We start from the raw sequence: 133,294 nt of genomic DNA, 5'->3' as shown, positions 1-133,294 counted from the left end.
CTTGGGAAGGATACAGGTGGCAGCCGCGCGGGGCTGGCTGGCGGGCGAGGTCCCGGCGAGTCAGTTTCACCGCGTGCTCTCAGGGGCGGGGTGCGGCGGCAGGAGCAGCCCGGCCCCGGGAGGTTCGAGGCGTGCCGCTCTCTCCGAGGACGCTTCTTGCCCCCTGTGCCGTGCCTCGCCCTCTGGCTGACACAGCCCAGTCCCACCAGCGCTCCACGCTCCTTCCTTTCCCCCCGCCCGGCTGGAGGTGGTGGGGAATCTGCCCCTTCCCGGCGGGAGTAAGGACAAGGGATCACTTCAACGCAGGCTCTGAGCTCAGGCACGTAGCACCCGCAGAAGGGTTCTGGGCTGGAAGAGGGGCAGGCACAGGCTCTCCTTTCCCCCCAGCCACTGGCGATAAGTGCAGGGCATGCCACGCCAATCAAAGAGAACACCTTCCTTCCAGCCTGGAGACGATTCACTGGAATGAATCGATTCGTTGCATTAGCCCAGGCATGGCATTTTCACGGCAGGTTACACAAGTGGCAAGTGAGACTTCCTGGCTCCAGTCAGGCTTATTAACTCTTTCGTGCCATGTTGTGGACGTTACAAAAGCACACGCAAAAAAGTAGCTATGAACCGATAGGACATAAGGACCTGCTTTGGACCTGCAGTCATTGGGAGTCTTCTCCTTGAGTTCAGGGGGGATTAGATCAGACTATTTATGGGGAAAAAAAAAAAACCCGTTTGCTTACTTCCTGGATACTGGTGCTACTTTGCCCTATCAATAGCAACCTTTGTTGACATTCAACAGGGGATTTCGGTGAATACACAACCGCGAAAGAACAGAAAGGAAATTGTGTTTTTCTCGTTTTGTTTGATGTAAACCCCTTTATTTTCACTTCACTCTTGGTGGAACATGCTGAGATTATTTTGAAACACACCACTGTTAATTTCATTGAACGTTCATTTGTTCAAATGACATGGACAGTGTAACCTTGCATAACATATCATGCACAGCAGTATCAGGGGACTTCACTAACCAAATCACCACATCAGCTCCGTTTTGTATAACATAATCCTAAAAGAGAGACTTCTTTTTACAAGTTAAGAATCAGTTAGATAGTATTAGGCTTGAAACTGTACAGTTACTGAACACATTAATTTCTTACAGATTCTTTATCAGAGATTTAGCTATTCTTGATGCTTTGTGTATACTTGAAAGTTTTTATTAAGTCCAATAGTTTCATTCTGAGTTCAAAGGGTCCAATCGTTTTCAGTAAAGAATCCACTATTTAGGGAAATCAAATCTGTATGTTATTAAATTAATAAACCCCGTAAAAACCACAATACATTTTATACAGTGAGGAAATATGTCCTATTTCATGACTCCTGTATATCTTTCAATGCTGATCATTGTCCATTAGGCATATGTTGAAAATAATTTTGGTAGAGTTTGCTTAATTAAATTGCCATTGGTCTGCTCTAGTCTGCTTCTTGGATTCTTGTGTTTCATGAGCAAGACAAATTAACTTGCTCATTATTATGCTTTCTTCCAGTATGGAATTTTTGATTTCTTACTATCAAGTTAATTTATAATTGATATATTAATAAAATACAAAAAGGATAGTGTTCCTCCTGCCATTTTTTGATGCATAGACAATTAAGAACATAAATTGTTTAAATATTATAAAATATTTCTATTTTCAATTCTGAAAGTTATATATTTCAAATATGGAACATATTAATGTGTGTGTAAAAATAATTTGTTTGATATAAGAAGGCATATGCATTTATGCATATTAATGTACATATACATTTACTTTCAGTTTTCTTAAATATAAGGGGAAATGTCATGTTTTCCTATAATGTCTTTACTTTTCTAGATGTGATCTGTAGTTCAAAAATATTGAATGCCTTTACAAAATTCTGCCCTATCCAATGCATATTTGTAAAACAGACTTATTCAAACTTCCTTGACTGCCTCTGTAGATATCCAGATAATTTTCTGGGAACTATATACAGTGTTAAGATTCCTAGCATAGCATGCCAGGTCAAAGAACTGTACAGTCTTATGTGAAGCTCCATTTAATATATATGATTAATGAAAATACATTTTTAGAGATAAAAACTTTATGTATGCCTTTCATTAAGAGTGAAGGAAACCATACCCTTCAGATTTGAAAATATGAATAACTATTGATTGTTAAAATAAAGTCACACATCACTGGTTAATAATTAAAAAGTTTGTTCACCTCTAAAGGTATGCCTACACTGCAATGTAATCACAGGCATGTGGGACTCGAGCCCACAGGCTTGGTGTTCGTAAGCCCACACTGAATATTAACTCTAGGTTTAGAATTTCTGGATCTGGATCTCACCTGTTACTCCAACTCTCATACAGAGGTTCTTCACCAGATTGGCATCGGAGTGTCTGCCATGGGTCATTTACAATGAATATGGAATCAACATCATCTCAGCACGACAACCAAGTTCAGGATTATTCGAGCAGTATCCTCTTTGAATTGCTGTATGGTTGCAAAACATAGACACTATGCTGCTCAGATTGGAAAAAGCTGGAGGTGTTCCACATAAAATGCCAATGTTGTATATTGGGCATAACGTGGAATGACTTCACTCACAGTGCAGACGTTTACAGTCGTTCCGTCCTACAGACTACTGACGCCATTGTCCGCAGATAGCATATTATGCTTTTTGGACATGTTGCCAGAATGCCACAAGACGTTCTGGTTAATGTTGTTCTCCAGGTGGCTTGTAACATCTGGGATAAAATTCCACCAACTGTAGGTTGGAGGCGGCCCAGAGACAGACCCCTTATTATATGGGTGCATCGAGTCTGTTCTGACGTTGGAGTCTTGGCCCGTCAAGCCCTTGTGGCCACACAGGAATGGATCAAATGGGAATGAGAGCTCCGGCCAACCATTTGGCTAAGCGTTGAAGAAGATGAAGATCTCACACTCACGTGTCCACACTGCACTACATAGGCTGGTTTAACTTGGGTCTATCCTAGGCTTCCTAGCACCTTCTCCAACTGTAGCCGCTCTAGCCCTTTGTGCATGGTGCACTGTGGGACAACTTGACTGTCCATCCTGCGGCATTTAACAGGAAGTTGTCACAACCTGCCAACACATCCAACTGAGTTGTCTTTTGGGTCTTCATGCAACTGGAGTCAGCAACGTGGAGGAACCATCTGAAGAACTTGTCCTGCGTGTGTTTTCACTTCTGTGTCAGGAAATTGGCATGGCATCCATGAGATTCTGGTAGACATATTGGCAGCATTTTCTGACCTACCAAAGGTACTTGTCAGAGGAGGACAGGAATGATGACAATACAAACATAGCAGACTTGAACTGGCTGATGCGTCTCATGAATCTCAGTATAGCCGCTGATGCCCCCTATGAAAACCAGTCCTTCTGGAGCAGGGCCACAGGCACAGACTGGTGGGATCACATCACCGTGTGAACCTGGGATAAACAGCGGTGGCTACAGAACTTTTGCATGAAGAAAGTGACATTTCTGGAGTTTTGTGAGCCGCTTGCCCTGATCCTCCAGTGCCAGAACACCCACCTGAAGTTGGACATGCCAGCCCAGAAGCGGATTTCTGTAACCATCTGGAAACTGACTACCTCAGAACGTCACTGGTCCATTGCTAACCAGTTTGATGTTGGCAAGTCGACTGTGGGGGCTGGTTTCTGAGGTGTGTGATTTACCCAAAGGGGTGGGCACAAACAATGTCCCTGAAGTAACTGCTGGCTTTGAGAGAATGGGGTTTCCTAACTGCGCCAGGGCAATTGATGGGACCCATGTGCCCATAGTTTGCCCTGCTCAAGGAGAACAGGAGTACATAAACTACAAATGGTGCTACAATCCATTGTTATCCTTGTTAACCACAAAGCCCAGTTTTTGGATGCCAGCATGGGCTGAACTGAAAAATCCATGATGCCAAGGTTTTCTGCTGATTGGAAGTGTACATTCATGGACAGATTGGGACACTGGTCCCACCAAATGACATTGTCATAAATGGACTTACTGTCCCCACCGTTATTCAGGAGGACCCCATGTACACCCTTTTGCCTTTGCTTATGAAACCCATAACCTGATATCAGAGGCCCTAGCAAAAGAAGGATTATTCACCTTCTCAGTCGGTGTAGATTGGCGGTTGTGCTTTTGGCAGATTGAAACCCTGCTGGCACTTCTGACTATTTGGATTCCACTGTCATCAGTGTGGTCCACACTGTGACTCCCAAAGTGAACAGTTTGCCCTTGAGTGGACCTGCGACAGTAAGGGAGTGCTGAACTGTACACTCAGCCACAAAATGCACCTGTCACTGGAGCCAGATGCACATGGACGACAGACTCCGGAGACTTTGTGCACCCACATTGTGGCCTTGCATGAACAATGGAAGAGGGAGAATGGTGCATTGATGAATGCATTTGTACACTGTTAACAGTAAATGAAGTACTGTCAGTGTACAGTGTGAATCGGGGGGATGTGATTGTCATGAATTGTTAATCATGGCTGAGATGATTGCTTAGGTAAAGGGGGTGGGAAATGGCTGCCATTAAACACCAATACTATGAATGAAATAAAGCACATAACAAATATTGAACAGTGCAAAACAGTGTAACTAATGCAAACAAATACATCTCCTACTTCTGCACGTCTCCTGCTGTTCCATTCTCCCTAATCCTTTTTACCATGTTTAGCATCAACTTGGCACTTAATGAGAATGGAAGACTGCATGGGGTAGACGGCTGCAGGAAATATATGTGCCCTGTCCAATTAGTATTCAACCCTGGTTGCATGGGCCACCCAATGATGGTGTTCTCCAATGCATTCCTAGTCTGTGGAGCGATACTATGGAGGGGACTCAGGATGTGGTGCAGAAGCTTGAACTGTCATGGCCATTAGGGTGAGCAGCAAACATGTCTTTCTGCTCTGCTCTATCTTCCTCCCACAGTCACCATTCCTGGTCTGGAAACTGCGCCGTAAGTCTCTCTTCTCATGCTGCAATTCTCGCCTGCACTTTCCAGCCTGCCTGTGCCTCTCCACTTACTGTGAATTCTTTTCCCTTCGGTATTGTACCTGCTTGTTGGTCCTATCCAGGATATCCACTGTAAGTTCATCATGCAGATGCTTCTTTTTTGGCTGCTCCATGACAGTTCACAATCCCAGGCGCTTGCTGGACTGCGGCTGGGCTGCAGAGGGAGAAAGGTGTGAAAACAGACAAACAGTACATTTGTTATCTCAATACTTCAAAAAAAGGTTAAGAACATCCTCAGAAAAGGTTGCCTTTGGAATCCCAAGGTAAAAAAAAAAATGCTTTGTAAAAGTCAGCTTCAATATATTTTCAGAGCAACACTTACAATCCCAGTTGCTTCATGGACATAACACAGTTGAGCAGAGTAAAAAGCCTGCACACAGAAAGGTAAGGTGAAATTTACAAATGCTATGTGTTTAAAAATTGCAGACCATTTTAGCCTTTGGGGGTGCGTGCATGTGTGTGTTGTGTTTTACTACTTAAGCTTTCTTGGTCTTTTCAGGCATCGCAGGACAACAGTCCTGGAGGTTCTTGAATGGCAAAGGGATCCTGTTCCAAGCTACTGGTGAGAAGCCAGCTGTGTATGCCACTGAGGTTTTCAAGCTTATGATGCTTGAGCAACACATCTATGAATGGAGTAGGCTGGTGTCCTATCAAAGAGGTCCTGGAAAATACACCCTCCCCAGGGGCAGAGTTAGAGCCAGGAATCAGAGCTGAACATCAGACCAGGATAACCTGGAGTCAGGAGCAGAGCTGGTTCCAAGGCAGAAGCAAGGCTGAGACAGGACTGGAATGAAGGCTGGATGCAGGGCGGGGCAGGGCAGGTCTAGGCTGGAGCAGTGGAGGAGCAAAGCAGGAGCAGGACTTGGAGTGAAGCGAGCACAGGGAGGTAGAGAATCAACAGTCATGCACACCGAGCAGCCAGCAAGCTCCTGCTGCTGCTGCTGAACTTACAAACCAGCCCGCTGGCTTCTTCAGCCAATCAGGCAGGGTGGTCCCTTGGACAGCATAGCTGACTTGTTAAGCTGTCAGGAAACTGAGCAGACACAGCTGCAGGACCTTACTCCTGACCCAGGGTCTCTCTCTTACTATATTTATAGTGCCCATCACAATGGCATCTTGAACTCAGTTGAACTCACGGCCATAATTCAGTTACCAATTATTGTTATTAAGCACTTATGTAAGGCATAAGACACACCAATTAAAAATGAAAATTATACACAGCTGTTTTTTAATAGGTTATTAAGCCTGAGACTTTCAAAGGCACCTAAGAGAGGTAAGTGCCTAATTACCTGGACACCTAACGCCCCTCAGTTCTTTTGAAAAATCTCAGCTTGAAACCCTGGCAGTTTGCAAGTATGCGAAATAAATCAGCGACTGCCAATAATTACTACTATCCCTTTATCAAACACATCACTATTCTAAATCAGAAACCTGGATATAAACTTCTTGAACTGATCATAAAAGAATACGTGGTGTTCCTCAGCATTAAATGCAGAGAGATTAGCTAAATGAATGATAATGATGGCTGAAAGCATTGGTGCTATCTTGTCCTCAATCCTGAGAAGCCACACGTTTCGCTGTTGGGGAGCGGTTCTTCTTTGTTTGCTGAGGGGATTCATTTGGAAATATTTAATCAGATTAAGAATCAGAGCCTCACTCTCAGACTTGTCCTGTCCATGGAAAATCATGAGTTTGAATTGGAAGTGGTATGAAAGCTTTAGATTTGCCTAGCTAAGTGGTTCCCAACCTGTGGCCCGTGGGCCAAACGTGGTCCGCGGGGGCTTTCAGAGTGGCCTGCCATTCCCCTACTGCTGGCTGCAGAAGGGAGCCCGTGCCTAAGGTCGCAGGCGGAGCGTTGCTGCTGGGCTAAAAGGCCAGTGTAGGCTCCTTGCTGCAGCCAAAGGGATGGGAGATCAGCGCTCTCCTCTCCCTGGTTGTAGCAGGGAGCATGGCAAAGTGCTCTGCCTGGGTCCCTAGGTGCTAGGTGGTAGCCAGAGGGAGGGGAGCACTGACCTCCCATCCCCCTGGCTGCAGAAAGGAGTCACTGCCCAGTGACCCAGGCAGAGCGCATGGGGCTACAGGATGCATGCGGTTTCCCTGCTGCAGGCAGGGGGATGGGAAATCAGCAGGTTGGGAGGCAGCTGAACTCTTTCCATCTGGCTGCAGTGGGGGTGGGGGCTGCTGGTGAGGACTGGTGGCCCTTCAGGTTTGTTAAAATGATATCTGTGAGTCAAAAAGGTTGGGAACCACTGGTCTAGCTTGTTGACCTCACAGTTTCATCACATGCCCTTGTGGCCATGAAGCTTGATTATTGCATTTCCCTCTTTGTAAGGCTCTCTGTAAGGCTGCTTCCTCACTCGCAGCTTGTTCAGAATGCAGTGGGATGATTACTCGTTGGTTCAAGCTGTTGTGATCATATTATGCCCTACCTGCAATTGTTAGGTTGACTGCCAGTAATTGGCAAATTTATATTGGCTCTTTTATTGGTTTGGGTATTTTTTAAAGCCTATAAAAATGTTGACACTGGCTAGAAGTTTGCTCTTTGAGCTTTTTAATGACCATTACCTGTGCTCACAAAACTGACTTCAGATCCAGCGAGCCTGGGACTCTAAAGTCCTGGGATCAATCCCCTGCTCTACTAGAGATTTCCTATGTAACCTTGGACCACAGCCCGGGGACTTTATTCAATGCCCTATGTGATCAATAAATGTTATTGTTTTGGACTTTAAGTGCCCGAGTTAGATTCTCAGCTGGTGGAAATTGGTATAGCTCCCCTGATTTCTATGCGGAAGCAAGATGGTCTAGTAGGTAGGGAGACAGAGACCTGGATTTTATTCCTGGCTCTACCATTGACCTGTTGTGTTACTTTGGAAAGGTCATTTTCCCTCTTATCCGTTGTGTGTCTTTTCTGTTTAGATTGTAAGTTTTTCAGCACAGAGATTCTGTCTCAACACAATGGAGCCCTGATCTTGACTGGCAGCTGTAGGTGCTACTATAAGACAGATAAGGGCTTGTTTACACAGATACTTAGCTCATTGCAAGATGGGATGTAAATCTACTCTGCCATGCACTAAAAGTTCTGTTGTGCATTTTGATCTACTTCTGTTTCAAAACAGAGTAGATCAAAGCACACTTCAGAACTTTTCGTCCATGGCAGCAGAGTCCACACAGACACAGTGTGTGGCAGGCCTGTGCAGGTAGGTTCACACCCCAGCTAGCTGTGAATTAAGGCCTGGTCTACACTAGAAACTTACATCAGTATAACTATGCTCTCAGTGGAATGAAAAATTCACACACCTGAGAGATGTAGCTACCTCAACTTAACCCCCAGTGTAGACATAGCTACTGCTTCTCAGGGAGGTAGATTATTTACACCAAAAGGTGTTGGCATAGATAGTTTCTACAATGAAGCACTACAACAGCACCTCTGTAGCAGTTTAAATGTAGACATTCTCTAAGTGTTCGTGTAGACAAGTCCAAATCAGTTTACAGCAAGTGAGAATCTGGCCCTCATCATTTCCTTGGTTTAAGGATCAGGAACTGGGGATAAACAAAACTGGAGAAAATTACACATTTCAGCTTTAGGTTTTTAAGTTATTTGTAAAAAGTTAAGTAAAAACAATTACATACACACACACTTTTAACTTGATTATCTTTTAAAATTAATTTAAAAATATAGAGCAAAGCTCTGAAGCACTAAGGATTGCTTTAGCTTGCCTGAACATTTTTAACCCTCTAATTTGGAATAACATCACTGTTCACGTAATAAAAAAGAATAGCTGTCTGTCAGGCATTATTGCCATTATAAAGTAATCCAGAGGGCAGAGCCTGTCAAAGCTGAGCATTCCCAACAAGCAACTTTTGAACAAAGGATGTCATGAAGAGTGGAATGGTATCTGCAATAACAGACTGACACATTCTGGCTGTAGGTTATGGGAATGCTGCTTTCATCGATTCAGTCAGTCTGTTGATCAGTCAGTCATTTTTTTTCACTAGAAAGGGATGAGGATGAGATCACTGGTCAGAATTTGAACTCCACTCATGAGGTGAAAGGCTAGTGCATTAAGTCACAGCACGATATAATTGTGTCCTCCTCTGTTCTGACATCAAGAGATGACTGTTCACTTTGCTTTGTGGTCCTATCGCTGAATGTTAGAATTGTTCACGTGGCACCTTCTAATTCTTTGAGACAGTTCTAAATGCACATGGAGAAGGATGGTTCTGTGGTTACAGACATTGGAGAGTGGCTCAGGAGTTCTGGGTTGAAATGCCAACTCTACCACAGTGGTGTTGTAGCCATGTCAGTCCCAGGATATGAGGGAGACAAGGTGGGTGAGATAATATCTTTTAGATGGACCATTGGCTGTTGGCAGAATGGACAAGTTTTCAAGGTTCACAAAGTGACCCGACAAAAGAGTTCTGTGAATTTCACACACCGAGGTATAGGCTGTGTGACCTAGTGATCAGAGGAGAATCAGAGGACGGAACCAGAGGCGTGGTCAGAAGCAAACCAATGGTTGGAGCAGGAGTCAGAACAGAACCAAAAGGCAGAATTTGAGCATCATGCTCAGGAGACAAGCCAGTGCTCAGAGCCAGGAATCAAGAGTTCAGTGGTAGGCAAGGACTAGAGCTGGAGTGGAGCTGGTAAGGGTTGGAGCAAGAACTGAACAGGAAGTAGGTCTGGCATAGCTGCAGGCATGGAAAGCACTGAGTAGTTATTGTGCTGCTGTTGCTACAGGGCTTCTGTGGTGATATGTTGGCTTTTGTGACCAATCAGGGAACACAGTCACTCAGTGAGGGCCCAGTTGAGCTCATTGAGTTGCTAGGTGACTGATCCCGGAGGCAGCTGAGTTCCTAACAGTGAAGCTCAAAAGCTTCTTTTGTTCAGCAACAGAAGTTGGTCCAATAAAAGATATTACCTCTAGCACAGACTCTTTTGTGACCTTAAGGAAGTCACTTCATTTCTCTGTGCCTCAATTCCCCCATCTGTAAAATGGTGACAATACTCATTCCTTTCTCCCATCCGTTGTCTTTCTTGTCCATTGAGATTATGAACTCTTGAGCAAGGATTGTCCTTGAGTGTTAGAGGTGGTCAAGAACAGCTTCAATTTTTACTCATTCATCAAAATTTGAAATGTCAATTTTTGATTCCCCACCACCACCATTTCTACTTTCTATGTATTAGTACAGGGCCTCAAATAGTGTTACTCTGATCCTGGCTGGTATTTCCAGGATCTACCTTAACACAACATAACACACTCTCTCTCTCCTTGTATAAATGCATGTTGACCTGATTTTCAAAAGGCTGAGCATCCACAGGCCCCATTTTTTTTTTTGAAATAGTTTGGTGCAATTATTATTCTGATTTGAAGCCCATTGGGGTAGACAAAGCAGTGAAGGTCTCATAGAACTTTTACAAATACCTGAAGTCAGAACCCCGTATTACTTGAGTTTTTCTAGAAGTGTTTCTCAAAAAGATTTATAGCAAAGCATAAGTTATGGAAATTTAGGAGAAGACATAATTGTTTAAGATATATTGTTTAGGAACAGGGGAGGAGATGATTACTAGTATATTTTATTCCACTTGCCTTTGCACATGATCAGTGCATAAGCTGGGGAACTGTTTTGGCAGCGCAAAGTCTTGAGCCCTCTATGTATAGTTGTTTGCTTTCCTGTTACTAGCTGGTGGTTAAATAAAAAAATGCTTGCCTGATCATTCATTAAAGTATGATACGATCTTTCCTGTGGCAATTTGAGCAGAAGTAATAAGCATGGAATTGGGAGTCAAAAGGTCCTGAGATCTAATTCTGACTCTTACACTGACTGTGTGGCCTCTTCTGTAAAATTAGGATAACATCACTTACCTACCTATTTACAGCAACAAAGAGGTTATGAAGATTAATTTATTCATGGTAGTAAAATGCTTTGAGCATGTAAAGCGATACATAAATGCTCAATATTAATATTATTACCTGAAAAAGACCTATGCTAGCTGACCTCTCACCATAAAAACAAAGATGGGTGGGGCCTTTCTGTCTTGGTGGTAGCCAGCCCAGATCATGCTGGTCTTGGAAATTTAGCCATTGCTCCATCATAAATGACTGACAAGCTTTTGACAGCTACTGGAGGCCACAGACCTTAGTGAGGCAGCAACAATTTCTATCCTGTGGTGACAGAAAGATGGACCTAATTTTCCTTTGGAGGAGGTGGGAATTCTGGCTCTGGTAGATCTTCTAGAACTTCCCTCACTTGTTGGGTTGCCCTTCAGGTAAAGTTTCTTGAGATATAAGAGAGGTGATCGTATCATCCTTCACTTAGCTGGAATGCTTTCTTGTCTGGGTCCTCTGAGGCTGCTGAGGAGTGGGAAATCTGCACCAAAATTAGTAAATCCCGGCATGTGTCGGAGACTGTAGTCACAAAAATACACACTATTACAACAGGTAGCATGTTAATAATATTTTTCCCTCTTTTCTTTCATCATGGAAAGCAATGATGACTGACTACTGAAATTTCTTCAGCTAGAGATAAGAAAACCATGTTGCACAGTGCTTGATTTGGAACATACATATGCTTGAATAATTCATTAAAAAGAATAATAAAAATTGCTTTTCAAAGTTTTCCCATGAAATATCAGGGCCAGATTCTTCCCTACTGTACCCTGACTGCCCTGATGATACAAACCAGTCATGAACCCGAGTGAAGTAAAGTTTAAAGTTTAAAAGTTTGATTTGGGTCATTAAAGCAGCACAAAGCCGCCAGACTGTATTGGTGGGTTTGGCCCATCATCTAATACATTCCAATGTCTGCAAGCCAGTCAGATTGCCAAGGGCATACTCCTTATTTACTTCTAAAAGTTAACACATGAAAACTATAAAAATCATTTAATGGATTTATCCAATATTTTTGTTTGGCTCTTGCAATGTCTCAATCATGAGAACTAAAAGAAGAATTCTATCTCCCATTTTGGCTTCCAGAATGTTTCATTTGGAAGGCCCCCAGGAAGGATTCTGTGGCCCACTGGTCCCGATCCTGTTTTTACTGAAGTTAAGAACTGAATTCATTTCTTCTGACTGAATACAATGGGAGCATGATTAGACCCGATGGACCACAGGGCAAGACTCATTAAACTAATTCATAGTAATATGGTTAAACAAACATTAATTTTGATAACCTGTTCTGCTTGACTCTGGTACATTAAGAAGGCTTCTCTCTGAGCGAGTCAGAATAAAATAGGTCAAATAATTGTGCAGTGAATCTGTTATCTGCTGCAGCAATATCCATTGGACAAAATTGCTCCATATATATCAGTCACTTAGTTCAGCATAATAAAAATAATTAGACCTGAACATTGCTTTAAAAATGCATCAGTTTTGCCTTGACATTTATTCTTGATAAATGAGCTTCACTTCAGCATTTGTGTAGCAGCAGGAGACCTTTATCTTGTGACATTGTTCTATTCCATTGACATTATTTCTTAATTATCCCTGCCATCACTAGTTTGGAGCCCTGCATGTTACTGGCCAAATTCAGCTTTGGCTTAAGTGGACACAACGCTATTCGAGCTCAGTGGGGGTTATGTCTGCTATGCCAGGGTGGAACTGGGTACTCTGTTCTCAGGCACTGTTTGTATGGATTGATCTTTTTCTATGGACTGCGAATTCTGGAAAAAGAGTACAGAAAAATAATTTTAAAAATAAGAAGCCATGTAACACAAATCTATGGGCCAGATCCTGATCCCTGTATTTGTACCTTTTACACTATTGCATTGGCACAAAGGGGAAGAAAAGCTGCCTTAACAGGGCAACCAGTGTAGCCCTCTCCTTGGTTGGTTGATGACTGGAACTGGAATGTGGTGCTTTCTGGTGAAGTGTGTTCCAAGGGATAACCGGGAATACATCAAATTGGTCTGAGAGTTGCTTAAGTACATAACATTAGAAGCATTATAGGAACAACAACAACATAAACAACAACAACAACGAATGATGAGAGAGTCTCAGCTGCACCCAAAGTCTGATGGATGCATCTGAGGGAAGGGTGCAAAGAAGTCTGTTGTGGGTCCTGATTCTAGGATGGATTCTATATTGACTTGGACCCTGGTGTACTTTAGAACAGCCTAAAGGCTTCTCTAAGTGTGCCATCAGGTTATGGCTCCAAAGAAAAAAGCCCTAAGCATTGATTAAAGAGTAGTGAGACAAGAAATAAAAGAATCATAGTGGAAAGAAGTTAACAGAACTGGAGCCCTAAGACTGATATTGGCACTGGGTTCTTTATTAGTAGCTGTAATAGGAAATAGATAGTGAGCTAGTAAAGTTTGCTGATTAAAATTAATGGGTACTTATTTTAGCACCAATAGAAGGAAGTATGGCAGTTTTTATAGTATGAATGGGAAGAGTCTGTGATTTAATTTTGTTAGTTGAGAGTCTCGGGATTCTCTAGCTAGTTTCCCTTTATAAAAGGAATAATGAACAGTTCTTGGCAGCTGTGATCAAACAGTATTTATACTTAGTGTTCTACAGCAAACTAATTTTTGAGCAATAATTACATCAAATAGCCAGAATAGCCATTTCATTTTCATTGTTAGATTAAAACAAGATGTATAACTAGATTTCTCAGTACAGAAACTTCAACTGTACATTGCTCTTACTTTTCCTAATCTATGACCATTGGATAGATGTTGTCATACAACAATTTTGAAGTTTTCTATCTCCTTCAAATAACTTACATCCTATGAATGTGATACAGTACTCATTTTGGACCTAAATCCAAAACCCGGGGAAGTCACTTGAGAGACTCCCATGGACTCCAGATCAAGGTCTTAATGAAGGTGTCTGTTATTGAAAAAATCCACCAAGTTTGTATTGTTACTTAATCAGAGATCGTTTTAAAAAAATAGTGATGAAAACAGTCTCAAGCAAAAACAAAAACTAAAAAGTCATGTAAAAAGTAGTTATTTTGAAATACACCGGTTTCAAAGCCTTTCAAATATCAATAAAGTCTGATACCTTTTAATAATGCACCACCTGCAACTGTCAACTTTAATATATTTTGTAGGTATTGTACTTTTGAGTATTAAATAATTAATAACTTCATCTTAGTTTTTAGCAGAGGACACTCAGAACAAATCATAGATCAAAATAAAGTGATAAAAGACACAGACCCTACATATAGTATTCATCCAAGTGTCTTCTGTGCCTTAAACAAGACTACTATATATTTAAATCTGTTTAAAATGTAAAGCAACTATTCTGAAGGATAAAACTTTCTGAAAACTTGAGATTACTTCTATGTTTGTCCTCATACTCTTCATACACTCCTGAGTCTTTCACAGCATGATGTAAGTAACCTATTAAACTTCGCAACAAAGTAGTTTGTTCATTTTTTATGGATTAACTATCTACATCTGATAAAAAATTTAAGAACTTTTTAATGAACTAAGTCTGTCTTCCTGTCTACAGACATAATGAATGGTGTGTATACAAGTCCTTGCAATAGAACTACTTCTCTTTCTTAGTGCAGTAAAATATGCATAGAAGAAAACATTCTGGGTTTATTTCCAGCAAAAATTGAACTGTTATTGTAAAAAATAAGGTCCTGATTCCTTACCTGTGATACTCCATCTTTTACACCAGCATAATTTGACTGAAAACATTTACACCAGCATAAAACTGAAGTAATATTGGGCCAGAAGAAATTAAATAAATGTTACACCTCATAAAGAAACTCTGAATATTCACATTAATTTTTATAAAAATGCTAATGATTTAATTAATGTTCAGTAAAACAAGCAACCTTTCTCACTTAGAAGACACTTTGGAATGCATTTGAAGCATAACAATTTTAAGACAAAAAAATCTCTTGAAGCCTTTTAATTGAACTGACAATTGTGCATAATAGCTTTATTTTATTATTTTAAATCATTTTTATTCTATAAAGAAAAAATGTACTGCCCCCTTACACACTGTCTGCAAATAGCGTAATTTTTTGGAAAAATATATATTAAATAAATGGAAACCTTTTAGGCCTGATTTTTAGTGGAACATCAACCCAGCTCAGCCTAAGCACACAATCTTTGTACATGTATGTACACGTACACACACACACACACACACACACACACTTTGGGCACAGTAGCATTGCTGTGAACAGGCAAAAAGGTTAATGACGTTTATGTGACAGGTAATAGATTCTGTGCATGAATGGTGTTATAATGTATTATATATTACCCCTGGGTTGTTAGTGCTAGAAAAATGTGCTTACAAGCATGTTTGTGTGTGTGCATAAGTGAAGTATCACTATCTATGCCTTTCCTGCCAGATGTTTCCCATTGAATATAAATATGATTATTTTCCCCCTTTACCATGCCTTAGTGAAATGTATTCATATGTTTATGTAAGAACATAGGGCCATGAACCTACAAATACTGCTGGAAACTCAAATCCTCTAGTTAGCCACAGAAGAGGTACAACAAACAGGTCTACTTTCCTGTACCATTCCAGAGTGTGCCTTGAATCTGATGCGAAATTATAGTCCCTAGGGTGAGAGGGCAACTGAGCCTTCATGTCCGTTCATTGCTGGGCATGACTTTTGAGAAATGGTGATGCTGAGGTGAGTCCTTTAGTACGCTAGTCATGAAGATGACTAAAAGTACTGGCTTTAGCTAAGATGCTGTGGACTTCCCCACACAGCTCTACAGTACACCTCACTCATAAATTCTTGTACCCCTGCTGTTTTAACACAAAGCCCTTTATTGAGCTGACACTATTAATCGTGCTGCACTATGCAGAAGTTCTTTGAGGCTGACCAGTGTGGACTAGGAGGAGACTATCAAATTCATGTGTGTGTGTGACCTAGGTGGCGCTAGTATTTGAAGCTAAACCGACAGAGGTGAAAGGCAAGAGTGCTAATTCACTGTTACCTTGCTCCCCATCTTGTCTCATGTACTTTGAAGGTTTTAGGCAGTGCTGTATCACTGAGCCCTGGTCCACACTCACCTGGAGATTCGGCGGCAGTCAACGGGAGTTACGCAAACTACGCAGAGAAGCTTGCGTAACTCCCGTCGATTGCTGTGCTTCCCTTCTGCGCGCTGTCTACACTGCGCTGTGCCGACGGGAACAGTGTTCCCGTCGACGCAGCGCTACACTACTTGACAGGGTGATTTTATTCAGTCGACTTCCTGATCGATTGAGCGGGTCTACACTGACCGCTCAATCGATCCGTAAAGATCAATCCGGCGGCAGCGAATTTGCCGCCATCAGTATAGACATGGCCTGTGTGACATAAGCTCAAAGCTTTTATCAATTGCCTAGTCCTGGTGATTTAGATATTCTCTTTAAAGATGCTATAGTCCTGATAAGAAATTTGTGCTCTATGTACAGAAAATAAATTATTCTGAAATTAAAATAGCACACATTTCTCAAGAGAAGAAAACAGTTTGTGCGTTAGCATTATTGTAGAAAATATTTCTTCATCACAGATTCACTTAAATAGGTTTTGTAAATGTATGCACTGCTTTTTGAAGAGCTAGGGTACCTGATAAGAAGAATGTATACTTGGGGGTGCTGCTTGAGTTATTATACTTTCATACTTTTTACACCTGCAGTACTTTAGATTTAAACTACATGGCTATAATATTCCACCACAATTCACAACAGAATATTAAGTCTTTATTGTTTTACTTTACGTATAGGTTGTAAAATGTACCTAATGAGGCCAAATCCACTTGTGTCAATCACCTAAAAAATTCTTATTGAATAATTCTTGGTCTATATATTGTGCATGAGAGGTTTGTTACAAGTATTTGCTATTTGAAATTTGAGCAGTGTAGTTAGTTTCAAATATCTATCTGGTCACTTGATAAGTTTCTGTTTCCCAATTGGATACAGGTAACTTTAAAAAATCTGATTTGCAGTGTGAATACCGATGTTTCTTAGTTCACAATTCACTTTCTGCAAATATTCTCTGATGTTCACATAAAATTCAATGTTTTATTGTCTATTCCTGCCAGTAAAATTTGCTACAGTATTCAAATATAAAAAGAGGCAGGAATACAGTGGTAGCAAATGAATATTCATGAATGTAGTTTTGCACGGTTTGCTCAGATCTAGGATCTGGACCAGATGCTTTTTTGACAGTTGAAATAAATGTTTCTAATGTTAAAAATATTAAACATAGGTACATACATTTTATTTTCAGAGGAAAAGTTTACAATGAATATAAAACAAGAATAATCCTGTGTAGGCTGACAGCACTACAAAAATATTAGACTAAAAAAGATTTAATCAGGATAAAGACAGTCAGATTTGCATCACTGAAAACATTATCTTAGTTTTGGCAGAATTCAATTTTTAATTTTTAAAAAATGTCTGATAATATCGATGTTTATATTTAATGTTTTTCTGTTTTTATCTATTGGACTTTCAGTTGTACAAAATTATGGGGTTTAAGCATTTTTAAAATGTTATATATTTACATATTCACAGTTGTGTGATATTATAGGGGGGGTTCAGGCAATAGGTGGCAAACAATTTTTTAATCACACACATTCAAAAAGTTAACACAAAACTGTCAACCTCGTGTGTCAAAATATACAAAGTCAACATCCTTAAGTCCAACTCTAATGAGCTCTCAAGGAACATTTTTCTTACTTTGCTTAGCTGTAAATTTCTATTATTATTATTGAGAGAAATATTTTGTCGGTTTGTGTGTGTACAGTGAAATTGACATTTATGACATTTACTGATAAAAATCTAATGCTGCCAAGCCTAATTGTTCTTCATTTGTCCCTTCCTATTTAGACTGTTCATGTTGTTGTCCTCACTAGACTACAATTGCAAAATACCTTGTTTTGTTTTTAAATAAAGGTGTCAGCTGCTTAGATAAATAAATGAGCAAAATGATTGTGTGAATGCAGAAGGAGGGAGCAATAGCCAGGTGTTTTGGTAGAATAGGCTTCAAAGTGTGAATGAGCTTTGATGGATATCATAAAAGCCCAAGGTCTGTAGACCATTGTTGGAGAAACTTGCAAGTAATTATAGAGATAAAGTAAAAAATAATCTACTGTATAGATTGCTCTTGTTCCTCCTTGACTTTGCCATACTGAAAGCAAAAGCTAAGCCCTGTTTCTACAATTGACTGCTGCGCCTCCTCAGAACCCCATTTATAGGACCACTGCGGCCATGCAGAACCCATCTAATGATAGTCAGGTGCAGGACTGGGGTCTGAGTTCGTGCTAAGACCTACTGCTTAAAAAAAATAGTCAAACTGCATGCACAGTCCATTTACATAATGTAAGCATCCCAATATATCTGTCAGACTGAGTTAGCTCGGAGTACTGGTAATGAGCTAGAATATATAGCATTAGGAATGTACCAGTTGCCATTTTGAAGCAGACCAATAGTCCATGTAATTTGGTACCTTCCCTCAGACAGTGGTCAACTAATTCCACGTGGAACTAATTTAAGCAATCTCAAAACTATTAGCAATTACCGTTGAGAACATGTGAAAGATGGATGAGGTACCAGAGGGCTGGAGGAGGGCAAACATAATATTTATCTTTAAAAAGGGGAGCAAAGAGGATCCAGGAGTTCTAAATCAGTCAGCCTAACTACAATACCTGGAAAGATATATGACTGTCACTTGAGTATACAACTGTCACTCGTGTTCGAGTATGACTACGACTGGAAATCAGTTTCTGCATGTAGGGTTCGGGAAACGTGTCAGGGCACATTGGTGTGTGCGTTCCCTCTTACTGTCGGCTGAGGTGGCGTGGTGATATTCTGTTGCACGTTCTGCTTCCTTCTTAGCAGTGTGCCAAGCTCACCCTGTCATGGGCTGTATCCTCCCAGGTCATTAAGTTCAGTCCAGCAGACTGTATGTACTGCTTGATGCAATCCATGTAGCAGAGTTTGGGATGGCCAACCTTCCTACTCCCTTTTTTAAATTCACTGTATAGAACTCTCTTAGGCAGTTGATTGTTATCCATACTCATAGACTCGGACTTTAAAGTCAGAGGAGACCAATAAGATCATCTAGTCTGACCACCTGCACAATGCAGGCCACAGAACCTCACCCACCCACTCACTCACACGTAGATGTGGCCAACCCAAGTCATTTGTCTCTTCACAAGCATGGCTGCCAGCTGTAGTTCTTGTTGTTAGTGATTTTTGCAGATCCTTTTTTCCCCGTTACGCTACCTAGGTGGCATTGTTGCAGGTAGTTAAGTTTTTGGGTATGGCGACAATAAAGGGGGCAGGTCTCTAACGAATATAGAAGACAAATGAGCACAACAGCTCTGTAAACTTGGCATTTTGTGGACACTTTGACCCCCCCCCCATCTTGTCCAAAGTCTTTTTTTTTTGTAGATGACCAAAAGCTGAGGCAACTGATTTTAAGTATGCTGAAAGTTCTTTATCAATGCTGGTATCATGAGTAATTGTGCTACCTAGGTAGCAGAAGGACTTGATGTTGTTTAATTGGCAGCCATTCAATTTTATTTCTGGTGATGATGGAATTCTTTGGTTTGTGACAGGAGATGGCTGATACATGATTTCTGTTTTCTTTACTTTAATACAAAAGGCCAAAAAGGGATACAGCAAGGGCAAAGGAATTCAGCACATGTTGCAAGTCATTCTCGGAAAGGGTGATAAATGCTGAGTCGTTGGCGTACAATAGATCTTTTATTTCACTTTGCTGGGATTTACTTTTAGCTTTGAATCAGTGGAAGTTTAGAAGTCCGCCATCGAATTCGGTTGATAAAATGACACCAGTGGCACGTGCAGTGACTTCTAGCACTTTGGCCAAGAACAAAGTAAATAAGGTAGGGGCAAGTACAGAGCCCTGTTTAACTCCATGGGCTACAGGAAAGAGATCAGATGGTCAGCACCCACTGATACATGGGCCTGCATGTTGTCATGGAAGCAGCATATAAGGTTGATTAGTTTGTCTGGGCAGCCAAACTTGCAAGGAGGAACCAAAGAGCAAAGGCATTGGATTCTGTCGGATGCTCACTAGAGTTGACAAAGGCTATGCACAGGGGCATTTGTTGTTCAGCAGCTTTCTCCTGTAACTGGAGTATGGTAAATATCACGTCAGCAGTGAATGAATGAAAACCACAGTGCGATTCAGGGAGTACATCTGCAATAACCTGAAGCCTTTTCAACAACAGCTTACCACGGATCTTACTAGCAATGGAGAGGAGTGAAATGCCACACTAATTTCGATGGCTGTCCCCTTTATGCTTGTAGATTGTAACTATTTTGGCATCTTTGAAATGCTGGGGTAAAACCCCATTTTCCCAGCAGAAAGTAAATAGGTCTAGTAAAGCTTTGTGAAGTGTAGAACAGCACTTCAGCTGGAATTTCATCAGCTCCAGCTGCCTTTCTGTTTGCCATTTCCATAAGTGCATTCTTAGTCTCCTCCATAGTTGGTGGATCTTTGAGTTCAAATCAAACTGGTCTTTGCTCGATTGAATCTACTATTTAATCATTTGCGTTTGACTCACGATTGAGGAGAGTCACAAAATGTTCTTTCCATCTTTCTAGTATCATACTGTGCTCAGTCAAGAGGGTGATGCTGTCAGTGGACTAGATTGGACAGTTATTGGCTCTTCGCGGTCCATAAATGGATTTTTCATTCCTGAAAACAAAAACCACATTGGTTGTTGTTAGTATCAACAAGAGTTCATAATTCTGTTTCCTTATTTTTATTATATAATATTATGTATACACACACATACTAGATAATAGGATTATAAGGAATAGACAGCATGGATTTGTCCAGAACAAATCATGCCAAGCCAATCCAATTTCCTTCTTTGACAGTGTTACTGGCCTAGTGGACGTGGGGAAGCAGTAAACGTGCTATATCTTGATTTTAGTAAGGCTTTTGACTTAGTCCCACATGACATTCTCATAAGCAAACTAGCAAAATGTGGAAATCACTTTAAGGTGGGTGCACGCTTGGTTGAAATAACAGGCTAAAAGAGTAGTTGTTATCAATGGCTCACTGTCAAACTGGGAGGGTGTATCGAGGGGGGCATATCACACAGTGGACAAACCCCACACTGGAGAGAGAGGGATTCAGGAACAACTCTAGCCTTGGGAAGCTCCACCACGACAGGCCTGCTGGGCATGCTCCAATTGAAGAAGGGATTTAAAAAGGAGTCTTCAGCGCCACAGGGTGGTGCGTGAAGAGAGAGAGTTGCACTCACAGTGATGGAGGGACTATGTCAGGAGAGTATCCACAGAACGAGAGCAGCTGCATGAAGCTGAGACTCCTTAGCCTACAGAGGCTTGGGAACTGGGTTGCAAGGGATAACTTCAAACCAGGATTCACCCTGAGAAAGGACAGAGCAGTAGGAAGAGACTCCAGGGTGAGTGTTCACTGGATCACAGGTAGCAGACACTTTCTCTGTGGTGCCCAAGAGGGACCTTGGTTGGCACCTGGAGTGCAGGACCCAGGTTCCCCTACCCCAACCTCTAGGTTGGGGCTCCAGGTGCTCCCACTGCTCACACATCCCACAGAGATCAGTCAATATTTTCATTAATGACTTGGATAATGGGGTGGAGTGTATGCTTATTAAATTTGCAGATGACATCAAGCCAGAAGGGGCTGCAAACAGATTGGAGGACAGGATTGGAATTCAAAATGACCTCAATAAATTAGACAACTGGTCTGAAATCAAGATGAAATTCAATAAATATAAGTGCAAAGTACTACTCTAAGGGGAAAGAAATCAAATGCATAACTACAACATGGGAAATAACTTAGCTAGTGGTAGTACTGTAAAAAAGGATCCAGGGCTTATAGTGGATCACAGATTGAATACAAGTCAGTCAACAGTGTGATGCCTTTGTGAAACAGGTTAATATTGTTCTTGGGTGAATTAACAGGAGTATCATAGGTATCAGATGGTAATTCTCTCACTCTACTCAGCACTGCTGAGGCCTCAGTTGGAGTACTGTGTCCAGTTTTGGGCACCACACTTTCGGAAATATGTGGATAAATTGCATAGAGTCCAGAGGAGAGCAACAAAAATAAAAAGAGGTTTAGAAAACCTGACCTATGAGGAAAGGTTAAAAAGCCTAGGCATATTGAGTCTTGAGAAAAGACGACTGAGGAGGGAACCTGATAACAGTTTTCAAAATACAATAAGGGCTGTTATAAAGATGATGGTGATCAACTGTTCTTCATGTCCGCTGAAGGTAAGCCAATTACTACTTGTCCTAATCTGCTTAATATTAATGATCCAGCTTTGGTTGGTCCTGCCTCAATACAGACCACTCGAGTTGCTTCATTCTCAAACTCCCTTTCAGCCCAATTTCCTTGATTCTACCATGTGAGTAAAAACTCCCACCATAGACAATTATGGAGAATCCTTCCCAATTTTCCAAACTCCAAGTAGTTGTCATGGAGCATAAACCAAGAAATGAGGATATATATCCCTAATATATCTTTATCTTGTTTAATGCAAGAGTAGATATTACTCATATAAATATCAAATTAGTTATAAATATATATATATAAATATACACACACACATTAATACACACACGTATTATACTTACACACACACACACACACACACACACACACACATATAATCCCACCAATCTCTTGGCTTCAATATTTTTATGGCAGTGCGTTCCGTAGGTTAATTCTAGAGCTCTCTAACTTTAGGTTACCAAATCAATGTTATCTTGGTTAGTGATCCAGCATTGTTAGTGTTTGTCAGCTACTTGGGGAACTAGTGGAAATTAGTTATTGGTCTCTCTTAATTCCCAGAAGCCAAAATAGAGCACTACAAAACCTGTAACAATTAACCCTTTTTGGCAGCCTCTTCTGAGAGGCCAAGGACTGGATGGGCATTGATCATGAACCAGACCCTGCACCTACAGGACAGTGTGGAGGCTAGAGCTGTGCAAACCTTTCCAAGTTTGAAGCTTGCTTGAATATATTTTCATTGGAATCAGTGCACAGAAATTTTTGTTGGAATGCTGCCAGTGTGTTAGCAGGGAAGCCCATTGTGCGTATACTCAGACTAGCTGAGTGATACCAATGCTGGTATCACAGGGATGTCCATAATTGGCCTCTGGGGCTTGACCCACCCATGGCCATAGGCTCCCCTGATATGAGGGCATTAGAAATGCAAAGAAAAATCTCAACCTCTTAAAACCAAACAAGCAAAATAACACCAAACCAAACCGAAACCCACACCATAACCATTTTTCTTGTGAAGAGAGAATTGAAAGCATAAACATCAATGGACCAGTAGGTTTGAAGGCCTATCACTGATTTCTCCTGAAGGTCATAGGTCATTTGCTAACGTTACACAGTACTTCCACCCAAGGCTGACCTTTGATTTCTGAGAATACCATGGACAGATGAATTTGTGACTGAGGAGGGAAGAGCTGGCTAGGCTGATGCTAATGGCACTAAGGCTACCACAAGCTCCTCAGCCTTCTGTTTAAAGCCAAGCTACCCTCTGGTGAATGGCTTTGTGACCTCAGGCAGCACAGTAGATGCTCAATGATCTGATAAACAGTGTCCAACTACGACTAGGTCAGTGGTTTTCAGCCTGTGGTCCACGGACCACTGGGGGTCCACAAATGGTCTAAGATTTCCAAAGAGGTCCGCACCTCCATTCAAAATGTTTTAGGGGTCCTCAAATGAAAAGGTTGAAAACCACTGGCCTAGATCACTGCTAGTAACATCAGCCAAAATCTTCAAATGTGCCCAGTGATTTGGGATGCCTCTATTTCTGTCCTTTTCTGCTTCTCTGGAAACACTTGAGGTACGTCTATGCTGGAATTAAAAACCCACGGTTGGCTCGTGCCAGCTGGCTCGAACTGCGAGGTTGTTAAATGGTGCTGTAGATGTTCGGGTTCAGGCTGGAGTTCGGGTTCTGAAGCATAGGGAAGAGGGCGGGCTTCGGATCCCAAGCTCCATCATCTCTACAGCCATTTTTAGTGCGGTAGCGGTCAGCCCTGAGAGCCAGAGTCTGTCAACCCTGACTCAGAGGATCTATTGTGGGCTGCCACTCACTATGTAGATGTACCCTTGGGGACTGATTTCTTATAAGTGCTGAACATTCAGCGACAGTTGAAGTCAGTGGCAGCTGCTGGGTACTCAGCACCTCTGAAAATCAGGCGTGAAGTGATTCAATCTGAGGACCCAGAATCAGTGGTCACTTTTCAAAATTTTCACTAGAGGCTATGCAAGTGTTCTGTTGTTACAAGAGCATTTCTTTGCAGATCATGTATTCCATAGGACTAAATCTTTACTTTAGTGAGTGAGTTGGTTTTTTAACTGCAGACAAAAGAAAAAAAAATCCTTTGTCTCAGTATATTTTTCTTGACCTAGACAAACAAAATCATTTAAGATGCATATATTATTATACACGTTTCTTCTGTACTAAATTGGCTAAGAGAATTTACCTAAACAGACCCACCCTCGCTGAAAAAATTGAGTCAAGATGGCTTTTGCTGTCCCTTCTGATCTAATGAGGTGGACTTAGCCCACTGGGGACACACGTGAAATACTATGTGACTTCCCCTTATGGAAAACAGCTGTTTACATGGATTCTGTACATATGTTCCAGAACTCATTATCCCTTTTGTTACTAGAAAACAGTATTGTGCAAAACAAACAGAGAGACAAATGAAATGGAGTATGTAGTTTTAGTGGAGGTACTTTTCACTGCCAGAGTCAATATTAAAGAAGCTTGGAAAGCTGCTGCCATTGCTGTAACCTCTCCCTCAATCAGTGGAGGATTTCAATCTCTGCAGGGATGTTGGTCTGGCACCTCCCACCAGTATTAGTTCACTCTGTTTTTTGAAATGCTTTAAAGCATACAGAAGGCTAATGCATTTCAATAGAAATAGAAGAGAGCAGGGCTGTTTCTGAAATGTAACAGCTTAAGATGGACATTTCTTTGAGTTTCAGTTCTTTCACAGTGGCTATTATTCCTTTGAAATGGGCCTGGAATTTTGCATGCAGCCAAGAGCGGGGCAAAATCCATTATTTGTCCCCTCATCATTGTGAATTTCAAGTATTAATTATTTAATTTAAACATTTGCTTAAAATAATTAATTATTTTCTATATAGGTTCTTATGCTACTCATCACCACAGTATCTGAGCACCTCCCAGTAGTGCATTAAGCACGATGACTAACATCTGTCATGTGTTTGTTCTTTGATGCTATCTCCAGGGGAGAGGTGTGTGCAGTGGACTGTTTTGTTTTGGCAGGGTATTTGTTTTGTTTTGCTTTTTGTGCGTACGCGCACGCGCGCTCCACTATGTATTTATATTAGAGGAGTCAAAGATCAAGGAAATTCACCTTGCACTTTCAGCAAAAAGTGGGGAGATTGGGGATGGTTCTTCAGTCCTTGGGGGGGCGGAGGGGATGTTCCTTCCCACAGTCTCAGACCACCCCCAGAAAAAGTTCTGTCTCCCACACAGGCAAATTTTACCTTTGTCATAGAGAGGTCCATTGTGCCAGGAGCAAAGCTGTCAACCACATCCCAGAGCTTTTGATTGTCTTTTAGTTATCCTGGTGTCAGCCCTTGCTGCACCTTGAAGGTAAGGACTAAGACCTTGAACTAGACTGGATATTGTATGGGATGCCGGTTTAGAGAGCAGAGAACAGGTCTGATGTGCTCGCAGTAGCCGGCGTTGCTCAGGAGATGCGTGGCAGCATGTCTGCACTAGTTGGAGTTTGAGGTATATTGCAGTGCTGTAGTCCAGCCCAGAAGTGACAAAGATGTTGCTGAGGCCGGGTCATCAGCCATCAGGATGGGATGGAGTCTCTAAGCCAACCAGAGATAACAGAAAGCGATACAGGTAGATGCTGCTATGTGAGATCTGAGCATACTGTATCGAGCAATTGTGGGTGTGTACCTGCAACCAAAGGTGACTGCACCATGGTTACGTACTTCTTATGTCCACCACCGTAACTTGTTTTGCTCAGGTTCAGCTTCAGCCAGCTGTTCTTCATCCAGGAGCTGATCTCATCCAGGCACTGAGCCATCTTGGTGGTGGTAGCTTCTAGATTCACCCACAACTTCCTTACAGCCCAGCCCAAAATACTTGCAGCCTTCCAAGCTGTGGAAGACAGTCGAAGCCTACCCATTCCGGGGGAAGTTGTGGGGGGGGAAAAAGCCAATTCTATCTAAGTGACTATTGCAGGGAGCTAAAGGCAAGGGGGATTTCTGTAGTCCAACAACTTATTGGGGTTGGACTCAGGACCTCCGGAGGTCCCTTCTAACCCTAATCTTCTATGATTCATTAAGGCTATTTTCTGTTTGATCAGGCCAATAGTGTGCTAGAAATTATTTCAAAGTATGCTTATTACATTTTCAGTAAGAGGCAGAGATAATCCTGGGTTGGCAACTTCTCTCTCTATGTTACAGAACAGTTTGATAGCCTCAGAGGAAAGACACTATGTAAGAGCAAAGTATTATTAACCAGAGAGAAAAGGAAGCTGTAAAACCGGAAGCTATTAATCATAGGAGGTTGTAATAATTGATTACCTACGTTTTTTATCTGATCCATTATTATTCCTATTTCTTTATTTTGTGAAGGTAGCAGATTATATTTCTGCCTGTTTTTGGAACAAGGGGTAAATGAGTTAAAGGACTTTGCAACTGAACAAAAGCATGAAGCGGGATTGACCATACAGGCATTAAAATGTATATCAGGCTACACAATTTAAGACTAGTTTAACCAGAGAATTAAGTCAGTTAATTGTCGTTGGGTGGCAATGAAATGGAACAATGCAATAATAAGCACCCCCCATGCTGAAGTACTCTCGCTACTGAACAGGCAATTATTATACAATGATAATAAAATTACAAATATGTAATATAAAAACTAAATTAGATAATAAAAGCCAAAACACTGTTTGCCTCTTTCATAAAACGGGAGCATGAGAACTGGGCTTCTGTATAGTAGGAGTTTGCTCTGTTGCTGGGATCACTGAATTGACTGAACTTTGAAATCAGGTTTAGAGAGCTTGATGAAGATGGATGTCCAGGCCAACTGAAATCTATTCCATTGGAGCTACTACTGGAAATACTCAATTGTCTGACATCCTGAGCCTTCAGGGTTGCAACTTCTCAAGATTGGGTATTTTCACACTGTCACCAACCAATGTGTCAAGTATTCCTAAATCATGGGTGAAAAATCTTCTCGCATTTCTAACTCACAGGGTTTGTAAATCAGAGAGAACACACCTCTTAATATTTAGGAATATTGCAAAGATTGAAAATGTTATTCAGAGAACTAATTCCATTCTCTGAATAAAATGTCTTCAATCTTTGCTATATTCCTAATTAAATCAGTTTTAAACAAAACTCTAATTGGGGATAAAGAAACGATATAAAACTCTTCATACTGAATCCATCCTACAGGATTTCTACAAGAGAGGTCTTTGGCAAAAACACACAGAACATCAGAGTCAGCCACTCTTACTCCCCTTGAGTAGCACTGTCGAAATCAGTGGGGCTAATCACAAAGTAAGGCTACTCAACGTGAGTCAGAGTGGCAGAATCTGGCCAAAGAGAGCAGTACCTTACAGTGAATTACTGGTCAAAATTACCTTGCGTGATCAAATAGGAACAAAGGTAGGGTAAACCATGTACATTAAGGGCTTGATTCTGTCATCCTTCTTCACTGGATTCTGTGAGAAGTCCCATTGGGATGTCTTGTGGAATGAAGTGCTATTACACATGAAAAAACGGTGGCAGAATCATGCCTTCAGTGAAGAATGTTTGGGAGAAATATTAGAGTACAAGGTCTGGACATTATGTAGTTTCAGTAGGAAGTCCTGATGAGGGAGCATCATAGTTTCAACATTCGAAACGAACACTGGCTGCATTATCCCAAGTATACATTGCCATTTTAAAAATTCCTTTATCCCAAAGAGCATATTCTGCCCTCTCCAGCACACACATGTTGGGAAAGAGGAGACAGAGAGCTAGCTCTTACCTTTCCAGCGCCTCAAATACAAAACCGGAATTAAAGGGCTGTGCAAATATAGGACCTTGAGGGAATACCGTCTCCAAACAGGAAGGAGGATGAGGGGCCTGTAGCAGCTGCGGACCATTGTTTGTTGTAGCAGGGGTGGCCAGCAGGTGTATACAGGGTTTCTAGGCCAGTGAACCCATGCAATTTATAGACCCACTAACCTGACCGTGATCTCTTCACATGCATGCTACCACAGAAAAACCCATCATGGAGTAGAACTCTAGAGCATATAAGCAGTGCTAATTTGTAATGAAAGAGGTGCCGGGGTTCAAGCTGGGTGGCCGGAAAGTGGTGGCTGCAGGCCAGGTGCCCAGCTCTGAATGCACTGCTGCCACCAGCAGCAGCTCAGAAGTAAGGGTGGCATGGTCTGGTGTACTGCTACCCTTAGTTCTGCGCTGCTACTGGTGGTGGCGCTGCCTTCAGAACTGGCCAGGAGCCCAGAAGTGCCAGGGCTATGAATGGTCAAGCCTGGAGGTGACAGGGCTCAGCCCCGTCAAGCCCCAGCATAAATTAAGCACTGCACATAAGGGGTTTTCAGAGTCCCTCCTGTGTAGACTCAACTTCCATCCCCTCAAACCCACGCAACAGGATGGCAGAACTGCGTTTGGGGCCTTCTGTGAGATGGAGGGGGTCAGGAGGGTTTGGTCCTCAGAGCAGATGACCTGAACTGATATTCCAAAAGCATTCTATATATTATCACAGATTTCAAGTTGCTATACTTTACTGGATAAGGTAATAAACTCAAGGTTGTATATTAGTGGTAATTCCAAGTTGTCAGTCAAAATTGGTTTTGATACAAAAAAATTCTCTACTTCTGTCACTTCTATGGAAGAAATGCTACAGCGGCAGCTTTTAAAATTTGTTTTAGAATGAAATAACATTACTGCAATATTTACAGTATCACCTGAATTTGTAAGGGCAACAAAAAATAGGGAATACCACAATAATTATAGTTATTCAAAGGCAAAGTTGGAAAGCTTTTAAAAGGATACCATACATTTTTAGGTCAATATGAGAAATTAATGTACGAACTGGTCAGCATGATCTAACATGTATCGTTATTTTTAAAGTATTTGTACAATTTTTAAGATACTTAGAGGGGATGTATTTTATGGAAATATTTTATATTTTATGGATGTATTTTATATGGAAATGTCTCTTAACCAAAACATTTTGACCCTAAATAAAAAAGGATCACTTCTAGGGATATTGGGGAGGAAAAAGGAGGGCATTGTTTTTCCCAGCAGCAGATTACCCATCTCTTAATATATTAAGATTTTTAATATAGGAAGAATCATTTAACTGTTTATAGCTGGGCTGAGACAACTGCATCTTTGTATGCTCACAAAAGTGTATCCCCTCCCCCCCCAAAAAAATTTACTTCTCAAGTTTAGCAATAAGACTTTCAAAACCAGTCTCTTTTTAAGTTGATCTTAGCCTGTCTGTATAGAAATAGCTTGTGCCTGGTACATGCTAGCTTGTTTGAAATTTTGTTCTTTTTGGAGGGTGTGAGATTCAATTATTTTGCAATTGCTTTTCAGTCATAGGGGACTTCTGATTTCTTTGGTTTCCCATTTGAAGTGAAGAGGTTGCCTGTGTGGGAGGTTGTAGTGTTCTGGAGAGAGTTCAACTTTTTTTCCCCTTACATGTTTGATGAAAAGGTTGTTTCATTTTATTTTATTTCTGGATCAGTTACCATTCATTTGTCTTATCTCCAAGAAGGCTCAAGGTATTTTAATGAGTGTAACCATGTATTTTTGTGGGGTTTTTTAGTTTTTGCTATATGGGCCAGATTCTGATTCTATGCTGGTGTAAATCTGGAATCATTCCATTTGACTCCATGTAGATGGTTCCTCCAGATTTACATTAGTGTAACAGATCACAATCTGGTCAACTGTTTCAAAGTGATCAGAATTTTGATTCATACATTTAGAAGGGGAAGGAAAAGGCCTAGACTCTTATATCCTTAGTCACATTGGGTAGCATGTTACTTCACAAGCAGTCCAGCGGGAATCAAAATCTGGCTGCTAGAATGAGATAGGGCTGGGCTGCTTTAAAAATCTAGAACTTGTTTTGATTACATGAAGATGACCTTGCCAATCCCCTTTTTGACCCTGTTCATGTCTGACTATGCATGATGATGCCCGGCAACAAAATGTACAAATAGCAACTTGTTGTCTACATGCTATTTACAGTTGAACATTTTTAACAATTAATATATTTGTGGCCTGACCAACATTTAGTCCTTTATTAGCTTTGCACATTTGTTACACTGGGTAGATTTAAGCTGTTGTATGTTATCTATAAGGCCCTAAATGTTTTAGCCTCTGCATCTTGCTAGACTACCTCTCCCCCCAATTGTAATAGCTCCACAGTTCAAATTAATGGGAACATTCAGGCATCACACCTACCCACCGTCCCGCTTGAGGGGTACAACCGTAGAAGTATGTGAGTGCACAGAGGTAGCAACACTTTTTTTTTTTAATTTTATTTCTGAATTCTCCACAACAAAATAAAAAATATAGACTTTATGAGCAAACAGTAGATGCATCATATGCAGGAGCTCACTAGCAGAAAACACTCAATAGATCCTGTGAAATGCCTGAGCTTGGCACAATTTGGAGGAAGGGGGAGCAGAGGTGACATTAAGTCGCCATGTCCCTATCTTCTGCATTGCTACCCTGCCACCTCAGCTTCTTTGTTCCCTTAACAACATCTTCTGTAGGATTTGTTCTGATGCTGTTCCCAGAACCTAACAATGGATAGAAAAAGTGGGTTTCCATAGTGTGAATGGGATGGGTACCGGTGCAATTCACAGGGGTCAAAGGGTGAAGAATTTCCAAAGTACCAGGTCAGGCACGCAATTTCCTTATCTCATCCTTTGCTCAGGTTTGACTTCCCCCTCTTCCCACTGATGGATCTGGGTCACAATAGAAGGGCTTCTGCCAAGTTAATAGGGCAGCACATTCCTTGGCTAGATCTGTGACTTTTGATTCCACTCCTCTAAACAGAGTCAACTCCTCGGTTTTCCCGTTTGGTTAAACAACACACTCGGGAAAGAGTATTTTCTGCCTCTCTGAAATGTAATGGGAATATACAGCCACAATTTATTGTATGGTCGACGTACAGAGACATTTTCTATTACAAAGTAGAAAGAACAATGATAATTATGTAGGTTGCACATGCAATTAAATTATCTTTTTGTTTGCACATTTGTACTTGGAATAGTTTTTAAATTGCTTGTTCTTAAATATCATGATAGTCAAATTGTTCTTCATTTATCTTAATGAAATTAGATGTATGTAAAGCATAATACTTATATATTAGATTCTTTTAAAACGTAAATATAAAATGAATTTAGAAATATACATTATTGTTTAGAGCATTCCTTGCCAGCATGATCAGGTGCTGCAAAATGTGATTTTTCAGCTATAGAATAATGTTACAGTCAATATTTGAAGCCTTTACAGCATGTAGATGGGTAGTAGTCGTCAGGAGTTAATTAAAAGACACATTTTTCACTACATATTAAACACACATGATCAATGAGGTTAGTATTTATGGAATAGTTTAAGACTGAACAACTAGAACATGAGCAAAACAAAACTGGTCAAATTCTCTCCTGTGCCGGAATTCGACTGATTTATGAAAGAAAGTGAGTGAGTGAGAGAGAGAATAAACTGGTTCTGGTTCCCTGATTCTGAGGGCTGAGCCAGTCCCTTCAGCCTCAATAAGACTTAGAGCTACTGCTGGGATCCTCAGTAGGCCCTGTAACTAGTGTAACAGGCCTTATGTAACAGAGCTCTGCCATGACACCTAGATTTGCTACAATGGGAGGAGGGGTTGTGAAAAAGCTCAAAATTTAGAGTCCAGCACAGATGCACCAGCAGAGAATTTCCTTCCAACAAAGGAATTCTCAGCTAGTCATTTGCACCTGAGTCAAGGCCCTCTGTGTGTAATTTATATTTTTTATTTGTCCAGGAAGCTTATATTACTAGCCACAGGAACGTTCTAAGTGGTCAGCCATAGTGGTTCACTGTGGCAAACGTGTTGTCTGAATGGGTATTAGGAACTTGAATGTTAAATCTTCCTTGTCCGTCTTGTATGCTAAGAGCAAATTGCAACACCACAGAAATATGCCGTAGGCCTCATGAAACACTTTTATGGCATATGAACCCCCTGAACTTGAAAAATAATCTAAAACTCAATCTTTAGTTTATATTCATATGAAAACCATCATTCAGACAGATTAATGGAATTTAGGCTGATTTAGAGAAAGATTCATGGGAAACTGAGGCAATGGAGTGACACTAATTTACACCAACTGAGAGTCTGGCCCAGAACTTTTAACATGTATGGTATAAATGCTCATTGATATATGGAAGACAGTCAATATATCATCTCTTATCTAGATAACGGAATCTGGGGAATGAGGAATACAAGAGCTACCTATATTATTTGCAAACTTGTTCTTGCTTTTTGTACCAGTCAGAGGAGTTTGGATGTTCTTTTATTAAATATGACTAAAGGTAAGTCACTGTACACAGATGGGAAGAAATCCTAAAGCAATACAATTATCATTATGCCTTCCCATAACACTTGTAAAATGAATTTGGTTGAGAGAATGCTACTAACATTGACATGCTTGCTTCACTGCAAATCAGTCAAAGATGACTTATCTCCAGGAATGCACTGCTGCTGATCCACACAGCCAAACATTTTTATTTAGGGTTTTGGTTTATTTGGTTTAGGTTTTGGGCCAGCAATAACACATTGTCACTAGATTTTTTTCCTTCGTTTTCCTCATGCTCTCTATTTGCAGCTCTGAGATTCTGCTCTTTTGTACACAAAGATGTCCCAAAATTGAAGCAATTGAGCATTCCAGGTATATGGGAAGTGCAGAGTACCAGAAATGATACCAGTTGTGTAGACCTGAAGGCAGAAGTTCTGCCTTCTATCTCAGAATCAGTTTTCCAGAGATAATATACCACTACCTAGCCACTGAGATTTTTAGTTCCCTTTTCCATTTTTCTAGTATCATTCCTTGAGACATTGTAGCTATAGCACATAAATTGATTTGATCAATTTCATGAAGTTTTTTCGAATCAGTTATAATCTGAACAGTTCTTTGTTAGTATGGATGAATGTCAGGAGGCAATTCAGCAGCGAGACAGTGGGACAACTTTTGCCCTCAGTTATACCTGTTGCAAGTTAGCTCCCACTGATCTTAATAAAGATCATACACAGAGAACAATATTAGAGACCACAGAAGAAACATTTACTGGGTGTAAATCAGCATAGCTTCCATTGACATCAATGGAGTTTTGGTTATTTACAGTAGTTGAGGATCTGGCCCTACATTTGCTATGTGTATTTGAGAACAGGATTTTTGTCTGAAGCAGCTGAGGCTGAAGTTTTCTGAAATCAGTAATGTACAGAGGAAATAGTTGTGAGGAACCATGAAAAGAAGATGAACATGATAGTTAGCATCATTCAAAGGGCACATTGCAGATGGAATCAATGAGGCATAGAGGAGAAAGAAGATCCTGTCATCTGCAGTGTTCTGTTTAGTTTATGGATGGAGTTTATGGTGTTTTTGCCTGAAAGCCCTAAAATGATTTGAGACACAGCTACCTGAGAAATTGGCAAACACATTGCAAATTGTAATCCAGAATTGCTTTAATTAATGACTATCTGGTTTAAAAGGCAAGAGAAGCTAGTGAAAGAGTACATTTCCTGGGGCCCTTTACTCAGGGATGACTAATAGAACGGGTTGAATGTCAGAAATTTCCTCCCATGAGAAATTCCTCATTTCAATATTGTTTTCATCCCAAACTGAGACAAATGTCAAAACATCAACATTTCATTGAATGGAAAGTTATGAATCAAAATATTTTGGAAACGAAGTGGGGTTTTTTTTAGTTTGTTGAACCAAATCTAAAAGCTTTATTTTGGCTTGGCTTGTCATCAAATTGCATCTGCCTGAGCTGCTGAGATGCCTTATAGGAGTTGTAGTTTGGGTGCCTCAGACCCCTATTCTCCTTTATAGTCCAGGTATGCTGGCTGGACTACATGTCCCATGCTGCACAATGGTGGCTTGCCAGAGAAGGTGTCAGGTGCATCATGGGAGATATAGTTCAGTCAGCAAACCTGAACTATAAGGGAGAAAGGGGGTATGAGGCACACATACTGTAACTCCCATGCAGCACTGTGGCAGCTTAGGTAGACACAAATTAATGTTGAAGTAATCCAAAACAAGAGTGTTTTGATTTGGTTAAAATAACCTGAAATGTTTTGTTTTGATTTGGGCCAACCTGAACTGAAACGAAACATTGTTCTTATTTTCCCCATGGAAAATTTAATTTTTTGGGGGAAAGGGGAGTTAGTTTTTCCAAGTAAAATTCAATTTTGCAGAAAGTGTATTTTCTTACAAAAAAATAAAACATTTTGATGGAAAATTCCCAACCAGCTCCACTAAGTACCTCCATGGTCCAATGGGGCCCAGATTTAGAGCATGCTACAAGGCTCATCCATTTTCCTGGTTTCTGTTGAGGAACACAGTGTGATCAAATGAAGGGAATTATGGGGAATTTCATAATGAGACATTACTTGCCAATACAAATCAATCAGATGATGGATTTTTATCATTCTTTTGGTGTATTTCACTATGTGTAAAAGCACCCAAAGCTTTAAGAGGGGAGCTCTTAAAAGGAAATCAGAACAAACATACATTGGTAGGACCATACAGTGTTGTAAAGAATATTTTGTAAAAAAGTTAAACATGAAATGTCACAAGTTCAGTTTTATGACTACTATGTGCTCAAACTGTCTTCAAATGGTTAAAGTACTTGTGAACGGGACAAAAGCTGTACAGAATAGCTGAATGGACATAAACAGTAAATCCTAGCTATCAATTGCTATTTATTTGTGGAAGTTTCCATGGCACTCATCACTACAGTATCTAGACACCTCAAAGTAGTTAGAGGCATACTGGGTTCAGACCCTCCGCTCGTGTAAATAGGTAAAGTCAATGGAGCTATGCCAATTCACACCAGTTGAGCATCTGGCTTTCAAGTTACCACTAGAAGTGAGAGCTCTTTGGTATTCACGTTTTTTAGCTTGATTGTTTTGAAGGGGGGGGGGGGGCGGGGGGGCGGGGCAGGTTCAGTCCTGTGTTGTGTCTCTTGATATAATCATTTTGGAAAATACTCGTTTACGAGTTCATTTTACATTGTGCTCTAACAGTGATGAGATTTGGGCACTGCCTGATTTCCTCAGGGTTTTTCTTCCATTATCACGGACCCTTCATTAACAATGCCCTACCCTCAGCCATTACAAGATGGTACTCAGCCTCCATCACACAAAACATGCTTGTCAAAAGCATAGATGGAAGCATCTCTCTAATAAAGAGGACTTTGCAGGACTTTGAAGAAGACGACGAATTCTTCAAACTGGGACAAGAGGTTAACTGTGAGCCAATACAGAATGCAATGCGTATCCCATTATGATGCAGGATTTTTTTTTTTTGCGGGGGGGGGGGGGGGGGGGCGAGAGGTATACAGACATATGACAATAGCACCTACACATACTTGCAGACATTTAACATAAGTTAAGACTAAGAAGAACATCAAATTCAAACCATTAAAATGTACATGTTTGACTTTTATGGAAAGAAAATCAGTAAGCAGCTTTTCAGATAACTGAATACTCATTCAATAATGGTAAATGGTGGGTGCTGCTGATTTTTACTTTAGTTAATCTAATCAGCTCAATTATTGCACACAATTTCCGAGAGAGATTACCACCAGGTTTTGCTATCATGGATCTACTTCACTGTGGCATTTGTATCGATCAGTCAGGGCTGGGCCATAACGGCCAGAGTGAACAGATCAGTTACCAAGTTGCAGTCAGGAGACAAGTAGTGGGGTCATGGTCAAGTCAGGTTAGCAATGAGGAAGTCAGGGTCAGGTACCAGGTTAGACATCAGACAAATAGAGTCAGGGATAGACAAGGGTCAGAAGCCAGAGTCTTGGGTCCATAGCAAGGCAAGGTCTGGAGCGAAAGCAATCAGTCAGTGTCATTGCTCAGACAACTCCCCATGCTGGTGTCCTGGCTTATATACCGCCATGAGCCAATCAGTGCACTGCAAGGGGCTGCCACTCAGGCCCTGCTGGGTGGTATTTCCCGCAGTGCCTCGTTTCACAGGGTCCTCCAGCAGAAGCCTAGCTTAAGCTTCCCAATAGAGATATGGAAGAAGCAGCAGCCCAAACCCACCATGGACCCCAAGTTCTAGCCATGTAGGGTCTTAAACAAAACCAGCCTACAGGAAAACGATCAGATTTGAGGTTATCTTTAAAAAAAACAAAAAAAAAAAAAAACACTCTGTTTAATACAATTTTCCAGAAAGGAATTGTTATAAATGAAAGCCAGTTCTCCCTTAGTACAGGAGTTTTGTTTTATTGGAGGGAATCTGGGCAATTAGATTTCAGAGACTATCACAGTTCTGTGCAGATGATGTATGGTTTTAGATTCTTAATGAATTTGGAAGAGTATGGTGCTGAAAGGCTACAATTTTATAAGTAAATAAAGGCTTCAGTTCTTATATTATTTGATAAGGAAGGAATAATTGTACCAATTTCCTCCTTCACAATTTGGTGAGATCTACTTTTCTGTAATTTGCTGTTTAGGAGTCCAGAGAGGAACACTTATGAGTAACTTTACTCATATAAAAATAGTAGTAATCAACTCCAACAGTGTACATTGTAGTTCTAATATATTTTTAAGTAATAAAGTTAGTACTAGCCTTAGTTCTCTCTCTCTCATCATAAAGGAGTGTGTCATTTCAGGTTGCAGCAGTTCATGTAACAATTTTAAGTTAATTTTGATTTGTATATATTTGCACGCCCTGAGCTTGATCCTCAGCTGAGCTGGGCTGATACTTGGTATGACTTAGAAGAGAAAGCAAAGATAGAGCATTTGGACTGCTTAAGGCTAACTTATGGCAGCTGGAATGATCCATGTTGACTCAGGATTTACCCTCCAGCCATCATCATGCTCCTGAACTCTCTAGAATGAGCCCCTATATAGGAAGGTGGGAGAAGAAATATCGAAGCCAGATATGCCAACTTTACTCCATCAGGAGATTCCACCCAGGAGGGGAGTCCCCAGCTGTTCTGTTAGGAGGTCTTCAAGTCTCCTTTATCCTACAAGGTCCTGGCCCTCTTGTGTTTTAATTTGCATTTTAGCATTCCAAACCACCTGCAACCTCAGAACGTCCCTGAATATGCCTTAAAATCAGGCTCCAACATAGAGAAGGTTCAAAACTGTGCCAGAGACTCACTGCTTCTCATGAGTCAATCCACGATGGTGACTGAGATGTGACTGGTGCTAGGGAACACTCCACTTTGTATCTTCTCTTTTGTGAGTTCTACCGTATTTTCACTGAACAGGATTTTAAGGGATGCATTTGCTATATTCTGAGAATTAGGCTGGTTGCGTGTGTTGGGGAAGGGGCAGGGTGGAGGAGTAGCTTTGCTGCTGTTCCATGGCATAGGGAGGATTGTTTCTTCCTGCGTTGCCATCTGACAAGTGGCTAGGAATGATTTGTCCATAGACGAAAAGGATGCTGTAATAACGGCTTGCAAAACAAACAGTGAACGCTCAACTGACGGTCACACTTGAGCGAATAAACTGGCGCACAACTGGCATGTACATTTCTGATCAGGCAAACCTTTGTATAAACATACAGATGTAGACGTACGGTGGGGGAAGGCAATGATGGGAGAGAGTGAAAACAGACAGGGTCATTCATTGCCACATTATGTCATTGAGGCTAAGAACTCTGCAAGATTGAATTACAAGTGTTGAATTACAAACAGGAGAGTTATAGCAAATACTAAAATCAAGTTTTAGAAGGGCTATCAGACCTCATGCTATGGTGTTTAAGATGGTCTCTAATTACCAAGGTTTAGGAGATTTCCCAGGGGATAAATTATCCCAAATTTGCCTACTGTTACATTTCTTCTACCTTTCTCTGGTGCATCTGGTGATGGCCAGTCTTAGAGACAGGATACTGGCTTAGCTGGGTCATGGGAATGATCCAGTATGACAATTCTTATATTTCAGTCGTAGAAACATAAGACAAAATAAAGACAGGAGAGAGAAATGAGATGTGGAAAGTTAACTCCTTTGCTCTGAAATTGTGTTATGCCAGTCTTTGAGATTAGCAATTTAGAGCATCTACACCTTTTGCAGAGCCTCCGCAGGCCAAGGAAAGCTGAACTGTGGCACATCTGACCCATGAAGGTATTCTCTAACTAAGCTAAAAACCCACAGATGCAGGCTAACTAAACTAGATGGAACAATCCCTCAGCTTTAACAGGCTGCTTTCTGGAATTTGTTTTCTTTTGCATTCTCAGAGTTGTGTGTGGTTTTTAACTCCCCAAACTTAACCCAAGGTCCTTTAGGAGGGAATAGGCTTCACCTAGTAAATACTTATATTTTTATTTTGACCAAAATGTAACTCAGTTCTCCCACACACAGACTTTAACAATGATCTATCCTGGCAGAAAAATGTGGATGATTAGCTGCAAACTAATCCTGAATGGCAGAGATACCTACAGAAAGGAAGAGTGATATTAAATGGGGTAGGGGTGGGCAGTAGGAGGATGGTCTTGTGATTAACGTCTGGATTGGGGAAAGAAGGAGATCTTAGCTGACTTCATTCTTGTGCCATGGACTTCCGGGGTGGACTTGGGTAAGTATTTTAATCTCTGTGCCGGAACTGTCCACATACAGCTCTATAAAATGGGATAATATTTCCTTTCTACTGCCCTTTGTCTGCCTCAACTGCTTAGACCGTAAGCTCTTTGAAGCATGGTCTCTCTCTCTTTAAGTGTATGTACACAGTGCCTAGCACAATGGGATCCTGATCTCACTTGGGCCTGCAGGTTCTTACTAGAATATAAATGTAAGTAGCAATAAAAACAAAAGGGAATGCTCTTATTTGCTTGGCAGACTGACTGTAAAGGAAAAAAAGACACACTAATTGGAAGAATGTGAAGAGAAAAAGAATTTCCTTATATTTAGGAATTCATGTGTGAAAGTGCCAGCTTGTTATGAAAGCAGTTTATCTAGTGGTGAGTTGCCTAGGACCAGGTTTTACAATGGAAGTGTGCTGCTGCTAGATCTTTACAAGTACACAATACCAGTAAAGTACTTATTCCAGCAAACTGCATTTTTACTTCTAGCTTATTCCATCCCCTGGGCATAGTAAGCTATACTGGCAAAAACGCAGTTTTATGAGCAAAACTAGCTACAGTAAGGGCTTTTGCTAACGCAGCTATGTAAGACAGGGATCATACCTCTGAACAACATAGACATGCCAGCAAAAATTTGCAGCGTAGACCTAGTCCAGGAAAGCAATTAACTTTTTACATGTTTAAATTAACAGCGTGTTATGCTGGAGAATGTTGGTGGCTTCTAGAAAGCGAGTCTTTGATCTATGGGCAATCACAGACCTTGTTGAAGCTGATAGGCATTGCTAGCCAGCTTTCATTCAGGCGAAATCAGGTAGCAATTAAATACTCTTGTGTTTAGTTATAGCTGAAACAATGGAGCCACTGCCCAAGTCATGTACCATCATATCAAGGCCGGAGTTAAAGCTGAGCCATGTGGCCTGAGGTATTTGCCTGGATACCCACTGTAAAAGGACGGGATGGGGGCACTGATTTGGTTGCAGCTGTCTGTGTGAAAAGAGCCTAGAAAGTGAGCAGACAGTGAAAAGTACTGGTAGAATGGCCCTGCCAGGAGGCAGGAACAGAGCTCCTTAGGGCACAGAATTGGCTGGAAGGCATGCCTGGGGTTTTGAACAAGGAGACTTCCTTAGGAGTTCAGGAAAATTGGACTTTGTACTTTCTTTGTAAACAAACAGGATTGAACCAAAATAAAAAACATCAATTTCTCCTCTCAATGGAAACAAGCCTGCAAAGCCTTGAATATTGGCTAGCTGCTTGGACCAAGCATTTGTTGCCCCTTAATTTTAAAACAGCTCTAATGGGAGTACTCAACTTTCATTGCATTTTTAATGAGATGCAAGTTGGCAGCTAATGAATCACTAGTTAACTTTCAAGAGAATGGTCACAGGTCAACGTTTATTGGGATAACAGTAGTGCCTTAAGGCCCCATCCAACACTGGGGCCATATTGTGATAGGGACTGTACAAATACACTGTGAAAAATAGTCCCTGTTCTTAAGCTTTTATAGTCTAAACACAGAAAGGGGGTGGAATGGGAAACAAGCACAGAACTGAAGTGACTTGCCCAAGATCACTCACTAGGTCAGTGGCAGAGCCAGAATTAGAATCCAGATCTCCTAAGTCCCAGCCCAGTGCCTTATCCACTGCAGCATACTGCCTCAAAATTTTATTATTAGAACAAAAGCTAGAACACAGAATTACTCACTACTGATCATACATCTCCAGTGGTAGGTAATATTTTAAGAGGATGCTAAATCGGTCCAGACTTAAATTTGAAGTAAGAATGAACTTTGACAAAAGAAACATTTAGCACCACATGAAATATAAAAGTAAAAATAGTTGTCTTGTTTCAGGCTTGACCAGCATTAAGAAACAAGTAACATGAATTGTGTTAGTGTGACACTAAGCACCCCTGTATTCACACCCTACACTCTACCATAATAATCTGTACAAAATATGCCTTGTGAGGTATCATTTGAAAATGAATAACTCCCTGATCATTGATATTCTTGTGTGATATTTGTGCATGATATATATTAAGAATTATGACATATGCTGGAGTGATTACTAAAGTGTGTTTAAACCAAGCATGCCAGGCCTGGGGGTTGGTAAACATGCCTGCTCCAGACAAGGGATGTGTGGTCTTCACCTGGGCGTTACTTCCAAAGTACTTTGAAACAACAAGGAGAATGTATTCACGTATCACACAAACAGATCCATCAAGCTAACAAAGGGTAGAAGCAAACCTCACAAACAAGTGGGAGAGAAGCGAGGGGGGAAATGAGCTTATTGCCACAGCTTCTCCATACTGCCAGTAAATTCCAGCTCTTACTAATTTGTTTTTAGAGTAACAAATACTCCCACAACATGTTTCTGCTTCCAATATGAGGTACAGGGCATAATTGTGCAGTTACCATAAAGGCATTAGTCTTGTCTGGGGCAATGCAGATGCACACCTTTCTGGTGGGAGTTCCAAGATGATCAGGGAGACGCAATGCCTCCTCACAGTTGTGAGTGAGTAGGCAACACACTATGGCTAGCCAGATCTGCTGACAACTGCAGAGTGATGAGTAGAACCACAGCCACAACCCCATGTGAGATGGTTGGCACATAATGTTTTTTTTTTGTTTTTTTTTTCCAGTAGAGTCTCCTGAGGCGCCTCAGCCAAAGACAGCACCAGAGAGGTGGACCTGGTGGGAGCCAGAGCCAGCATCGAAGAAGGTTATTCTCTGGGGACGACTCTAAATTCTTGAACATATGTGGATGTTGGAGGCAAGCCACACAACATACTCCATGTATTTTTCTTCACACAGTTGATCTCAAGTTGTTCTTTTGTGCAAGATATGATGTTCTCTCTAGCACAAAGGAACCACTGGAGATCAACTGCATGAGAGGATTCTCTTTCATTTGAGACCTAAAAAAGAACTCCAGCTAAATTAATGTATATATTTCTGCAACACTGGCAATACAAGGTACCTCATATCTTCCAGACTACTGTGTCTTATTTCAGCCAAGTTCAACTATGTCTCTCCTGTAGTTTTTATTTAGGCTAGCTACACAACACATTGTAGAGAGCACTGTGTAAGATAATGTCTGGCTTGGGAATCTTTAATATAAACTGTAGCTTTAATACAGCGGAGCATGGAAGCACAATATTAAAAATAACTGATTAATTGTAATCTCAGGATGTGCGGAGAAGTGTAGAGCAACTTAGTTTTACTCACCTGTAACAGTGTGTAAATAGAAATTCATCAGTGATTTCTCATGGGTAATTGTTACTAGTCACCTCTAAATTCTGTACAATTAACACTAACTAGTGACAAGGAAGTTGGTCATATCAATATACTGCCTCCAACTGTAAGTGCACCAGCTGAATTACTTCCTTGGTGTCTAGGGGCAATAAGGTAGAGATTAAGGCCCAGATCCAAAGCAAGCTAATGAGAATCATTTCATTAACTTCAAGGAGCTTTGGGTTGGGTCCTTTACCAGCCCCATTTATTGAGGAAATGCAACCAGCTTTTGTTAGTTGGATTCTAAGTCTGGGGCTATTGATAGAGCCCTTGCTGCTCATGAAAGTTCAGGAAGCAGCTGTGGACAAGATAGCTATATCCATTTGCTCTTAGTAAGAAGAGTATGACCTTGTTTTTCAAATGTGGACTTCACTACTGTTATCCATGCCTTTGTCATCTAGAGATTAGACTACTGTACTTTACCATAGAGTTATGGTAATGCACCTTACCATAGTGTTACACTTAAGGCTATTCAGAAATGTATGTCATTAAGAAAAATACAATTATCTGATTAAGAATTTTCACATTACTTCAGTACTCCATTGCCTGAACAATCTGCTTATTAGTTTCCAAGTGGAATTTAAGGTGTTATTTTTGACTTACAAAGCCCTAAGTGGTCTGAGACCTCACAGATGGCTGACCACCTCATGCAACAATGTTGCAATTGAGATTAGTGGAAGGAAGCCTTTTAGCTATCAGACTTGTAGCTTAAATGAGGAGAGGAAATTGTGTCAGGGCATTAAATGGGGGTGATCTTCAGAATATAGCACAAGGCTCCTGTTTTCTCAAGATTTAGATGATGCTATGGGTTGAGCGATATAGGATAACCAGGGAATGGAGGAATGTAGGGTTCAGCTGACAATTTGATATAACCATTGAGGATTTGGGGGGCTCTTTAGATAGGTTAATAATTATATTTTTCATAGTTTGTGTATAGTTATCAAAATATATAAACACCTAGAGCTTCAGTATACACACAAAATATAAGTGACTAAGGATGCATTAAATGATATTAGCATTGAAAAAATAACTTTGTTAGAGTTAAGACAAGCAATCCACAGCCTCCTGCTTCTGCCTTGGCTAGCAACTATTTATTTTAAATCACTTTCTGTTCAAAGTTGAGATCCCAATTAATGAAAGAGATGGATAAATAAATTGTGATCTCTGGCACTAAAGGGTTTGGGAATAAACCTCCTTCCAAAAAAATATATTTTCCTTCAAATCATATCACTACAACTTACTTTCCTTTCAGATCTATTTGAAGTGTTTTGATGGTGCATCTCACATCTAGTTAGTGTTATAACAATTATTGCACCAGTGTTTTGTTATAACTGCGCAGCATATTAGTATTCAGTTTATACTAGTGTAGATATAGACCATGATAAAGTCACTGCTTAAATATTTAGATGGGGAGAAGGTTTCTGATAGTAGAGGGGGCTCTTGCATCTAGCAGATAGGATCTTATGTCTTTATGGCTGGAAGCTAAATCTAGACAAATTCAGACTAGAAATAAATCTCTTCCCCCCCCTCAGTTAGGGTAATTAATTGAAATAACTTGTCTAGGAATGTGCTGGATTCTCAGTCTCTTAAAATCAAGGTTAGACTTAATTCTAACACAATTAATATGATTAATATTATAATGACAATATCACAATTGGTTATGATATTATAATAATCATAATACTTAATTAATATGAAATATGTTAATATGTTTCAGTCTTAATTCTGAAATCAACCAGAGGTTACTGGACTTCATACAGGAATCAGTGAATAAAATTCTGTGGCCCCTGTTATGCAGGAGATCAGTCTAGAAGATCATAACAAATGAAGGTTTCTAGAAAGTGGTTAGACATAAGAAGGGATTAAAGTGATGGACAGAATTTCGCTGTGATGAATAGTATAGCTTTCGCTAGCCCAAATGTAATACCACATCACATAGTGCTTGCTTTTTCAGGTGTGCAACTGAAATGCACCATGAGTGCGACTAATTTACCACATCACTTGTTAATCACTTAGCCTTCATTTGGTTATCAAAGAAAGCCACGCATTTCAACAGTGAGTTTATACAGGAACAAACACACAATGGTAGTGGTGCTGGTGTGGGGAGGATAGGGAGATTCAGGGATTCATTTTATAACTAATTCTACATATACTGATCTGGTCATTTGTTATTACTTCAGTAGGTTTGTGTGTATCTATGCCCTAAAGATAGGAGGCAAAACCCCTGCTCTTTTCTTTGGGAGCTCATATGGTGACAATGGAATGGTGCAAAATGTGTGTGTCTTAAGAGCTCTTAGGCTGCAATGTGTCTCTCTTCCTAAAAAAACACCAAAAACCCCACAGTGAATGCCCAGCCAGAACTAGCTCCAGCTGGCTGATGTCTGGACACATCAGTGGGCCATGGCCCACAGGCCTGTACAGTTGGTATATCCCTTCCTAACTACTCCCTGGAACAACTACCTGCCTTGCTGCTGCCATAGAGAGGTGAGGTGCTGTAATCTTTTTTCCCCTCATGCAGCAGAGAGCATGGATTTTTGCTGATAATAGATATATAAAGAGACAGTCAGAGCTATTTCATTTAATTCTGCACCTGTTAACTGAAGGAAGCCTCCCAAGATATTAATTTCACTGTACCTTCATTTCAGCTATGGCATGCAGCAAACTGCCAACAATCTTCTAAGCACCTTAAATAAAATATGTCTCCAGCTCTTTGCTGTTCCCTCCCACCCGCAAAAAAGAGGGGTGAACAGGCACAAATCTGATACAATACTTTATATTCCACAGGTATTGTTACCAGGCAACCATCCCATGCTGATTTGGCAGAACTCAAAGTTCTTTAGCCACTAACCCTTGAAATGCCTAAATCAAGACGTATGTGGAGAGATGCAAACCACCACAAATTTTAAATGGAGGAACAGGACAGGACAGGATTTTCAAAAACAAAGAGAACTAAAATCAAGATACAAACAGGGTTATTGGCATTTTGAAAAATATACATGTTACAAATGAATACTACTTGACTCAATCAGAAGGGTAATCAATTACTGATCATTGAAGTGAAGCGATCAATTTCTGACAGGTTATTAGTAACCCAAAATCTTTTCAGTATGGTGGGTTTACAGTTGCCTATGCAAAGTGTGTTTTTGGCCTCACTGGACAAACAGTGACACCCACTGCATCTTGCCCCTGATCGATAAAGGAGAGAAGGAAAAGTGCCACCAGATCTCAGGTTTGATTCTCTGTTGCACTGCACACTTTGAGTCATTTATGTTACTGCAAAACAGATATAAAGTTCTACACTACCAGAATGGCAGTGTTGAAAGGCTATTGTTTTCACAGTCCCTGGCACAAAGTTTGCTGTTACCTTACTAGGTTACAGACTCACACGATGGTTACATGTTGGTCAAAAAAAAAAAAAAAAAAAAAAAAAAAAAAAAATAATGCAGCTGCATTGCCTGCCATCAGTTCTTACCAGCTAATGATCTGGTCCAAGGTGCATTGACAAGACACAGTAGAGTAAAGGAAAACAAGGGAGGTGGAGAAACAAACCATAGTACATATGGAAGGATACACACAAATCTAAATACCTTTGTAAGGAGGGAGCAGGGCAGAAGAATATCAGTCAAAATGACCAGCAAAGTTGTTTCAACAGAAGGTCCACACTGACTCGCCATAACCTCTTGCCCATCTAACAGCCTGTAGTGAGCTGAGTGAGACATGTTCCTTTTGATCAGCTTCCTCTTTCTACTCTACTAGTCAGAGGATGTGTCATTCTGCAAGTGAGAACTTGGTTTCTCTTGCTAATATGGGTTACAGCTGCTTCCATTAAATGATCTTAGGCCTCCTTGCTAGTTCCTAAATGTAAAGAAGAGACCTTTGAGAACATACAAAATAAGGAAAATAACTAAATGGAAATCACCAGCTGCTGCCATTCAGGATCATCTATTTACTCAGTGTGTGTGTGTTCAGGTTTCATACGTAAATTTTATGATACACATGTGTATGTTATAGCAAGCAGAATATTGCACACACACCAGCCAAATATGTCCTTTACCATGCAAATATAAGCCCAATAGCAAAGTATGGCAGTACCCAAAGCCTGTATGGAAACTGCTTTGTGGTTGAAGTCTGTAGACCAGTCCAGTCCTTCAGCTACTATAGAGACAGCCTTTTAAAAAAAAGTGTTTGAGTTTATAGCACAATTAAAAATTAGAAGACCAAGGCTGACCAATGGGAGAACTAAAATTCACAAATGCCTCCTCCCTTTCAGTATCAAGAAACTGATTATGGGTAATAGGTTCTTAATAGAATATCAACGCTCAGTGCTTCCAAAATGAGAACAACCACAAAAACTAAGAAGATGCAAATGATTTTATCCATGTTGAGAGATGAAGAACCACCATAATTAAGCATCTAATTCTATATCTTAAGCTTTTGTACAAGAACACTTATTTGAAATTGGACTGGCTGAAGTGTTATGGAGAGGAAGAAAAATATTACACATTTCTTTTCTTCTCTTTTCAGATTATGGTTCTTGTTTCAGATAAACAATCCTGTTGACTGGCTTATATCAAGCTCTCTTAGCCTGGCTTATCCAGAATGTCAAGAGAGTCTTCTAATAAGTAAGTTTTGGCTATTGATTAAAATTCGCAGTAAAGATCAGTGGAATTGCATGAGACCAAAAATCAATCCCCTACCTTTTTAGGATCCTGGGATAATATGCTCAGATTATAAATATTTGATGAAGCCGGATGTTTGCTGACATATTGTGCAGTGCTTTCAATGGATTGCAGGATAGAAAATATGTTCAAACATTCCTTATTAAAAAACATTTCATATTTATGAATATTAACACTGATGTACAACAAGAAGTCAATCACCACACTGATGAGCAAGTCATTTTTTCTAACCCTTCTAGGTTTATTCCACACAGGCATGGGTCAGTATTATGTGACAAGTAGTCCTATTGATTTTGCCCTCAAATTGTACTTCAGAAACAAAATAAAAAATAAAATCTGTTTCTTTTATCCAGAGAAACTTTTTACTGAGCTCTCTTCCTGTATTACTATGTTTTTACAACTGATGTAAAAACATTGCTTAAAGAGGATCACTGACAAGTTTAGTGTTTCTCTAAGAATTGTTTTATTTTAAAGTGATTTGTAACAGCACTGATGCCAACTAATTTGGACACTGTGCTGTACTCTTTCATTACTACAAAGCAGGGCCATAAAGCTCCACTAATAAAATGTTTGCTGCACAGATGAAATATAGTAGAATCCACAGTTTTATTCTTTTCTGGTGTTCAATACTGAACTAGAATAAGAATATTTTTTATTAATTTTATTAATTTTTTACATTTATCAGCCCAAATTCCTATTAAATTCCTAGTTTTGTCATTAGCGATGATTTCTAAATCTTCTTCTTTTAGAAGCCATAGTATGTTTTTACTGATTCTTTCATATAAGCTATTAAAATGTACTAATGCAGTTATTAATTGCTCTTTCTAGCCATATAGAGAAATAAAACATATAGACCCAATCCAAGTCCCACTGAAGCCAAAGAGCATCTGTATTAGGTTCTTTGACCCCAGTCCAGCAGAGATTTGCTCGAAGGTAACTTTCAACAGGATTGGTGCCATGTGTAAAGTTACCCACATGTTAAAAGTTTTTTGCATGATCAGGGTCTTAGCTAGTACATTCAATTGTATTGGAAGAGTACAGATAAATTCATTTTTCTCTGCTCTTCTCTCCCCTTGTCCCCCCAGAGTGAAAAGAATAAGCCCCATCACACTGTTATTGACACATGTTTTACACCTAGATGAAAATGAAGTCATTTAAGTTTTACTGCGTTTGCTTTAAGGCCAAAAAAAAAATCTATTCAATATTTACATTTCTGTAGTTTACAGAAGCCCCAATCAAGATCCTACTGTGTTAGGTGGTGTATAAATACAGAGACAAGGTCCCCACCTTGCAAGCATGTAGACACGAGAATAACTTTTTAACCAAACATTTGTCTGCTCACAGGTGGTGTTAGAGTGAAAAGCCTTCCCTCTCCTCCCCAGAGAATTTAATACATTTTGGCAAACATCAAACAGCTGTGTATCTTACAGTAGATGAGGGAGGAAATTTGCGTAGAATTAACATGCATTTGCCCAGTTTCATAAGGTTTCTATCTAATCTTAGGTGGTTATAGATAGATAAAGGTGAGTTCAAATACAGTACTAGATTTGTAAAACTCATCTAAAATCTAGATAAGTGCTCTGGTGAAGAGAGCACAACTCAACCTGTGAAACAGACTTTCCCTGCATTATACATTTAAATATTCTCCTCTAAGCATAAAGAGGAGTCTGAATGTTTAAGCACCAAGTAATGTCAGTGTCCATTCATCACAGTTTTGCCATTAAGCATCTCAGCTCTTATTACAGGTACAGGAAAGGAAATCTGACATATCACTCTGTTGCCTTTTGAGGTATATGCTTCATTGCTTGTCACATCTTTATTGCAGTTGACATGTGCAATAACCTTTTCTTCCTTTGTGCATGGAAATGTGTTAGAATAAAACAGACTGGCATAGTTCCACCAGCCAAAACCCTGTTTAGCTTTCACAAGTACCTAATCTTTTTTTTTTTTTTTTAAAACCCATATCAGTTTCTCCTTGAAATAGAGAAGATGCAGACATAAAACAGAAATGATTTTGTGATTTAAAGAAACAGTATGTTAATTAAGATCTGTTTTCATTTAGCTCGCTTTTTATATATATTCTTAAAGTCTCCTCTTTCCCTAACATGCACAAGTAGTGTCTTTGCATCTTATTCAGTGCTTTACCCTGGTCAGACATATGCACCACACCATTCTTGCAATAGAACTGGGTTAACCCCTTCATGTATAGGTCAAGCATAGGACCTCATTGTCCTAGGGATAGGTAATAAAAGATAGTCCGTGACCCAGAGTGCCATCTCCCAACAGTTCTGGGTTCCACAGGATGTTCAACTTTGATCCGCAAAATCCCCTGTTCAGTCCCACAGGGAGTGGCTTGACTCAGCTCCCTGCTCCTGTTGTTGTGACTCGGCCCTTGGTGCATGGGGTCACGGCACCACTCAAGTTTGGCCTTCCCTCCCCAATAGGTAAGAGGACAGCTGTGCCAAATCCGAGTAACAAGCATTGCCACTCTGAGGTCACAGTGCCCCCACTCAAATTTGATCCATTTGCCTCCCCCATCAGAGGGTGCTAGGCCAAACTTGAGCAGTGTTGCAACCCCATGCACCAGACATCAGGTTGCAATGCCCAGAGCAGGGAACTGAGCCCAGCTAGTCCCATAGGACAGGTGCAACTGCTGCTGCTGCGGCATGATGAATGCAGGGTGAATTCACTCTGCAGCTCTGTTTCCTCCCTCCCCATCCTGATGCCCACCACCCATGACCTCCCACTCCCAGCAGTGACTGTCCCACTTTAACCACCAGAAATGTTGGGAGGTCTGAGGGAGCTTATATTTTACCTGACTTATCTTCACTCAAAATGCAAACTTAGCTAAAACATCTCTGCACTTCCAGTTTCACTGAGAGGGGAAAGTAGCAAAATCTAATGAGAATGGCTGTTCTTGCAGTATTTCTGACCTAGCTATTACTAGGAAGTGATCAAAATCTGGACCTGGTCTTGATGGCTTGGGTGCATCTCTACTTTACATATAATTGGAAAGACTAACCATTGAATAGAAATATTACATCAGAACAATTATTACAAAGATAGTGCTCCTGAGGACATCTAAATGATTTTTTTTTGCACTTGGGAGCTTCTGTCAACTTAGATCTCATGAATATCACCTAGCTACCTTCCTTGGTATAGATAATGTATCTATCTATTCATTTCCCTCTTTTCTAACTTCAGATACCCACTCAAGTAACTTACCAAACAGCAATAATAAAAGAGTCAAGAGTGTCTTGTGTTCATGTCAGTTATCTTTTGCTCTGCAAAATACATTCTTTGCCATTCCAGTATGTTCAATGGATTGTCTCTTTTCTGTTGTCTATTCTTGGTATTGTTAACCACCATCATATTTCCAAAATGCTTTGTATTTAAACTAAGTTGTAGAACTATGAACAGAATACTTTGTACCTACAGTAAACTTTATTGTGGAAATCTGCTAATAGTTCATTATTCCAACCTTTGTTCTTTGTATGTGCAGAGTTTGTCAGAAGTAAGATGTATGTTCTGTTAAGGAATATTATACATGAATTCTGTTAATCTAAAAAATATAATATAAAAATTATATTACAATATATAATATAAAAATATAAAAAATAGTTCATGTCTTTATGATCTAATACTACTTATACTGTACAGTCTACTAACATCCAGAAGGTTATTGTATATGGTTAATATAGATGCCTTTGTATCCTGAAATGTAGGTATGATACTAGATGAGAAAGGGGGAGCAACATGTATTACTCTTCTACTTATATTTATAGTTCACTTGTTCACAAATCAAATTAAGCTCACACTTGAGACAGACTGAAATATAAGCTGTGATCACTGCAAGACTGTTCCCCAGAGCTGGAAATGTATGAACCTCTGTTTGTGCTGATTTATCTTTAATAAATAAATGGATTGAGTCAAATTATCTGATGTCTTAATTGATAATCTTACAGAATCCTAACAGTACTTATTTCTTAAGCTAGAGTTTTAAAAAAAAGAATTGTAATAAAAAGTTGACAAGAAAGAGCTTTTAGTATGTGACAATAAAATTGGGGTGCATAGACATAGTAGACAAATACATAAGAACAGACATACTGGGTCAGACCAATGGTTCATGTTGCCCAGTTACCTATGACAGTGGCCAATGCCAGATACCTCAAGGGAAATGAACAGAACAGAGCAATTTCGAGTGATCCATCCCCTGTCATCCAGTCCCAGCTTCTGGCAGTTGGGTTTAGAGATACCTGGAGCATGGGGTTGTGTCCCTAGCCATGTTGGCTAATAGCCACTGATGGACCTGTCCTCAATAAAACTTATCTAATTCTTTTTTTAACCCAATTATGCTTTTGGTTTATGCAACATCTCCTGGCAACAAGTTCCACTGTACATTAAAATGAAGAAGTACTTCCTTTTGTTTATTTTAAACCTGCTGCCTATTAATTTCATCGGGTGACCCCTTGTTCTTGTGTTATGTGAAGGAATAAACACTTTCCTATTAATTTTCTCCATACCATTCATGATTTTACAGAGTTCTATGATATTCCCCCTTGTTGTATCTTTCCAAGTTGAACAGTCCCACTCTTTTTAATCTCTCCTTTTATGGAAGCTGTTCCATACCCTTAATAATTCATTGCCCTTCTCTGAACCTTTTCCAATTCAAACATATCTTTGAGACAGAGCAACCAGAACTGCATGCAGTATTCAAGATGGGCTGCCGTGGATTTATACAGTGGCATTATGATATTTTCTATTATCTATCCCTTTCCTATTGTTCCTAACACTTACTTTTTTTTTTTTTTGGACTGTTGCTGCACATTGAGCAGATGTTTGCAGAGAACTATTCATGATGACATCAAGCTTTCTTTCTTGAGAAGTAATAGCTAATTAAACTGCCGTCATTTTGTTCGTGCATTACTTTGCATTTGCCAACATTGAATTTCATCTTCTGTTTTGTTTCCCAGTCACTCAGTTTTGTGAGATCAATGTGTAACACTTTGCAGTCAACTTTGGATTTAACTATCTTGAGTAATTTTGTATCTGCAAATTTTGCCACCTCACTGTTCACCCTTTTTTCCTACTCAGTTATGAATATTAGAGAGACAAAGTGCTTGAGATAATATCTCTTTATTAATATTTATCTGCTAGACACTAAAATCACGGACTGAACAGAGACACTATTTATGGCTTCTACAACAATCTCTAACCCACTAACACTCTCTTTTTGTCCTATGACTGCAGAGATGTTAACAAGCCACTCTACCTTGAATGGTCCTTATAATATGTGCTAATTACTTATGCTAAACAAATTTGTTCCACCTGGCATTTTGCTGTCATGCTAGGAACATCTTTCCCAGACCTGAAGAAGAGGTCTGCGTAACTCGAAAGCTTGTCTCTCTCACCAATAGAAGTTAATCCAATAAAAGATATTACCTCAGCCACCTTGTCTCTCTAATATCCTGGAACTGACATGGTGACAACTACACTGTATACATTGATGAATATGTTGAACAGCACATATCCCAGGACAGATCCTTGGGGGACCAAGATATTCATCTCTCTCCACTGTGAAAACTGGCCATGTATTGCCTATCTTCCAATCAGTTATTGATTCATGAGTGGACTTTCCCTTTTATCCCATGACTTCTCACTTTACTTAAGAGCATTTGGTGAGGGACCCTGTCAAAGGCTTTCTGAAAGTCCACGTACACTATACCCACTGGATCATACTTGTCCAAATGCTTGACGACTCCCTCAAAGAATTCTAATAGATTGGGGAGTCAAGAAGGCTAATGGAATATTGGGCTGCATTAGGAGGGGCATTGCCAGCAGGTCACGGGAAGTGATTATTCCCCTCTATTCGGCATTGGTGAGGCCATTTAAATTCAGATGTGGACAATTTGGAGAGAGTGTTGAACTATACACCTGATAATTCTGTTCTTTACTATAGTTTCAACCAAGTTGCCTGGAACTGAAGTTAAGTTTGCCAGTCTGTAAATGCCAGGATCGCCTCTGGAGCCTTTTTATAAAAACCAGGTTACATTAGTTATTCTCCAATCGTCTGGTAGAGAGACTGATTTAAGAGCTAGGTTGAAGAACTAAGTGCTTTTCAACCCTGTCCCTCTCCCAAGTGGACCCAGCGGTGCCCTGCTGGCCAGAGCCATACTGCTCCCAGCCCCAGACCCCCAAGCACAGCGGCCACTCCCCCCTCCTGGCCCCGCCCCTCTCCCATGTGGGGCCCCCCCAGCAGCGTCCTGGCAGGAGCCAGCGCAAAGCTCCTCAGCCTCCCATCCTCCTGGCCCTGCACTGGGTGTGCCATAGGTCGCTGACCCCTGCACCAGATGTTCACGTGAGGTAAAATTCAGCCCTGTGCGGAAGGCAAGTAAAAGGCCTAAGCACCACTTAACCCTAAATAGGGTCTCATGCTGGCCCTCTGCACAGGGGCCAATTTTGCTTGCTGCTCTTGCTCAGAAAGGCAGCAACAGGTGCCTGGAACAGGGCAGCAAACCACTCCCTGGAATCAGAGATTAGCAGACAGGCATTCTGTAAAGAGGACACATTTAAAAGCATGTGTGATCTCTTGTGGTCAAGACATAGGCAAGATTTTGCCCTAAAATAGTAGTCCCAGAAACTCTCCAGGGCAGAAGAGAGGTAATTTTGAAAGCAATGAGCTGTGTTAATTGAGACTTAAAATATTCTTCTTGGTGTAGAAACTCTTCCATTAAAATGACTGCTTAATAAATATGGTGAAACATAAAAGCTGATGTACATTCTGTTACATGCCCTGGACCTCTCGTTCCCACAGCTGAAAATCTGAACTGTGTGTCTTTCTTGAAGTGTACGTAGTACATAAAAATACACACTCTTTCACAGCTCTAGTGACTGACAGCCCATGTGACTTCAGAACTGGAACAGCAAGAATAGCAGTGGGGAAAGCTTCTCCATATCACACCTGGTGAACTTTAAACCTAACCTAAAGGGGCCTTCTAAGGGTAAAACAGCAATTTAGTCTGTATTCAATCATTTCCATCTCTGCTAAGACTGTTGATTAAAGCCAATTATGGTGACGTATATCCCATCCAATAAGACCTGGACCATGACCACCAGCTCAATTTCTATAGGTCTTTGACTATTCAACAGATAACAAATTTCACTCATTTTTGATGCAGGCTGGATTTCGAAGAGACCTACGGAGGGGGGTCCCTATCCACATACCAGTCCCTTGAGCCCCGTAGGTTATAGCACTTCAGACTTAGTGGAATTTCACCGACGAGAAATGTCAGAAATCTTTTCTTCCCAGATAATTTAATCAGTATGTATGCCATGATCTGCAAAGATACATACCCTAAAGCCTCATTTTATAAAGACATGCGCTAGTGGTTCCCAACCTTTTTGGCTCAAAGGCCACAAATATCAGTTTTACAAACCTGAAGGGCCACCAGTCTATCAACTCATACAAAAAGTATTGACATATACACCATCAAGGACTACAAATCACTACATATTTAAAGTAAACATTTAGTGCAAAGCAAATACAAAAAATTCAATTGTTAAAAACAGTTACAAAGTTACACCCACAAATTACAGTCTGTCACACATTCACAGACAAAGCGCTAGAGTAGATGAGTGACCATCACTACACACGGAAGCACATGGCCTGGCAGCTAAGACATGGAGGGTGGCCTGCTAAGTGCAGGCCAAACCGGAAGGCCCTGATTTTGAGAGTTCTGCCTCTCCTCAAGCATGGTGGGTTCTGGCTGTGGTTCCTTTCTCAGCCAGGGGGATGGGAGATCAGTGCTCCCCTCCCTCTGGCTCCAGCAGGGATCCAGCGCTTATGGACCCAGGTGCAGCATTTTGCTGTGCTCCCTGGTATGGCCATGGGGAGGGGAGCCCCGATTTCCTGTCCCCTTGGCTGCAGCAAGGAGCCTGCAGTAATGCACTCTGCCTGGATCCTTAGGCAAGTGGGAGGGGAGCAATGGGCCACTTTTAAAGACTCAACAGGCCACGGGTTGGAAACCACTGATATGCACTATAACTATACAAGCAGAGTGACCCATATATCGTCTACATCCAACAGGACATACTCTGCTGCCTACTTAAGAAATGTTGCCTTATATGCCATGTATAAGGAATTGAAATGACTAACAGAACAGCTCTGAAAACAAAAATCCTCCATAAGGCTCTTGGAAGGGAAAAAGTAACACAAATAACTAATTAAATGAAAATGAAGTATGCAAGTCCAGAGGCATCTTGAAGAGATATGGAGCAGTTCTTTGATTTTTTTGTTTTAAACTCAGATGAAAGAACCAGAGTTCAATATGACCAATAATTTAGTGCAAATTAGTTTCCATTAGTTTTAGACTTCATCAGATTGACTGGCATGCACCTGTTAGTTATTTTTCTCCTTCCTGTTGGATTTTTCAACTATGTTCAGGAGATAAAAGATGTTTCACTCTAAAGAAATACGATCTTTTTAGCTCTTCCTGGAATACTAGATAAGAGAAGAGCATGAAAAGAATTCCATAGTACCTCAAAAAGTACCTGTGCTTGAAGGTATAAAATAACTTTATCAAAGTCTCCATAAATCATGATGGCTCTGTTTGCCATTATCTTAATTTATATATATAATTTATATGCCACTGATATCAATATATTATATAAACTCCCCAGCAAGTCCCCCACCAGCAAGCTGGACATAACATTCTGTAGCTTTTTTTCCTTGCTTTTCATTCATGGATTAAAATATAAATCTTTGCTCTTCATTCATCTTCTAAACACAAGCATCCACTTCAGTCATCACAGATCCATGCCATCTTTGCCATTCACAGATATCGTGCTTATTTTAATAGATTTTTATAGTTGGAATTTGTGAGGGGGGATAAGCCGTGTGGCGTGGTGCTATAGCCATGGCTCACCTTTTCTTCCTGGTATCATGACTTCTCCCTCAGTTTCCCCTCAATGAGTGGGTAAGTTCAGCCCTCAGCAAAACCTCATATTTCTGTCTTTCCAGAGTAAACAAGAGCTCAACAAACAAATAGTACAGTAAGTGTAAAACCTTCACCACTCACGGCAGGGGCTAACAAGCAGTCCTTTACCTCTGGGCTTCTTCAGTCCCAGTCTTTGGTTTTCTAGCCCAAACATCACACCTTTCCTCAAGATACTTTCTCTAGCCTTTTCATTGTTCCTCTAGATCTCTGAGGTTCTTCCAAAACCTTTTCCATGTCCCTTACCAGCAGAGACCCCACAGCAGGCCTTATTTCCTTCAGGAATAGATTCCCCTCAATTAGAGATGGTCAAATACTTTCTAATTTTTTCACTTTTAATTGGATAATTATGAAAATTTTCACTAAAAATTCAACTAATTTTTACTGAGCTGGTTAAAAACTTCTGTTTTAAAAGTTTGACAGAGAAACAGGACTCCACCCTCCCTCGCCACAAAAAAAGTTCTCATTTTCCAACCAGTTCTATGCCAGTAGATCTTAACTTTTCGTTGGTCTCTGTTACTGAGAGAAAAAGTGTTTTATAACTCTGCTTCCATTTCCCAACATGCATTGCTGCCCAATCTACAACTTCTATGGCCCCTTTGGATTACAAATCCCAGAATGATGAAAACTACAGTAACAAAAACATTCAGAAGAATATCTGTGTCAGGGAATCTTTGAAATATTCACAATTATTAAAAGAGCAGTATAATTTCAACTGGTTACAGGAAAACCTCAAAACTTTGGATGTTCTATTCAGATTGGCTTCCCAAAATGATTTAAAATTCTGGATCTATAAAATTATTTTTGAAATATAGTAGTATAAGAAGTTTTCATGCAATATTTTCAGTACTTCCTGGCTGGAATAAAGCAGGAATTACTGAAATACAAGAGTTTTTCTACTGATATTTCTACCCTTCTTGCTTCCAGTTGCAGACAGAACACAAAAGTGCATTTGAAAAATCCCAAGTAAAAGAAATTAAATGAAGACTCACATAGGGACTAGTCATGCCAGCCCAATAGAGCACCAATTAAGGATCACATCAAATGCAATATGGAGGATCCATAACCAAGCCAGCAGGAGGAGAAAGAGCTGATATCTAACAAATTGAGCCCCTGGAAGAATCCAGAGAAAAACATGGATTGTAATAAACCATTTTCCTGGTACAGAGCAATGTCGTAATGTTACCTTAAAAGGAATGCTAACAGTTCACCAGTGTTATTGATCAAGACATGCAAGTGAATGAGGATAGACACAAGGATGGATTTTAAGCAGCAGACCTCAACTTTATTAAACTTAACATCAGGGAAGAGAGCTGTCTGCCCCATCTCTCCATACCAAGCATTTAGTGGGTCCAGGGCAGGGTTACAGGGCTCCTATCACAACCTGTAACTCAGGGAAGAGTCTCCCTGCCAACCCTTAGCATTCATCTTGATCTGTTGAATCCTCCCAGCCTCTCTTCTGTGAAAGGGACAGAAGGTAGCAGAGAGGGACACCAGTCTGCAAAGACTTGAGACTTCCCCAAGGATCTGAACTGGGATCTCTGCTGTTCAACATATTCATTAATGATCTGGGAAAAGGAGGGTGAACAGTGAAGTGGCAAAGCTGGCAGGCAATAGAAAATTATTCAAGATAGTTAAGTCTAAAGCAGGAATGTGCACATGGATGGGCAAGCAGGGGCATGGACCCTGGATAATCATCAGGGATACAGAACTCCTCCAGTCCCGGTGCCAGGGAGAAGTGGAGGCAAGAGCGAGTTCCTCCTGGGGCCAGGATGGAAGGGCACATTATGTGCCTCTCCAAAAAGGGGTTAAGTTTAAAATTCCTGTGCACACTCCTGGTCCAAGCAGACTGAAGAGGTACAGGGGGATTGGTCAACAAAATGGAAAACAAAATTCAACATTGATAAATGCAAAGTAATGCACATTGGAAAAAATAATTCCACTTATACAGAATAATGGGTTCTCAATTAGCTATTACTACCCAAGAAAGATCTTGGCGTGGTTAGTTCTCTGAAAATTTCAGCTCACTGTGCAGCAGCAGTCAAAAAGACTAACAGAATGTTAGAAACTATTAAGAAAGGAATTGAAAGAAGACAAACTATCCTGTCACTATATAAGTCCATGGCATGCCTACACCTTGAATAGTGTCCATTACTGATCAACCCCTCAAAAAGTATATAATGGAACTGGAAAAGGTTCAGAAAAGTGCAACAAATATGATCAAGGGTATGGAACAGGAGAGATTAAAAAGAAGGGGACTGTTCAGCTTAGAAGAGAGATGACTAAGTGGGGGTATGATAGAGGTCGATAAGATCATGAATGGTCTGGAAAAGTGAGTAGAGAAGTGTTGTTTAGATTTTCACACAATACAGAAACCAGGCATCATCCAATGAAATTAATAGGCAACAGGTTTAATACAAACGAGAGGAAGTACTTTTCCACAAAATTCATAATTAACCTGTTGAATTCTTTTTCATGTACTATTATGGTGGCCAAAAGTATAACTGGGTTCAAAAAAGAACCAGGTAAGTTCATAGTGGATACGTCCATGAATGGCTATTAGCGAAGATGGTTAGGGACACAACTCCATGTTTAGGGTGGCCCTAAACCTCTGTCTACACGAAGTCTCTATCTAGCCTGAAGCGATAGATGGGGTGAATCACTCCTTAATTACCCTGTTCTACACACTCGTCCTGAAGCTTTGGTACAGGCCACTGTCAGAAACAGGATACTTGGCAAGACGGTCTGTCCCAGTATGGCAACTCTTCTGTTTCCTTCCTTCTGTAGGCCCAAGGAGCAAGATCCCATGTCTCTTATGTCAGCCATTAGTCCTTTGGCCATTTATCTGCACTGGACACTGGTCATAAGTTGTAATGAACTGAACATACATATAATTCCAAATATTAAATTTCTAAATTCTATTCCCAGTTCACCTAACTCTGTCTCCAAATACTATGAGGAAACCTACCAGGTAACTCAGCCAATTTTAGCCCTGATAGGAAAAATTCTTTCCTTTCTGACTCCTAAAATAGATGTTCAGATCCACAGCAACCTAAAAAATACAGTTCCTATACTTTATAACGGTGGGGAAGCAGTGTGGGTTCAGCTAAAATGGAGCAAGAGACTTGAGAAACACCAGGAAGGGGTTTACATTAATGATTGTAGGAAGCAAGGAGCCAATAGTCTTGCATCTCCATCTGGCTGGCCAATGGGCCGTGAAACATCCAGTAGGAGGAGGAGCCTGCCCATGTACCCTTCTCTTTCCATTCTAAAAATTGCCCAGCACCTTGCACATCCAGTCAAGTCTCCCATCCATTAAACTGGTGGGTGGTATTGGCAACGTTGACATTTGGAAAAGAAAGCAATTTATTATTATTTTAAGAAAAACCAAAAATGCAGACAAGGTGGTAATAAATTGATAAGGACAAGAAGTTTCCAAGGAAGTTATGTGACTAATCAAATTTCATTAAACAGTATGGGGTTTTCAAACAAAGTAATCAAGGAACCAAAAAACAGTGAGTAGCACAACCACTGTAAAGCATCAGTCAGATTCCTCAGTCAAATGCCTCAAAGTATTTTTCCTTATTATATAAATTGAAGTGCACTAAATATATATTTCAGAAATTATTTCCCAGGTCCTTCTAAGAATATAGTTCAAACCATCACGTGTGGAATTCAGCACACACAGATGTTAATGTATATGTTGAAAAGCAGTTAATATTAATTTAAACCTGGTGTGATGTAATGGATTCTAAAGATTTTTTTCTGACAGTCTTCTAATCAGACTGACACTATGGAAGAATGCTTCTTATAAAATTAGAAATGTCTTAATAAATAGAAAGTAATGCAGAAAAAAAAATTAAATCTGTAGGCCTTACAGGGTTCTAATTAACCAACAACTCAAGAAATAGACCTGGGCTTCATTGTAGGTAGCCCAACAAAAACCTCTGCTCAATGCACAGCTGCAATAAAAACCTTAAAAAGTTGTGTAAGGAATGGAATAGTGAATATGGAAACGATTATGTCTTTATTTAAATCAATAGTGTGACCTCATTTGAAATATTGTATGCAGAACTGGTCTCCCTGTCTGAACAAAAGGACATGAGAGAACTAGAGGCACTTCAGCTGGGGGTGGTTCTGCAAATGGGTCTGACCTGGCCCCAAGAGCGGTCCCTGAAAGGGAAGAGGAAGCGCCATCCCTATCAGGACTAGCAGCTGGAGCCCAGTGCATGCCATGAGCCCCCAGCAGTGGCCCCCCAGCCCTTTCCCTTCCTGGATCTGGGCCCAGAGCTCAGGGATTAAAGAAGCCTTGGGTTGGGGAGGGAGGAGGAAATGGACCACACTGCCCTCCTGACCATGGGGTCTTGGGCAGGCACCAACCCATAAGGCTGCCCCTGCCCCCCATACTTTGTGATGCCCCTACAATAGCCTTACAACCCCCTTTTGGGTCAGGACCCCCATGGTTACAACACTGAAATTTCAGATGTGAACAACTGAAACCTTGAAATTGACTATTTTAAAAACCTTATGACTGTGAAATTGACCAAAATGGCTGGTGAATTTGGTAGGGGCCTACCTATATTCCTATGTAACCCTCCACACATTGGCCGAAGGCTGGAACTGAACTCCAATGGAATCTTTGCAAATGAACTTTCTGCACCTCAGGGTCCTCTCTGCCTCTACTATAGAGGCAACTGAGTCTTGGGGCTGTAGTACTGGAAGGGAGAGAGCATGAAAGCATTGTGTGTGAGAGTGACTGTCAGAGGGCTTTGGTCTGTCTCACGCAGCTGACTGCTCCAGTCACAATCTATTTCCAACAGTCCAGTGGCAAATGTATGAACCACTGTGGCTAGGTCATTGCCAGGGAGGACCAGACAGCCTTCTTGCTAGCTGAAAATGATAATCCCCCACTATCTGAATGTCCATGAGTAATGATAAATCCAGTGTGAGAGTGAAGCTGTGCACTAACTTTCCTAACAGTGAACTCAACTGAGGGATGGAGAATGGTGGATGCCAGGTCCATAAACTCTTATACCTTCTGTCTAGAATCATCATCTCTGGTTTCAGCTTTAACCAGCTGTTCTTTGTTCAGGTCTGAAAGATGAGATACTATGGTGAACAGGTGGAGTTAAAAAGACATATCTGAAACTACGTCTCTCTCTCTCTCTCTCTCTCTCTCACACACACACACACACACACACACACACACACACACACACACACTCCCTCTTCAAAGAGCATGAAGATTGCAAAGTCAAATCACCCAAAACTTTGGAAATGCACAGGCAAACTTTTGGATGCTTTATTTTTTCAACCTTAATAATGTTTTAACATAAACTATGTTTAGTATATATATTCATCCATCCCTTGGTATTATTTTACTAAGCATCACAATTGAAATATCTGTCCTAGTAGAACATTGGATCAATATCAATTTGTCAAACAGAAACAAAAAAACCGACCAGCTCTAATCATAAGCAATTGGAAACAGGATTTTACAATAGGAAGTGTCATGCAATCATAATAAGCACCACTACCAGCCCTGCCGATAATATTTCAAATTTCAGTTTGGCAATACATGAAGTAAGTAATTTGGTGACATTGTAGCAGTGAGATCTCAGAAATGTAATTAATAGAACCGAGAAGGAGGAAAGAGAGGGTACCAGATTGTTCAAACAGGAATGTGAGCACTGAGTACAATGTTTTTCTATAGAAGAAAAAAAAAGTATTAGATTTGGCTCCTGGACTTTATTGTACTTTAAACAACATTCACAGGAATCTCAACTTTCATTCTTCAGACAAGGATTCTGCTTCTGTCTTGGAGTCAAGCAAATTTTCACTCTTACTGCTTACTAAAAGGACTTTAAATGATTTTCATATTTGCCCTTTTTAAAAAAAAACAAAACAAAAAAAAAAAACAACTTTGCATATTACTGAACCTTGGAGTTTAGAAAGTGACTTTAATGACAGCACTGAGAAATAGTGACAGACTAAGGCAGCAGGAACAAAGGTTTGTTATGTGTTTCTTTATCATGCTAAATTCTTGATGAAAATTACAATGTCAATGATTGTCTCCAGTTTAAAATAAAAAAAGATTTAAGTACTGAGAGTGGCTAAAAGATGTTGTTAATCACAAACCAGTTGCTTATATAAGATTTAGCTTTCCTAGTCATTTGCCAAGAGAATTTTAACTGAAAATATTCATAAATCACACATGCATCTTATAATCAATACTGTTTTCAAAGTTAAAACATAATAAAAATTTGCATTCTTGCTCTTTCTGATGTTTTCCAAGACACCTGTAAAGGATTCAATTGATGGGAACCACCCCTCCCCCCCCCAAAAAAAAGCCCTAACAAATCAAATACATCCCTTTAAGGTGTTCAGAAGGAACCAGTCCTAAACTTCACAAGCCCCTTGGCACACAGCCCTTGTTCAGTGCTCCCAAATTTAAAGATTTGGCCTACATTGCTCCTACTTCCCTCTCCCCTGCTCAGTTTCCTTTCCCTGTTTAAATAGCCCAACCCTGGGTCAATGGGGGAGGGGGGGGGGAGCTAGAGGCTCTTGACTATACTCAGGCTATTTTGGTTATAAGCTCCAGGATGTCCCTTGAGGGGGTTGTACACTCTGTGACGCTGACAGACCAGGTGACTGTTCACGCCAAGGTCCCTAAGCCCCCTCTAAACACAGACGAATGTATAACTGGAAGCCAGTCTAGCTCTCCTTGTGTTAGTATTAAAATAAATATTACATTTATAAAAATGTTTTAGGCTTTATGAAAAGCTTGTAGGATGTTGCCTATATTAACCCTACTTAACATCTGTCCCCCATGTTATAAGGTTATATTAAGTGTTTGCATTGTAAATCTCCATAACTGTGTAACACAAACAGGAAAGGAGCATGAATTAATGCAAAGGCTGGCTTCTTACAGAAGGTGTTCTGTCCTGCACACAAGAAAGCCCTTTGAAACCAAAATGAGCCATCGAGAAACAAAGGATAAAGACTTTGTTGATTGCTCCACTGCTCCCAGGAAGGAGAAATGCATGAGGACATGTCCCATCAGCTTGAACTCTGGGAGAAGAGAATAAATATCCTTGACCCAAAAGAAACTGGGTTTCTATGCTGCTTGTACTTTGAGGAGGTAAGATTTCTAAGTGCTTTGCCTGGTTTAGGCCTAGTGGACATCTAGCGCTTGCATATTACAGCAACTTCTGTCACCTTTTGAAACCTAAGACTAGCTCATTTGGGTGTGTATATTTACCTGCTTTAACCTGGTAAATATTCATTTCTTCTTCTTCTTCGTTATTAAATTTTAGATAGCCAATTGTATAATCAACTACCAGTTTGGTCTTGTGTGTGAGATCTAGAGTGCAATAAACCTAGGAGAAGTGATTATTCCCAGTCCGAAGGGACCAATCTAAATATTGTTGTGATTTTTGGTGTAAGAGACCATTTATCACAAAGGCAGGCTTACCTGGCTGGCAAGAGAGACCCGAGTACCCACGGGGACTGTCTGTGATTCCATGTTAAGCATGGGTGGAGTTTTGGGACGGTATGGGGCGGCAATGCCTCCCACCCCCCCAAATTTATGATGACTAACCCCCCCGTCTTCTACGCTGCCCGGTGCTGCCCCTGCACCAGGCGTCCCAGTCTCAGTGGCATACTGGAGGGAGGGGGCAATGTCCCTGGGTACCAGCCTGGGGTGGGCGCCAGCCAGGCCCTCCTTGGAGGAGCCGCTCGCCGCTGACATCTCCGAGCGCCGATACACCCCGCAGCTCCCATCCCTAGTCGAGCCCAGCGTGGGGCTGGAGGCGGAGGGACCGGGTCAGCACGGCTGCCAGGAATGTCAGCGGGGGAGGTGGTTCCTCCGAGGAGAGCCCTGCCGGCGCCCCACCCAGGCCAGCGCCCGGGGCACGGCCTCCTCCCTCGGTACGCCACTGTTCCCCCGGCTAGCAGAGTCTTCTGCCCAGCTGTGAGCACCCGCTCCCTAGCCCAAGGTACAGTGGTGTACTTCGTAGGGAGGAGGGTGATGCCCCTGGCACTGGCCTTGGAGCCGCTGGCTGGGCCATCCTCAGAGGAACCACCTCCCCCACCAACATCCCTGCTGTGCTGACCAGGCCCTCCATCTCCAAACCTGCATTGGGCTCGTCTAGGGACAGGAGCAGCGGTCTGGATCAGCAGAGCCACTGGGAATGTCGGGGGATCGCGGTTCCTCCAAGGAGGGCCTGGCTGGTGCCTCCCCAGGTCAGTGCCCAAGGGCATGGCCCCTCTCAATATGCCACTCCTGCTACACCCACCAGCCCCATGGGGGAGTGCGGGAAACAGGCCTGCAGACACCCCCTCCCATGGGGCACTGCCGCTGACGGGAGGACGGTCATACTCCGCCCATGGGCTGCCCTAACCTCCCTACCGCTTGCCTCCACAAATTAAATATTCAAACTCCGCCTATGACGTCAAGGCCGTTATAGTGCTTGAGGAGTTCACACTTGATGCTTGGTGGGTGAAATCTAAGTATAGAGCTCCCAACCCATTGGTGGGTTGTGCCCTAGTTTGTAACAGTCTGCCCTGAAGTTGGTACTCACTTCCGATCCACTCCAGACAGCCCGACACTCCTTCACAACACCTACCATAGTTTGAGATGCAGATCCACATTAGGCAATGCCTAACTTTTTGGCACCTAGAGGATAACGGGAACAATGAGATCCACAAAGCCCGAGTCAGGAGCCTAGGCTCCTGTACAATGAACGGAGGGAGATAGGTGCTTAAAAATGGAATCTGCAAAGTCATCAATGGGAGAGGCTGACAAGAAGGTGCAAGCCCCACCCCTCTCAGGGAGATAGGTGCCTATCTTTGCTTACAATCCAGAGCCTGGAGTCACATAGCTGGGAACCTAACCCTTTCTTTCAAGAAATTCAGGAGATGGCGGGATCATCTCCCTTGTAACTTTTAACAAAGTGATCAGAGCACTCACCTGGTCTGTGGGAGACCCAGATTCAATTCCCCCTCTGCCTGATGTGGAGAAAGGATCTCCCACATCTCTCAGGAGAGTATCCTGACCACTGGGGAATAGGATAGTCTCATGTGGCGCCCTCAATCTCTTCTGTTGAAGCTGTTTCACTTAGTAGAAATGCCAGAGTGAGAGTGACTTCTAGCCCAGTGGTTATGACATCCACCTGGCAGATGCACAGTCCCGGTCTCCTGTTCCAATGACTAATTATCTATCCAAAGTGGAACAGCTGCAACAGAAAAGATTTAGGGCTACCCATATCAGTATATCTTATACCCTAGTGCAGTGTTTCTTAACCTGGAGTTTTAGAGGGGTCGCAAGTGCAGAGCTGGTATTGGGGGTGGCAAGAAAGGTAATTGCCTGGAGCCACAGGGGCGCCATGAAACTAAGTTACATGCCTCAGCCCCGTGGGGGTGGGACTCAGGCTTCAGGGGTACAGTAGTTTGGAAAGGTTAAGAACCACTGCCCTAGTGGCTAGAACAGTCTCCTGAGAGATGGGAGATCCCGTTCACATCCTCTCTTCCCATCAGACAGAGGAGGGAATTGAACCTGGAGCTCCCACATCTGGGAGAGTGCTCTACCCGCTGATCTAAAAGTTATAAGGCTCCATCTTCTCTAGCTGTATTCTGAACGGGGCCACGCCTTGCAGACAAGATAGTCAGGGAAACACCTACCTTCCCCTGGTTTGAAGATTGCACTGGGGCTTGCGCTGAGAAACAGATGTCCAGGTGCTAGAGAGGCTGCAGTGCACGCGACCAGAGGCAAAAAACTTAGGCATCTAGGGAACTTCTACAGGAACAATGTAAATGCTGAGTTAGTTCAGGGTTAGCTGGCAGCCAGCGGGGTTTTGTGGATCCCATTGGTGTCTAAAACTTGGGTTTAGGCAACTAAATCCCCTTGTGGACCCGGGCGTAAAGTGTTAAACAGAGTCATTAAGATTGACACCGAGTTATCGATAGCAGATGCTGCTGTTTCCATCTTTTAGATTGGTTTACTTTAGTCTCCCTCAAGATTGTTGTTGCAAACCTGTGGTTTTGGTTTTTCCAGAAAAGCTTTTCCAAAAGTTTGAGTCTTGCAATGTATTCTGAAAACAGGTTGTTTCATCTTTCATCTAAAAGATCTCAACTTGCCATACAAATATTAACAGATTGAACCTCCCAGCACCACACGAGGTAGGTGAGTAACAGCATTCCCATTTTACAGAACTCACACCTGAGGCATAAAGAGATAAGTGACTTTTCCAATGTCCTGCAGGGTATCAGTGGCAGTATCCTGACTCACTGTCCACTACTCTCTAAACTATTCAATACCCATTAAAAAGTATGCTGTTATCTATTTTTATTACCATCATATTTTTAAAATTTAGGAAACATTAAACCAAGCATTGCTTTCTTCAGTGTTACTTTTATTCTATAGATTGGTCAGCTTTCCTATGGGGCCAGCAGGAGAGGAGATAGCATACAAGGGGTTGTCAATTCAGGGTTTATTGAGGATTGTGGGGTCAACTGAATGGAGTACTGTGTTTTACTTCCTCACCCAGACAGCTTTGCTATGCTATCTTCAACTGTTGGTGTGTTCCATCTCAAAGGTAGTTACTCTACAGTGGGGGCTGAATTTGTGTCAGTAAAGTTTGTAAAGTATTCTGGGATCCTTTGAATTGAAAGGTGCTATATGTTACTATAGACAGATGGTCAGTGCAAATTTATTGTGTAAGGTAGAGGCACGGCAGACCAATGGCAGCTACTGATAAAATGCTTCCCTCAATCATGGATCACAAACTGGTCATATGTCTAGTCCAACTCTGCGTTTACATGAGAACAATTGTCACTAATCCTATGTTAGTATTATTGATCTCTAATAGTCACAAAACACTCAAATTCTCTGAAAAGACAACAAAACATAATTTTATCTTCCATGACTAGGGTCATTTGAAATTTGAAGCATTTTAGTGAGCAGTTTCCCCAATGACTGTTGTTGTTAGGTGTAATCTATTCTAATCTAAATAGAACTTTTTACTCCACTTTTTTTTTAATCAATATCATCTATGTAACTCTCAAAACATCTTGTACATTTAAATCTTAGACAGGTTAGAGTTAACCAACAAATCCCATTCCTAGAAATATGCCAGCATAACAGAAGATGTAGGGGGAAGGGAAACTGTTCTGTTGGATAGAATAAGGGTGGTAGGAAAATTATTCTATTTTCAAGCTTCTGAGAGAATCCAGCAATCAGTGACAAGGATGAAAAAAATTGACAGTGAAAGTGTACTTGACAGTCTCTTTAAGTTGTGATATACTGAACTATGTAGACAATCTAAAACAGTCTATTTCCACAATATATCACCTGGGTTGTGAGTGTACCTAATCCCACAAATGGAACAGGAACTGGTCTGGTTAGGTCATGAAATAAAATACCTCAAAAAGAAACACAAGGTGTTACAGGGAGTGATGATGTTAGTTCAATAGATGATACTTTTCACCTTGAGTCAATGATGACTGAGCATATTCAGAGGTATTATGCTTCTAAAGGATGATAAATAAGGGATATTAATATAACTTCCTGTTATTTATGTAACTAATTCACTCAAACAATAGTCTATGAAAAATATATGGAAAGATTTAGAATTTTGAATGGAGAGAACATTTCAGAGGGCGACTGGTTTTAAATGGCAGTTCCTTCTAAAATGGGTGGTAAAAATGATGTTAGGTGGTTCAAAAATCTCTCAGTGACTTCTGGATCAAATGTCCTCATTTTACAAGCCTTTTTTCCTAATTACCATTCTACAAACTCAATCCAGGCTTTTTTCTCCTTCTCACACATCATTAAAAGAATGTGCAGGTTAAATTCATCACTCTTTACATCTCTGCACCCTCGCCGTCTTTAAATTAGGTTCTCCATGGTACTTTTGCAACCCCAATGAAAGCAATGGGATTGTATAAGTGTCACTGATTGCAATTTTGTGCTCATCAAGGAATTTCATACTAAGGTACAGCATCTTGATCACTTCAGCAGAGCTGTTTCTGCAGGACTAAATAGACTAAAATACATTAAATCTTTGCATCATTGAAGTCAGCAACTTCACACAAGAAACAGACCTGTTCAGTAAGAAGGTGCCATTTTCACATAGCCATTTTTCAGAGTCAAACTGTGCTTTAGCTTCTGTTTCTAAACTTTGAGTTTTATTATTTGTTTTTTGTCTTTACTGTGTTATTTTTACCTGCTTGCCCTGTAATCTCTCAGTTTTGTCAATAACTTCAACGTCTGTATTTTCCGAAGCTGAACCCTTGATCTTATCTGCCATATCAAGTCCATCTTAAAACCCCTATCATCAAACATGAGCATGTTCCCTTTGCAGAAGAGAACAGAATGTCCTTCATCATATATATATATATATAGTGGAAGCTTCAAAGACATCAAACGAAAAAAACTGCAGTCACAAGCCTGCACAATTTATTACTCAACACGTAAAAATGCTCTGTTGTGGGTAAGCTATTGTTTGATACTGTCTGGCAAAATGTTGTTCCTTCTTCAAATAGACAGCCAAATTCTCTGCAGCCATAACTCCATTGAATAATTTGGCCTATAATAGTCAATGCCTTTATCTTAAAAAAAAGCCAACAATTTATTCTATTTTTAGTCAGCTAGACTAGACTGAAGGTCCACAGGGAAAAACAATTTGTTCAGACCACTTCATCACTCTTTTTCCCCCTTTTTTTTAAAAAAGTAAAGTGGTTAGAACATTTGCTTCTCATAACTTCTATTTTTCTGAGAAAAAACACACAAAAATAGCGTATTTGCTTCCATTTGTTTCTGCAAGAAGGCATCCTATAGAACAAGTTGCTATACTAACTTTGGAGTATTATTTAACTAAGAAAATAAGACTGTAAAACATCTAAAATATAAGCACATGAATTGTACCACCAGCGTTTATATAAAATATTTCTTTAAAATATTTTCTCTGGTTATCACATTATATTCAAGACAACTGCTCCTTTTATTAAGTGAACTTGTATTATTCTAGCCCCAGAGACAACAAGTTCTTTAAAAGCATATGTAACGTGGCAGAGGCATATGCATTACCACCTATTGCACAATTATAATTTGCATTAGAACATAAATGCTAATTGGTATAGTCTGCAGCTGGCACAAGAAGCGAAATATTTTTTTAGTTCCAAATGGAAGCAAAACCAAACCCTTATATATCCAGAACCATTGTACCAAGATTCAGTTGAAGATGACTGGTCTATCTGAACTTGATTATATCCCATTCCCTTGATTATATCCTCCAATGTTCTGTATCTTCTATCTATTTTACTAGATTGTGCCTTCAGTCCACAGCTCCAAATTGGGCAGGCATGCTACACAGAAATGCTAAGTACAACTCCAGACCTCATGACTTCCACTGAGGAGCAACAAATCCCAAAGGGGTCAGAAAGGACATGAGGCGGTATCTCTGGGAGTCAGCAGAGATGTTTGGCTCTGGAGGGGAACACATCTTCCCTAGCATGCAGGAGGGATGCTGTCAACTCACCAGCACTTTGCCATTCCTTCCAGTCAGCCAGTGTAAAGTAAAGAAGCATGTTGCCCCACTTTCTGCTTGTCCTCTGTGATATTGCTTACTCCTCAGGCAACATTATGAAGTTTCCATGAAAGAGCTAAGCACAACTGAAAAGCACAAGGAGAAGGAGGGACTTCCTGTGCCCTCCCCCAACACAAGTTCACTTGCCTTTAAAGTCAGGCAAAAGTCTTTCCTATTATGATGAAGGTCCATGATTAAACTCAATGAAGGAAGAGTTTTATTTTCTGTTGTGTTTTGGATTGGTTTCTACCAGCACAACTATAATAAATCATTTACTGTAATGCACTTTATGTCACATCTCTCTCTGCTGGGATCATTTGTTCTATTGAGTGAGCTGATCAGGTATGCCTTTGAACTAATTGATCCTCAGACCACTTATTAGCTACTACTGCTGATCAAACTATTTATTACAAATTCATTCTTTTTCTTGGAAGGCAAACATTTGGAAGCTGTTCCCAGTTTGTGTGCCTATATTAATGATTCAAACATCTGCTAAATATCATTAGGCTGAATAATTTTTCATCCATCTTTGAATCTTCAGTATTCATTGTTGGCTGTTTGTGTGATTGATCACCTAAATCACAAATTCTGCTCCCTGACTGGATAACAATGTTTTAAATCAGGAAACAACATCAAGTGATATGCAAACTTTCATGATGAATTGTCAAACAAATAATCATTCAAGCTAAAGTTTGAGACCTGGAATTTGTGAACACAGCCACAAATAACCAGTGGACATCTGAAGAGCCTCATAATGAACATGATCTCATGATTCATAATAAACCAAACCCTGTGCTTTCTCTCACCTCACCCCCCAAAAATACTTGTGAATGTATTTAGTATTAAACCAGCTCTACTAGTTACATTGTCCTATTTTGTCCCTTAATCTGAGGGGAGTCAAGAGGATACCTGACTCCGGTTGTCTATTTGTTGGGTTGGGATTTTTCAAACGAAAGTGGGAGTTAGATACGAAAATCCCATTCTAATTCAATGGAAGTTGGGTGCCTGTAACTTTTGTGAAATTTAAATGACAACTTTTACTAATGAATTTTATATGCAGTAAAACATAAAACATTTTATTAGATTACAGCTGTATCATATACATTAAATCAAGCCTGATTAATCCTATTGAGTTCAATGGTCTTTGGATCAGCTCTTACATGATATGCAATGCAAATAGACTCCAAATATAAAACTTGAACCCAGATTTCAAACATCTTAAAACTTGGGGCTGTTGAGATCAGGGGTTTTGATTTAGCCTATTATAAAGCTAAAGGTCATTTATAAAAAGAAAAATTCTATGCGTGTATAGAATTCAGACACTTCCATTGTAGAGGGGTGTTCAGATTGGGGAGTTGGATTTGGTCCTCTCTCTCATGTCTAGACAGTGGGCTAAGTTAATCTGGGGAAACAGAAGGGTAAACACACTGTATCCAAACATTTCAGAATATATAAAAAACATTTTGTTCTGAAAATAGATAAAAGTTTGGAGGAGGCTGACCATATGGATGTTTCTAATTTACTCCGAACTGGTTCACCCACCTCTAGTTCCAAGGAGATGGTTCTGAGACTTATATGCAAGCTACAATGGAATTTGAGAGGGTGCTCAATGCTTTTCAGGCCATTGTTACTTTCTTCTCATGCCATGTTCTAAGATCAGAGAGTGAAAACTATAAGAAATCAATCATTCCATTTATTTCTTGCTAATGTAGTTCTTAAGCAGTAAAATTATACTGTGTGTATCCTAGGGAAAACAAATCCCTTGACTCCCCCAGTTTGCATGCCACACTCTCTGTTTTGATGTTTTTCAATAATTAAGTTACTCTAATAGCTGCACGATTTTATAAAACATTGTCATTAATATAGCTGGGTGTGGAGGCTTTTATGCAGCAATTTGCTTAGATTCCATAATGTTTATAGATGTTAATATGGATAAACTTACAGTGAATGAAGGTGTATTGTTACAGCAAACTTGCAATTAGCTATGCTCAATTAGATTTATTTATATTGAGGCAAGTAGAAAAAATAATTTTCAACAAAATAGGTGGTTTTAGATCGTGTCTGATTTATTAAAAACGATTGACAAAACCCACAACTACCTCTCTCTTCTTCCACCCTTCCTAGCTTCTAAACCTCTGAGAACTGGAATTCCTTTCCTCCACCTCCTGTCTAGTTCCCATCCACTCTGGTTCCATCTTCTCCACTCCACAGACACTATTTTCACCAAGATGTCTGAAATTTTTCCTGGCAGAAACTCAGAGCCGTCACTCTGTCCTCACTCTCTTGGCCTAAGAGCTGCTTTCATGCCTGAATGGCTGTCCTCCTTGGTTTTCTTGACTAACTTCTCACCTGGTTCCTCTCTAACTGCTCTTTCAGCATCTCTTTCAGTGGGTTTTCCTCCTCCTCAATTCCACAGTCTCTGGCTCCATATCTTCACCTTCACTTTCTTCACCTTTCACATCCTCTCTCATGTGGCTGATCTCAGCTGTTCACAGCTTCCATCCATCAATGACTCACAAATTTACATTTCCTCTTCTGATATGCTTTGCTTCATCCAAATCTACATCTCCTCCTGGAAATCTTGTCAATCTAAGTGTGATATGGTCCAAACAAACCATATGATCTTCCCTCTGAAACTCGTAACCACTCTACCTTTTCTCAGTCACTGCTGACACCCCCCACTCCTCATCTACCCCCATCATCTGAGGCAGGGACTTTATCGTCTCTTATTCTGTTTGTAAAGTACCTGGATCCTAAATGTACAAGTAATAAATTAGTATGAAACAATTATCAGACATTCGAGTTAAACTAAACAGCCTATACTTCTTTTAGTACATTCAGGGCAATTTGCAGAAGGATTTCACAAATCCCATTATGTAAATTGATTATTATTTAAATGAGAAAGCAATGGGGAAATTGCAAAACCATTTGACAAATACCATGTAATTCTTCTTGCAGTAAACAAGTATTGCTTTTGTCAGTAAAAAACGTACTCTCTCAGTTGCTATTAGTTTATGTACTTGGTTTTCCACAGTCAACAGGGAACATTTGATAAAGAGAACAATATGTGAAATTCCAAGGTTAAGAATTTAGGCTAATTAACTAGCACTCATATTCTGAAAGCAAAACAAGTTCTTATCACTACAAAACGCCCCCCCCCCTCTTCCCCCCAAACACACACACACACACACACACACACACACACACACACACACAGAGTTAACATGAGTCCATCACTTGGATTATGCTGTTGTAGTTGTGCATTTTTGTTTCATCAATCAGCTTACACAAAGAGAAGGAGGGGCGCAGACAGGGCAGAGCGCTGAATAACTTGGCTGGGATTTCAGTGTTGTGCACAGGACTCACATCCCTGGGGCAGGAAGGGGAAAGATGGCTTTAAGCTACATTTGGGTCCTTCTAATTCCAAGGCTTTCAATGCTTCAGGGGCTGGTACTGCCTAAATTACACCAAGGGCTGCCCTAACCTGCAGCAGCAAATCAAGACTCCCCATGTGTGGTGCTGTCGCTGAGAATACCCATAGTGCTGTATGCTATGGTCCCATACCCAACCCTATGCCAAGTCTTGAAAAGTGCTGTGGGGCCTGGTAGAGCAGCCAGAAACGTTTTCTAAAGTTTTGGAGTTTCTTCTGACCAGCTCTGGGACTTTTATATTCTCTGTACCTTACAGCAAAAGTATGGGGGTTGCAGGAGAAGGGGGAACACCTTCCCTTGACCACAGTGAAAAGTTTTGAGCGGGAAAGCACATTTGCAGACATTAGACCCCAGTACACCATGGTTAGGGTGAATGCAAGACTACCTTTATTTCCTGGTGACACAGACACAGATCACTTAGCCTGGCCTAGATCCCCAAAAATACTTATACCAGTTCAGGGAGAGAGTTCCAAGTGTAAGATGTGACAGGGAAGAAACTCATGAAGTTGGTTGTAGGAGAAATGAGCATACTAGGGGTGAGGAAGGAAGGCTGGGATGGTTCATGGAGAGGAGGAATGAATGATGAGAGATGACAGTGAACAGGCAGGAGGCATAGAGTGAGAGGCAGTCAGTCTCCTTCCTTCCCACCTGACTAAGATCTAGGACTCCCCCTTCTACTGTCATTATGGAGACCTGGTGGTACTCTCCCGCAGTAAGTGAAGATAGAAAGAGTTTTTGGCTTTGGCATTTGTTATTTTTAAAGCCATCCCTGAATTTGGTGGTTGAGATAAAATGGAAGTGAGATTCAAACCAACTTTGGCTGGTAACCAAAGAGCCTTTTTTAAAAATATTTGAATCCCTGAACTTCAGTATTTCAGCAAAAATATGGAAAACACAAAAATACTCCATTTTGTAAAACCAAACTGACAAGATTTTGTAAAAAACCCAAAAACAAAAACCCCCTCACCACCTCATTATGGTTTCCTTGGTCCACCTCTGAATAGAAGCAACAACTCTCTCCATACGAGCCCTTTATTAGCTCAGGAAGGGCTTGGGATGTGTTAAGGAAGCTTCAGGGAATTATCCCTACCAGCCCTTATTGAGGACCAGTATGTCATTCATTACTGCTTTCTATGACCCAGACATGGAGGTCCCTGTGTCTATCTGGAGCCCTATTGGCTTAAACAAGGCTTCACACATGCACTTCAATCCAGCCGTCAGAATCTGATGCAGGATAGGTGTTCTGGTGACATGGAATTTATATTACTGATAGATATTTTGGGGTTCTGTTTTTGTGCTCTCTTCCAAATCTATTCAGTGATTCTGATTAAAGTTATATTTAACAGGTTGGGGTTTTTTTTACATACAAAGTGGAAGATGTTCACTTTTATAGGGACCTCAGGACTGCCTCTTGCAAAATGGAGCACATTATAAAAAAACTCTTCAGGATAGATTTGCAAAGGGAATGGGCACCTAACTGTCACATTAGGCACCTAAGTCCCAGATATAGGTGCCAGTGATGTTCACAAACCCCCCACTCAGCAGCCACCAAAACCTGTAGATGTCTCAGCTCACTCAACGCCTAAGTTCCCTAGGCACTTGTATTTCTACCTCCGAGCATCTGTACTGCAGCCTCACTTTAGGCATTCGGACACCTAACCCAGTCCTATTAAGAACATACTGGGTCAGACCAATGGTCCATCTAGTCCAGCATCCTGTCTTCCGATATTGGCCAATGCCAGGTGCTTCAGAGGGCATGAACAGAACAGGTAATCATCAAGTGATCCATCCTGTTGGCCATTCCTAGTTTCTGGAAGACAGCAATCCCCACCTATCTGGCTATAGCCATTGATGGACTTATCCTCTATGAACTTATCTTTCTTTTTTGAACCCCATTATAGTCTTGGCCTTAACAACATCCTCTGGGAAAGAGTTCCATAGGTTGACTGTGTTGTGTGAAGAAATACTTCCTTGTGTTTGTTTTAAACCTGCTGCCTATTAATTTCATTTGGTGACCCCTAATTCGTGTGAATTAAATAACACTTCCTTATTCACTGTCTCCATGCCAATAATGATTTTATAGACTTGTCATTCCCCCCCCCCCCCCCCCAGTCGACTCTTTTGAAACCGAAAAGCCCCAGTCTTATTAATCTCTCCTCATATGGAAGCTTCTCCATACCCCTAATAATTTTTGTTCACCATTTGTGTACCTTTTCCAATTGATACATCTTTTTTGAGAAGGGGTGACCAGATCTGCACACAATATTCAAGATGTGGGCGTACCATGGATTTATAAAGAGGCAATATGTTATTTTTTCATCTTATCTATCAATTTTCTAATGATTCTTAACGTTCTGTTAGCTTTTTTGACTGCCGCTGTACAGTTAGTGGGATGTTTTCAGATAACTATCCACAATGATGCTAAGATCTCTTTCTTGAGTGGTAACAGCTAATTTAGACCCCATCATTTTATATGTATAGTTGGGATTATGTTTTCCAATGTGCATTACTTTGTATTTATCAACATTGAATTTCATCTGCCATTCTGTTGCCCAGTCAGCCAGTTTTCTGAGATCCCTTTGTAACTCTTCACAGTCTGCTTTGAACTTAACTATCCTGAGTAGTTCTGTATCATCTGCAGACTGTTTACCTCATTGTTTACCCCTTTTTCCAGACCATTTATGAATATGTTGAACAGTACTGGTCCCAGTAAAGAACTGGGGGACACCACTATTTACCTCTCCCTATTCTGAAAGCTGACCATTTATTCCTACCCTTTGTTTCTTATCTTTTAATCAGTTACTGATCCAGGAGACGACCTTCCCTCTTATCCCATGACCGCTTACTTTGCTTAAGAGCCTTTGGTGAGGGACCTTGTCAAAGACTTTCTGAAAACCTAAGTACACTATATCCACTGGATCACCATTGTCCACATGCTTGTTGACCCCCTCAAAGAATTCTAGTAGATTGGTGAGTCATGATTTCCCTTTACAAAAACAACATTGATTATTCCCCAAAAAGTCATGTTGGTCGACATCTGATAATTCTGTTCTTTACTATAGTTTCAACCAATTTGCATGGTACTGAAGTTAGCCACAACTTAGCTGGTAAGGCTAAGAATCAGTAGGTCATCAGTAGGAGGGGCCCAGTGGTTTTCAGTTTTAAAGTTGGTCAATATTTTCTTTGCTATCCCTTTACATCAGGACAGCAATTAAAATTTTGCTTTTACCTTTCAAGGGAAGCAGTTGTGTTTTGCCAGGGTTCCCATGGGCTGGAACAAATGCTTCTATCATCTGTCATGCCCATGTAGTCAAGATGTGGGAGGGGATGCCTGAAAAAGACAGTGTGATTTCTTATGTGGATAACATCCTGGTTTGTACTCAGACCAGGAAAGAGAATCTAAAGGTATTAAACAGGGTGTTACCAAAAAGATTCAGAAAACAGGGTTTAAGCTAAGCCCAAAGAAAACCCCGCTGTGCTCCCAGCAAGTAAATTATTTTGGAGTGATTTTGGAAAACAAGGGGCATTCCCCTGACCAATAGAGAGTGGAGCATTTCACTGAGGAATTTTCAGAGAAGGTAGACCCACTGCATAAATTGTTAAAAAAGGAAGCAGAATAAAACAGTTTGTGCTGCAGCTCGCAATTACAAAAAAAGAGGGGTGAGGAGAGAAGGAGGAACTCAAACCTAAAGAAATCTGAGTAAAAGTTAATGTCTCCCTCTATATAGGGAGGGGAAAGGCTCATTTTGCTTTGGTTTTAGATTATTAACAGTGTAAATCTTGGAAGTCCTTGGAGACAATGCACTCCTGTGTGCTTCTTTTGCTGGCATGGGTGTCATGATCCTGCTCCTCTGGTAGCATAGAGCCTGATGTGCTCAGAGCGTGGGGAAATTTCCCTTGCAGGATAGTGGCATGCAAAGCAAATGATACAGTGAAAATTGATGTTAACCCCTCTGACCAGAAAAGACTGGAGCAATGCTGCCATTACCAATAAATGGGTGACCAATTTTATTTCTTTTCCCCATCTGTAAATCCCTTTGTGTTCATTTATGGACTGAAATCCATAAGCGGACAGCACCAGGAAAAAAATTCACTTTAGGCTGAAATAATCCCTTTTGTTCCCAAACACTAGGCAGAAAAGTCTGAGGGAGGCAAGACTACAGCTAGTGACACCAGGAGGAGAATGGGAGGTTCTCTTGCCCTGCATTTTGAAGGCTCTGGATTCTCCAAAAAGGTACAAGAGGGAAATGTCGGGAGCGACTGGGGGCAGGAGTGGCTGTGTTAGCCTTTAACAGCATTACTGAGGAAGTAATAGCAAATAAGATGAATACTCTAGGAAAACATCAAGAATTTTAGTGCACCTATTAAAGTATCTTTTGACCAATTAAGTTCCAAACAAGCTGGTGTGGCATAACTCCTACAGAAATGAAAAAAAATCCCAATACAAAGACCGCTTCCGGCTCTTGAGGCCCGTAGGCTCTCTGCAGGCCAATGTTTCTTTAGCCCTGGCATATATGCAAATGCAAGGATGGATGATTGATGCTTCTGATCTCCAATGGAAGTATATCACTCATTCCATCATGGATCTTATCCTTTATCACATCAGTTGGAAAAATGCCACCCACACAGAGAATTACAGGCCTGGCGGAGAATGGTGAATTTCACATATAACAGGGAATCAAAGGAAATCATGGCCTTTGTTCTGCTAATGTCAGAAGCAGAAGTAAAGTGGGTTTCCCCTATTATGGCTTTAGGCCTTAATGTCGACCAGACTGTAATGGAACCTATGGATCATAGAACATGGGTGGTAAAAGATGCTCAGAAATGAAAAACAGTGGAGTTGGAAGCATGTTTAGAAGAGCCTGGAATAGGGCAGGAGTGCAATAAAAATGCCCTCCAGCCACAAGATGTGTTTGAAAACCACTGGGGGAGGGAGTGTCATTATGTAATTAACCCTTCTATATATAAATCTATTATTGTGTATTTAGGTGACAATTGTGTATTCCTCAGAAGCTGGTGCCCTATGGTCCTTAGCAACCAGGTACATCAGATCAAGCATGACCGACAGGAAAACAAATGCTTTTGTCATGTTCTTGCTATTCAAGATTGTGATTTTAATTTTCAAGTGCCTGAAAATAAATATAGTGAGTTAAAAGTGAAATATACCTTGCATTCTGCTACAAGACCTGTACCCCTTAGAATGAACTTAATTGTTGTGAAAGCATTGCTTGTACATCCTGATTTGCAAAAGCATTTGCAAGTTGCTAGGAAAAAGGCATGTAGAGTCATAATCATTGTAGCCAACCAAGTTACTCAGGTAATACCCAGGGTGGGTAAAGACCTAGAATACTAGTGGTGAAAAGTATTATTAGGATGGTCTCCCGCCATGACAGAAATCCTGAATCTGGCCCTGCATGCCATTGTTATGATTTTGATATTCCAAGTGGTAGTGATTTTCTTCTTTAGTATCAGGACATGTTAAACCTGGCACAAATTTGACAACTCCAACTCCGTACCTGCCTACTGCTAGATCTCAGTAAGCCACAAGCATATTACACAGCCTGTCATATCAGTACATCTTATATTCAACTACTTGCTCCATAGTGTTCAAACATTTTAGCATTCTCATGAAATATGAAAACAGTCATTCCTAAACAAAGGTTGCCAAGATCAGGTCGGGGTCAAAAGTCAACAATTTTCATTCAGGTTTATTCACATGACAATCAGACTGGGCAAAGTCTGAGAATGTAGCCTAGTGGACAGAGCACTAGACTGGAACCCAGGAGACCTGGCTTCTAGTGCCAACTTGGAATGCTGGGTGAACTTGGGCAAGTCACTTTGCTTCCCAATGCCTCAGTTTCCCCATTTGGAAGTCAGCATCACTATCCCATTTTACTTTTTTAAGCATTTTGAGATCTACTAATGAAAGGCACAGTACAAGGTGTTATTGAAATCCATGGCAAAACTCCCATTGACTTCAGTGGGGTCAGGATTTCCTCTTGAGACTCCACTGCTGAAAAAGCTTGATTTGGCATCTATCCAGGTTCTTCTACCACACCCATCACCAAGGAGTCTGGGCCATGGTCTTCACTTACTTGGAGATTCGGCAGCAGTCGACAGGAGTTAAACAAACGACACAGAGTAGCTTGCGTAACTCCCGTTGACTGCTGTGCTTCCCTTCTGCATGTTGTCTTCACTGCACTGCGCCGACGGGAACTGTGTTCCCATCAATGCAGTGCTGCGCTACTTGAGGGAGTGGTTTTGCTCAGTCAACTTCCTGATTGATCTTTCTGGATCAATTGATTGAGCGGTCAGTGTAGACCCTCTCAATCTGGCGGCGGCGACTTTGCCGCCATCAGCATAGACATATCCTGAGTGCCATTAAAAACGAGAATTAGACAGCTGCTACCAATTTCTCTTATTCAGTAGGGAGAAGCCTCAGTTTTAATAGAGTTCAAGATCCTACACACCAGAACTTACCACCCTCTATTCTATAACTAGAAATTTCAAATAATTGTTTGTAAAGCTAATAATGGGTCTGAGAACAAAGTACACCCAGAATAACTCAGATGTTTTGTTTTAGTTAAAAAAAGGACTAACTGAGCTGTCTACCATGAAATCATTAATTGAGCATTATTTAGGATGTCGCTTGATACTGTGGCACTGTTATTTTTGGAAGAGCCTTACTATATTAAGAGGTATTACCTCACACATTCCTAACAATAGTTAAAAAGTTTGGCAAAGATGACAAAGCAAACAAATCTAACTCATGCAGAGCCTTTTCCTGCCACCCTCAATACATGGATTTCAAAATCAGATATGAAGACACTGCTGAAACAGGCATATAACATTTGCTGATCGCACATTAGCTCCAGGCATATATATCACTCACACTCACTTGAGTTTTGAGGTACAGGATTAATACACAACTTGCACTGAAAAACTCATCTTGCATTTCAAGATAATACATCCTATGTCCAATATGTTTGAAGACTAGGCTGGGGGGCGGGGATAAGGGGAGGAAGTGTGAATTGATTTTCAGAAGTCAACTTCCGTGAAATATAGTAACATGCCTTATGACTATATGCTTCTACTCTAGCTTTACTAATTTTAGTCATACTACAGATACATGGTGAATTTTCAAAAAAGTCTATGTGTTTTAGGTGCACAGATCCCATTGAAAGTAAATGGGACTTGCATTCATAACTCATGTGGGCACTTCCAAAAAAGCCCACCCATCCTGTACTGCTGTTTCATAAAGTAGTAATTGATGTGATTATTCATGATGCTGTAAGTATAGGCTTTACCTGTGTTTCATAGAAATGTAACGTTTCACGAGAGTGACTATATGTATGAGCTGAGTAAAGCATATATCCCATGCACTGATGGGTCTATTGATCTCACAACATTCTGATCTTGGTTTACTTCAAAAATATTTGCTTAGCAGCAGATAAAAATTCTAATAATCTTTCAGGATACCTAGATGGAGACAATATACCTACACCAGAGTCAGTTACAATTTCTAATAATCATTAACAGATTGTAGGATACAGAAAGACTTTTCTACTCCAGGCTCTAATAGGTTTTCAAATTTTCATAATTAACAATGTAATGTATATTTAATTTCAATAGTATCTGTTGAATTATTGTGTATATTTATAAACAATTTTTAACATTTGAATTTAGTTTTCTAAAGCACAAAAGATTCAAATCTGAAGGCCAGAGAGGACCATTATAATAATCTATGCCAGTGTTTCCCATTTTTTTCAGGTTGGTGACCTCTTATTCAAAATCACAAATTCTCACGATCCTGTTACATTTACTATAGAAGAGTAAACAAAACCCAACAATAAGCCCGTGAAGTTTATTTGTGTGTTTTGAGAGGTTCAGAGACTACTGCTAAGAGACATCCAGAAGAAAAAAATCCTTTCCTACTGGTTTTACTATAAAGAAACCAAACACTAAGGTTTCCCTTTCTTTTCCATCCCACACTCCCTTTTCTGCAAAGACAAAACTATTGAGAAGAGAAAAGTGCTTTTGTTGTAAAGTTGATAAAAATAGTGGAAATATGGCATGGAGCAGATGGGTGGAAATATATGGATTAGTTTCACAGTAAATACTCAGAGGAGGAAACATGAAAGTTTTACTCAGCAATACCAGCATAAGAAAAAGCTTAATTTTTGGAAGTAGGGCTCAAAGTGAGCTTTGAAAAGAGGAGGTGGAAAAATCTAGTTTTTCCAAGTAATAAACTTGCCTGGAACTTGATTCTCAACATTCTTGTGTTTTATGTCCAGAATTCAGTCAGTGAAGAAACCTAACCATGGCACTGAAACAATGTAAAGAAAGGTTTTATAAACATCCTCTTCCTGACTAAGGGCCCCATCCTGTTAAGCCTTTGTATGTACTCTATGTACAAGAGACTGGGAAGAGCTGGGTGACACTCATTAGTTGAAACTTTTTTTTGACTGACAAATGCAGATTCAGGTTGACCGAAACATTTCACAGTGGATAAATACTTCAATAGTCATTGGGTATTGAGAGTAAAAGAGACCGTGCGCTGGAATGGAAATGATTCTGCAGTCCAATCCAGTCCCCCAGTTCCAACCATTCATTTTTCCCCACAATGGAACAGTTTCAACAGGAGAGATTGAGGGAGCCCCCACTTCAGAATATGCTATAGCTCCGTAGTTAGAGCATTCTCCTTCTCTGGCAGAGAGGGGGAATTGAACCTGGATCTCTTGCATCCCAGGAGATCACTCTAATCACCAGCTAAAAAGTTATAAAGTGGATAGTATCACCTCCAGTCTTCCTCCTGTCAGAGTTTGAATGGGATCAGATCCAGTAGGCACTCTAAGCACTCATATGGAGGCCCAATCCCAGGCTGTGACTAAGGCAGCTGAATACCCATCTTCCTCTGATTGGTGGGTCACCCTGGGGCTTGTGTGTCCCAACAGTGTGCCCCAGAGGCAGGAACATAGGAACCTAGGGAACTTTTACTGCAAAAGCTAGGGGTTGAGTGAGTTTCGGCACCTACAGAGTTCAGTGGGAGCCCTGTGGACCACAGTGGAGTGCAAATTGGGATTTAGACACCCTAGTTCTTTTGTGGATGCCTCCCTACATCCCTTTGACAATATAGGGCTAGGTTCACAAAGTGTTGATTTCAATGGGAATTAGGCACCTAAAGGGATTTGCAAAAGTGCCTAACAGGCTAGGTGCCTTTCTGTATCTTTACGTGCGTAAATATTTTTTTAAAATCAGACCCAAAGTCCTTTTAAATGTCTCCGCCACAATGGTTGCAGTATCTTCAGACCTGTATTCCTCACCCAGAAAAATCCCAGTTGGCTTTGGTTGGAGATTTGCCTGAACACACACACACACAGCAGGATTAACAAGGATAGTGTTGCATATTTTTTAAACCCGCCCTCCCTTTTAGTCAGAGAGCACTTATTTTAGATGTCAGTATTCAGTAATTATAACCAAAAAGCACATTTTTCAGAAAAGCAGGCATTTTCTTCTGAACACAACAGGCACTTTCAGTTTTCAATTCTATAATGTGTCTTCAGCACAAACAATATTCATAGAATCGCTTTGCATATCATATGTCTGGATGTCTGAGGGCTGAAACAACATAAGAGACAGGCACTGTACATTATAGTGGTAGTCACAGAAAATTGTGTGTGCTGGCCAATTGCTAAGGAGAAAAATTACACAGTTACAGTAAAAGGAAAATGAGAGACATGGGTCCACAACTTACAGGTTGTGAAGAGGAGACATGGGCTGTGACCCACTCTGCCCTTTCTATATTGCTAAATGGAAGAAATATCCCAGCTGAAAGGAAGAGCGTTCCAGGATATACAAAAGGGTGCTGCAGCATGGAAAAGAATGAGAACCACTGTACTAAAAAAATACGGCATTAAAGTTTCTGTCCCATAGAAGTCAGCTGAAGCTTAAATACATTTTTAAAATTAAGAAAGTGCCTATAGACTATAAGTTTACTCTTTAGCATTGGTTATTAGTTATTTTTACCACATGTTAATTCCTACTTTGAAACTAAAAATGTGGTAAATGTTGACTTCTGAATGTTACCACACTATTTCTCGCCCACTCCGAGAGTTGGGTGGATAACTAATTTTTCGTTTCCCCCCCAAAAATAAAAGCAAATTAGGTAAGCAAGTGAAAAAGAAAGAAAGTTGTTTCGGGTCGAATGGAACGTTCAATGAAATTGATGATATTTTGAAATGAAAAGTCACTTTAATAAAAAAAAAAACAAAGTGTTTCATTCTGAAAATATCTAAGTGAAATGTTTTGATTTCTTGGGGTTTGTTCGCCCTCCCCGCCCCCACGCTAAACAATTTGGCCAAATCAACACAAATTTGTGAAATGACTCAAATACGCATTTTTTGGCAAAAGAGTTTCTGCTGAAAAATGTCACCCCGCTCTACTATTGTACTTAAAATATGAAATAACTGCAGCATCTTAGTTATCATGGTGTGATAACTATTAGAAAATGCTGAGTTTTGAATGGTAACTATTGTACCATAGGGTTTTTTTTTAATCCTGCTTACTAAAGCAGCTTTGCAGAATCAGGAGCACTGATTAAAGTTTTCAAAGCACCATGTAAAGCATAATCACATTCTAACCGGCATTTTGGGAGAGGCATGGAACCAATGGTTCCCAGCATAGCTTTCAACTGCATCGCCAATTGTGGAGAGTTTGTGAGAATTCCAGCCTCTCTCTCTAGAGTGTGCTATGGAGAATAAGTGTTTAACCTATCTATTGATCTCTCGTATCAGGATTCACGCTGGGTTGGCTGGTATTCACATTCAAAAGCCACGCATTCTTCCATTGACAAAGAACGCTGCCTACATTTCAATATATTTTACAGGCTGCACGGGGTGCTTAACAACATATGACAGCTACTTGAATAAAAGGAGTTATTATAGTACTTCCTAACCATGGCTGGTTTGTATCATAACAGTACGAGCCATTCTACTGAAAGGTCAATGAACCCCCCCCCCCATGGGCATACATTTTTAATACTACTTTGTGGTGAAAGCCAACAACTTAAATGGTATATTTTATTCATAGGTTATCTAAAGTTTATTCATTTTAAATATTTATGGAGTTCAAAACCCCAGATGGTCTTTACCTGTGGAGCCTGATGCAAGCATTTAATGAGAGAAAATGCACACATTTGTGTAAGAATAATTACTGTCCACCTCTTGCTACAGAGTTTAATTGCCCTGTCTAGTAAGCCACAATGATTACATTGAATTTACTGTCCTTTGCTCAGCCTCACTAGTGCTGTTTCTGTTTAATCATTTCTGAGGTTTCTGGTGGCCCACAATTATAGAGGTAGGATTCTAGCAGGGAGAGGAAATATAATTCCCTTCCTAATCCTTATTAAAATCCAAGAGGTACAGAATGAGGCAAGACTACTCTTTATTCCAGCAAACAGGACTTTAGCCACTATCATTTTAGCTTTTCATTCATCCTCTAATCCAACCCTAGTTTATATTTTAAAAATCCTTCAACTCACTCAACCTCTAACTGATTTTTCATTAAACTTGGTGCAGAGGTGAAGTGGAGAACCAGTCTGGAAGATGAGGGTTAGAAGTCAGATGGTTAAATTAGGAAGCTGATCTTTGTGGTTGCATTTTGTGTCAACCAGAAAGGAATGATGTGGGACGTCAGAGAGAAGGATATTACAATAATCAAGGAAGGAGATGATGAGAGCCTGGGTGCGAGTTTTATTTGCGAGGAGGGAGACAGAAGGTCAGACCTTTTAATTGTTGTGTAGAAAGAATCCTCAGGATTTGGATATGTCCTTGATGCGTTCAGGGAGGGAAAGGTTGGAGTCAAAGATGACCGCAGATTGCAGGCCTGAATGACAGGAAACACTGTTCCAGTGTCAATATTGACAGGAAAAAGAAGGAATTCCATTTTGGACATATTAATTAACTGAAAATTAGTTATCCAGAGATATGCTGAGATATATAGGGATTGGATGGAGACAGGCCAGAGAAGAAAGGTCAAATGGAGTCATCAGCACAGAGATGATAGTTGTATGAGCGGGTGAGATAAACCAGAGAAAGGATGTGGAGAAAGTTGTGAAGAGGCAATGACAGATCTCTTGAGGAGTGGGAGAGGGCAGAAGCAGGACTTGCCAGAAAAGATAGTGGGGTGTAGATATCTGCACACAAATTGAGGTACAGAGCAATTAATATGAACAAAACTGCACTGATGTCAGAGCCAATGTCTCCTTTGTTTGCTTCTCCTTCATTTATTTCTTCTTTTCTCCCCACTGTCCCACGTAGGGCATTCTCTCCCAATGTCAGTCCATCCTTTTTTCACTTAAAGAGGATTTAACATCTCACTTTTTCACAATCTCGGGGGAGGGGAGAGTGCAGGAGTCAATCCTAATAATTATTATAATAATATTGCAAACAATCTACTTATTTCCCCTCTAAACATCCCAGTTTGCCCTTCCCTATATACTTTGTCTTCTTAGACAATAGGATCCAGAGCCTCCAAGTTATTTAGGCATCAAACTCCCATTAATTTCAACAAAAGTGAGGAACAAATACCGTGGAGGATCTGGGCCTAAGCTTTTTTGGGGCCAGGGACTCAGTCTTTGCACTGTGCGCCTTGTAGAAAATTGAGCATGTTGCCATCTCAGAAGTGATCAATCAATGAATTAAAAATAATAAAATCCATCATGACTGACTAATGGCATGAATGACTAATGGTTGTGTGCAGTGTTGTAGCCCTGTCGATCTCAGGATGTTAGAGAAACAAGGTGGGTGAGGTAATATCTTTTATTGGACCAACTTCTGTTTCCTGAAGACGAGCTCTTTAAGGTCAGAAGCTTGTCTCTCTCACACACAGAAGTTCGTCTAATAAAAGATACTTCCTCACCCACCTTGTCTTTCTAATGAATAAACACAAACTCATACAAACGCACTTTTAAAAGAAAAAAAAAAAAGTCTCATCTGGTATGCAGAAAATGTGGAAGCAATTGTAAAACATCCACGCTCTTGTTGACATTACTGGTATTTAATGGCAAGGCTCATAGTGTGAGCTGGATGCTAGAATACTATAGTAATAGAAGAAAAAAGGGTATTGGGATACTTTTTGACCTTCACTGCCTACATATATTTTGCTCTTTCCAAGAGATGTAATCTAGCTATGAGTAACTACCAAAAGAATATTTTTTTTAAATAGTTTTGAATATGAAGCTTTGCAGCAACATCACTGGGATTATCTTTTGATTCAAACACTCTCCACTCAACTCTCTGCTGTTAAATACTGCATGCTTCTCAGTTGCAACATTATTTCTTGCCTAAATATTTCATCCAAAACACACATTAACAAGCTCACAGTCAAAAGATACAAAAGGAATCTGCAAACAGTAGACACCCCCCCCCCCCCCACGCAAAAATAGTTGATATTCCTCAGATTGCTCTGTATTTTAATCCATGGAGGAACATACTAAGGGTGCGTGGTCTCAGCATTTTACCTCTGATCCCACCAATTCACAAGAGTCACTTTTCCCTGAATTTATTGAGCCACAATATGACTATTCAAGAAAACTGTGTTGGTGGTAATCCGGGGATTATAACTAGCCAGACTATTGACACAAAGTAAAATTCTATAGCAGTCGCTTTTGCCCAGTTGTGGAGAGGGGGTCAAAGAAAACCAAAACCACTCATGTATATTTACATTCTGGGGTTCACTATAGGAATGGCAGAAACAGAGGTACAATTCTAGGAAGGCTGAGACTCTGCCTCCTTTTTGCAAGTGTGAATTACACCCTCAAAGTGAATTGTGATACTTGCACCTCTAAATTGAATCAGCAAGAGGCAAAAATATTCAGATTCAGAGCGCTGTTGATTTGTGGCAGCAAAAATATAAATAAATTATACCCACAAAAAGGCAGCTTCTTTTTAGTGGGTAGATGTGCCCTGGAATCCTCAGACAAACATTTGTTATGTTAATACCATGTGCTAGGATCAATAGATTTTTAAAGGTCTTTAGGTGCCATAAGTGCCTAAAAGCACCTCACTACCATTGATTTCAATGGGAATTAGACACATAGGAACCTAGTAGGATTTTCAAAAGCACCTATCTTCATCTTTAGGCACCTACACACTTAAAGAAATCTGGTCCCAGTTACTCAGAGGAAGAGTTCTCAGTTGTCTAGGGCAATTTCTTTACAGAGACAATGAGTTATCCCCCTTGACCATTCTCACTAGCTGAGAAATATAAGATACAAGACAGACATCAACACCACAAAGAAAGACACACTTTGAGCCAAATCCTAGAGAGGTGTTAAGCACCTATAGGAGTTTTGCAACTCCCATATACTTCAGGGAGAACTGTGGGTGCTTAGAAGGGCACGATTCCACAATCCGATGGTTTGTTTTTGGGTTTGCCTACCCGGCAATCAGAAGCATCACTACATCATACACAGACGTATCTGAGCTATCTCTGATGGAGCTAGCTCAAACAGCAATGGTCGTGAAGCCCCAGCAGCTCAGGCTGACCACCTGAGTACATTCCCAGGGTCCCGACTGGGCTTAAATTGCCCAAGTTGCCACAGCGTCACTCCTATTGTTAACTGACAAAGCTAGAGCCAGCTCGAGTAGGTCTACACATGGTAGCATCACATCTCAGAAGGCAGCGTAGGCATACTCTGCCTCTGCATTAGTCCTATTTATTACAAGCCACGTTCAGATGCCTGACTCATTACCTAGTAACTTATTGCGCAAGGAGTCTCACTGAAGTCCTAGAACTACTTGTGGTGTACAGTTCTATTCAGTATGAGCAGGGGGTATCAAAACCTAGCTCTTTGTTACTAATATTAGTATGAGAAGTGGCATTTAAAGAGGACAACAGCCAGATTTGGTCATTGTCACTGTATTTAGTCTTGCTGAAATTAACGGGACTGTCTGCATAGTAAGGTGCTACCCCATATGAGTGAGGGATCCAGAATCCGGCTCTTAGATGGGAGACCTTCACAAACCTTTGAACAGACTGCAGAAACCTGTCTCTTTAGTGAGCTAATCACCTTCTAGATAAAAGTGTAAATATTCAGACTAAGGAAGATGACTGACATAGATCATTTTAGATACACACTCTACTTTCTGCAGTCCACCATCTCTGATATGGAATTACCGTTTCCCATTATTACAGATCATTACAAAATTCTAGGACACTTTCCATAGTACATCATGGCCTCAGTGAAGATACAACAAGCGTAATGCAGTGGAGTATCAAACCTAAGGTGACAAACTTTTCCCTCATGCAACTTCTCTCATACTCACAAACTGTTCTCTCCATTTTTGCTGGAGAAAGACTACATTTGGTCTATAGCACTGATTCCCAACCTGTCCAGACTACTATACCTCTTTCAGGAGTCTGATTTGTCTTGCGTACCTCAAGTTTCACCTCACTTAAAAACTCGGGCTTCCGCTTTCTGCCCTGGTCTCAGCGAGTCTAACGATGGTTCTCGCGACCCCATTAAAACAAATTCCCCTACAGTTTGAGGATATATAAAATATATAAAACAGTATAAACAAGTCATTGTTTGTATGAAATTTTAGTTTGTACTGACTTCAATAGAGCTTTTTATGTAGCCTGTTGTAAAACTAGGTAAATATGTAGATGAGTTGCTGTACCCCCCTATAAGGCCTCTGCATAACCCTGCTTGAGAATCACTGGTCTATAGTTATTAAAAAACCCTCTAAGAGTAGGACTCACCAGCAATTTCACCTCCTTGTGGCTGGGCATTGCAGAACAGGCTGTCTGTTATTTGGCACCCTCTGCTGACAATGGCTGTGACCCCCATAGTGGTCAACATCTTGTGACTTGATCCTCCAGCCAGGTCCCACCCCTTCCAAGGTAATCTATTAATCCAACAAATAGATAATTGACTTCACTGTGGGCCTTTGGTCTAACTCCAGAAGGGGGGAAGGGGCTGAGGAGAAGGGGAGTTCCAATAGCACTAACTCCTAGTCAGGATGTTTCTGCTCCACCTTCTTCAGCAGTCCAGGAAGGGAACCCAGGCACAAGCCCTCTACTGGGTTCTCCAGTAACTCTATCAGAGATAGACACTTAAACCCAGGCTTCAGGGAGGCACCTTTGTCAGTTTAGCAACCCACAAACAGAAATCTGCAACCTGGAGTCAGGCAGCATAGCTACCTAAGCCAATTTTTGAGGGAATGAGCTAGACACCAGCCTCACACCACACAAAATGGCCAGAGGAGGTGGTGGTGCCTAGTTGTTTGAGCACTCAGATGGGATGTGGGAGAACCAGGTATGATTCCTCCCTATCATCCAGAAAGGGAGACAGGATTTGAACAGGAGTCATCTATCTCTCAAGAGAGTGCTCTAACCCACACACAATAGAACATTCTGATGTGGGGCTTCCTCAGTCTCTTCTGTTGCAGTCTGAACAAATAATGAAAGAGTGATTCAAGCCCAGGGACCCTTTACTAAACACTCAAAGCTTTTCCACAAACACTACTTGCTGCCTGCCTGAACTACTTCCTACCTTACCCTGTATTGGACTTTTCTCATCGACTCATCCCCAGACTCACCGTATATTAGCATCACTCTCTCTAGAGTTCTTCTAGAGGTCCACAGCAGAGCTCCTCAGCAGTTTTGGCCATCCATCTGGTTCTGCTGCAAGAGAGTTTCCTCCAGTCCCCTCACATGGCAGTTCCTGGCCTTCCAGGAATCTCCCTGCAGGTATCTACCAACACAGAAAGCCCTGGGCAGACTCCCTTCCCTAACTTTCCTTCACAGCTGCCCTAAGCTCCCTCTTGCAGACCTACCTACCTACCTTCACTCAGAGTGGCTCTGTCTGCCAGTCAACCATCCATCCAACTCAGCTGAAGCTCATTGAGTGAGAGCTGGCAATCTGCTTTCCTTCCTAGATCACCCCCACCTGACCTAGGTTTAGTGCTTTTAACTACTCCCTCCAGGCTTAACACCTTCTGCAAGTGTAGCGGGCTTAGGCTGTTTGAGTTCACAAACTATCATTAACCCTTTCTGGCCCAGTATGTCATACAGTCCTGGCCTCCTGTATATCACAGGCCACCACCACCACCCAGCACCCTCATGCTAAACCAAACAACTTAAATTAGATCAAGGCATTCCATCTCTCAGGAGACTAAGCTATTATGTGCCATAGGCAGAGACTTGGAGGCACTGAGGTACACCAATACCAAAAGCCCCTGCAATGGAAGGGAATTTAATTAAATTAGATATACCCAGATGATTCTGGCAAGTGACTCAACCCTATGCTTCAGAGGAAGATGGAAAAATCCCCAAAGTCACTGCCAATCTGACGTGGGGGGAAATTCTTTCCCAACGCCACATATGGTAATCAATTAATCAGTGTTTCTTAACCTGGAGTTTTAGAGGGGTAAGTGCAAGCTGGTATTCTTTCCCAACACCATGAAACTAAGTTTCATGCCTCATATGGTAATCAATTAGATCCTGAGCATGCAAGCCAGAACCATCCAGCCAAGCACCTGAGGTTTGTACATCACATCACAAATCCTCTGAAGTGTTCTATAAAAATAAAGGGGGTGCATAGGGAAGAGAGAATAAGGCAAATTATTGAAAAGGAATGAAATGCAGTCCTGATTTACAATGCAGGTGTTTGAAAGGCAAAATCTTACTCTACATTACTCTTCCTCAGGAAAGTTTGTTTTAATTATGATTTGTTATTATTTTGTAGGTAAACCTACACTAATTTATTGTTATTCTTCTTCATAATCAGTTAAGTTTGTGACACTAATTAAGCTTATTTGCACACAGAAGATAGTCTTCATAGCACGGTATTAAGGCAGATTTCAATATATGGTTCCTAATTAACTGTCACTCTGGTGTATTGTACTGGAACTTCTACTTCCTAACGCTGGCAGTGTGATATATTGCTCCTCTTTTGTTGGAGATTTAAAAAACAATAGAAAAAAATGAAAATAAAAATCCAGTAGCAGAATCCTCACCCAGCATTGCATCACTACGGTGAAGTATAAATACAAAAGACTGGATTCTTTCTTCTTCACTCCACAATTCTGAGTGTTTGGAATCAGGGTTGTGATTGTCTTTAGTATTTTCAATTATTCTATAATTCTCTTTTGGAAATAAACAGGGATTTCCATATTTTGTGAACTGGGTCATGATTCTTTACTGCCTTATAACTTGTGTCATCATTGGGGGGTGGGATCCGGAAAGGGACTTAGACATTGTAACACTGAGCACCACAATGACTAACTTTTAGGTACCTAGAAAATCACAGGGGTAACACCATGATCCACAAAGCTGAGTTAGATGCATAGGCTCCCAATACAAGGAATGGGAAGAGATTGTCACCTATGTCATCCACAAAAGCCAGCAGGTTAGGTGGCTCCCTGTCTAAGGACTGGTCTACCCTGCCACTGGTGGTCGACAGGAGATACACAAGCTACATTAAGTAGCTTGCGTATTTCCCGTCGACTTACTTACGTTGCCATACTGCGGCATCTCCACTGTGCTGCGTTGACCAGAGATACCCTCTGGTCAACGCAGCCTCACTCTTTTCGTGGGGGGAGGGAGGAGTTGGATAAATGGCATAGACTGGAGAGCACTTTGGGGATAGATTGAGCGGGTTTCCACAGCCTGCTTAATTGATCCCACTGCATCAATCTATGCAGCCCCAGCAGTGTAGACATACCCTAAGCTAGCCAATAGGAGACATCAAGGAGAGGGGTGTCTACTAAGCCTGGTACTTCTATCAGAGATAGACACCTAAATACAGGCTTCAGAGAGGCACCTGTGTCATTTTAGCTATCCACAAACAGGAATCTGCCACTCTGGAGTCAGGCAGTTTAGGAGCCTAAGCCAATTTTGAAGGCAATGAGTTAGACACCTGCCTCACTCCACACAAAATGGCCAGAGGAGGTGGTGGTGTCACCCACCTTATAACTTCTAGCCTAGTTGTTTGAGCACTCAGCTGGGATGTGGGAGAACCACGTATGATTCCTCCTTCTCTTCCAGAAAGGAAACAGGATTTGAACAGGAGTCATCTATCTCTCAAGAGAGTGCTCTAATAGCACACAATGGAATAGTCTGATGTGGGGCTTCCTCAGTCTCTCCTGGTGAAGTTGTTGCACTCTGGATAAATAATGAAAGAGTGATTCAAGCAGGTGGACTGGACCCAACATCTTCCATCTCCCAGAGGGGTGCCCTAACCACTGGATTCCCATATCCCATATCCTATCATTCCCATATCCTCTCCCTCTCTGTCATACACCCAATGACCGTTCAAGCATTTATCCACAGTGAAATAGTCATTGGGTCATCAGAGAAAGATTCTGAAAATCGTAGGCACTGAGCAAATTTAGGCACCTACAGAATTCAGCAGGAATTCTGTGGATCACAATGGAACCAAAACTAGGACTTAGGCACCTACCTATACCTGAGGTTTAGGAATCTAAATAGTGGATTCCACCTTTACACCTGTGCAAAGTGGGTATAAAATACTTCTACCTGCTAAAAATGGGCATGTGTATATTTGCATGCAATTTGACATGCATACAAGTGGAGGTCTGGTACACACCCAGATGAAAATTGGGCCCGTGAAACATTGCTGGCATTCATATTTGCTTCAATATGAAGCACAACTGCACAAACCAATCACAGTTACACCTTACTGAACTCAGTCATTAGCTCTTTATTGGGCTTCATCTAAGTCAGATATCTGTGAATGTAAGTAAGAAGATTAAATGGCTTTAAGATTTTAAGCATTATACTACATGTGCTAATTGTCATCAAAATTTTGCTTTTTTATCTGAAGTGATGACACTAATAATGATCCAGCTGGTCTAATTAGTTTGTGTTGTGTATGTGGTTAATTGGGGGAGTATAATAAAAACCCTGCTTTTAGTACCTGCTGGCTGCATCAGAGTTTAATTTTGGAATCATGAATAATTGCATAAAGTACACATGGGACAAGAGAACACTAGTTGCCTTGGAGAAAATGCTTTACATAAAGCTGGCATCAGTAGAAAATAGATTTGTGGCTTAAAACAGAGACTTTACAACTGTGCACTAGTAAATGGATGGATCTCTTGAATAGCGTGGTCTGCATTATTTATTGTAATTCCATCCAAAATAGTAAAAACATGTTCTAGACGAAGCTGTAGTGTTAGCTATGCTTAAATTTGTTTTATTTATAATTTGAAATTATTGATCATGGAAACCGAAGTATTTAAATGTAATACAAGATTCTTGAGGGATTATAAAGCAGAACAAGTACTTTTGCCCCCCAACAGCGCTTCCAGATGTCAAACATCTGACAGCTGGGTGTTTATCAAATACTGAGTATTAATTTTAAATAGCTTTTCCACTGTTAAATCAAGATATTTGTAAATGTCATTAATTAAATGCTTACACTTTATATTAAGGATAATTTTATAAAGAGTTTATAAAAGACTAATCAATAAAGAATAAACACTACAAGCATTTTACAGACATAAGTAGTATATGTTATAGATGATTATAAGCAGATCAGCAGACTGTGTTATAGATGGTTATTAGCAACCTATTGACCTATTGGACTCTATAACAATTGATTAGCCATGCATTAAAATATCTGTTAATCACTTATTAACTCCTTAAAAACTCTTCATAAATGTATCTTTAATATAAAGTGAGACAAATAAGGAAAAGCACTTACAGAAAAAACAAAAGAAAAGACAAAAGATCTGTTTTGATTTCTCACACTAATGCATTAAAACTGAGTGAGGTAGATATGGTCTACAGAGAGAGGCAGAAGTATTCTCCAGCGTTCTGAAGGAAAGTTCATCTTGTGAAAGTGACTTGTAAAGTGTGCGTGAAAGTATCATGGGAATCGGAGAAAAGAGGAACGAAGGGGACTGCTTCAGAAGTGATGAAAATGATGAGGTAAGTCATGTTACTTGCAAAAGTAGTGTGAGTGGAAGTGGAAAAGTAGCATAATTGGTACCATGTTTCACTGTGTCTGCAGAATGAATGTAAGGGTATGTCTTCACTTACGGTGGCAAATTCGGCACCACCAGATCGATTCTCTGGAATCGATTGAGCGGAAGTGGAGATCCTCTCAATCAATCCAGAAGTCAACTCAATAAATCCACCCCCAGAAAAAGAGTAATGCTGCATTGATGGGAGGGCATTTCCAGTCGGCACAGCATATGGGGACGCCACACTAACTAGAATTTAGGGAGTCGACAAATTTTGCGGTAAGTGTAGACCAGGCCTAAGTTACAGTGATCTGGTATTTTTATTGGGACCACTCCACACAGAGTTGTCATCAAATCTTGGTGGGCAGCTTGCCCTAAGCAGTGGCTGAAGAGCTGCTTTGCAGTCCCCAGTCCTATCCCTTCCTTCAGAGGCCAAGTTCGTGACTTTGCCTAACTGTGACACGTCAGTAGACATACAGGGAAGAGCCATTCTGAAGACAGAACTGTCAGGTGAGAATCAAGGCCCATTGAGGCTGTAAAGAACACAGGCTTAAGAACCCTATATGCACCTCAGGGTTTGGTCCTACATACTAAATAATAAACATCTAAAGTACATTTCACTATATTGATTCAGTCGCAATCTGCTGCTGATTTCTAGCTGAATACAAATATTTACAGCAATGCTATTGTCTCACTGCCTGAATTAAATTCTCATTTTGAAACTTTTTCTACCCCATTGATTTTTTGTTTGTTTTGTTTTGACAAATCAATGATAAGCTATATTACATTTTCATCTGCCAAATTTTCAGAAAGTCCTCTCTCCTTTCCACTCCCCTGTTTTAGGGCCTATTCTGCTATAAATTACCCTCTTGCTTGCAGTTGCAGTAGATGCTCCATGTTCATATGGCAATAACCGCCTGCTTTTAGTGGATGTAGAAATCTAAGAAGACTTTGCATGGCTTACAAAGACAACAATCTTTGTAAAGGGTAGAAACACACTAAGCCCAGTTACCACCCATGGCTTTTAGTATCATGGGAATATTGTCAGGAGGCAAATAGCTCATGCTGCTGAATCACCAGACTCCAGAAATGGCAGCTAGCTCTTCCCTGTAGGACTGGGGTCACCCAAAAGTTTGAAGAAATCCATATTCTGAAGAAATTGGGATTTCAAGAAAAGAATCTTTTCATGCAAATGTTAGCCACACACCACTCCATCTTCAAAACCAGATGGCATAGAAGATTAAATTAGATCACCACCCCCAAGGCTCTGCCACTCCTAATGTAGAGTCTGGTGAGCAGGGAAGGCAAAACTGACACAGTCATAGAAATGTAGTCTTGACAGGGACCTTGTGAGGTTATCTAGTCCGGCCCCCTGAGCTGAGGCAGGTCCAAGTAAACCAGACCATCCTTCACAAGTGTTTGTCTAACTTGTTCTTAAAAACCTTCCCATGACAGAGATTCCACAACATCCTTTGTAACCTGCTCCGGTACTTAACTATTCTTATACTTAGAATTTTTTTTCTAATATCTAACCTAAATCTCCTTTGCTGCAGATTAAGGCAATCACTATGCTCTTTCAGTAGCACTGATCACTATCCTCTTTATAACAAACTTCACCATATTTGAAGACTGTTCTCAGGTCCCCCCTCAGTCATCTTTTCTCAAACCTAAATATGCCCAGTTTTTTTAAAATTTTCTCATTGGTCAGGTTTTCTAAATCTTTTACTATTTTTGTTGCTCTTCTCTGGACTCTCCAATTTATCCACACCTTTCTTAAAGTGTGGTGCCCAAAACAGGACACAATACTCCAGTTGAGGCCTCACCAGCACCAATTAGAGCAGAACAAATGCCTCCCATGTCTTACATACAGCACTCCTGTTAATATATCCCAGAAGGATATTTGCCCTTTTTGCAAATGTATCACATTGTTGGCTCATATTCAATTTGTGATCCACTATACCCCACAAAATTTACAGTCCTACTACCTAGCCACTTATTCCCCATTTTCTACTTGTGCATTTGACTTTTTCCTTCCTAAGTGTAGTACTTTGTACTTGTCTTTAGTGAATTTCATCTTGTTGATTTCAGACCAATTCTCCAATTTATCAAGATCATTTTGAATTCTAATCCTGTCTTCCAAAGTGTTTGTAACCCCTCCCACTCTGGTGTCATTAGCAAACTTTGTAAGCATCTTTGCACTCCATTATCCACGTCATTAATGGAAATATTGACTAATATTGGACACAGGACAGACCTCTGTGGGGGAACCTACTATGTCTGTCCTAGTTTGACAGTGAACCATTTAGTTTAGTTTTTCAACCATCTGTTCACCCACCTTATAGTAATGTCATCTACACCACATTTTCCTAATTTGTTTATGAGAACGTCATGTGGAACTGTGTCAAAAGTCTTACTAAAATCAAGATATATATCCAGTCTACTGCTTTCTTAACATAAGGACAGGATCACTTTATTGTGGAAGATAATAACTATACTGTGCTTGAATGAAATCAGGTTAGGTTTGGTTTACCTTAAGGGGCTTCCGTTGACTCAGTATAGTGTAGGGCCAGAAAACATTGCAACACTGATTCTCGGATACTGTGTACTGAGGAGTTGGCAGATATTTAGAAAATAAGAAAGTATCCATAGCCCAAGGCAAAAGAGAGGGTGCAATTTATTTTTATCTGTCCACCTCCAGCTAAAGTAAAGAAAGGCTTCTGAGGTGGTTTTAATCTGGATTAGATTTAGTCTTGGATTTGGACTTTGAATTTCAGGCAGAACCAAGTCTTGAGGTTTGAGGATGATAGCACTGCATTACTGGGAAATAATCTAATGACATTTCAGCCTGAAATAGGAGAAAGCTCATGAGATCATCTGTTCTCACAATATTTCCTTTATTTTGGACCACACCTGGACTCAGTATGTAAAACTGGCCTAGTCTAGTTTTGAATCCTCCTCCTCTCATCCCCTCGCCCTGCTCCCTACACTCCCTCAAAAAAAAAAAAAAAAAAAGAAGAAAAAATCCTTTACTAATATAGTTATGGATTCAGATCCTGGGATTCAGAGCCTAACCTTGCCTCCAAAATTTAGTGATGAGGGTAGTGGTGGGTTCTATCTATCTAAATTATCTATTTAGGTCATTATACTGTGATCAGCTCCAGGGTATCTAAACACCTTTCAAGAAAATAAGCAAACATAAACTAGTGTTCTGTCATCTCATGCTTTCCTCTTTCCCACAGTGCAGGGCTGTTTGTGCATATGTGTGTGTATATTGGAGTGAAGAGGTGTAGGTTTGCTTGCTTTTGCAAAATAGTTGATTGTAAAACAAGGATGAGTCTTGTATTTGGATCTGAAAGTGTGAGTCATGATCATCCTGTTGTCTTTGGGACAACTGTTAAGAAAGCTGTGTCTCCATCTCTCACAGATCTTATTGTTTTGGATAGTTCCCGAGAATACCCATTGTGGAAGGTCATGGTCAAGTGTTGGATATAAGATCCCAGTTGAGACTCATCTCTAAATAGAAGTGACATTTTTTTTGAGGCAGCATTCTAATGAGGGAAACAAGACATGGCTTTTGGACCATCAATTTACTTTCATGGTTCCAGCTTCTTGAAAAGAATTATGTGTTGCACATAGTTGCAATTATATTCATTACTATTAGTAACCCTAATTGTAATTAATATAATCATTTTCCATTCAGCGGTTATCTAAGTGGATACTTTCATCTTTAAAAAAGACCCCAGCATAGTGGCTATATAGGCATATACTAAAATAATAGAATGAGTTTTTTTCAATACAAAAATCCTGAATCACAAAGACAATTAATGATTCCGTAAGGTTATATATGAAGGAGAACAAACCACTAAGGGAAAGCATGCCTATCTTTCACTTTAAAAGTAGAACTACTCTTTTCTGTTTTACATGATAAAAAATAGCTTTTTATAAAGATTGTGGCACAAACCGCATGCAAGCTACCAAAAAAAAAAAATCATTTATAAATCTAACACTTCATCTATTACTTGTAGTAAAAGGGGAAAAATGTACAATTCTATAACTATATATAATACATTTGATCTTTATTTAAAAACAATTTCTTACAATCAACAGAAGTAGAAGATAACTGGATGGTCTACTTTCAGTGTCATCCTTCACAAGTCTCAGACTAATTGACACCGCATCTTCAACTTGGTCATAATGGATATCAGCAGGATATGAGGAATATAGCATGAGATGCACTAAAGTGAGAAGACATGTAATAAAAGCCTCTCTTTGAAAAGAAAAAGAAAATAGTCCAGGTAAAACAAGTTTTTCAGACTTAGTGACAATGATTGAGCAGCTCATCCAGAAATGAAGCAGAAATGATATTAACCCAGCTGAGGGATATTAAAACTGAACTGATTCGATTCTGACCTGTCAAAAGTTCAGAGTTCTTTGTTCCCATGGCAATGCTTGACAATACTCAGGGCTTGTCTTCATGTAGAGTCACTCCAGTTTTACTTAAGGTGTTAATTGAAACTGATTTAGGTGCAAAAGGCTGTGTGAACACTAGTCTTTCAGTTTAAACCACTCATTTCCACTTAATTTAATCACTTAGGATCAGGCTTTAGCTGTACTGAAGTAAGCTCCTCTTAAACTGTAATGAGAGTAGTGCTGTGAAATTTTTTGCCCAAAACTTTTTTTCAGTGAAAAATCTGGATTCAGTGAGACCAAAGTAATTTGTGTTGGTTTTACTAAATTGTTTCTTCCCCCCTCCCCCCCCAAAAAAGTAAGTAAATTAAAAAAGGTGAAAATGTTGCATTTTGATGTTTTCAGAACGTAACATTTTGATTTTTTTGTTTTGATATTTCCTTTAATGTTATTTTTTAAAAAATTCAAAAGCATTAAAAATGCTCAAAATTGAAAGAAAACATATACTTTTGGTTTGAACAAAACATTTCATTCATGTTTTGTTTTGTTTTTTACTTTTAAGTTCACTGAAATTAAAAAAAAAAATTTTTTTTTGGTCCAGCCCAAAACATTTTTTCCCTTTTTTTTTTTTTTAGAATTGCTAGCAAACAAAAAACTCCGTTACTCACACAGGTCTTAATAAAAGTGTCATAAATCAGTTTGCACCATTTTAACGAAACAGGTGCAAGTTTGTGTGTAGACAACGCCTACAATAGTGGAGAAGGCTATAATATGCTCAAATATCCAGAGGTTTAGTGGATATATTCTTCATCAGTTTCCTAGGCCATGGTAATGATGAAGAGCTGGGTCTGAACTGCTAAAAAGTTCTTTCCATTACTGCAGTTCTTATGATAAAAAGAGGTGAGAATAACATCACCAGGGAAGCATACTAGTGATAGAACTGAACCCATGTATCCACTGACTCCATGAGAAGAGAAATTCACAAGCACTGACACTGGCCCATGAAAATAGGGCTCAGTGCGTTCAAGCAATGTGGGGATGGCGGTTTGCCAAAGGTGACTGTACATACGGCACCACAGTCAAACCGTGGCAGTAAATACCTATGCTCTTGGCACTATGTAACAAGGTGCTGTAGCATGAATTAGCACTGTGGATGGTGAAGACTAGTCCTCTAGTGTTGTGAATGTGGGATCCTGTGGGCCGATTCTGTGGCATGACCATGGCATAGTGTCTGACATGTCCGTCCTGAGACTGCTAAGAGTCTTTGGGAGCCAGAGGATGTATACAAATGAAAGACATCACAGACCGCTTTGACTAGTACTCTGTTTGCAGTTCTTTTGTGGTGTCTAAATGAAACATGCAGGAGAAAGGGCTGTCCGCTGTACCATGCTCTCTTTATGCCTATTTATCTGTCTTGTAAGTATATGGCTCCCACACCATAGTCTCTGAACACCTAGTATACAACTCACATGTACAAGCCTCATGCATAGCTATATGCCCTCTTCATGCACAATTGGACAGTACTATAGGAATACAGTGAAACTTCCAGACAGTATGTTTCCTTATAAAAGGAGGGAGACAAAGCTGGAACGCAAGCTGTGAGGAAGCCTGCTTCTCTGTAGTTTATAGTTGTTTTCTTTAATTAACACATCCTATTTAAAATAGGCTGTGATTCCGTTTAGTAGAACCTTCCTAAAAGTGATAATCAGGCACCTTAATTTAGAATGATTATTGCTAACTCCATGTAAAACTGTAATAATCTCACTTTTATAAAGCACTCCTTGAAATAAATTTCATAATGCACAAACTCCTTGACTCTAAGCAGAGGGAGAAGGGGAGAGAGAGAGAGTAGTTACATAAGACTACACTTTTGTAACTTAGCTATTGTACTTTTGTTGCATTCTCGTGTTTTGTCAAGAATTTGTGAGGGAAAGTAGAAAAAACAAAACAAAACCCTCTATATCAGTAGCTGATTTATCTGAAGCGAATCACATTCTTCTTCCTTGGATGAATTCCCCTATCTGTGTTTTAATCCAAACAATGATTAACAATGCTCCAGCTCTTTGTTTGTTAGTTTCTTTTTGGCAGACATTGTGGCTTTTATACTTGGTTCCTTAATTACTTGCCATTTGCCAACTGATTGGTTTTCAAGATTCTTGCAGCAAAGTCTTGACAACAGATACGTTTGCAGACTGGCTTCTAAAGCATGATTTATTTATTCCCAGGCAATGAGGTTCTTTACAAAGGCTTGGTAACCTTTTCTGTGTTTCCTGTATGAAAGATGAACTTGGCTGCAAGAATGTAGGGAATATTTCCTGTGATGTTCCACAATCCACAAGTATATTTGAAGAGGAGTTCTCAGTTTGCTCTGGATGAAATCTGTTGACAATGCCCCGGATTCTGGATTCCTTTTTATGCCACTTCTGCTATGTGATACATTTGGAAAGGAGATTGATATTCCCTCTCCCCAGAATCCCCAAGCTGTAATTCCTCTAGTGAGTGGAGGATGGCATTGGATAGTGTGCGACCAGAGTATTGCAGTCATCCCTATTGTAGCCCTCAGACTACCTAAGATACTGAGTGCAGGCTGATGGCCTACTGGTTGTACTCTACACTGCCAGTTATGACATTTAGAATCAGTTAATGGCTTCTCTGTCACCACAATGCATTCAACTACTAGGAAGTGGATACAGTTGCTCCTATCACTTCACACTTGATGCACAAGCCTCTGGTTTATTAAGGAGTGATATTGATTGGAATCCAAGGGAGCCCATTTCTGCAGCTGGAAGAACAGTGGCAACAATATGAATCTTTGATGATAAGACTAGGGGTGATGGGGTTCCATTAAAAGAGGAGAATTATGGCATGATCATTAGGTCTCAGTCTGAGATACCAAAGAATGTGCTCACAACCCCCTTGGGTAAAAAAACTGAAACACTGGGAACTTTCTCTTGAAAAAAATTGTTATTTACAACTTTTTTCCCAGTGTAGAAATTTGGGAAAAGGCACTTGGTGACTAATGGAAAGTTAAAAATATCATATATATATATAGTCTTCTCTTTGTATTTATAACTTTAGAACAGATGCATGGTAAAATAGTAAAGCAATGAACATTTTACATACTGTGTATTTAAATGATGTTCCTAAATACTATTTTTCTCAGAATAGAATCTGCAATTAAATTTAGATTGTAAGCTGTTCAGGGCTGGGCTGGGGCCTATTTTGTGTTGGTACGGAGCCGTAACCCATTATTGGCACTACTAGACATGAAAAACGAACACAGTGATACATTAATAATAATAAATAAAAAGAGTAAATGCTGCTTGTTCCATGTCACACTATCAGCAATGAGGAGTTTGAACTTAGTGACATATTATGAATCAATCACTGATCCTACCCTTGGCATACCCTATATGTGAGCGTCTCAAAACACTTTTCACTCAAGGAATATAACTGACTCCACACTCAAATCCATTCCAAAGAGCAACATGAAGAGCTTACGTTTTTGCTAAAACATATACAAATCACTCAGAACAGTGGCTGTGAAGCTCTTCAGATGTGTATTGCCCCTCCCCCTACGATAAAAAACACAGAAGGATGGTAAAGAATATCATCTGCAGTGATAGGCCCTTTAAAAATGATAGACAGATGATGGTTTAATCACTTCAACTTGTTATTATTTCAAAACTGCAAATTCAAACAAACATGTCTTTAAAAGCAATTGATTTGAATAATTGCCATTGAACACAAAAAACATGAAGGTTTTTATGCAAATAAAAATAGTGTTTGGAATCTAATTCAGCATATTATTATCTTAATATTTAACATATTGATATCTAGTTAGTAAAGGCTAATTGAGTATGTTGAGTTTTACACAGCCCACTTTTTGGTACCATTGAAGGTTTTCCTTCCTTTTGTGGATATATGATGTAGCTGACAATTCTGCACCCAAAGCAATGGGAGAAAGATAAATACAGAGCCCCTGGGCCAACTCTTGAGTAAACCAAGGGAGATGGGCAGCATCCAGTTGTACTGAGGAATATGCTGGCACAGAGTAAGATGCTCTCTGGAATATTAGACACCCTATGTCACAGAGAACCTTCCAGAACTGTCTCAGCAACCACAAAGTTGCTAGCCACTTTTAATGTAAGGCTACTCCTCCTACTTCAACAACCAATCAGTATTAACTCCATGCTATCACAATCCATGTTGCATTTAGGTGATATTTAAAAATCTGTCCTTCCTTATTCTCTGCTTACTCATCACTGTGTTTCTCTGTAGAAGGCAGACCCACAGACCGTGCAGGATAAATCCACCTCCTTGGGCCTGCACTTGGGGTAGTCTATTCTATATTAACATCTAAACTTGAAATTTCCTTTGAAAAAAATTAAACATATTATATTAACATCTATATTAACATCTAAACTTGAAATTTCCTTTAAAAAAAGAGTAAATGAAAATAAGGAATAAATAAATAAATAATTGTTTCTCCAAAACACACAGGGCATCATTAATATAGATACAAATGTTATTCGGACTTCTTCAGTTGAAGTTGAGGAAGTTTGTTATAAGGAAACTTTGTATTTTCCCCATCAATTGAGCTACTCAGAAATAGTGCCCAAGACCCTATTATCAATAAGATATTTGATAACTGTCACTAAGAGCTAGGAGCAGTCATGTAGCTGGGGTAAAGGTGGGCCAACCTAATCTCTCACTGATTGATCAAACAGCAGAACTCATCATTTTCTCCTCATGCTGCTATCTGACAGCAAGCCAGGGTGTATGAAGAAGCAGAATTGGCTGCACTTTAGGAGTCCATCAGGACAATATTGAAGGGAAATGTTATCTATTTTTCTTGTGCTCTCCTCTTGTCAAAACAATGGTAGTTCTGTCCCTTAAGGTATTGAAGAATTATTGCAGGCTTAGTGTCTAAGCTCACTTTCCATAGTGCTTGTCAGTGGCATTGCCTGAACCATCCCTAGCTGCAGCAACAGTGCAAATTTCCAAGGGAAAATTTAGGGGATTAATTTCTGTTTCACTATGAGGGAAAAAATTCAGTTCAGTTTCAGCATATGGATTCTGTGATCTTTATCAACCTACTATATGTGTTTTGTACCTTTCCCTTCAGTTTAGTTAATTTTAACTAAGGCAAAAAAACAAAAATGTAACAGAATTGGGACTGGAAAACCTGGAATAGTATCAGATTAAAATAAGATGGGAAACAAACCATTGCATTTTAAAAATCAGGAAAAGCAATTGCAGTAGATAAGATCCACATTATGGCCCAAATTCAGCAATGGAATCAAGCATGTGCCTAACTTTATACAGGTCAGGAGTCAGATTGATATATCAATGCACATATACAATGATGGATACCAATCTAGAGGTTGTGAAATGCTAGAATAAACATATTTGGGGATGTGTTCTCTATTGCATCATTCAGAAGACTGTTTTCTTTTCAGTATATATGTATCAATCTCCAATGATTATCTCCTCCCCACTCCTCTGGAATATATTAGAATGCACCATTTTGAGGGACATGAGGGGTATTTCAATACATTGCATACCAAACTGTGAATTTATACTACAGGATGACCAATTTCCATGAGAGAAACGCCAGCTCCGTTGAAATCAGTGGAAGTTTTACTTACTGTGAGAACCACACTCCAACTAAATGGTCTTCTCCCCTCTTGATGCTTTCTGTAACTGCTGGTTTACTGATTAACATAATAGAGGAAGATAGAAAACACCAACTGATGTGCAATAATGTTTACATACAAGGCAACACCTATCTTATTCTGTTATTGCCACAAACTGTTTGTTTGAGATAAGCTCATTGGATCTTAATGGATGATACCTCTTTAATAGTCCAGTGGAGGGAATGAAATCAAAAGTCTTTTCAAATATACAACAAAAGAATATAATCAAAGGAATTTATACATGGACATTGAAAAGAAAACTGACCTGAATGAGAAATATTTTGTATTGAAACATTTTCTAAGCCTGCTGATTGGTATCTGAAATCACTGGAATTCACTAGACCTTAATGAATTATTTGCAATGATTAATTTATCCAATTAATGTAACCTATTACTGCTCATGGAAAATGCATAAGTATATCTTAATTTCCACAGATTCATTCTTTATTTGAAAGTCTTTTAAATTTGATTTAGAATTTCTTTTATTCTGTGTATTGATAGTGAACAGGAGCTCTCTGCTGTTTGCTATTAGAGCTGTGCTAATTGGTTATGATTGGTCATAAAGATCACAAAGGTTTGTGTATTATGTGGTTGGATAACAGGCTATGTTCACACTGTGAAGTGAAGTCGATTTAATTTCAGTCCACTTTCACCCGCCAAACTTACGAAGTCGGAGGCCCGTGATCACACCACACACATTGCGTCAGGGGTTTGTGTGCCAACCAGTCGCGCTTGCATCAATAATCAAAGCAGTAGCTATCCCACAGTGCAACCACCTGCAGTGCCTTTTGGGAAGGTTGTCGTCCTCCTGTGATGTAACGTTCTCCCTCCTCCCTCCCCTCTTGTCCAAAATAAACAGCTGAATGGTTTTTCACGCCGTTTTTCCAAACCTGCATGCACGCCATTGCCAGACAGGCATAGAGTCTGCTCAGCTCTGCACTATCATTGTGAGCATCACAAACACCTCCCTACTTATCTGCAGTATTTTCAGGAGAGAGACAGGAGCCGCAGTGCTGAAAATTGCGATGTTACTGAAGTTACACTGCTACAAGCCATAGAGCGAAACTATTCCTGTTTGCTGCTGGCTGTCACGCAGCATCTTCAGTTGGTGGAGTGCTGCTTCTGGTCCCATGAAACAAGCAGTAACTGGTGGGATTGCATCATTATGAAGGTGTGGGATGATGAGCGGTGGCTGCAGAACTTTAGTATGCGAAAGGCCACTTTCATTGAACTTTGCGCAGAGCTGTTCACAGCCCCGAAGTGCATGAATACTCACTTGAGACCTGCTGAAACATTGGAGAAGTGAGTGGCCATTGCTCTGTGAAAGCTAGCAACCCCAGATTGCTACCGGTCAGCGAGAAGGAGCGTTTCAATAATAGGTTCAACAAGTGCAGAATGGTGGTGGAATGTGCATTTGACCACTTGCATGCCAAGATGGCACAGTTTGCTCTCTAGGTTAGACCTCAGTGAACGCAACATCCCAACTGTTATTTCTGCCTGCTGTGTGCTCCATAGTGTGTGTGACACAAAGGGGGAGAAGTTCCTGCAGGGTTGGGTTGTGGAAGCTGATAGGCTGGCCGCAAATTTTGAGCAGCCAAATACCCGTGCTTTACCGAGAACAAACCGTGGAGTGTTGCATATCAGGGAAGCATTGGAACCCATTTTTGCAATGAACCACAGTGAAGTATGTCTTTGTCAGTGCTGTGTTTTCCCTTCCTATCTCCCACCCTTGCATCATCATTCCCCTGTCCTTTTTTCCCTGTCGACAATCGCCGAGCTCTCAATGAATAAAGAATAATGTTTTTTAAAGCAGAAAATGTTATTGGTGATCCGTTACAGTGGGGGGCAAGAATAATAATTTAGCATTCTCATAAGACTGCTTGGGCATCCAGAGCAAAGTGTGACTGTGCAAACAGCAAAGCATGCACATTCCCAGTTTTTAAAGGGGCCGTCGCCTCTTCTGCTCCCTTACACTGGTATGGAGTGGAGTACCTACTGCATCTTGCTCAACCTCCTCCTAGGGTCCTTGGGGTTGGGGACCGGAAACAGCATGTTGGTTGAGCATTTTGGAGGGGCTGCAGAGGTAGTCTGTCCTGCTGCTGCTCTTTCTGGAGCTCTACCAGACGTGTCAGCATGTCTGACTGATCCCTCATAATATGCAACATCTCCTGTTGTGTTGCATGCTCCTGCACCTGTGCTGATTTTCTGTTTTCCATGTCCATGTTCAGTTTTTCTGACAATGACATCCTCAAGGCTCTGAGTTCCGTGTCAGCAGCCATGGAGGTGTTCATTAGTTCATTGAACATGTCAGCCCGAGGTTTCTTTTTGCTTTCTAATCTAGGAAAGGCGCTCTGCAGGAGTAGAAGCAGGGGTGAAGGCCGAGGTGTCCACTGTGAAGAAAGCAAAGCACAAAGTTTCACCTGTTAGCTGGGCCCATAGATGAAAATAAATGTTACATTGTAAAATGAACTTCCCTTCATATTCACAAGGCAAAGCCAGACCTGCACACCAATCTGTACCTATTACATGGGTTGGAGTGGCATTCCAGCCATGGTAAGTAAGGGGCCCTTGCATCCATTATAGGGAAGTCTCTATAGAACTAAACTCCTCAATTCACACTTAACCAAGGAGCAGGATCATTGGGATCTTCTTTTCCATCCCAAAGACCGGCTTTGGAGGAGGTGGTCCAAAGGGATTGGAGGAGTATGTGGGTGAAGTGTCACTGGAGAAAAAATAGGGGCACCTGTTCCTGGACGTGTAATACCCATGCCAACAATGCCATGGCTACAATTGTCTGTGTTGGGGCCCAGGACACCATCCATGGCAGGGGAATAACACTCAGTGACTATATTGTTCGGGTACTATAAACTTGTGCCATCTTCCCTTGGTGACAATGTGTGATATCAGTCTCCTGAAGGTAACACAGATGGAAAGGGAAGATTTGCTGCAAGCATCTGGGTATAGGCCTGGACCTTATGCCGCTATGCTGTATTCCGCAATGATGCCTGCTCATTTAATAGCAGAGTGGCAGGGAAACGTGTACTATCGTGGTGGAAGAAATAAGGCTGCCCTCCCCAGAAGCCTTCTGCAAAGGATTACAGAGTATCTACATGAAAGTTTCCTGGAGATATCCACGGAGGATTCTCAGAGCATCCCTGTGCATATAAATAGTCTGTTCCAGGAGTAACCCTCTGCTTAAATGGACCAATAACCAGGAAGCCCATCCCCACAAAAACACAAACTCCTTTTTTCCAAAAAATAAGAAGGTGGACTGGGGCTGTAACCATAGAAATGTGATTTGCTATACACACTCACCAGATGTGCCTTCCCTGGCATCAGTCACATTGTTCTGTGTCTGGCTGGGCTTCTCTGGATTAAGTAACAGGTCCTGGCTCTCAGGGAGAATGGATACCCCACTCGTCTGCCCCCTGTTCTCATCCTCTTCCTCCTCCTTGTCCACAGAGTCTTCCTCATTCATCCTGGACTGGGATTCTGTGGAGGTATCTATGTTGCGTGGTGGTACACTGGTGGGGTCACCACCGAGAATCGCATGCAGCTCCTCATAAAAGTGGCACGTCTTCGGTGATGAGCCAGAACGACTGTTCGCCTCCCTAGTTTTCTGATATGCTTGCCTCAGTGCTTTGATTTTAATGCAGCACCACTATGTGTCCCTGTTGTGGCCCTTCTCCACCATACCATGCAATATCTTCTTATAGATATCCCAATTTCTTTTGCTGGCTCGGAGCTGAGCCAAAACAGACTCTTCACCCCACAGGCTGATGAGATCCAAGACCTAAGGTTGACTCCATGCTGGAGCGTCTCTGGGGCATGCAGTCGCCATGAGCAGTTCAGCTACAAAGCTCTATCCAGGCTGCCCAAACAGGAAATGGGAATTCAAACTTTCCTGGGGCTTCAGGGGAGGGGATGTTTCCTGTCTACATATCATGCCGCAGTGCAGAAGAGTGCGAATGTCCAGAGCAGTCACAATGGAGCATTATGGGATATCTACCGGAGGCCAATGATGTCGTTTTACGTTGTGCTTTGCCTACACTGACGCTCATTTGACCCACACAATTCAACTTCAGCGCTATGCCACTTGCGGAGGTGATTTTATTAAGTCGAATTTTACTATGATTTAGCTCGGCAGAACTGACATGCCAGTGGAGAAGCATATTTTATGTGGTCGACATAAGCCGCATTCCGTCGACCTACATTGTCAGTGTAGACCAGGCCTGATTGTATTGGGTAATTCCTTCTGGTGTGGATACTGTGCTAAGTGAATTGGTCATGGGAATCTGTGAAATCCAGTTTTCTTAAGGATATGAACCAGGTAAACTGGATCTTAGAAAGGAACAGCCTAATAAAGTGAGTTTATTTATTAAAAAGGAGCAAAATATTCATGGCAAAATTGTATAGTATTTACTGAGTTCTAGAATTCATCCGATACCCAGTTAATATTTTCTGTCATTTTTGTCTTTTAAATTCTGTTTTTATAATGGTTTATTAATTATGAATAGAGAAAATGTAACCCTAAAATACCTTTGATGCAGTATATTTAAATGGATAATTCTGATAAAATATGGAACTGCAAAAATCCACGGTAGACGTTTTTAGTGATGATTTCTTACGTGTACACATAGCTGAGCCTATTTATAATTTTTATTTTCAGAAACAAAAGCCCTTAAAATGTTAATGAATTCACACAATGAGATTATCATGGATAATCCTTCTCATTTCCTGGGTTATTAACTTTTTAATACTCCCTTGTGGCTCCACCACTAGTGTTTTATGAAATCTCTTCAATAGGCAGAAATTAAAAATGAATCTACAGTACGTACAATAGACAGTCTATGTTGGAAAATGCTGGGCCCAATTCTGCAGCTCATCTTAATTCATAGATGCCCTGGACATGTGGACCATTAAAATGACTGGGCTTATATTATTTCAATAATCTCAGGCTGCACTATCCTTGCATCTTGATGCTGTTTTATGGATCCTAGTACAGGGCAGATTCCGAAGTCACTAGGGTATGACTACACTGCAATTAAACACCTGCAGCTGGCCCATGTTAGCTGACTAAAGTTTATGGGATTAAGGCTAGGTGCTGTTTAATTGTGGTGCAGACATTGAGACATGGGCTGGAACCTGGGTTCTGGGTCCCTGCGAGGGGGGAGTCACAGAGCCTGGGCTCCTGCCCAAGTCCAAACGGCTACACTGCAGTGAAACAACACCATAGCCTGAGCCCTGCGATCCCGAGTCAGCTGATATGGGTCAGCTGCAGGTATTTAATTTCAGTGTAGACGTAACTTTAAAGTCTTTGGAAAGACTCCCATTGACTTCAAACGGCTTAGGATCATGCCCATAGACTTCTACTATCAGGTGGTTTTATTTCACCTGTATCTGTAGCTATAAAGGATATAAACAAGGATAGGCTAACTAGTTTGGATAAATAAATAATCATCCAAATTCCAGCACAGAATTCAGCTCACCTTACAATGGAAATTCTTAAGACCCCATTTGTATTTTCACGCTTCTGAGACAAAGAGATCTGCAACGTTATAGCAGCAACAGTGGTGTGGAGAAAGTGAATAGAGAAATATTATCTATCCCTTCACATAACACGAGAACCAGGGGTCACCCGATGAAATTAATAGGTAGCAGGTTAAAAATGAACAAAAGGAAGTACTTCTTCACACAACCCACACAACCTGTGGAACTTGTTGCCAGGGGATGTTGTGAAGGCCAAAACTATAACTGGGTTCAAAACAGAATTAAACAAGTTCCTGCAGGATAGGTACATCAATGGTTATTAGCCAAGATAATCAGGGCACAAACCTATGATCTGGGTATCCCTTAGCCTCTGACAGCCAGAAGCTGGGCGGGGACAACAGAGAATGGGTCATTTGTTAATTGCCATGTTTTGTTCATTACCTCTGAAGCACTTGGTATTGACCACTGTTGAAAGACAGAATACGGGGCTAAATGGATCATTGGTCTGACCCAGTATGTTCATTCTTGTATTTTTATGTTCTTATGAACTCAGAAACCAAATGCTGGGTCTGGCTTCTCAATGACAGTTGGAAGCAGTAGTGAGAAGAAGAGGGGCTTCTTAGCCAGCAACACACAAAAGCAGCAGGAGACAGAATGATAGTGGTTTACCCTGAATATACAGATGACTGCTCTCTGAAAACTCTAGAGCGAGTGTCCAGATCCACATGGTTTCCCCACTATAAGGGAGACCCACTATGGAACTGGGATAGCAGGCCTCTCCCAATAAAACCTATAAATAGAGAGGCGAAGTTGGGACTTGTCGGGGGGATTGGAAGAGAAATTATCTCAATGTTTATTGGGACAGAGAGGATGATTCCATGTGGGACTTCTGAGCCACAGAGATGAAAAAGGTTCTGGTGGTTTGAATAAGCAACCAGAATTTTGAGTGTCTATCCCCAAGGAAACTGAGCTTTAAACCTTTTGCAGTTTACCCATCCCTTATGTGAGAGCAAAAACCCACAGAGATTTTTCTATTCCTCTAAGGTGGTGAGAATGAAAAATGCTCTGTTGCATTTTGCACAGCAAAAATCTGATTTTTTCACAATTTTTTTCTGATGGTGAGGGTTGCTTTTTACACAGCTGCAACCCTGCAGATGCTAACTGATCCTAATTAAGAAGAGCTCTGTGTAAGCTCAAAAGCTTCTCTCTCACCAACAGAAGTTGGTCCAATAAAAGATATTACTTCACCCACCTTGGCTTCCTAATTAGGAAGGCATTTTTAGGACCATTTAAATTAAAGCTAAGAGAACTAATCCTAGCTTCCAAATCACCTTAGCTCAGTCCCAAAATATCTACATATTTCAGAAAATTATTTTTAAGGATAATTTCTTTTTAAGAAAAGAAAAGAAAAAGAATGTTTATTTTCCTAACTAGACAGATTCTAGGTGTTGACATGGAAAAAAAAAAAAAAAAAGATACAGACCAACAAGTTGCTTCTCTCCATAGAGAATCCAACAAACTTTGATCCTACCCAAAATGACCTCAATATTGACCATTTACTCTATCTTCCATTGAGAAATTGATCTGCTTTTCAGTAACAAGGACTCTGGACTCTTGTATGTAAACACTAAGCTGCATGACCAGTGTGGTCAGATGTTAACTCATCTTTTGTTGCTGGCTGTTTTTTGTAGGAGATGGGGAAAACCTGACTCTCCATCTCTATCAACATGGGTTCAAGCTCCTTGGTATCTTGCGACTCCATACAGGTCTGTCTTTGTGAATCTTTTCACTGTCCCATCCTACAGCAACATAAATACATGTGTGAAAAAATAATAAACAATTAATAGTAAAAAACAAAAAAGTATTATTTCACTGGTCAGGGAGATGCTTTTTGCCTTTTGTCAGGTAACAGGCTCTTCGTCTTTTCTTAAGACTAGATACAGTACTACTGCAGGGCTCCTGCTCTTTCAGCATCTCTGATACCCACCTCACCTTTCTCATGCCAGACTTCACCATGCACATAGCTTTATTGCTCTCTGCTGCTACTACCACCAGTATCTTTGAACTGTTAGGCTTTCTTCTGTTTGCCTGACAGATTCTGCCCATTGCTGCCAACAGCTCCCACATCTTCCTGCTTCCCTGACTAGATGTCTCTTCTCCCAGGTCTATCTCTGTGGCTTATTCTCTCTTTAATATGGATAGCTATGGATAAGATTTTGTCATGGTAAAATTAGGCAAAATTCACAGAACAGTCCTGGTAAAAATGAACAAAATTATGGTTTGGTCACGGCAACATAAAAAGTGTAATAATTTAACAATAAAGTATTACTGTGTAACATTTACACGAAACAACATTAATGCAATGGTTTTCACTTCCTCGACAAAGTAAACTATTTTGAAATTATGTGCGGATATTGTGCAATCATTTTCAAACAAAAATAGCTGATTCGTTTTAGTAATGACCATTTTGCAAACTGTTTCAATGTTGGTATTACAAGTTATACATAGACAGATTGTTATTTTGTATGCAGTGTCTGTTGTCCCCAAGCACATTTTTATGAGATGAGAAGGGGCATTTGGCATCCACCCTGGTGTTTGGTACTGCTATGCATTGCAGAGCAACTACTGACAGAGCTGGGAATCTGGCCATCATGCTTCTTCAGAACTGGAAAACATCTTCGTTCCTCAATTCTTGAACTGCTCCACAGTAAGCCCGATATTCTCTCTGCGCTGGAATGTTGTCTTCAGACAGTGGTATATTTTCAAATACTGTGGCCTCACAAATTTCAAGGTGTTTCAATTAATTTGACTCAAATACACAGCATGCACTGAAGAAAGGGGCAGCAGGTTGGCGAAAGTAGAAGTTTGAGTCAGTGTCCATTATGACTTTTTTTTTTTTGAGCTTTCAAAGTGTGCTGTTTTTGCTGTTGCGTGTTGGCAAGTTTCAGAACAGCTCTCTGCCCACAACACAAGGTCACGCGTGTCATTTGTGACTTGATGAGCATGAACTGTGGGCTCTTCATAAGCTGTAAGCATGTTCATGATTTGGGGTGCAAACTCTTTTAGAGCCTGGGAGCTACAGGGCCACCACCACTCACGGCAGCTGAAGCTGAAGGGGATAATTTCACGGAAGTCTCTGAAAGTCATGGAATCCATGACCGCTATGACAAAATGTTATCCTTAGCCATAGCTTTCCAAGAAATGAGGGCTTGAATTCTCATTTACCATAAGGTCCCATGGCAGTGCCTTAGAATGGAATTTTGGCCTCCTAAGGGTGTTGTAATATGACATGGTCAAGATACACATTTGTAGTGTTTGATGAATTTAGAATATTACCTAGCAAAAGAATGGAGCTACTGAAGATTCTACTCCCCTGTATAGATATAAGAACAAAGCTAAATGCTCCAGACTAGCTTCAGGATGATTGCTGCAAAATATCATCATCTCATTACATTTTCACTGCCATCAAAGGTTAACTATGTTTAATAAATTGCCTGATCTCCACAGACAGCCTGATTAGGAAAGTTGGCAGCGTCATGCTGCTCATGTCTTCAGTTGCATTTAGTTGTGCAGAAGATACAGTACTTTGAACTTTTCTGACTCAAAAAGGAAAAAATTAAAGTGATTTCCAAAAACAGACACAGAAGATGGACATCCTCACTGAAGGAGTTTCACAAGGGGAGCCCTACCACGTGGAAAACTCTGCCCTTTGGCTAATCTAGACTGAGGCTTGGTAAAAAAGGACAAGTCAACCGAACTAAATTGCCTTGGCAGGACATAAGGGGAAAGATCCTGAGAGTATCTTTCTCTTAGGTTATTAAGGGCTTTAAATATCAACAAAACATCCTTATTCTTCATATATATTCTTAACATATTCTTCAGCATACAATCAGATACAGGAGCTTACTGTGAGCAGGTGTCACTGACTTCCTTGCACTTATATTAAGGAGCAGATGGGTAGCCTGTTTGACAGCTGCTGCAGCTTCCAGATTAACTTCAAGGGAAACATATAGGAGCATATTACAATCTTTTAAAGAGGGCTGATTCATTGGCTAATGATCCAGAGAACATTTTATTTAATATGAAGAAGACTATTTGCGTCCTGCTATGGTAGCAAGCACCTCAAAAGAGGTCAGAACTATTTTAAGAAATCCATTATGTGTTAGTTAAAATAGATCCCTGTTTCTAGAATGCCAAAATGCCACTGTGAGTAAGAAATTAATCTGGCTTCTTTAGGGAGAGCTAAAATAAATCTTAACAATAACTTAGTTGACTCAGCACAGTATGATAAGAAAAAACTTTAATTGGTCATTCTTGGAGTATACTATGAAATCAGACTATCCTCAGGAATGAGTCTAGCTGTGCAAGGGTTTTAGCTTTTTTTTTTTTTTTTTAGATGACTGCATCTACAGATCTATTCATACCATCCAGAATAGAGAACCACTCTGCTGTCAAACACATCCTGATTGCCTTAACTACCACCTGCAAGCCAATTACTAGAAAACTCTGGAATACCGGTAGAGAATAAAACATGAGTTGAAAATTTGCTATGACACCCTTTAGGATGGACAGCAGCTATAACTGTGAATCACAAGCCATGCAGAACACTTCCCTTTATGACACTTCTTTTGCCTGGGTCGCACAATAGGGTAAGACCTTGTCCCAATTTCAGAATGGTCAAAGAAGAGTGGCATTTACGGAATGTATTGATGGCTTGATGGGAGATAAATGAACTGACAGAGACCTAAAATACTACATTGCTAATCTGTTTTATTCGCAAGTGAACAAAGATAGTAAAGCCACATGCAATTATATATTCAAAATCTCCAGCCTGTCTTTTTTCTCCCTCCTCAGACACAGTACTTCTTTGCTAGACTGTGTCTATCTTACCATTGCTCCAAACACATTATAGACCTTCTGTGTTTGGTCTGTCAGTCAGGGCCATTCAAGAAAGCTATGGTAGCTCAGCCAGGTACCCTGTTCTAACAAAAAGAAGTCATTATAACCTGTTACAGTTGAAAGGCACTTCTGCTTTTTGATACAATAGGTAGACTAATTTCAACTACTCTGTCCGAGTGCATTAAGTAGAGCATTCGGCCAGCCACTCAGACACAGCCACAGTTCTTCTGCTACAGCCCTTACATTATCACTTTTGCTGAAGGTTTCTGTGACCCGGTCCCGCACTACCTGGGCCCTGGAACATAGTGGGTTAAAAACAAACTTGGCTTACACAGACAGGAGCCATAAACCAGCTGATTCTAAGAACAGTAGGGAAGTTCATTTGGGAGAAGGATGGGCAATGAGCCCAGGGCTTGGGGTCTAAATTTGAAATCCTAAACTGGGGAACAGTTCCTTTAACGTACTGAGGCATGCAAAATTAGTACAAATGTTTAGCCTTAACCTCTCTATGCTTTGGTTCAGTAATATGGGGATAAGATGACTTATCTATCTCACATGGCCCCTTCTCCTCTGCTGAGGTTTGTAGACAATTTTAATTACTATATCCTCCTCTCTAGCAGTTTATCCAATGCCAGGGCTCTACATCAGTGTTTGCAACAGTAAAAGCCCAAATTAACCTGGCCTGAACTCATCCCATTACATATAAAGCTCACTACAGTTCTTTCACAACTGCCTGATGACTTGACCATCTTAAATAAGTTTGCCCTAGCTGGGCTCTTTTATAACTATGTTGCTGCATCACCAGTTATAGAGCCATCTGAGCATGCATTCTGCATGTTCCAGGACTCTGAGGTGATTAATTACAGAAACCATACTGTGCCAGCCGTACACAAACCCTTCTTTCCTTAATCAATTTTAAAGTACACAATCCATAAAGCAAATACAAACATATCAATTTTTCCTTATTCACTAGTGCTATCGTCTACACTTATGATTCATTTTAAAACCCTGATGATATGGCAATAAATGTTCTTCAGAAAGGTCATGTCATTTGTGGAATTTACTCAGAAGCAGCTGCAGTAGGTAAGATCCAGCTTCATTAATCCTATAAAATGCAAGTGAAGGAGGTGAACTCTTTGGGCTACTTTTCAAAAAAAGTTGGCATGCTGTTCAACTAGGACCTGATTCAATGCTCATTTAAGCCAATGGAAAGACTTCCATTGACTGCAACGGGTCCCAGATCAAGTCCTTAGAGTCCATTTCAAATGTGCACTTGTATGCATTCAAGAAGACCCTATTTTCAAAGCACTGAGCAGGGATTTTGGAAATCTGCTTGTACAAACTTGCATGACAGAGTTTATCCCCAGCAATGTTTACAATAGGTACGACTGATACATGTACATACCACGGCTTCTGTGACATAAAATTTTCCAAGGCAGGGACAACAGATTGGCATCAGCCTGGAATATGGAGTGGATCATTCATTCTATAATTGTCCTTTATTGTGTTTCTTGCACTGTCCTCTGAAGCATCTGGAACTGGGCACCATCAAAGACAGGACTAGATGGGCCATGACTCTGCTATAACAATTCTTATGTTCCTATGACTCTAATTGGAGGGAGGTGGGAGACAAAAAATAGACTGAGGGCAGATTCCTAGCTGGTGTAAATAGGAACAGTTCCACTGATTTCAACTGAGAACCTACCTAGTCCTTTGTCTGAAAGGAAGAGTGGACTGCAGTGAGGAAATGCACTGAGACTTTGCACTTTTCAGGGGCCCCAGTCCATATACTGTCCTTATTAATAATTATGTATGGATTACAAACAAAGGCCTGAGTCTGCTCTAACCTGTACCATTGTAAATCTGAAATAGCTCCATTGAAGCCAGTGGAGCTACACTGATATAAATCTGGTGTGAGAGTAGGGCCATATGTGTGGCTGGGATCCTTGGGTCTTTGATCAGACCCAGTGTTTGAAAGCTCTGGGTGGTTAATCTCCCCTCCCACCATTAGCAAGGGGATGGAACTAAGCAGTGAGACTTAGTATATAAATCGGCTGCCAACCAAATCTTCGAGCAAGTGAACAGGAGCAGCAAATGGGGCATTTAAAGGGGGGAGTGTGGTTCCTTCAGTTTAAGCATGGCTCAACTGCTGTGACCTGCCATGGATGTGCTATGTTCTCCTTTCTTCCAGAAGAGATTTCAGCTGTTTGAAGTGCAAACTGGTGGCCACACTGGAGGAGAAGATACATGTTTTGCAAACGCAAGTTTCAGCACTGTGTGACATCTTAGAAAGCAGAGACTTCTTGGACAACAGGATTTGGAAATCATTGCCACAGATGCCACAAGGGAAAGGCTCGCCAATAAGGGCACTGGAGAGAATAGAAAGCAAAGGAGTGGACTGGTGATTTGTGACCATGCAGGGAAAAAGAAACAGGAAACCCAGCTAAAATCTATGCTACATTGATGACATTTTCATCATCTGGATCCACGGGAAAGAGTCCCTCAAAGAATTCCACTGGGATTTCAATAATTCCCACCCCACCATCAACCTCAGCCTGGACCAGTCCACACAAGAAATCCACTTCCTGGACACTACAATACAAATAAAGGATGGTCACATTAATACCACCCTATACCGAAAACCAGCTGACCACAGTACATATCTCCATGCCTCCAGCTTCCACTCTGGACACATTACACGATCCATTGTCTACAGCCAAGCCTTAAGATACAACTGGATTTGCTCCGATCCCTCAGACAGAGACAAACACCTACAGGATCTCCAGAAAACATTCTTAAAACTACAGTACCCACCTGGAGAGGTGAAAAAACAAATTGACAGAGCCAGACAGGTACTCAGAAGTCACCTACTAGAGGACAGACCCAACAAAGAAAACAACAGAACACCACTGGCAATCACCTACAGCCCCCAGTTAAAATCTCTCCAACACATCATTAAGGATCTACAACCTATCCTAGCAGATGATCCCTCACTCGCTCAAGCCATGGGAGGCAGACCTATCCTTGCTTACAGACAGCCCCCCAACCAGAAGCAAATACCCACCAGCAACAATACACCATACAAGAACACTAACCCAGGAACCTACCACTGCAACAAACCCTGTTGCCAGGTCTGCCCACACATCGACTCTAGTGACACCATCACAGGTCCTAACCACATCAGCCACACAATAAGAGCTCATTCACCTGCACATCTACTAATGTAATATATGCCATCATGTGCCAGCAATGCCCCTCTGCCATGTGCATTGGCCAAACCGGACTGTCACTACGCAAAAGAATAAATGGACACAAATCAGACATAAAAAATAATAACATCCATAAATCAGTTGGAGAGCACTTCAATCTCCCAGGACACTCTGTAACTGACTTGAAAGTTGCCATGCTTCTACAAAAAAGCTTCAAAAACAGACTTCAAAGAGAAACTGCAGAGCTGGAACTCATCTGCAAACTTGACACAATAAGACTGGGTCTAAATAGGGACTTGGAATGGTTATCTCATTACAAGAAGTAATTGTCACTGTTCACACATTCTCACCTCCTAATCAATGGTTGTGAATAGGCCTCAGCTACTCTAACTGAATGGACTTTGCTTATGTCTACCTTCCCATTGTTGTTCCTTACCCTTAGATATGTATATATATACCCCTCCTATCTGATTTCTATTCCTTACATCTGACAAAGTGGGATACAGCCCACGAAAGCTTATGCCTGCAGAAATTAAATTTGTTAGTCTTTAAAGTGCTACGGGACTCTCATTGTTTTTGTTGTTTACAGACTAACACGGCTACCCCTCTGGAGCTAAAATTATGGAATCATCAGACATTCAGTGAGTCAGCTACTGAGGAACCTATCTCTGGAGGAATGAAACAGAAAACTAAAGAGAAAGTAGGTTTTGTCAAACAAACCTGATTTCATTCTTTGAGACTACAAATTTGGTTGATAAAGGTAACTGCATAGATGTAATATACTTGCATGTACTTGTAGGCAATATATTTAGACTTTTGTGAAGTCTTAACTTAGTATTGCATGACATTCTGATTTAAAAATTAGCACCATGCAATACACAAAAAGCACACATTAAATGGATTAAGAACTGGCTAAATGAGAGATCTCAAAGTAGTAGTAACCAATGGGGAATCATTGAATGGGGATGTATCTAGTGGGATTCTGCAGGGATTGGTACTGGGCCTAGTGCTATTCAAAATTTTCATCAGTGATCTGAAAGCAAATATAAAATCGCTGTTGATAAAATACGTATATGTCACAATGTTTGGCAGAGTGGTAAATAATGATTAGGACAGGCCAGTCATGCAGAGAGGCCAGGGTTGTTTAATAAGCTAGGCCCATTCAAACAAGTTGTGTTTTAATTGTGTTTCTTAATGACCGGTCTGTGGACCAGCTCCAGTCCCTGAGATCTCCCTGACACAGTTTAGGAAGGCAACAAGCCAGTCCCAGGTATCAAAAAGATTGAGAAACACTGTTTTAATACAGCTAAATGCAAGGTTATACATTTAGGAACAAGGAATGCTGGTGAGACCTATAAAAATGGGGGACTGTATACTGGAAAGCAGTGACTCTGAAAAGGATTTAGGAGTCATCGTGGACAAGCAACTGACCATGAGGACTCATTGCTATGCTGTGGCAAAAAGGGCTAATGAGTTACTTTTCTGTATGAACAGGGGAGGAGTAAATAGGAGCAGGGAGGTGATTTTATCTCTATACAGCCTTGGTGAGACTGATACTAGAATACTGTACATGGCTCTGGTTTCCATATTTTGAAAAGAGCCACAAATCATAATTTGAGGTCTGGAGAAAATGCCCTACAGTGAGAGACAAAGAGCTTAATAGGTTTAACTAATCAAAAAAGAAGTTCGAGAGGTGACTTGATTACAGAGTGGAGGTGGCTTCAGGGGGAGAAAATAATGGGTACTAAAGGGACCTTTAATCTAGCAGAGAAAGGGATAACAAGAACCAATGCCTGGAAGCTAATGCCAGAAAAAATTCAAATTAGAAATTAAGCACACATTTTTAACAGTGGGGGTGATTAGCACTGGAACAAACTACCAAGGGAAATGTTGGATTCTCCATCTCTTTGATGTTGTCAGATCAAGACTGGATGCCTGTCTGAAAAAGATGCTTTAGCCAAACACAAGTTTTTGCGCTCAATACAGGGATAACTGGATGAAATATAATGGCCTGTGATATACTGAAAGTCAGAGTAGATGTTCTAATAGTCCCTTCTGGCCTTCAGCTCTATGAATCTTCCCACAAATTATTTAACACATTTGGGAAAAGGTAACATAAGAAGAGTTGCTGCGAAACCATTTACACCTTTAAGTGGCAAAAAGCTATCAATTATATGTTCTATAGCACATCTTTTTCTCAAATTACAAAGAATGCAGGTAATTCATCAGCATGTATATTCTTGCCTCAGAAAGTGTTCTGTTTCTGAGAAGTACCATTTAATAAAAAGAACACTTGATGTACCAGTTACTATAGAAACTAGGCATCTTTTCACTGATGGCTAGATGAAGAGTTGTGTGGAACACCGGGACAGCATAATATCTGCTCCGTAGTAACTCTAGAACTCTTTCTTCTTGGTTTTGATCTGGGGTGACTCTCTAATTTTATAGTCAGTTGTATAAATCAATCACAGAATATTAAATAATGCACAACACACTATATAGTGTAATTATACTTGCGGTAGCTCAGGATAAGTTCTGATCTTTGCAAGGTTAGACACTCCTAACTGTAACCTCGCTCGGGAACACCATTGCCAGAATTTTCAGTAGTGCTTAGCCAGATTTTCATAAAAAGCTCAGTTCCCCTTTTGGCCACCAAATAAATGGCTAGATTTTTAAAAGAGCTAAGCACATTAGGTGTGCAGCTCTATTGAAAATTGCCATAAATGTCACACTAGAAGCTACTGAATAGATCTGGTCAAGATTTTTCTGTCAAGATTTTTTTCCGATGGAAAACTGGGTTTTAGTTCAATTAACATTTTTGAAGACTATGTCTGCTTTCACTGACTTTTTTTTTTTGTCAGAAACCCCCAAACTTAAAATTCTGACTGAATTTTCTGTGGAAAAAAATTGTTTTCTAATCAGCTTTACTGCTGAGAGAAAGACTCTTTGGAAAATAGGGGCTCAAATTTGACTCTTCTGTGCTAATACATTGCACCAGTGCTTTCCTTTGAAAACTTTGACTGCCTGAGTAAGGCGTTACTGCCTTAGTTGTCACTTCATTCACTCTGCCTGACCTTATGATTCAGTGAAAGAGGTTCAGTCTTGTGTCCTGAGCATAGAACCGGGAGACACTGCTGAGTTCTAATCCTATTTTGTAGTCTGTGACCCTGTGCAGGTCACTTAACTGCTCTACTTCAGTTCCTTCATCTATTAGTGGATATAACAATCACCTACCCAACAAGCTGGTTGTGACCATTAAGTAACTAGGTAACTGATACTTTGAAGAAGACAATTGCTACAGGATATGGACCTGTTTCACCACTGCTTTTCACCAGTTTTATACTGGTTTAATTCCACTAATGGAGTAATACAGTGGTGTATAAGGCTCTATATATTATAAGTTTGAAAGAGGAAAAGGACTGACAACTTTCATGAAGTAAACTGGAGAATAAAAAAGTTGGGCAATTTCTTACCCATTCAGCTCAGAGTTACAATCATTAAAGCTTAAAAATATATTTTTTTAAAATCCCCAAATTATTTTCATTGTGAGTTTATGTTACATTTAATTTTTAAAATATAGGCCAAATTTTTGTTTATTTTCAACTTTTTCTGACCTAAATGTCACCCACCTCTTAGCCTAAGCTTTCCTACTATGCCATCACCAATTTTCAACACTTACACTCCCATAACCAGTTAAAAAAACTTCCATCCCTAAACCTGTCTTTTGCAGACAAAAGAGGAAGAGAGAGGGATTGCTGTTGATTTTACTCTTGGGAGGTGCTCAGATTCTTTTTAAACTTTATTTTTATTATTGTATATGAAATATAAACACATAACAAAAGAAAACATATATAAATAAATGCACAAGATGGAAATAGCATATAAATAGCAAAATTTCATGCTTCCTGTTTGTAAAACCTGGAAAATAACAAAACAAAAACAAAGAAAAAGCTGGCCCCATAGAGGTCATGAAGGGCATGAGTTATGAAAGTGTCTAGATAAATAAGTGAGAATATAATTTGAGTATCGGGGACAGATATATACTAAACTGCAAAAATATGCAATCATTTAACGTGTGACCAAACATCCTCATATTTTTTTCAAAGTGTTTCTATTTAGGCAGAGTCATTTCCTTCTATTAATTCAATAGCAGAGAGGTCACTAAGCCACTTTGTGTCTGATGGCAGAATTGCAAATTTCCATTTTCTCAGAATAACTCTATTGGTCACTAAAATAGTTATTGCATTCCATTTCTTAATGGTAATGGGTAATACCAACTCATCCAGCACCCCTAAGCTTGGAGAAGAAAAGCTAGCAACACTAAAAGTGTTTGAGAGAGCGCTGATTATGGCAGTCCACAACACACGCATTTTTGACAGGTATTGACGATGTGCGAAAGATTGGCAAATGGCTGTTTGCATCTCCAGCATTCACTGTATTCACTAGCCCGAAGCAAATGTTTGGAGTCCAGTTGGACCTGTTTAATATTTTGTTCTGGGAGAATTGCAAGGATAAAGAATTTGAAGTATCTTTCCCATTAAGCCAGATAGCCTCCCACATTTCTGTTGAGATACTAAGGCTACGTTATTTTCCCATTTTAATTTGAGACTGAGATTGAGGGGTCATGCAAAGCATTAAGCCACTTATAAGTAAATCCTACAAAGTGACTTTTGGTTCCATATTTCTTAACATGTTCTTTTAGAGGTGAGAGAGTTGAAACAGATCAATTATCCCCTAATCTTGCATGAATCCTTGAGCATAGCCACTGAAAGAAGGAACTGTGAAACAATGGTAGCTGATATTTGTTACACATGTATTCGAAGGAGGTCAAGCTATCATCTTGTATTGTAGCTTTAGTTTTTGTTAATTCTTTTTCTATCCAAATTGTCTTAAGTGTGGAGTTGGCCTTGATCCTGAGGCACAGGTTATCCCATTGTGGTCCGAGAAGACAATTAGTAAGATTGGATGCTGTAACCATCTTAATGAGTTGTAAGATGCCCCGTAGAGATGCAAAGACTGGACTTTTCCTTAAGGGTGTGGTTAGAATCTTAAGTATATAAAAGCAAAGAGGGATCCAAATGGCATAGCTATGTTGTTTTCTATCTCAGATCAGCCTGCATACAGGACATATTTGGAATGTGATATAATATAGATACAAATATGGCAACCCCATTCCTCCAGTTGCCCAGGATTTTTAAGGGTCTTGTGTGACAAGCAAGGCTGTTTTTTATCCAATATAAATTGCACAATAATGGACATCAATTTAAGAAGCTAGGCAGGTAGATTTATGTTTCAGACTGGCCCAGCTTTCAGATTATCAGCCTGTCCAGTAAATTAGCCAGATTCTCTACTGTGCCAGAGCTCCACTCCACTCAAGAGCCGGACATAGAGGAGTGTTACACTTCCCTTATCCTGAGAACTGGCCTTGGTCCTGATACCCCACAGAGTTGCTGCAGAGATGCTCTAAGAAGTTGTGTCATTGGCCTAGTGTCCTTAATGGACCTTACTCCGATAGAGGATTGGTGCAGCATAACTTAACAGTGCCTTGCCTCCTCTGGGATCATCTGATATAAAGCTACAGGGAAAGACAGAGATGCATATCTGAATCAGACAAAGATGCATCAGCAGCAAATTCCTTGCTAGAAATTTGCAGCCAAATTACAGACCTCTTGCACCACCCCAGAGCAATGGAGCTGTAAGTCCCTTGAGAATCTGGCTAAATATCTTTCCTTCCTACACTATATGTACCTTTCCAAAATACTAAAAGAGAGCCTTCAGCCAATTCCTTTAATACAGAGAACCCCAGGGTTCACTCTGGTGCTTCTCTTGGTTTTCAGCCCTCACAGCCCAGGTGGGAACTACCTAACAGGTTGGAATGAAAATGGCAGCCATGTCAGGCCAACATACGCATAGTTTGCAAATATATAACTTCAAGAGACAATAGACAATAAGCCCTGCATTTTAACAGCAATACACTGGGATTTAGGCAATGGTCATAGTTAAGGCATAACTGCATCTCTGACCTCTTCTGGTCTTTTTGAATGCACTGCCTCTCAGATCTCACTCTTGGGGCCCCTTAGGGTGGAATCAGGTGATTCTCCCATTCTGAGGCCAAGTCTAATTGTGATTCTCTCAGCAGGCCTGACTTACGTTTACTACCTGCAGTCCTGCTCCCTCCAGGAGTCATGACCAGTAGTTAATACAGTGACCGGACAACCTTCTTAAAGCGAAGTTTCATATTCATTTAGAACCAAAGGGTTTTAGAGAAAACTTATCTTAAAATAGTAAATGGGGTATACACATGTCTAGCTTACCAGGTGCCTATTCATCCTGCACATTGGAAGCCTGGTAGGTCTGAGTTTCCTATAGACCCCTCAACACTGCTAGGCTCTGGGTGCCATATCCTCTGCCTTTAATTCACAAAACAGTTTATTCCCATCTGCGTCAGGGACAGTGTCCTTTAAAAGCTGCTCAGTCTTTTCGATCATCCCCTTCCCCATCCCAGAGACTAAGTCACTTATTAACTGTTTGTCTTATCTGATTTGATCTGTTATCTCCTAGCACTGACATAACCAATGTGCAACTTTGGGCTTGAGCCTGGAAGAAGGCCATTGTACTGTAGTTGCCCACCATCCCCAAGTGTTTGTTGGGTGGCTGCTTATCTAGATACGTTGGGTGGCTTTCCTACTTGTTTTTCCAATAGCCCCTTATTAAGCCAGACCAGTACATTTATACCTTCCTGACCAGGTCACATACAGTATTCATAACATGATTACATAGCAATATTCTGTTCTTATTACATAGCAGCTCCATATCTGCCCCAGCAATGACTCCTATTAATGTCCACTATGGAATTAATTTTAACGACAGTCATTTTTTTCCTTTAACAGGCTGCCTTTAGGTTCTTGCAGAAACTACCAAAAGTTCTTCACTCTGTTGTCTAAAGTAAACATAGGTTGCAAATGAAGGGTTGGAGTGGAATCCAAGTTGATGAACTTTTCTTTGATTAGAAATATGCTTTTTGCTGATTGCCATTTCAGACACTTCAAAACAAGGTCACAGGGAGGATATTCTTGTTCATGCTTTGAGGTGATGGAGGGAAGGACATCTTCAAAGGTTTTTAATAACTTAGACAGCTCTTCTCTCAGACATCATAAGAGGTCAGTCTTCAAAGAAGAATTTTAAAGTGACTGGTGAAGAGGAAATTCAAATGTTTTTTATGACCATGATGATTCACCATGGAGAAGGAAAAAACCAACTCACCAAAACCTTTTTTTTATACTAAAAAAATTACCATCCAACTATAATTACTCTAGGAAACGTGTGGTAAATACACAAATACTAACATATTGCCAGCTCCTTGGGACAGAGATTGTGCTCTCCTATGTGTTAATGTGACTCTTACAATATGTGGAGCTGCTGTTATTGTTGTGCAAAGAATGTGGGGCTTGTGACCTTCTATATTGGAAGGCAGGGCTCTGAACTGACCAGCAGAACAGAGTGTGCCCGGTGGCAGCTAGCAACCGTTTCTGGTTTTTGTGCCATTTGAGTGATGAAATGTATGAATAAAAGACTTTAAGGTGGGATTTTCAGAAGTGTTCAGCATTGCCCTGGCTGTTTCCACTGGGCGTTCGACCATTCCCTTCTTTGGGAGCCGTGTTAGGCCATAGGCCAAAAATGGCTGCTCTTTAAAATTCCACCCTTACCTGTTAAAAGGATTGCATTAAAGTGAGCACAGCATATTTTGAGCACTCGGGCAATTTAAATAGTTATAAAGCAAATGCTTATCATTTAAGTCTGATATCGAGACTCAGGCCAGTGTTGGCAACGCACAGCAGAGAGAAGATTTTGTACACAGAAGACTTGGAGTTGTCCCAAAATAAACTATTACTGTTGGAAGACAAGAAACAAGCCTCTTGGGTGTAGTTATGAACTATTAGATATTAGTCAACTAGGTGTTTGACCCACAGTCCATCAGAGTCTCTCTATTGACTTAATGGGCTTTGAATCAGGCCCTTAGTCAAATAATATTGCTACTAGGTGATGGGCGCAGTAAGAAATGGTATGGAATGGATAATATTGTTACTATTGTTAGACAAAACCAATTTCAAATATCAGAAAGGTGAATCTTCCAGTTGTTCAAGAGAGTGTGGTTTCAGTAATGGATACTGGACAAAATCCTGGGTCCCGCTTACATCGCATTAAGAGGTTAGTTTGCCCCAAACTAGCATGTAAAGAGGCCAGACTCAGGCAACTATTCCTGAAAATAGGCAGAACAACATGGGAGGACAGTGGCAGGTGTGGAGATGTTCAGTATATAGAATTGAATTTCCCTGAGCTGTCCTACACATATCCCAATCCCATGTCTCCATCCCTACCGGTATCTTATTGCAATGTATTAAGTTGGCTAATCTTATGCTAAAGCTAGTATCTTGATGTGCTAATACATGAGAAAAGTGGGTCTGAGTTAAGTACCCAACTCTCAAACCTCAGGAGAGTAGTGCTGGAAATATTGCAGCACATGTGCATGACACATCACTTTTCGGCATACTTTGTTGCTACTAATTTTATACAGCTCAATCACTATGAGCTTAAGAAAGCCTACCCTCAGAATTTAAAAGGCAATGCTGTTGCTGCTGACATACAAGGACAAGACAGCTTAAATGGTGAAAGCGGGGACTATGAAGATATTAGGGAAAAGCATTGCAAACGTGGAGACCAAACCTACTGAGACCAGCATAGCTGCAGAAAAATGTAGGTCCCTGTGATGTGTATTCTGGAGGTGGACAGCCAGGGGAAAGCTTAATACCCTTCCTCCCCTCTAAATGACTTTTGAATAGATTTTTGACAAAAGAGGTTCCCCAGGCCTGCAGTCTACAAGTACCTTATAGCAGAGCACTCTCTTAATCACAAACCTGCCCATGGATTCTTGATTCTTGACACTTTTCCGCTGGTTTCTGGATGTAAATTGGACTTTGGTGACATGCACCCATGGCAGCACCTTTTGGTCCACTGTGGTGGCTTTGGATGACTCGCTGGGCCCATCCGCACTAAGCAAGGAACATTCATTGAATGAAACATTTCAGTGCATCTCTTGTTCTTCCACCAGGTTACTATATCCTCACAGCAACAATGATTTTGACAAAATTATCAACATGCTATACAGCCACTAGTGAGACACCTCTGCCATATACAGCCCAGCACATTTGCTGAATGAAGGACTTCTGGCTAATTTCTAAATGTGAGATTTGAGTCATGGGATGGCATTAGGAGTAATGGATGAACTGGTGCAGCTGCAAAGCTTGTAATTTCAGACTGAGTTTAGGGAGAAATAACTATAGACTGGATGAGTTAAAGGTCTGCTTCCAAATGTTGCAACCAGCCATTATGATCAGTGCCTGTGAAACATCTGGGACAGTTGTTTTCCATGTATGCAATGCAAAGGACTAGTGTTGTTAACTTAAGGAATTACAAGCAATGGCTTCTGGCAATATTTTTCATTTAGTTACTGTAGACAGGACTATTGAGATGTTTATAATGCTGGATTTTAAGAAAGCACAGTAAACACACATTGCAAATCACACAGAGCAACAGGAATACAGGACAGTGTCTAGTTGTGTAATGCAAGTCTTGAGACAGAATAATAAACATATTCACATAATAACTGATATGCAGAAAGACACTTGATTGCATGAATGCAGTAGCTCACTGGGTGTCATTCCAAAGCTCATTCATCTTAGCCACTGGTGGCAGCTTTTGTATACAAGCTGTACTTTGTGTCCGTGGGTGTAGTAAAGATCACACAGCAGCCAAGATGCTATTAATGCTTAAAGAGCAAATGTGTGTTTGGCTTTACTTTGCTTTTCTCCAGCTTGTTGCTGTGATCACTACAGAGCCAACTTTAAAAGAGCAGGGTGAAGAGGCTAATTCACCCCTGTGAAATGTTTGCATGCAATCTCAATTGACTGCCGCATGATTTTTCTCTGAATTATAGTATCATTACATTGCTTCTGGCAGAGACACAAAAAAACTGCACTCATTGCAGTTGCTGAGGAAACACCCATGAAATGTGTTATTGAACAGAGAAGAAACACAATTTAGCCAGGGACAAAGTAATACAGGCAGAACCTGGATGGAATTGGAGTGTTTTATGTTGAAAAGGTTAGAAAAGTGATGGTGATGGAGAGGGGATAAGGCAGAGTCACCACAAGCACACAGAGTAGTGCAGACATGGAGAGGTGGAGATTTAAGAACCGAGTGAGGGATTTTTCAGAGGTGCTCAGGGTTATCCTAACAGTCAGTGGTAAAACTTCCATTTTGTCTAACATGGAGCACTTTTGAAAATCCCACTCTTTTGCAAGTGGCAGCCATGCAGAGTAGTTCCCTTACCACATTCAGCTGGGATCTGATCAGCTCTCACATGCTAAGCTGGTTTGGGCTGAGATGGGAGACTTCCTGGGTAGTACCCAAAAGCTGCAGGAAGGGATGCTAGTGATTCAATTGGTTCAGGCACTGTTTTCTTAGTCCATACTACCAACGTTACAATGGTATTAGGAGACATTGCTGATGGAGGTGTATGCTTTTACATGAGATATAAAACTAGAGAGTAGAAGATCAACAGATGTTCTGAATGGAGTGAGCTACACAGCAAAGAAACTTGCTCAAGTTATAGCTCTTTCACCTACTTCAGATCAAAACCCTTTTGCTAAGCGTGCTTACCCCAAGTTGGTAGGCAGATACCAAAATGAAACATTTGTTCCCAGTTGGCAGTCAATTCTTTTGCATCCTTCCTGGTTTGTACAATGTTACCAGAAAACAGGAACGGTCCATTCACAGCCTTCCAAAAGAAGTAGCTTGTGGGAGCTGGTGCAGGTAACTGAGCCTATCCCCTCCAGCTTGGATCTGTAACACTGACACATCCTGTCAGCACAAACCAGTGGTCAAAATATATTAAAATAGGAAGGGGGAGAAAAAAAAGGGGGACTCAGCAGTTCTGGGACTCTATTTTGTAGGAGTGGGGTGAACTATTGGAGGTAGAACAAAGGACTGGGGATTGTAGAAGACAGGACCCTTGTACTGGAAGCTATTATTTTTAATATCCCATGGATAGAAAGATGTAAATATCTACTGGGTCATGATAAGTGACTTACAGAGCATGTCATTGGAATGACATTCAAATGGTTGGTTTTTCCCAAAGGCAAAGAACTTTTGTAAAAGGTAATCCAGGGTCATTTTGGACAGGAATAAATGATCAGCCCCTGTTTATAGGAGCATCAGACATTGTCATAGGTTCCTTCACTTTGTGTGTTTCCTCAGTCTGAACGACTGAGACAGCAAACACCGGGCACACAACACATTAATCTCCCTGTATAATGCAACTCCTCAATTATGTCCTCATACTTCTCTTTGAAACACACAACACCCTGAATCCTCAAGCTCTGCACATAGGTCAATGCTGTGTCATTCAGGGTGAAATTAAATTTTTAAGATTAATGTGTTGGGTGAAGCATGTTTCCTTATCTGCTGGAGGCATAAGGAAGTTCTATGTGAAGCTGCAGAGCCTGTCACTGTCCGTGAAAACTAATGAGCTACAACCACGGGAAGTTTGGTGTTCCGTGGGTGATTTAATTTTGTTTTCATAATTTCATGGCAGGGCACCTACAGCCTTGAATAGGTGCCCCTTTTTATTTAATTTTGTAATATAATAATACATAATATGCTGATTTACACTCACTGAGGATCTGTCCTGTGCTGTGTATGCACTAAAGTACAACTAAGAGGTATCCCATAATCCTTGCTCTTAGGGGTTTGCATTGGGTGGATGTTGCGCTTAAGTAATCTTAGCTGATTTTGAAGAAAGTTTGTGTGTGTGTGTAATATTATGTGGCTTTGATGCAGTAAGATTTGTACTTTCATTTTACAATGTGATTAGTGGATAACTATGCAGAAAGCCAGAATATATATACTCCTCTTTTTTTTCAAAAGCCCACATTCAAATACATTTTAAAGTCAAAAAGATTTGTGTGCACATCTATCTGAGGGAAAGTTTTGGGCCCAAGAGAGACAGACACTAATACACAATCAATATTTCAAAATAAAATTTAAATAGCAGCTTCATATTAAAAAATCTTTGAGATAGTATGATTGATACTTTCTTTTTCACTGCAGTTAGAGTGGAATAAGTTCTGAGAATGAAAGAGCCTTTTCCAGTTTCAGTCAGTTGCATTATTCATTTTCTTCTTATTAACTATTGTTGAGTGCTGTTTGTTAAAAAGCTGCTGTATCTCATCCTTGAACTGGCTGCATTTCAGTGGTGAGTGAATAGGATATTGTTCCAAGAAGGATTGCTAGGAAGAGATGGGATCCACCTAACAAAGAGAGGGAAGAGCATCTTTGCAGACAGGCTTGCTAACCTAGTGAGGAGGGCTTTAAATTAGGTTCACCAGGGGATGCAGAACTAGGCTCGGAGGTAAGTGGGCAAATGGGATATCAGGAGGAAGCACAAGGAGGAGGGTGCAACAGGGGAGGCCTTCTGAGTCTTATTGAGACGGTAAAGCAATCGGCTACTTATCTTAGGTGCCTGTACATGACCACAAGAAGCCTGCGAAACAAGCAGGAAGAATTGGAAGTCCCGGCACAGTCAAGGAACTATGATGTGACTGGAATAACAGACTCGGTGTGGTAACTCACATGACTGGAGCACAGTCATGGATGGTATAATCTGTTCAGGAAGAACAGGCAAAGGAGAAAAGGTGGAGGAGTTGCACAGTATGTAAGAGAGCAATATGAGTGCTCAGAGCTTCTGTATGAACTGGAGAAAAGCCTGTTGAGACTCTCTGTGTTAAGTTTAGAGGTGAGAGCAACAAGGGTGATGTTCTTGGTGGGCATCTGCTAAAGACCATCAGACCAGGAGGATGAGGCAGATGAGGCTTTTTTAGGCAACTAATGGACATTTCCAGATCATAGGCCCTGTTTCTCATGGGGGACTTCACTCACCCTGCCATCTGCTAGGAGATCAATACAGCAGTGCACAGACAATCTAGAAAGTTTTTGGAAAGTGTTGAGGACAACTTCCTGGTACAAGTGCTGGAGGAACCAATTAGAGGTCGTGCTCTTCTTCACCTGCTGCTCACAAACAAGGAAGAATTGGTAGGGGAAGTAGAAGTAGATGGCAACCTGAACAGTAGTGACCATGAGATGGTCGAGTTCAGCATACTGACAAAAGGAAGGAAGGAGAACAGCAGAATAAGGACCCTGGACTTCAGAAAAGCAGACTGTGACTCCCTCAGGGAACTGATGGGCAGGAAAAAGGCAAATATAGTGCCCATCTTCAAAAAAGGGAAGGAGGAGGATCCCGGGAACTACAGGCCAGTCAGCCTCATCTCAGTATCTGGAAAAATCATGGAGCAGGTCCTCAAGGAATCTATTCTGAAGCACTTGGAGGAAAGGAAGGTTATCAGGAATAGTCAGCATGGATTCCAAGGGCAAGTCATGCCTGATCAACCTGATTGCCTTCTATGATAAGATGACTGGCTCTGTGGATGTGGGGCCATGATATACCTTGACTTTAGCAAAGCTTTTGATACTGTCTCCCACAGTATTCTTGCCAGCAAGTTAAAGAAGTATGGATAGGATGAATGGACTATAAGGTGGATAGAAAGCTGGCTGGATCATTGGGCTCAAGGGGTAGTGATCAACGGCTCAATGTCTAGTTGGCAGTTGGTATCAAGCAGAGTGCTCCAGGGGTCGGACTTGGAGCCAGTTTTGTTCAACATATTCATTAATGATCTGGAGGAGGGGGTGGATTTCACTCTCAGCAAGTTCATGGATGACACTTGCTGAGTGGTAGATATGCTGGAGGGTAGGGATAGGACACAGAATGACCTAGACAAATTGGAGGATTGGGCCAAAAGAAATCTGATGAGATTCAACAAGGACAATTGCAGAGTCTTGCACTTAGGACAGAAGAATCCCATGCACTACTACAGACTGGGTACAGACTGGCTAAGCAGCAGTCCCTGGAAAAGACCTGGGGATTACAGTGGACAAGAAGCTGGATATGAGTCAACAACCCTAATCATCTATGATTCTATTAAATTAATCCTATATCTAGGTTGCAAGCCAATTTGTGATCATGGGGAAGGGGAGAATGGAAGGTGAAATGTAAATACAAAAGATTGCTTAGTTATTGCTAGTCTTGAAAACTGTTCAAGATTAATGTAGGAATATCGTAACATCAATACTAATTCACATTTCTTCCACATGAAGACATACTGGTGTCTGCAATATCCATACCAAAAGCACTCCTTTTCCAACTCCCTGACAAGGCTTTCATACAACATTGTTTTGAGGCACTCATCTATAAAGCTAAGTTAAAAATGAAATGGCTTTCTCCCTTCTGTACATCCATATTGATTATGCTGTTACTGGCAATGTTCCAGGGCCAGTTTCTCCTCTCACTGGTTTGTCTGCTTTCCAGGAGATAGAAGGAGAATAAACAAATATTGCCTGATGCTGAGTTAGTGAGAGGCTGACAGTATTTTAACAAAGTGCTTCCACAAACCTTTTTCCCTTAGCTTGCAATAAGCCCATGAACCACAAAGATGTGTGTTCTCGTATGGCTTGACTCAGAGGCTGTGGAAGCTGAAACATTTCATGGAGACATGCTGATGATGACAAAGTTTTTCCACAGGGAGACCTGGTCACTTCTGACAAAAGAAAAAGAGGGGAGAGAGAGACCTGAATTGAAAACCTGTCCTTTTCGATACCAAAATAGATGTTTCTAGACAATTCCATTTTGTGCAAATGTTCAAAATCTTTTGCTTTTGTTCCAGTGTAGAATAAAAACAAACTTCAAAATCTTGACAGTTGTCATGAAACAGAATCATTGTCTTCTTGCCAGCTCTACTATGAAAGTTAATGGAAAGACTCCCATTGACTTCAACGGGCTTTGGAGCAGGCCCCTTAAGGAGCACTGCTGAGGTATTAAGTGGTAAATCCTTTGTTATTTTTCATTTAAACAAAAATATTGTCTCTTAACCGTAACCAAGAAGGGGGGTAGCATCATGAGGCCAACCTGTTTGTATTAAACTGTAATTCGATGGAAGTGCCTACTGGATTAAATGTTGTCTCCTCTGGATCAGTGACAAAACTCTCTTTAATTTCAGTGGGGCCAGAATTTCCTCTCTAATGATTTTACTCTGATTCTGAAAAATGAGTATAGGGGCAGCATCCGCATAGTGTTCAGCTGAGATAATTTGAAGGGGTGGTGAAGCTGGGCTGAGGATGTTTTGGAGGATCCAGAATTTCCTTCCCTAGAAAATGTTTGTTGCCGCCTGGCCTTAATCCAAAGGCAAAGAATTTGATCCTTTGCAAGAGTCAGAGTTAAATCTTCTCTGCCAAGAATGTGGGAGAGGGGATAAAGGCTACAGGATGCAGGGAGATCAAAACCAACCCTTCCTGGTGACAGAATTTTAGCAAGGGGCTTCTGTCCATCACATCACTGTGTTGAGTCAGAGATAGAGGAACATGTTCAGCAGGGATATATAAAGTGGGTTATATTATGTATTACTAAGTGGGTTTAATTGTCCAACTGGACCAAATTCAGCCCGGGGCAACAGGAGGCGCAAGGTCAAGGAATTCCATAATAACGTTTTCAGGTTTTTTACAGAACTGGTACAGAATGGTCTGAACAGCTGCAGTGTCCTGCCAATGTGCCTCAGATCCGATCTGAGGAGACTGCCTAAGTTTGTTAGTTTAAAACAGAAATCTCCCACTGATTTCAAATGCACACT

At 40.6% G+C, this 133,294-nt stretch overlaps 1 long non-coding RNA gene across 1 annotated transcript; it reads right to left on the bottom strand.

The window, feature by feature from the left end:
* Positions 1–30,571: 30,571 nt before the first annotated feature.
* LOC137145423 (uncharacterized) lies at positions 30,572–89,574 on the bottom strand. Its single transcript, XR_010917653.1, has 3 exons — positions 89,405–89,574; positions 88,566–88,711; positions 30,572–30,820 (listed from the first exon to the last, which is right to left on the bottom strand). It is a non-coding gene; the product is annotated as an uncharacterized lncRNA (long non-coding RNA).
* Positions 89,575–133,294: the final 43,720 nt, after the last annotated feature.

This window comes from Emydura macquarii, unplaced genomic scaffold (assembly GCF_026122565.2).
Source record: "Emydura macquarii macquarii isolate MOO-44397 ecotype Brisbane River unplaced genomic scaffold, CSIRO-AGI_Emac_v2 contig_3530, whole genome shotgun sequence".
Lineage (NCBI taxonomy): Eukaryota > Metazoa > Chordata > Testudines > Chelidae > Emydura > Emydura macquarii.
The sequence above is the reverse complement of the archived record's forward strand: the minus strand, read 5'-3'. Positions and strand labels throughout refer to the sequence as shown.